The 107,895-nt window shown below is 33.9% G+C and overlaps 4 protein-coding genes across 4 annotated transcripts; 2 read left to right on the forward strand and 2 right to left on the reverse strand.

Moving 5' to 3' along the window:
• The first annotated feature begins 11,172 nt into the window (after positions 1 to 11,172).
• LOC123659253 (clavesin-1-like) lies at positions 11,173 to 19,006 on the forward strand. The gene is made up of 6 exons (XM_045594502.1): positions 11,173 to 11,176; positions 14,156 to 14,309; positions 14,512 to 14,662; positions 16,234 to 16,375; positions 17,213 to 17,406; positions 18,702 to 19,006. The coding sequence occupies exons 1-6, from the start codon at positions 11,173 to 11,175 to the stop codon at positions 18,996 to 18,998; spliced, it is 942 nt and encodes a 313-aa protein (XP_045450458.1). The 3' UTR covers positions 18,999 to 19,006.
• A 2,271-nt stretch (positions 19,007 to 21,277) lies between these two features.
• LOC123659254 (neuroendocrine convertase 1-like) lies at positions 21,278 to 57,807 on the reverse strand. Its single transcript, XM_045594503.1, has 17 exons — positions 57,798 to 57,807; positions 56,772 to 56,816; positions 55,431 to 55,597; positions 33,997 to 34,098; positions 33,397 to 33,591; positions 33,120 to 33,266; positions 28,517 to 28,618; positions 28,247 to 28,364; positions 26,141 to 26,259; positions 25,972 to 26,051; positions 25,470 to 25,602; positions 25,232 to 25,332; positions 24,988 to 25,080; positions 24,760 to 24,882; positions 23,536 to 23,696; positions 22,956 to 23,089; positions 21,278 to 22,003 (listed from the first exon to the last, which is right to left on the reverse strand). The coding sequence occupies exons 1-17, from the start codon at positions 57,805 to 57,807 to the stop codon at positions 21,683 to 21,685; spliced, it is 2,151 nt and encodes a 716-aa protein (XP_045450459.1). The 3' UTR covers positions 21,278 to 21,682.
• A 3,151-nt stretch (positions 57,808 to 60,958) lies between these two features.
• LOC123658833 (collagen and calcium-binding EGF domain-containing protein 1-like) lies at positions 60,959 to 70,173 on the forward strand. Its single transcript, XM_045594131.1, has 9 exons — positions 60,959 to 61,106; positions 64,233 to 64,361; positions 66,006 to 66,154; positions 67,140 to 67,285; positions 67,845 to 68,001; positions 68,262 to 68,359; positions 68,858 to 69,027; positions 69,430 to 69,575; positions 69,972 to 70,173. Exons 1-9 carry the CDS (start codon positions 60,976 to 60,978, stop codon positions 70,157 to 70,159), a joined length of 1,314 nt encoding a protein of 437 aa, XP_045450087.1. The 5' UTR covers positions 60,959 to 60,975; the 3' UTR covers positions 70,160 to 70,173.
• A 593-nt stretch (positions 70,174 to 70,766) lies between these two features.
• LOC123658835 (coatomer subunit epsilon) lies at positions 70,767 to 76,018 on the reverse strand. Its single transcript, XM_045594132.1, has 7 exons — positions 75,900 to 76,018; positions 75,539 to 75,730; positions 74,696 to 74,787; positions 74,364 to 74,529; positions 73,172 to 73,283; positions 71,768 to 71,883; positions 70,767 to 70,978 (listed from the first exon to the last, which is right to left on the reverse strand). The coding sequence occupies exons 1-7, from the start codon at positions 75,999 to 76,001 to the stop codon at positions 70,850 to 70,852; spliced, it is 909 nt and encodes a 302-aa protein (XP_045450088.1). The 5' UTR covers positions 76,002 to 76,018; the 3' UTR covers positions 70,767 to 70,849.
• Positions 76,019 to 107,895: the final 31,877 nt, after the last annotated feature.

Below are 107,895 nucleotides of genomic sequence, written 5' to 3' on the forward strand. Positions count from 1 at the left end.
ATCGCTATTCAACTCGCTACAGTTGTGTAAGAGCTCGCCCGGATACTTATCTGCAGTATAATAGCTATACATTATATTAATTTATTGTTTATAAAATCGGTCTTATCAATTATTATGTAAGGACTCTAAGGCCTTTTTTAATGTTTGCTGATTTTTGTTTTATATAAGTAGGTCGGTAAATAAGCATACGACTCGTCTGATGGTAAGATCCTGGGGGGATTGGGAATTGGGTCGGCAACGCGCTTGCGATGCTTCTGGTGTTGCAGGCGTCTATAAGCTACGGTAATCGCTTACCATCAGGTGAGCCATACGCTTGTTTGCCGACCTAGTGACATAAAAAAAAAGCTATTACCATAGCGTATAGTCATCAATAGAAGCATAGCAAGCGCGTTCCCGATTCTACTCCCAATTCCCCTCAGGAGTCACCTTACTCACCACATGAACACATTATAGCTTTAAAGCAGTATCATTTAGCTGTGATCTTCTGTAAGCTCGAGGCAGTTCCCCTATCGGGCTGCTGCAGATGTTGAACAGATTAATTCCTGCTGTGCTCTACCTCAGGTAAAATAATCAAACTTATAAAAATATCTAACAGATAAAAGTTTGTGACATGTTTTTCACTAAACTATCCTAAATCTACACGATAAGTTTAAGAGAAGATAGATATTGGCAATCTATGAGTTATTGGGTTATTGTTGGCGTTGCGTTTCCTATCCAAACCCTCCCCAAGAACTCGGCTACCTTACTCACCACAGCAACACAATACTAATTCAAAACAATATTATATGGCTGTGATTTTTTGTAAGATTGAGGTACTTACCTAGTAGAACTGCTCCTGATTTTAAGCAGAATACTTCCTGCTATGCACTACTTCAATATAAACTTGGGCAAGATAAACTTTACAAGCACCGACAAAACGGGTCAGCCTTTATGTTGCTTGGGCCATGTCTCGTTGGTTACAGTTACAATATACAATTCAATAATTTCTAAATTCCTGAATTCGATTAAATAATTTTCAGACTTATAAAACTAAGTAACCTTAAGACGAAAGCAATATATTATTCGAAATTGCCAATTCAAACAAAAGCCGTGTGTCATCCTGATCGTAAATAAAATTGACGCTACCAGACAATTGAGAAGTTTTGTTTTTGTGTGTTTATTGTGAATCTTAAGTCATTTAATTATAATTAATTTAATAAAGTTATAAGTCAGCCTGGTTAAGTATCTTAATAGCTGTGTCCACACCCTTTTCAAAAGTAACAAAACTGAATTATACAATAAAATGAGTGTGCTAGACCACACGATTAAAGTAAGTTACGAAAAATAAGTCTCTCTCGTAAAAAGTTATGCGGTATAATATAACGTAGGTCGACGAAAAAATAGTCAAGTAAAAACGCATTATTAGATATATCTCCAAAAGTTGTTGTTAGATCTCAAATAAATTTAAGTGGGAACAAATGACACACACTACCTTTCGATTTAAAAAAATTCAGTCGAATTGAGAACCTCCACTTTTTTTGGAAGTCGGTTAAAAAGTGAAGGTTGAGTTTTTTGTAATGAATAAACTCAAAAATTACTGAACCGATTCTAAAATTTCTTTCTGTCGAATACACCCTTATCACTAAGTAACATTGGCTTTTTAATAGGAGATAGTAGAATTGTCACCATTAAAATAAATGGTGGTAAGCAGTGGTGCTGTATGTTTAACCTGTATTGCTATATGTGCGTCTTTCTTTCTTTTTTAAACCTTACTGGTGCTTAAATACAGCTTATAAATATTTAAATTTATATAAGATTATATTGCTTGGTTCAGCCTGTAATATTCCCCATGTAGGAGAAGGATCAGAGCTTAATCCACTACGCTGCTCCAATGCGGGTTGGCGGATATGTTCTCTACTATGAGTAACGATCGCTATCAGGTGTAAATGATAACAACCGGGACCGACGGATTAACGTGCTCTCCGAGGCACGGTGGGGAGACTCACAAGGACTGCAACACCCAGACCACGGCAAACACCTGTATGGCCAATACAAATGTTTGTCATGTGTGGGGATCGAACCTGCAACCGCCAGCGCAATAGGTACAATCCATGGCTGTAACCGTTGCGCCAACGCGGCGTCAAGATTATCATTACAGCCTATACAGTCCACTGCTGGACATAGGCCTCCACAAGTTTACGCCAAAAATAACGTGAACTCATGTGTTTGGCCCATAGTCACCACGCTGGGCAGGCGGGTTGGTGACCGCACTACTGGCTTTGTCGCACCGAAGACGCTGCTGCCCGTCTTCGGCCTGTGTATTTCAAAGCCAGCAGTTGGATGGTTATCCCGCCATCGGTCGGCTTCTTAAGTTCCAAGGTGGTTGTGGAACCTTGTTATCCCTTAGTCGCCTCTTACGACACCCACGGGAAGAGAGGGGGTGGCTAAATTATTTAGTGCCGTAGCCACACAGCACTTCAGTCAAGATTATATTTAGTACTAATTATTAATCATGAGGGAAAACGTGTTATCTACAAATTAATCGGTGTCAATACACGGTAAAGAGCCGATCATTAAACCCATGAGTTTTTGCTTTTAGGCGCAAGTTCATGGAACAAAAACCCGTTTTACCGATCATACAGTGTATGCGTGAGGTTCACGGATAAATTTACATTACAATAGATGTTTGTTTAATTTGCATATGTATATTACATTTTTAAAGATCAGTTGAGGTAGTAACCCCAAAAAAATCGTAAAGAAAAAAAAGGTGAACTTGAAAACAAGGGATGTCGTTATAGTATTATATAGATTCAAAAATTTCTGGGTAGGAATTCAAAGGACTTTCTTACAAGGGAAAAGTAGAAAAAAAATTTGAATGTACGAATGTTCTGGATTATAATGCTTCTAGAACTGAAGACTGTGCTGTGTGGGCTACGGCACCAAAGAATTTAGCCACCCCCTCTCTTCCCGTGGATGTCGTAAGAGGCGACTAAGGGATTCCAAGGTTTCACTACCACCTTGGAACTTAAGAAGCCGACCGATGGCGGGATAACCATCTAACCGCTGGCTTAGAAACACACAGGCCGAAGACGGGCAGCAGCATCTTCGGTGCGACAAAGCCAGCCCTGCGGTCACCAACCCGCCTGCCCAGCGTGGTGACTATGGGCAACACACATGAGTTCATGCATTTTTGGCGCGAACTTGTGGAGGCCTATGTCCAGCAGTGGACTGCAATAGGTTGGAATGATGAGAACTGAAGAAGGATTAAACTAATTGTGTTTACTAGTAGACATATTTTCAAGGGATGTGCTGCATCCTTACATTTTAAATAAAGTCAGAACCTTTGTAATCTAATATAAGAGAAATTTCTTTAAAATGGATCTATCTGGATTTATCTTTAGTCCTTTAGTTGGAAAACAGGTCTTTATTCAGCAGTTTGAAAATTGAAATCAATAGACTTCAACAGTACAGTAAAATTATACTATCGCTGAACTATTTTTTCCTTCTAAAAGAATAGTATATAACTCAATATTACAAAAATCCGTTTATCGGGGATAGTGCATAATCCAATTGATATAAAAAAGAAGTATTAGTAATAAAGAAATACTATAAACGTAAGTCAACATAAAGTCGTATAAATGTATCTAAATGAAAAGATTGGACAATTCTCTGTCGATTCCTACTCTATGACAGTCGTACGCTCTCGGCTATTTTACTCATTCAATGTAAACGCTTATCGACCGCTTGCATGACAACCCGCGTGCGAGGCTTAAACGAGTGTTTACTCGACGACGCAATATCAAAATAAAAACTTTGAACATTTACTTCTAAATATAGCCTCCAACGATTTGTGTTATTTATTGAATGTGAAATTATATAAATACAATTAAAAATAATAATAATAATAAGCAGTGCTTTGTGTTTATGGAAACAGAAAAAGAAAAATGTGAGAAACGCATAGTTAGTCCTTTTGTGCTGTGCCCTTATCATAATGACTCAAGACTCGTCAGGACTGGCCAAGAAGAATTTTATACGTTAAATAAAAATAACTTTGCTCGGCTAAAAATAAAAAGTTTACGTTTTCATAACAAATAAATTCATAACGAATTTCCATAAAAACTCCATAGTGAAGTAACCCTAGTAAGTGGAACAGATGAATAATGAAAATAAAACTTTGTTAAATTTAATAGCTTAAGTTTTCGATTGATATTTTAATTTACAGGTGTCACTTTAATTTTGCAGTATTATTTCAAATTATTTAAAGCAGCTTTACGTACTATGAAGTATCTATACTGATAAATAATTGTACGTGTATATATCATTTTACAAAGTTGGAGTGAAACATAGGTGAGTGAACTATCCATCATTAGTCATATTCTGTTAAAATAAATAATTTTACGAATATATTTTTGTGAAGATAATTTTTCACGATGATCATCATATCTATACAAAAAATAAATATGAATTGCCGAAATTTATGTAAGCGCATATCTTCCACTTCACCAAATAGAATAATTATTTTTGTCTGCTATTGGTAGCATCAGATTTATATAAAAAAATGTTTAAAAAAAATCTATATATTCACAAAAAATATGGAGGTACGAACATCGCCAAGCTGGGTTAATTAGTTGGCTAGTTTGGCGCCGAAAATTACTTAGGTATACTTTCATTAGTTAAGATCTTAGTTATTAAGGTTAAATAAAAAAAAAATGTTTATTATTTTTTGCTTTACAGTTTTTTCAGCGGTTTAATTTTTTTATTTTATAATTTTATATGTATAGCTATAATCTATTTACTTATTACTCTATGTTAATTTTTTATTACTTATACAATATTTATACATATTATACACATTGACTAGCCCGTTGGCGCAATTTGCAGTTACTCTGCTTTCTGCTCCGCGAGTTGTGGGTTCAATTCCCACCGCGAGTCTTGGTGTAATATATATACTTATTTATATATGTATTATTTATATGTAAGTTTATCGAGAAAAAAAATAATTATACCATTATCATGAAACTGTCTGGGTAGATTGGCAAAGGTCTATTACTTATTATTTAGTATGAATGACTCAGTACTGTACATGTGCAATATTATTTATGCGTTATAGCCTAAAATTGCATATTTTTGTAGATTGAAATTCGTTATAGCTTGAATGTGCAGTCATTGTGGGTCCCCCCCACCGTGCCTAGGAAAGCACGTTAAGCCCAGTCGGTCCCGGTTTGTATCGTGTACACTTGACAGCGATCGTTACTCATAGTAGGGAGTATATCCGCCAACCCGCATTGGAACAGCATGGTGGATTAAGCTCTGATCCTTCTCTTACATGGTGAAAGAGGCCTATGCCCAGCTGTGGGATATTACAGGCTGAAGTGTATCATAAGCGTATAGCTTGACAATTACGAAAATACTACAGCTAATACAATAAAGTTGAACTGACTAAACAGATAAGAACGTTTCTAACTAATTAATCCTAAATTGGATATTGTATGTTATAGAAGACAATATCATTTTAATGACAAGACTAGGTTACATTATACCATACACACATTCATGTAAGTTTTAATTAATTTATAATTGGTATTCACGTGTATATTAAAATTCCACTAAGAATTTTGGAATTGTCTCAACATAAATTTAACGTTTTTATTCAAAAGAGATAAATAGATATATAATCGGTGCAGGATTATATAGTTGATAAAGATGTGTGGACTTGGTGACGCTGTATCTCATACAAGATATGACTAATTTTGTACTAAAACACAGTTTATAAATTATTTTCAAAAGAGTAACTGCGGAATTTCTTTCCGATTCTTCTCTGCAGAATCTACATTCCGAATCGGTGGTAGCTTTACTTTTACAAAAATAATAAATACCTTAAGATTTTAATGTAAAATGACGATTTTAAAGTTCTCTTGGGGCCATTTTGATTTAGGTTTCAATAATATCTATATTTTTTACGAAACATCTCATACATATGTTTGCAATTACATTATTATTATTTATACTACCTAAATGAAAAACTATTACTGAGTTTTAATAGCAGTACATTAAAACTATGTACTTTATCAAAGCTTAGACATAAAAAATTTGAAAAAATCTCCAGAGTGTTCACGATAGGCTTACAACGACTAATCTTAAAAACTATATTATATTCTTATTTTGACGAGTGTGTTAACATTTAAAATAGTATAATGTAACTAACACTGTGAAAACGCACGCAGAATTATTATTGTCAGTAAAATAAAAAACAGCTAAATGTAATTTAGTTTCATACGGCAGCAATCTATACTATTGTAAGTTTAATGGGTCACGTTTTTATGTGTAAGAACGATTTTATATTTCTTGTCACAACAGCTGCAGATTACAGCACAGTCGATAATAATTTCAATGCTTTACCAGTTACGCTTCAAAAGACACATTGCGTTCCATGGTACAGAACGTAAAATTTACTAAAATACCTCACGAAGCTGCGACAATTATACAATAATTAAGATTATCGTTACTGCTCAAAGTGTATTGACCAACAAGTTGCATTTATTTCCAGAATAGACCGTCTAAAGTGAAAGATTACTTTCACTTTGGACCATAGCATATTTTACTTTGGAGTCAAAAAATAGTACCGTTTCATTACTCCACTTTCGTTGCACGATTTGATTACATTTGTAGATGATGTATTTACATCTTACTATCTTATTGTAATTATAATAAATTGTCTTTATAACATACTAGCTGCTATTGGTGTCATATTAAAATATAATTTAGATCATAACGACGAGTAACAAGTACATAAATAAGTCTGTTTTCAAACTTAATATTGTTTAGCTAAATCAAATGTAGAAAGGATTTGTTCTTTTACTTGCATTCTCTCGCAACGTGTAAGCACGAAGGAAGTTGTCGCTACTTTATGAACGGAAGTAACTTCCACTGACTTGATATTTGCCCGCGGCAACACATGTGTGCTCCAAATTTGAGACCAGAGTGCCTAGTGCGAGTTTTATTCACAGAAACGTGAGAGAAACACGTTTATACGTGAAGATTATTATGCATTCTGCCGCCCAGACAATAAAGAATAGTATACGATACAATCGATACAGAGTCATCTAGCGGCAAACGCGAGAACTAGGTTGAAATGCCGAATTTCTCATACAAAATGAAGTTAAAATTTACGCCCGTTATTGCGAGACGGATTAAACAAAACTCGCACTAGGCACTCATATCGTGATAATAATTTTTCTTAAAGGTAACCTGATTGATATAATGGATAAAAATTCCCTTTTTCGAAAAAACTATGAAATTTTTGATAAAGTCTTAAGAATTTTATATTATATAGCTATCACAGCAATATTAAATGATAAAAATACTATTTCGACACACCTACAACAAAAATTTATAAAGAAACTAAAATCATGAACCTATGACAACTTTATATATATAATTCCTGTAATTTATTTTTTATTGTATTTATTTATTAAACTTTATTGCACACACAAAAAATAAGATACATTTTAGAACGATTAGATACAAAAACAAATAATGTATGCAAAGTCGGCTTTATCGCTTATAGCGATCTCTTCCAGGCAACCTTTAATAAAAGTAGTATACATAATATGAAAAAAAAGTCGGTAATAGTGCGCAATCAACAACGCAAGTTTATTACACATTATGTACCTAATCAATTTATAATACTAAACATAGTTATATGTATAATACAATATTCATACATTTAAACGGTATATACCTACATCAACATATACATACATATGTAAATACATACAAAATATATTTATAATAGAAAAAAAAATATTAATAACATAATTAAAAATAAAATTAATAAAAATCAATTATAATTATTTAATAAAAAAATATCAGTAAATCTATACATTCAAATTTGTCCTTTAGAAAACGTATCAGGAAGCGTAGCAATCGTCGACCCAGCTTATTAATTCTGCCTAAGACTAGGACGAAATTTGCCAAAAGGGATATCACATTCGAAGGAGCACAATTTTATAAAAAATTACCATGTCTAATAAAAGATGTAAGCTCAATTATAACGAATTTAAATATCGGCTTTCGCAATATATTCTCAATAACACTTTATCGTTAGAAGAAACCATTCAAAATATTCGTTAACTGAGCACTAGGGTTTATAAGACGACGATATGTATGTTTTAATTTTATAATTATTTAATACATTTTAATATGAATGTTATAAATGATAAAGATTATCTTATATTTAACAGATAAATTACATTAAACTAAAAAAAAACCTTAAGTATATATATATCTACATAATATAATATATATATATAACTAAAAATATATTATTAAAAGGAGTCCCTTTAGGCAAGGTTCCGAAGATACTGGCAGCGTTCCCCCTTTGAATAGCTAGACTAATTCTAATTTTCACTTTTATTGTAGTGTGTTGTTCTCATGTAAGTGACGTTGCCTTTTTGAGAATAAAGTTCTTTAACCTTATCTTATATTAGTAATATAGGTATTCATTATGAATTTGTAAGTTTCAGCCACTAAATTTTGAGATATCCTAATCCATGGAATGTCGTTGACAGTTATAAAACGCAACCCTACTTCACGCCACATGTTAGGAAAAATCATTTTGATTCCACATTTTCACTTTAAAAAATAAAGGTTAACACTCACTGATACAAACAGTTCGTAAATTATTTAATCCTAATGGTGATATCACACTTAGCATAAAACAACATCATCATTACAGCCTATACAGTCCACAGCTGGACATAGGCCTCCACAAGTTTACGCCAAAAATAACGTGAACTCATGTGTTTTGCCCATAGTCACAACGCTGGGCAGGCGGGTTGGTGACCGCAGGGCTGGCTTTGTCGCACTGCAGACGCTGCTGCCTGTCTTCGGCCTGTGTATTTCAAAGCCAGCAGTTGGATGGTTATCCCGCCACCGGTCGGCTTTTTAAGTTCCAAGGTGGTAGCGGAACTGTGTTATCCCTTAGTCCCTAGTTAGTGGCTATATTCTTTAGTACCGTAGCCACACAGTACATAAAACAACTTAATAAATATTATTAAGTCTATTAAGTTATACTGTGTTATGTTAATATTGTTAGTGTCGACCACATTGTGAGTAGTTCTTATAAAATCTAAATCATAATTACGTCTTACACACGCAGAGCCTGTTTCACCAGTTGTAAATAGCGCTATTTGAAGGATGATATTCAATAGATAAAAGTCTTTGACGTAGGTATTATTCTTTTTAACCGACTTCCAAAAAACGAGGACGTTCTCGACTGTATTTTTTTTTTGTATGTTACATCAGAACTTTTGACCGGGTGGACCGATTTCGACAATTTTTTTTTAATCGAAAGGTGGTATATGCCAATTGGTCCTATTTAAATTTATTTGAGATCTAACAACTACTTTTCGAGTTATATTTAATAATGAGTTTTTACTTGACGCTTTTTTCGTCGACCTACGTTGTATTTATACCACATAACTTTTTACTGGATGCACCGATTTTGATAATTCTTTTTTCGTTGAAAAGTAGATATCCCTATATATAGTTTATATAGTTTGGTACCATGATAAGGAAACCAGGATCTGATGATGGGATCCCAGAGAAATCGAGGGAAACTCTCGAAAATACGCAATAACTTTTTACTGGGTGTACCGATTTTGATAATTTTTAATTTTATCGTAAGCGGATGTTTAACATGTGGTCACATTCAAATTTTATCGAGATCTGATAACTACGTTTTGAGTAATCTTTGATAACGCGTAGTTACTTGACTAATTTTTCGTCGATCTCTACCTTGTATTACTCGTCGATGTAATTGAAGTCGGTTTTTTTTTCGTTTGCGAGCAAACACAATTATTCACCATCGAATTCCACTGTATTTATGAAATATTTCTATTCACAAATGTGAATAAAAAAGTTGTAGTAGGTATATTCATTGAAAAGAAACAGGTCCTAAAGGCAAAGGCTGTACCTCCTGCTGTTAAAGTCTATTTGTAACATTTGCAGGATAAACTATCCACAACTGGTGAAACAGGCCCTCAATCTGTTACATACTCGCACACACATTACCACAAGCGCATTTTTGACTTATCTTAGAGAACCTCATATCTTAATCATTACACATTACCCTAGGTTACCTTGCAAAAAATAATATCGAAGTACAAATGAATAAAGAATCATTTAGAATTCTCAACTAGGTCAAGATCGCTCACAAGGTTTGTATCTAAATCAATGAATATAAACATGTTTTGTTTCTTTAAAGGCACCAATAGTAAGCTTCCGCGAATATGATCTGCATTGCTAAGAGTATACATCAAATTATTAGTTATTTAAAATTTGAAATGGGTATAGTAACAATGTTTTATCGCACTTTATTGTTCATCTTCAAAAGAGAAATTGACATGAGACATTGACATGATTTAGTTGGTACATCTCAAAAGAGTTAGGCAGCGTTTTTGACAACTGACCTATCATTATATTTTGATAGTGCAAATTCGAAATTACGCGTTATTCAATTATTTTGAACATACAATCCATGTAATAAAAATATATAGTAAAATTGATAATCTATAATATAAAAATGAGTCGCTGAATGTGTTGCTAAGCGCAAAACTCGAGAACGGTTGGACCGATTTCGCTAATTCTTTTTTTAAAATATTCCTTGAAGTACGAGGATGGTTCTTACGGAGAGAAAAATTCTAAAAAAAAATTAATAAAATTAAAGAATCGACTGTTAGGCGATACGAAGTTCGCCGGGTCAGCTAGTATCAAATATAAAACGAAGTAAAAAGTTTCATAAAATAAACTTTTATCATCTCAACAAAAATATTATTGTTATAAAGATTTTCGAATTTCAATGGATCTATCAACATAGCAAATGGACAATATCATAAGTTTTATGCATAAATGGATTAAATGATATGTACGATTTTATTTTTGTGTTACCCACAATTAGGAATTCTAAACATTTTTGAATATCATATCAAAAATTGACCGCTCCAGCGGGATTCGAACCCGCGTCTCCGACTAACCGTGTCGGGGTCACGGTCACGGTCACACGGTCAGTCGGAGACGCGGGTTCGAATCCCGCTGGAGCGGTCAATTTTTGATAAAAATGTTTGGATTAAATGATATAAATTTTAACAATACTAATTAGTTATTTTATGCTGAGATTTAAACGATGACAATATGGGTAAAAATATTTTCTCGTATAAAATAATAAGCAAATAATATCTCACATTCAACCTAAAAACAAGTTATCGTCGAAACCTAAACACCTAGTCCCCATATTGATTAAAAAAGGTTATGATTTTTTTCGCTAGTATTAGGTGCACTACGAAATTTTCATCAAAATTAGTTCTGCTTTTTAGGATCTGTTCAGACATAATAATTACATTGTACAAAAGAATCAGTAAAGTAAACAAATAAAAAACGAATGAATTATATAAAATTTTTTATTAAAAAATTTCTAATATATTTATGTTGCGTCAATCTGTAAATACTAGGCAATCAGAAGCTATGAGCAAGTATATGACATACATAGGTTTAAATAGTCGTCGTAGTAATGAGTATTTAATGGCTTTGCGTAACGTCAGAAGGAAATGATAGTAATGACTTCCATTTCATGGTGTGTAGTGTTGCATTGCAAAAGCTTACAATTAGGCCTATTCTAATTTAACCCGACTTCGGAAAAAATATTACATATTATCATACTGTATGTTTTTTTTTCGTAAGCAATATTTAAATCGTTTAATTAATGTATATTAAATAATTTTGAAAATCTATGAATGGGTCATGTCATGTTTCCCTGGTAACATAAATAAGTCAATTTGTAAATTTATCATCCTTACTATTTTAAAAATATCCGTTTGTTGTTTATTCGTTGCTTGTCAATCTTTTTATATATAAAAATGAATCGTAAAATGTGTTTGTAAGCGTATAACTAAACAACGCCTGAACCAATTTTACCAATTCTTTTTTTAAATGTTCGTTGAAGTCCAAGGATTGTTTTTACGGCGAGAAAAATTCGAATAATTTCCGTGAAAACCCTAAAAACAGACCTTTTCTTTTTCCCATACAAACGTTTTCTAAATGTAGAGTCAGTTTGAACTTTATTGCTATTCTTTTTTTTTTTATACATAGATAGGCTGGCGTTTGACCGCTATTTCACCTGATGATAAGTGAAAATGCGGTCTAAGATGGAGCACGCTTACCTAGAAGTAACCTATTCACTCGCGACTTAAAGATCCCCAGGTCATAGCTTTCAGGAAACACAGACGCTGGTAGAGAGTTCCATTCTTTGGCCGTACCGTATTCAATAAAGTACATGTTAAATAATATATTAGGGCGCATTTTATGTAAATTATTAATGATTAAATTAATCTTATTCTTAGACCGCATTTTAATTTAATTTACATACAGTAAAAATTATATTAACTAGCTATTTCACATTACCTATTATATTGTTGCGGGGGCGTTAATAATGGAAAATTCCCGTTTTTAAACCATCGACTGGTACGAATCTCCTAGCCCATTACGGGGGTGAGCGTTAACAATGAAAATTTTAAATGTATGTCACTCCGAAACTACTGAACCAATTTTTATCAATTTTTTAAGCATCTGTAATTTGGTCCAACTTGGGAGATAGGGTAGTTTTTATCTCAATTGGACCCGATAGGTGGCGCTACTGTTGGTATGTAACTCCGAAATTACTGAACAAATTTTATCAAATTTGTACACATCTATAATTTTGTCCAACTTGGGAGATAGGGTAGTTTTTATCTCAATCGGACCTGGTAGGTGGCGCTGCTATCAGTATGTAACTCCGAAAATACTGAACCAATTTTTATTAAATTTTGTAAGCATCTGTAATTTTATCTGGCTTGGAAGATATGGTAGTTTTTATCTCAATTGGACCCGGTAGGTGGCGCTGCTATCAGTATGTAACTCCGAAAATACTGAATCAATTTTTATCAAATTTTGTAAGCATCTGTAATTTTATCTGACTTGGAAGATATGGTAGTTTTTATCTCAATTGGACCCGGTAGGTGGCGCTGCTATCGCTATGTAAGCTATCAAATTTGGTAGCTGTTTTCCGGGCAGGACAACGTCTGCTGGGTCCGCTAGTCTAATAATATAAGTATATTTTGAAAATATTACTCATGAGCTATATTATATCGTAACAAACAGCTGAACTGAATAATAATTACGTGTATACATAAATAACTATAAATGATATAATGATTAACGATTTTATCAAGAAAGTACGTTAAGGGTCACTTTCTATGGTGACTTTTTCGCTCATGGTAACATTACAAACTTTCACCCTGAATTGCGTGTGTTTAATTTACAACATCCCATTACAAGGTCCAGTACTTTATGCAAGTATTTGAGTAATTTAGCTTGTTTTAAAAAGTTGCTGTTAAGTATAAAAGGTGAAAAGTAATTTTGTTTTTCTGTCAAATGCTCTATAACAAATCGTGCGGCCACTTAATAATAGGAGTAGACATAATTACAAAATTAGCGTGAACATAAAAATATATAAAACTTGTTAAAAATATACAGAACACTAAGCGTATACAACAATCACTAAAATTGATAAAATCATCTGCGAAAAATATAACACTTAAAAACACTTTTTTATTTAATTGTTATTTTTATTTCTGAGATTAACTTCAACGTGTTTCTAATTTATAATTACTTTGTCCTAATAAAGACCTAATTTCCCAAGTGTATTCGTCGCTTGCAAACAATAACTAAAACTAAATGTTGACATGCGAGAAAGCACGAAAAGGTACACTTAACTATGAAAATTTCGGAACTCGTTTATTTTCCTACCATTAGTAGAAATTGTAAGTAAAAGTTAAAATTCGTGTTCTGTTATATTTATGTTAGCTTATTTTTTTGTTGAAATAAAATACAGTTATTTGCAACGACAAATATGTTCTACCTGACACTACAAAAGTAAAATGAACTAAAGTTAATTGAGTAGCCATTAGTTTTATTTAAAACTTGGGAATATTCGTGATTTTATCATAATCTCTGTGAAACAATAATTAAAATATGAGTAACAATTTTAATTTAAATTCATATCATAAACATAGCATACATCTAAACGCTGACTACGTGTTAAAAAGAATATATTTTAATTACAGATTATTTTTTTTTTCAGATTTCAACATGCCCTTTATAGATATAGCATTTCAAGCCGAAATAAGCAGATTTGAAGATCCGGATTTTGAAGAATGTGCCCTCCGTAACTGTAATGAGGATCCGAAGACCAGGCAAATAGTTATAGAGGAGTTAAGAAACTTGATATTCCGTATGTGAGAGCGAGATATATATAACATTTTCTTTCTACTTAGCGTTAGAAATATTATTTTGTTTTTTTATATTCTAATCTTGGGATTAACAATACTCTGAGTAAAAGAATACTTGTATGTACTAGGATGTCATAAGTGTTTAGTAGAACTACATTTCTGACTCCGAAGTTTTATTATTCTATTATATTTTTTTACAATTTTTTTTAAACATTCGTTTCATATTTATTTGTAGGTACTTCTCAAGGTCCTTGTATGTTACAGAGAGAGGAGAATGCAATCCACGCCGGACTGATGATGCATATCTCCTTCGGTTCCTGAGATGTCGAAGATTTATTCCGGCTCTTGCTCATAAATTGGTAATCTTTTATTTTTTTATTTTATACGACATCCATATATCCATATTTTTTACTACACGATAAGTAATCACCAACATATCATTACTAAAACCTCCAAAACACGCTGCATCTTATTGTATAAGGATTATTCCGATCGGTTCAGCAGTTTTCGCAGTATAACCGTACAAAAAAACCGGCTCTCCATTCCACATATAGGTTTTCATCAATAAAAAATAGCGAAAACTAATTTGTTTGCTAGTGGCGCTGTAATCGGATTTTAGGATTCTTTTCGAGAAATACAACATTATATTTTTTTTTTTTTTTTTTTTAAATAAGTTGGTAAACAATTGAGTTCTTTATTTCGAGGATGGGTGACATGAGACATAGTAATAAGTGAGTAAGATGAATACGCTCCGGCCAGTAATAGAAATAGTCTTGATAATTGTATAAAAAATCGATGATAATAGACAAATTAAATATGTAAGTTGTAGCCCCAGTGGAGACTTGAAATGGAGCGCTGCATGGGTGCAGGGGGGCAGAACTTGCGATTTGATACAATTGTTCAATCCCCTACAACTAGGTATTACAAAACTAAAATTATTATAATTTAGACTGTGAAAAGTTTGTTTGTTAGTTTAAACACTTCAATCTCGGGAACTATAGGTTTAAATTGAAAAATTTTGTAAACGCACAGCGGGACACAGTAAAATATAAAATTCATCACACTAAACTTTTAAACTAGTATTACTGAATAAACGCCTCTTACCTTGACAAGCCAACACGCCTCTCGAATGAAGGGATCTCGAATGTGCCAATTATTATAATGGTAATGTTTCCACTACTCAACACTCGACGAAATATGAAAATTGCTATTCAGCACTCATATCGCAAAAACTACTGACATAATTGAGGTACATTTCGAAACCTCATCTAAAATATTTCAATTGTGTGTAAATACAATAACTAAAAAAACAAAGCAATAATTGTTTTTGTAAATTGTATTGTCAGTTGTATCTATGATTTAAAATTAGAAGTTTTAGTGGTTATTAAACAATATTATGAACTCGCTTTAGCCTGTAATATCCCACTACTGGGTATAGGCCTCTTTCGCCATGTAGGGGAAGGATCAGAGCTTAATCCACCACGCTCCTCCAATGTGGGTTGGCGGATATATTCCCTACTATGAGTAACGATCGCTATCAGGCGTAGATGCTAACAACCGGGACCGACGGCTTAACGTGCTCTCCGAGGCACGGTGGGGAGACCCACAAGAAGGTATATTGAACTATTCAAATATTATAAAGCTGTTTATTTAAACACTCTAATCTCTGGAAGTATTGGTTCGGATCGAAAATTATTTTCGTGTTGGATAACCCATTTACCAAGGTAGGCTATAGGCTATTTTTCCCTCAAATTAACGCGAGCGAAATCGCAAAACCACTTCGTCTACTTCTAAGGTATAACTACTATATATATAATAACTAATGTAACTTAATGTAACATAATTTATAATATAAAAACGAATTATCCATCTATTTTTTGCGGGACCTCCATAAATAATTACTATACTTATGAGAACCAATTGCTTCCAGATGGTACGATATGAAGACTTCCGCCGTAAGAACATACACCTATACCACTGCAACCCGTTCGGTCTCCATCGAGTAAAGGACGTGTATGGAGGCACGTTTCCCGACAGTCCAGTGAATGGCAGAATCACGCTCATGAGATTTGGTAAGCGATCGAACAATTGATGCCTCTTTCTCCATGTGTGTTTGGTTAACTGTTGATCAATTCTGCTGCTCATTTTAATATGTAGTTACAACGAATAAAATATTTTTACTACTTAGATAATGTGCTCTGTTACCCTTCGTGCAAGAATATAAACATTGGATAGATCATCACATAGTCTACAAGCCAACAAGCGCAAAAAAAACTTTCAAACATCAGATTTATATTATAACTCTCCAACAGTAAACTTCTCGGTAGAAGAATGATTTAGCACTTCTGAGATTGTATCTACTGTCGCTTCGAGTTTCTTAGTGTAATGAGTTATTCATAATATAATAGCTATTTCTAAAAAGCAATATTTCATGAAACTTATAAAAGATTATATTTGATATTAATCTCAATAATAACTAAAAGCAATAAGGATAACAAAAGCAATCGCATTAAAGTTTCCTGAGTTAACAATACTTTCTAGATTAGCATTGTTCTTATGACCAAGTAAGTGGAAAATAACTTCGAGGTCAATTAAAACATGAACTACCTAATTTTTTTTTCGCTTTAACTTTTCTATCGCTTAACAAGTTTGGTGTGAATGATAATACTTCATAAGTTGTTTTATCGTATACTTATGACTTTTTTTTGTTCATATATTGAGGTCCATACAATATCGCGTTATGATTATCTTTTTGAGAATGGATGAATTAATTGTTTTTTTTTTTTTATCGATCTCTATATGATGAAATTTGCCGCATAGATAACAAAAGTTTATCTCGAAATCCCAATATAAGAACTTGAGTACGAGTATATGGACGCAACTAGTAATTTTATAATTCAACATTACAGGTCTATGGGACATAGAAAAAGTACCAATAGAAGATGTAGTGCGCTGCGCTCTCGTAATGGACGAAGTGGCGGCGCTGCAACCAAAATTACAAATTCTAGGTGTCACCATTATAGTTGACTTGGAAGGCCTCAGTATCCGTCATGTGAAAAATCTGACGCCTACAATCGCGAACCAGATCGTCAGCCTTATGGGAGTGAGTATTGTTTATATAATTGTGTTTGCAGGCAAACGAAGAAAAACCGACTTCAATTATATCTACAAGTAATATAACGTTGGTTGACGAAAAAATAGTCAAGTAAATACGCATTATCAAAGATTACTCCAAAAGTTGTAATCAGATTTCGATGAAATTTAAATGTGACCACATGATACACATCGGCTTTCGATTAAATAAAAAATCAGTAAAATCGGAGAGTTTCGATTTCTCTGGGATTCCATCATCAGATCCTAGTTTTCTTATCATGGTGTCAAACTAGGGATATCTTCTTTCCAACACATAAAGAATTATCAAAATCGATTCATAAACGGCGGAGTTATCCCCGAACATAAATTAAAATATATATATATATATATATATATATATATATATATATATATATATATTGAAATTGAAATTGAGTTGAGTTTGAAATGATTTTGCCTGTTAACAAAAATTGTTTTACTATAATAACACTCAGATACGAGTAAAAAGATTCAAAGGCCAGATTCTTTTTTTATTTCGCAATCCATAATTTACGATAAAACAAAAATTATTCCACGCTACAAAAAGAGCCTTGATCTAGAAATCGGTTTCTCGCAAACTTTATTAACTTTATTTTCGTTACATATTTTAATATTTATAAACAAAACAATAAATGTCTACCGTTAGATGATAGCAACTGCTGAATAGATTTGAACTCGGTTTTTTAATTTAGTTATTAAGTTACTTAGCCCCCAACTTAAAGCGTTATTGCTTCTTTATTAAATGAAAGTATAGAAGTTTTAAAAAACATCGATTTTTATAAGGGAAGTCGCAGGAACCAGCTAGCGTGTTAGGTTAATTTTTAATTTCTAGCGATTACTATGGTTTAAGTAAAGCAGCTAATATGAGAAAATGTAAGTGAAGTGATTGTCGTCACCTGTGTTAGGTATCTAAGTTAGCTTAGAACACTATAGAAAGTACCACCCGACTGTTCGTAAAATATTAGACACACCAAAGTCAATTATAGTATCGATATAAGCCTAAGTTACTCCTTATTACATCAACTATCTGCCAGTGAAAGTCCTGTCAAAATCGCTCCAGCCATTTTAGAGATTAGCTCGAACAAAAAGACAGACACAGAGACAAAAATTGTAAAAAATATTATTTTGGTATATGTGCCGTGTATATATCCATATTCATTTAGTAAAATGCTGTTATTTTAATATTACAAATAGACACTCCAATATTATTTATTTTTATAGATAAGAATACGTATTCCATTCATTAAAATTAATAATAATTTTCAGGTTTCATTTCCAATCCCGATTCACGGAATCCACATCATCAGGTACAACTGGTTCTTGAATACCTTCTTTTACATATTCAAGCAGTTCATACCAACAGCAGCGTGGGAGCGTCTTCACTTCCACGGCTACGATATGTCCTCACTTCACAAGCACATCGATCCCGAGTACCTCCCCCCCGAATATGGAGGAAGATGTAGACACGTTGTTTCATTCGAGGAATGGGTCACAAAAGTTGACAAATACAAGGACGACTTTATGGTACAAGAATTTAGAGCGTTAGGATTTACTGTCAAATAAAAATCATTGATATTTTCGTTACATTGAGATTTACCGTTTGTATGTAACAAAAATTTTTTATTTTTTTTTTTTAATTTAAATTTTAACATCCATAGGCTCTTGAGTGCCCATGCCTTTTTTTATTTAAATTTTAATTTTCAAGCGTTGAGGCGTATTAAAAAAAATATATTATTGCAATATATAGGGTGTTATAAGATTCGCAGTAATCTGTCCAGTTTTCTTGAAACTGTTTTTTTTTTTTATTCAGAACAGGTAGACATTGAATTGTTTTACTTAATATTTATTAACTATCACTATAAAAAATAGCAAAACAAGAAATTGTGGGAGAAGTCCACATAAACCCCTACTTCAACGGGTAAAAATTAAGACTCATTAAATTTTCATTAATTTCATAGAAAAGATGTCTGTAACTTTTTGTTGGATCACTTTATTTTTCTATCTAGAGACAGCATGGCTCATTGTTCCGAATAATTGATTGGTAAAGTACAATTAGCAATAGAAAGTAGTTTTATTTATAATCTAGTTGTATTCGTCATCAGTGATAAAACCACTAATGTATTCAGTGTACGTAGTTATTATAATTTAAACAAATTCATGCGAAGTCGGACAAAACTTTTTATTGAGAATTTTTCTGACTTTTATTGTATTTTCAATACAACTTTGAACAACGTATAATTAGCAGCATGGCCTAAAGTGAAATTAGAAACTTTTTGTGCATTCAAGATTTCGAAAGTATAATTGTATCGCCCTTTACTTTCAATGTGGTAAACCTGTTTTTGTATTACATACTAGATTAGTCATAGAACTTTAAGTTTTTATATTATCAGCCACGGAAGGAACCGCGAACATGCCACGTAGAGTTTATATGTGTTATGTTATAGCTTAAATTCGACTTGTTTTAATGTGTAATATATATATTATCTGCTTTAAGGATACTGTATGTGCCTTATATACCTATAGGATCGATGGATTCATGTTTTTACTTTTTTACGAAAAACGTACCTAAATAATTGGTTTTCCATTTTATATTATGTTTGAAAATAGTTGTCATAAAAATATGTTACCTACTAATTAGTTTTCTGTTAACTATATTTTTCTTAATATGATGAGTTCATACATTAAATGGTTACTAAAGTAAATGTTTTATATTTTGTTTTTAACAAAATCCAATAATTTCTTCTTCCCACAATTTTAGTGTTTAACCTTATTTAGAAAGGACTAAAACCTCTTTTAAAGAGATTACACCTAGTTGATAGCTGAAAAAGACATGTTTTTGGCAATGAAGGCATTTTTTTGTCGGAAAATGATTGCTGGTAGTGAACCGTTTTTTTTTTTTCTTATTAAAGTAATGTGTAATGTGACAAATATAAAGTGTTTGTAATGTGGACTACTTTAGACATTTTTTAAATATTTTTCTAAAAAGCTTGCGGTGATGACTCTAGATTCTATACCAGGCATCTAAAATAAAAATAAACAAACTTAATAAATTACTTTATTGTATCATTATTTAATCATTGATCGAAGGTTTTCATAAAAAATAGTTTTGAAAAAAATGGTCGGTGATCAAACGTAAAAGTCTGAATTTTAGTAAAAAAATCACTACATTTTCCTTAAGTACGAATCGAAAAAATAAATCCTTTGATGATAAAGGACTGCTTTCTAATATAAACAATACGCATACGCTTCAGCCTGTAATATTCCACTACTGAGCATAGGCCTCTTACCCCGTGTAGGAGAAGGATCAGAGCTTAATCCACCACGCTGCTCCACTGCGGGTTTACGGATATATTCCCTACTATGAGTAACGGTCGCTATCAGATGTATATGACAGTATAATTATAATAATATGTATACAAATTTTCAAAAAATCTATTCATCAGTTTTTGAGATATCGTGGTCACCGGTTTTGAAAACACATTTAAAGTTTGACGTTGAACGTACAAGAACAAAATGTAATTTCTACATACAAAGTAATTTATCAATGCTCATATACAACAACCCTGCAATCGAATTGTCCTCTAAAATACATATTATTCTTATTCTGGTGTTGCAACGTCTATAGACTACGGTAATCGTTTACCATCAGGTGAGCCGCACGCTTGTTTACCGATCTAGTTGTATAACAAAATAATCGATTTATTTTACGAAGAATATAATCGATTATTTTATTGATCGATTTTTTTCCGAAAAGTCACGTCACTAATACATACGCTGCTATTGCATTTTTCCCTTAATTTATGGGGCTTCATATATTAACTCTGTATAATAAACCATAAAACTTGCTGTAAATAGATTTATTTGCTTTTACATACACATATTACTACGTACATTTAAGAAGAAATGAAACAAAACTAATTACCGTAAAGACACCATGTTTGACATGATGTGCTCTTTTATAACTTATACATCGTAAAAGACTAGATTTTGATGATAAATATTAATAATAAATTAACAGAACCAATGCAAATGATATGTGAATACTTGTTTAGTCATACAAAAAAAACTTAGATACCCCATAAATGAGAAATAATTTCACAATATAAATAAATATATAAAAATATTATGTAATAAATTAAGTATAAAGTATATAAAATAAAATACAAACTAAGTCAACAGACCTTTATAGGAGGTTAACTTACTAACCTTTAAGCCGGATGATAATTAAACTTGTAAATAAATTATTTTTAGACGTCAAGAACAGGTTGGTAAGCGTTTTTGCTGTGATGATTTCTCAATAGTTCCTTTTCTATTTCGTCAAACGTGATCGTATCAATATCGTTCAATAAGAGAACCTCTTCCGTACTATGCTGCTCTGGTATAAGCGGCTCAACATAGTCATAGTATGGCTCGCCTCTATCATGGTAATCGACAAATTCTGGCTGGCGTTCGTTATTATAGTTATCGTTATACTTCCTTGGACCATTTTTCATGTGCGCTGGCATTTCTGATGTACCATGGATTATCAGACTGATCGGTCCAATTTCACCGGTATTTGCTTCATTGGTCTAGAAATAATAATAATAAATTGGACACTGTAGTTTCATCCTCTTCTCATCATCATCATATCATATAACATTCACATACAGTCCTCTGTATAGGTGGTAACAGACGACTGTTACATCAATTTTTCTTTTGCTAAACATACATAGAAATAATATATATATATATATAAAAATATATAAACACAAATATTACACCCAAACTCAGGTGGAAATCGAACCCGCAGCCCGAGGAGCAAAATGTAGGGCCATGTCGCTCATATCCGTCCAATCGTGACCGATATAATAATTAATTGTTTTATATTTTATAGTCCACCTAATAATACGAAGGTAACAAATAAAAAAGTGACTGATTATATAAATGCGCGTTTGACATCAGTTACCTATAATTAGGTAATTTTATCAAAATGAAAAAAAAATCGGATTTTACCGCAGTTTATTAAGTTTTTTAGATGCCCGACGTTTCGGATACTTTACAGCAACCATGGTCACGGGAGGACTCTCAACTCTTGTAATACGCAGAAATGAGAGTGGCACTCTCAGTGTCACTACTCAGCAACTTTTCACACGATATAACATCCCATATTTTATCATACCATCCGCCTTATACCGTTACCCAAAAACAATTTTGTGATAACCCTTTTGTCGTGACAGAAGTAGAAAGGTTGTCCTTTAGCATACCAAAGGTAATACAATCAACGAAAGGAATACCATATCAACGGACCACTTACTATTGCAACTTTTATAAAAACTGTAATACTACTAGTGCGCAGCTTCAATTAATATAGGAAGAAAACAAACTCCTATCGTATCGCAGTATTTGCTAATTACTCTTGCTATCCTAAAATATTATATAAATAAAGAAAACTCGTTTGCACTCTTTAAGGTTGACTCTATCTCATAAACAATGCAATAAGAAATATTCTACAAAAAAAGATGCTTTGGCACAGTAACATACCTTATCCTGTATTATGACTTTCCATCTGCCAGTTGCTGCCTCTCCCCATGTTGCTACGGAAATTAAGGGCCAATTAATGAATCCAGCATTCGAGTTGTCTCTTGGGCGGGAACTAAGAACTTGAACCTCTGTACCTTGAATGAAAAAAATGTTAATGCGATTAAAATATTCGTTTAAAAATATTGCAACTTTGTAAGTAATATAAAAATGTCCATTTTTGCTATATAATGTTTCTACGATACTAAAAATAAATATTTCATATTTATTATACTAAAAATAAATATTAACATTTAAAAAAAACAGGGTAGGCTAGCTAGCCTAGCTTCATTTGACATTTGTTAGTCGATGAACACGCCACGCCACCGTCACGTTCTGTCGAATTACTAGGAATCCATAAATGATTTAGAGATTGAGAATAAGTAAAAATGTATTTTCATTTTCATTTTTTTAATATTCATTGAGTTAATAACATATATAGCAAAACAACGTTTGCGGGGTTAGCTAGAATTATAAAAAAATAAGAGGACATCAAATATAAACCAAACTTTTATATAGTACTTTAGTTATTTATGTATATTACCTTGAGGTGATATAAGATAAATTTCCAATGCACCACGTCGAGTGTATTGTATATTTACGATGAGTTCTACATGTTCTATATAGTTGACAAGACAACCTGTGACGTCAATTTCTATAATATTATCTAATCGATATGATACCGTATATTTTTTGTTATTTGACCTGTAAATGTTTTAAAATATAAAAATCGCAAGCTAAAAAAAAATATCAGAGACTTCTATAAAAAACGAATGTGCTTTTTTAGACCAATATGACTGAAGTAAAACTTTCTATCTCCACTATTTAGTTCTTAAGTTGTCAATTGTAAATATGTATAATCTCCACTGATCTTTACAACTTATGTCTTAATTTCCATTCTGCTCGCCCAATCACACTTTACATAACGATCTCATCACGCATTAACTAGCTACTCCTCACCAAACAAAGCGTGCGAACGATGTTTTTTACTTAAAAAAATAAGTCAAGAAAGAACAATATTTTTTTCCCTCAATCGACAACCAAAACGTTTCTTTAACCAAGAAAACATAGCCAAAACAGTAAATCTAAACTTGCATCTCTTTTCCACTAATACCATATTGTATAAGGCCTTCCTCTTGTCGAGTTTTTGCTTACTGTGGCCAGTAAAACTGACGAAGAAGCGGGTCGTTCGTTTTATGACAAACGTTATTTACACAAACCAAAATGAAAACAACTGTCACTTTTTAACCTATTCTATGATATGGTAGACCATTTTAAATTGGTTTTCGTTATTTCGCGATCGACATTGCGAAATGCGAATTCCGTCAGCCGAAACTTAACGAATCTTTTACTAGGATCACATAAATGATAAGATGGTGTTTGTTAAAGTTTATATTAAAATTTAGTAAGTAGGTAACCCGAGTAGTGTTACTTCTACAGTCCATTGTCCCAGAGTTTTATACTAAATTACTTTTCGGAAAGAAGACAACTTTTTGTTATAATGCACCAAACTATTATTTGTTAAATTTAAAATACACAGGCACAAATAGCAGATACTGAAATGATTGTAAAAAAAAGTACTAAATTACAACTGATGATTAATTCATTACATAATTATACATTGAGTACCTACTGTTTTCTTTTTAAAAGTACACTTTTACACGAGACAATTGATTGCTCGACAGTTCAGCGATTTTTTTACGGTCTGATAACCTTCTTTTAAATTGTTTTAGTTAGATGTTTTAGAAAGATAGAAGAAGATACTTACGAAGAAGCGTCAACTCGGCAAATGCATTTATCAGGAACTGTTGTCCAATTTAGTGCAGCACTAACTATAGCTCCCGCATTTAAAAGTCCGAATCCAAAACGGACATCAAACCATAAACCAACACTGTAATCGACCAAAAAGCAGTAAAAAAAGTAATAAGCATATTGTCACAAATATTTTAAAAACAAATATAATGATTCATGATTTATTTATTTATTTATTTTTTACCTATTAATTTGCCAACCGGGGTTTTCGGAAAGTGGAGCGTATTCGGAAGTCCATACAATCAGATGTTGTACATCTCGCCAAGTCAAATTTGGGCTGTAATGAAAAGCTTGATTGATTAAGAGACGCTAAGTTGAAAAAGCTTATTTTGCCCAAGATATTGCGACAAACAGACCGTACAAATGAGAATAACAGGAATGCATAAATGATGAGGAATCATCACATCGCATACCACGTAAGTACTTACTTTGCATGTAGTGCCAGTGCGATAATACCGGCGGCCAATGGGGCTGCAGCTGACGTACCCGTGTGTGCAAGAGTACACGAATCTTTGGTATCAGTAGTGGCCTGGAGCAAAAATATATAGTCGTCTCATTTTAACGTTCGGTAATTTATCTGCATGACAAAGACAGGTGTACAATTTGTCAAATGGAATTTATTGCTATTATCAAACATCACCCATTGCCTCACATCGTATTACTTACTATTTTCTGATCTTTATAAGCACCAGAAGAGTATGCAGTGGCTAGGGTAGACGAACAAATTTCGCCATACCAAGGAAACAGGCCTTGCTGAGATGCACTACCAATTGATATCGTATATATACTCGATGAATAACTTGAAAGAATAAATTAACATATTAGTACATAGCGTTTAATATGAATTGCACAATTTAACAAGAGCATTCAAAAATCTTTAGAGAACTTACTATGAACTAAAGGGTTACTTTTACATAGTTACTTTATTGGAGTTATGATAATTATACGTTAGATCATAATATAATAGTTATAAGTACAGACGAGTGAATTATTACGGAATTATGACGGATAATTTATTTTAGTAGTATGATAAGTTAAAGACTTCTTTTTATTTTATTTTTAAAAGTATGTGTTAAATTTGTATTTATAATAAAATTAAAATAGTAGAACTACAAATAAATACGCTTCGTATCATTTCAATTTATTTGAAGCTTTCAATTTAACTTACCCATCGCAATTGCAGTTGTCGTTATGGCCACCGCCGTTACCGTTAGCCCATACAAAAATACTTCCTTTACCTCCTCGACCCTGGGACAATGAAAACATGTAAAAAATTTGCAGTTTTAAAATAGATATTACTTATTTTTATGAACTTTTAGCAAGCTAGTTTTGTTTACTTTTTCAATGCCACGTTTTAATGCCTCAATAGCAAGCCGTCCAGGGCCTTCCACAGTTTTCCCATCGTCACTTGGTCCCCAGGAAGCACTGTAAATGTCAACCTTATCCCAGGCGTACCCTATATTAGAAACAATAACGGCATTTAGTAACTGTAATAAATATGTTTTATAAAAATTATAACCAAATTATATTATTTTTTTAAAGCCAAAGTTAAACTTTTCTGTTTTATCAAAGAAGATATTATGCTATTTGCTAACGTATCTTCTTTGGCTCTGATTTCCTAGTAAAAGCTGACAAAAAGTAACTCTAAAGTCGTCAAACTTGTCGGTTTACTTGTTTTTTTTTTTTTTTTTTGTTTGATTTCTTTATCGTGAATAACGGAATCAATTACTTTTGTTGCCTTTAATATAATTAATATTTTTTTAGGAATGTTGTATTCCTAAAAAAAAATTAAAAAAGTAGTACGAGTATGATTCAAAATAATCAATTCCGGGCAACTTATTTAAATTAATTTTAATTTAAGCTTATTTAAACTGATTGTTTCATTTCTTATATATTTATTTTATAGGTAATTAGAAAATATCACAACTTTATATCTAAAAACATTTTCAAAATAAATTAAAATCTGATTAAGCTTCCACAATTCGATAAAAACTGGATGAAAATAGTTAAAATTTAAATATGAATTCGATCAAAAAGCTAATGAAAAATAATTATTTAAATACCGAATTATTTAAATATTTCAATGTTTTATTTAAAATTAAAACGAAAGAAAATAATCGATTTTATCTTACATCCCAATTAAAATAATAAAATTCCTAATGAAAATGCTGTTTGCTTTCAATAAAAGTGGTTTTGATGTTACGTCACATTTCATTCGTGCTACTAGGAGTACATAACTGTTAAGAACGTTCGTTTATAGTCATGTGTATAGTAGCGGCAATCGTCAAAAATGGTGGAGACCGCATATATAGAACAAAATAAAATGGACTTGTATCATTATTTCAAACCAACGAACAAACGGTCTGGCGATCTAAAACTAATTTCTTTATGTTTTTTTTTTAACACTATATTCCTTGTTTTGTGTATTTTTATTTTATTTTGAGTCTTGCGAAATTTTATTACGATACATTTTCTAAATTATGGATTACCTCACAAAATTTAAGTTCGACAGGTTCGCCAACAAAGTAAACTAAGCCTTTCATGTTTCGCCGTATTCTTGCTTTTTGTTTGTTCTTTATTTAAAAACAAAAAGATAATCGACTGTGCATATAAACTAAGTAGTGCAAGCGATGACAAAAAACAGCCGGTCAACCGTTTGCCATCCCATTCTAAGGCATCCACAATAGCACAAAATTATACAAAAATATTCGTTTTCCCTAGCTAAAACTAGCCATTTTGACTAAAACTTTCTTTGTCTTCAATAGGTACTTTTACATAATTTCATCATCATTATCATCATTTCAACCTATTGCAGTCCACTGCTGGACATAGGCCTCCACAAATTCGCGTCAAAAATGGCGTGAACTCATGTGTGTTGCCCATAGTCACCACGCTGGGCAGGCGGGTTGGTGACAGCAGGGCTGGCTTTGTCGCACCTAAGACGCTGCTGCCCGTCGTCTGCCTGTGTATTTCAAAGCCAGCAGTTAGATGGTTATGCCGCCATCGGTCCGGCTTTATAAGTTCCAAGGTGGTAGTAGAACTCTCGCCCCTTACGACACCCACGGGAAGAGAGGGGGTGGTTATATTCTTTATTGCCGTAGCCACACAGCTTACACAATTTAGTAATTTTTAATCATCGTCACATATATTATCGTATGCTTTGGAAATTTTAAGTATATTTGCTGCAAAATTAGACTTTCAAAATTATTCCAGTTAACTGATTTAACCAATATAATGTAATTTAATTAATCCAATTTAATTTAGAATAGTTAAAAATAAGATATAAAAGTTATATTGCCAAATACATTTTAAATGATTTTTAAAGTTTAAAAAATTAAAGCATTTATTGAGACTGACCGGGTAACCTTCCCAGATATGACATTTTGAGCTCAACATGGCGATCAAATCTACCAGGAACGCATACATTTGAAAGAGTTTCTCACCGATTGCTTCACCTTCAATACGATCTGTTATTCGTCCATCGAGCATCCGGACTCCGCCTACTTTTGCTCCCCACGCTACGCCCACGCCACACTTCTTATTGTTAGCAGTCATTACTATCTTTGGAATAAATTTTAAATTAATATTTATACATTACATGCATATTATTGATACAATTTATTGTTCATATTTACATAATTTTTAGGAATAAAAATGATGTAAAACTTACTAATTACTAAGAATTAAATGAGACATTTAAAATTTCAATTTACCTCTCCAGCACACCTGGTGCCATGTGAGTTGCTGTTTTTAGCATCATACCTTGGAAAAGGATCGGGATCTCCATCATTAGTGTCCCAACTTATGTCGGGATCCTAGAAATTTAAAAGTAAATTTACTATTCTCTGTCTAGTTCCAATGTTTTTGCATAGATGGCGTTGGGGCGCGACAAGTAGTTTCATAAAGCGACGCGTCAATGCGTCCAATCCGTTGTATCGGCCGCGAAGTTACCAGGGCATTAGACTTTCTACAGAGATGACTGTACTGATATCGTAAGTTTGCATAGAACTGAGGAGTAAGTAAAAAAATATTTATTGTTCAGTTCAAATCAGCTTATTTGACATGAAAAAAAGGAAAACACATTATTAGGAAAAACTGTATTAAAATATTCATAGGTATGCTTCTGCTAAATCTCTAAAACGGTACCTTTTTTCTTATAAATGAAACTTTCAAATTTTGTTTTGGTTAGGATTAGAGAGGAGCAAATCTGAAAATCCTTGTAAACAAGAAGTGTGTGTGTTGTTGTTACTTTGGATGTGTAAATTGTGTTACTTTGCTCACGGATAAACTTATTACAGGGCACTAGGATGACATAAACAGAAAAAGTTCTCCGATGTTAGAATCGTTAGAAGTGAGGAGAAAAATATATTATTATCTATAATTTTATTATAAACTAGCTGACCCGGCGAATTTCGTATCGCCTAACACAAACTTTATCGTATGGTATTAAAGTTTAAATTGACTTTTAAGTATTATCACAAATCTTTTGTATGGGAGTATAGAAAAGTGTTGTTTTTAGACTTTTTTCAGGAAATTTTAAATTTTTTTTTTAGAATTTTTTTCTCCGTAAGAACCATCCTCGTACTTCAAGGAATATTTTAAAAAAAGAATTAGCGAAATCGGTCCAACCGTTCTCGAGTTTTGCGCTTAGCAACACATTCAGCGACTCATTTTTATATTATAGATTTGTACCCCGTTTTGCGAAATTGCGCGGACGAAGAAGTATGAAATTTTGTGTTATAGTTTATATAGAGAAGGACTGCAGAATGCTAATATTTTTTTTATAATTATGCATAAAAATATATTAAATCAATAAAAATAAAAAATACCGACACTTCCATGTATTTGACCCACACACGCATATAACTCTTTTGTTGATAGTCTGTAGTCAAATTGAACATTCTTAAAAAAGGTTCTTTATTTTCATAATTTTTTGGTTTTCTTTATTTAAAATTTTTAATTATGGTCGAATTTCGACCTCTGGGTGACCCCTAGTTTAATATAAATAATTAAATAGTGTTCCATTTTTAAGCGACAAACCGTACTAATTGAAGTTAGGTTACATTAAGAGCCATTTCACATTTTACGCTCTGCAAGTTTAGGTAAATTTGGTCGCATCGCGCGAGTCGTACGAGCCGCGCGATCTTTGTGCTAGTATAATACGTATAGTGTGACAACCAAAAGACCATCGTGATAACTATAGTATAAAATGTTTTTTACATAATTAATTTGTTAAAAATTTCAAGTATGTTATATAACAACAGTCAATAAATTTAAAATAAAATTAAAAAAATCAATTTTATGAAACAATTTTTTTAAATTGATTTAGTTTTTTTTAGTTTACGAATGAATCTAATATTTACGATATGAATAAAAAAGCATTTAATGACATCGACACCGACAAACATATTAATTAACAAATAACAAGACAAACAGATTGAAATGCCTATTTGTATTGATAGTGTGAGAAAAGAAAATTAAATTATACATTTGTTTACAGAAATTATCATTATATTATTTTACAGTCATTTTCGTAATATGTTTATTTTATTTATATTTTATTATGAAAGTATCAAATGCGTTTTATCCGCTATAACAACAGGCACTTGGCGCGTGTGAGCGAAAGAGACGGTTGCGCAGAATTTGGCGTGGACCTTACCTCTAAGAGCGCTAGCGCTCGACTGATTTACCGGGCTTGATGCGTGGCAATATATACTATCTTTTTATTATTTAATATAAAATGTATTAAAAATAATTACATCTTTTAATTATTTTTTTTTTTTGTATTCCTTAATAATGTAAGTTTACTTTGATGAAGATAGTTCGTTAAAATTTCTTAGTTTTCTAAGAGAAATATCGCTTTTAAAATTGTACTTATTTGGAAAATATTCATAACTTTAAATTTTTTTTATCGTTTAATAGAGATACAAATGGAATAAAAATCTATGATAGTGGACAACAAAATTATATTCCACATATTATGATATTTTTTTAAAATGGTTTCAACGTAGAGGTTAATGAAAAGTAGGACTTCAAAGTATACATTGCGACCGTTTACCCAGGGAGGAGGCTGATGAAAAGGTTAATAATTTTATACACATAATATAAATCAAAATTCTGATCTGACTATGGACTACAACAAAGGTTGCTCTATTATATTTCAAGAATATAAATTACATTATTGCATCCAACACTGAGATTAACGACGTCAAAATATTACAATTTCGCGGATTGTTACCGATTTTTGTGAAATGGCTCTTAAGTACATATAAATAAAATTTTGAGAGAATATAGTGCCACAAAATAAAGCTAACCTGACTTTGAAATAATTGTGTTTGCAGACAAACGAAAAAAAAAACCGACTTCAATTACATCGACGAGTAATACAACGTAGATCGACGAAAAAATAGTCAAGTAACTGCGCGTTATGAAAGATTACTCAAAAAGTAGTTATCAGATCTCGATAAAATTTATATGTGACCACATGACAAATATCAGCTTTCGATTAAATTAAAAATTATTAAAATCAGTATACCCAGTAAAAAGTTATTGCGGATTTTCAAGAGTTTCCCTCGATTTCTCTGGGATCCCATCATCAGATCCTGGTTTCCTTATCATGGTACTAAACTTGGGATATCTCCTTTCCAACAAAAAAAGAATTATCAAAATCGGTACATCCAGTAGAAAGTTTTGCGGTATAATACAACGTAGGTCGACGAAAAAAGCGTCAAGTAAAAACGCATTATTAGATATAGCTCGAAAAGTAGTTGTTAGATCTCAAATAAATTTAAATGGGACCAATTGGCACACACCACCTTTCGATTAAAAGAAAATTTGTCGAAATCGCTCCACCCAGTCAAAAGTTTTGATGTAACAGAAAAAAAAAAAAATACAGTCGAATTGAGAACCTCCTCCTTTTTTGGAAGTCGGTTAAAAAAGGAATGGAATTTTAATGTAGAAGTGTCAGTTAACGAATTATAAAACCATAGATTTTTTTTTATTTAACTAGGTCGGCAAACAAACCGATGGACCCGAAACCGATCGTAGCTTATAGACGCCTGCAATACCAGAAGCATCACAAGCGCATTGCCGACCCTATTCCCCCCAGGACCATTGGTCACCTTACTCGCCAAAAGGAACATATAACTGCTTGAAAGCAGCATCAATGTTTCATTTTTACAAGCTTTTGGGGCCTGTTTCACCAGTTATGGATAAAGTTTATCATATAAATAAGTTACGTATAGACTTTAACAAAAGGAGGTAGGATTGGCGATTAAGTCCTGTTTCTCCTAAATTAATAAGCTACATATTTAAGATTAATATTTGAAAATGTACAATCTCATAGTTGAATTCAATGGTAACAAATAAAAACTTTCATCTGTTAGATGCTGTCTATCTACAGCCGGTGTGAAACAGGTCCGCCCTCAGTAATCAATTAACGGTTTGTATGTATACGTTCACTGTATACACTAATACTATTTTTTTATATATATATTTTATCCATCAGAAAATAAAAAAGGTCTTGGGGTCTGGGATCTAAAACCGTTCGTTTTACCACAGGATTTTGCCTCTACAACTGTTCATAAACATGTCAAAACTTGAAATTAAAAGCTGGTTGATGTGCGTAAACAGGAGTCATCATCATCATCACCATCATCATTTCAGCCTAATAGAGTCCACTGCTGGACATAAATCTCCACAAGTTGGCGCCAAAATTGGCGTGAACCATGTGTTTTGCCAATAGTCACCACGCTGGGCAGGCGAGTTCGTGACCTTAGGTGTAACTTCAATTTATACAAGTTAAAACGTTGACGCAGCATACTGAAAAGAATAATAATTATATCAACGATTAATCTCTACAGCTTTTGCATGCTTCAGCCTGTAATATCCCACTACTGGGCATAGGCTTCTTTCCCATGTAGGAGAAGGATCAGAGCTTAATCCACCACGCTGCTCCAATGCGGATTGGCGTATATATTTCCTACTATGAGTAACGATCGTTATCAGGTGTACATGATAACAACCGGGACAGACTACTACAGCTTTTACTTATCCTTAAATATAAGTTAAAGAATTATAGTTATCGCCGTATATGATACAAACAGGTAGATACTGATTATATTACATATACCTTAAAAATATATATAAATTAAAAAAGGATTTATTTTTTATAGTAGTGCATAACTAGAAATTGTGAAAAAGAAAAAGAAAACAAAACAATAGAAGAGAGATAGATAAACTATTATAATAAAAAAATATTTAACTATTTTTTTTTTGTTTTCTTTGTTTTAAATACTAGGTTACCATGAGACTTACGTAGTTGTCGCGTAAATCAGTGTGATTGTGTTCAACTCCATCATCGAGGATAGACACACGTACACCTTGTCCGTTATATCCCAATTTGTAAACAGGTAACACGTTGAGATCCAATCGAGGAAGACTTAAATCAGTTCGAGTGTCTTGCTATGTTTGAAACAAAAAACAAAGTTTATTTAAGTTTCTTTTTCACTTTTTCGCTCTTTACCACTACTGCTTTAGCCATTAGAGATAATTATTAGCAAAAAGACTTTTTGTAGTTATTATAAGTTCATACCAAATACCATTCGTAGCCCCACAATTCGTCATTAAAAAGACGATTGATCCTACGAAGATCTCGGCTACTTTCGTCGTGTTCTGAATACCTGGTACCTTCATCTATTCTTTTTACCCGACGTAACTCCTCGTCTGGTTCGGGTAGCGGATAACGTTTAACACGACTTTTAATAAAAAGCTGCTCAGCCCATCGAATCTGTACCACAATGTCGAATAATAATTAAAATTATAAAAATTAATGTTTAAAAAATTCTTATTTTTGATTTTTTTTTTTGAAACTAAGTATTAAAAAGTTAAAAATGCAATAATATTATTATTATTTATGCACGAAAGACTGCTAGACTAGGTTAGCTAAGACTAACATTTAGGTATTTATTACTTTATAACAAATAAAATTTTAAACATGTATTTTACTTTTCTGAGAGAAACAAACAAGTTCCTACAATGACTTTTAGTAACAACTAAAAAACTAACCACGACGGGTCAACGACATCAATAATGTTTTTTCCCTATCCATGTAGGCCAGGTCACACAACACCACATGTATTGCAGCTAAAATCTACTAGGGTGATATAAGAGCTTAAAAGACTAGTTGGCTCACCCTATTGTCCTTGTGTAGTGAGGATATGTTTTTGCCTGGAGTACGACGCTGTATAGTTCGCTCGTATGGGCGAAAGATATACAGATTCGAAAAGTCTAACACCTGAAAGAAATGTATTTTATGAAAACGATTTCGCTTACAGTTTATCAAAAGAGGTCCGTAGATCTGAGAGAAAGAACATATGTATGAAATTTAAAAAAAGAACATTGTCATTCATGCGCGTTTCACTACAAAAACGCTGCACGCCGTAAAACTGTTTCAGAATTTTTTATAGAGGATCATATTATGGGTGTACCTAAAGTCTTGTATGTGACTGTTGATAATTAACACCTGTGAGATACTATTATCATCATATATACCCACATTCGTGTTTTAATACCCCTTATTATACAACAGTTCCAAAAATAGCTAAGTATTACCGAAGAATTCTAGCTAATCTGTGACATTTATTACTTTTATTTAAATTGCTTGTATGGTTTGGTTTGTAAGGGTAAATCACCTTATACGAAAGGGTAAGGCGTCATCGCCAAAATATTCTCCAATATATTACTAAGTCCCTAGTATTTAACACAGAAAACAATGGTATGAAGGCGGTGCCTTTGTGGACAAAATGACAGTTTCATAAACTTTGCGTATGCAGGATAAGCGACTTTTAATTGATAAAATCTGTTAATAATTTAAATGTAAATTGAATTTCAAACCAAGTAAATAAATTGAAAGAATTTTTTTGTTTCGTAAAAAAAGAATAGAAAAAAAAGAAATCAAAATGACCATGGAGTTAAAAAACACTTGTATTATTTATGTATTAAAAGTTGTAATGATAAGTTCTGAATAAGTTTATTTGTATGACGTGATTATAATATTATGGCTTCTCTACCTGTCACTCAATTGATTATGTCATTTATGTCAAACGCCACATGCAAATGGATGTCGTCATATGATGTCTCCGACACACGTTTGTACTAGGACCGCATAAAGAGTCAGCATATCAACATGTCAATATATGGAGCGTTGTGTCCAACACATGTGTTACAAAGAGATCGTATACGACACGAAAATTCGGTCTAGGCAGCATCGAAATTACATAATTTAAGAAAATGAAGTTACATAATATTCATGCATTTTTGACCTCATTTGCTTTTTAAAGATTTCCCAATAATTATTTTTCAAAATATACTTTCATAATTTATTGATATTTCAGAGTCGACGCGGTTCTCGTCAAGTTTTTTTATTTTTATTTTATAATTTACATTGACACTAACTCTATAATTTGGGTTGACCATATCAAGGTTTCAAAATATCTGTCTATCTATATATTAAGGCGTGAAGCAAAAACTTTGTACCCCTTTTTACGAAAATTACGCGGACCGAGGAGTATGAAATTTCGCACACTTATAGTTTATATAGAGAAGGATATATAAGAGAGTGCGAATGCCCATTTTTTTTTTTTCAAATAACACCTAAAAATACATTGATACAATAAAAAAAAATACACACACTACCATGTTCTTAACACATGCGCATATATACTCTTTTGTTTATTATTATAGAAGAATATATTATATATATACAATGTTCAAACTTATAATTTAAATTAATTATGGTTGAATGTCGACCACTAGGCGACCAGTAGTCTAATTAATTATAAAAGACCTATGTCAAAACTTGTTCGTTTTTTCTAAGAAGGAACTTACGTTAAATGTGTGCTGTCAACTGAGTAGCCCACCCCAGGTGTGTTCGTTGAGTGTGTCACGTCCATGGATGCATGTGAGTTTCTATAGTCACGTATGTACTAGGATAACAGAACGATGCAAAAGGTACAACGCACATATGCTACACGCACACTCACGCAACACTATGGGGTTGATGGGCGGGAAGTTCGCAGAGGTAGATAGAGCAGCTGTATCGGGGGTAAGGGCAAAACTTTTCTAATGTACACGTGTTTAGTATTACTGTACAGCTAGTTTGAATAAACCCATTATTAAAATATTAGTAATTATAAGTACCTATATTTTTTTAAACTTTCCAATAAATTAAGTAATGTTTTATTTTACGATCAATATTGTTTTAATTATAGCTTGTTAAAATGTTACTAACAAAATTATCATCGAAATGAAGTGAAATGATATTCCCATATATATGTATAAATACAGGAAACGAAAACTTAAAAAAAAAGGAAAAAATATTAAATAGACTCCTGTAGTTCGATTTTCCCATCCCAAACCTATAAGGGAAAATAAACGGCTGACATTTAAGCAAGTCTTCTTCGGTGAAACAAAGCCAGCCCTGCGGTCACTAACCCGCCTGCCCAACGTGGTGACTATGGGGAAAGCACATGAGTTCAGGCCATTTTTGGCGTGAACTTGTGGAGGCCTATATCCAATAGTGGACTGCGAAAGGCTGATGTGATGTGAAGTGAAGTGTGATTTAAGCAAGTAGCTCCTTAGAGCTTAGGGCCTGTTATTCTGTACCTATCTGGGGTCCGGAAACATACACTACATAAATACACATGGCCATGCCATGCCCGACTAGGAAAAAGGTTAGGCTCAACCAGATCATGTATCTGGACCGGATCAAAATGCCAGATCCGGCAAGCTCTATCAGGACCAGGTCTGGTCCAGACAAGGATAGCCTGATGTAAAATATGATCAAGTATGTTAAAGCATACTGGATCAGGACCCGGTCCGGTCCAGATCAGGATAGCCTGATGTAAAATATAATCAAGTATAGTAAGGCACACTGGATCAGGACCCGGTCCGGTCCAGATCAGGGTAGCCTGAAAGAAATTACGCAAACTAAGCCTGAATCGCGCTATTAATGTTTTTAAGCGCACTTAGTACATATACAGTTATCAGGACAATCTAGCAGGGAGTCCAGTTCAACACAGTGGAGCAGTCGTAAGTAATAGGAAATAGTTAATTAGTAGTTAATTATTAGAAGTTAATGCCAGACCTTCCACCAAATTTGAAGTTATAAAAAAGCCTCGAAAAAAAAACTCAATCTTCTGGATTATAGGTGTAAAAAACGAGTTGGCTTTAGACCACACAACTGAAGTAAAACTTCTTTAGCAATAAGCCCGCACAATAGGCCTGCACTGTGTCTTAGATATACGAAACGTAACTGGTAAGAGAGAACGAAATTGTGTTCTCACACCTCTATCTCTTGTTCCGCTCGCCTCTCCCGATCACACTTTCCGAAACGCTGTCGTCACGCATTCACAAGCTTATATCGCAAAGGCTGATATTTCAAATCCATCTATGAAGCATCGAGCAAAAATTAGACGATTAACCTATAGATTAAGAATAGACAAATTTATAATTAATACGAGGTTATGAGGAAACGCAGCAGGAAATATCTTGCTCAAAATCTGGAGCAGCCCAACAGGAGAGGTATCAAAAACCTCACAAAAATTGCAACAAAATAATATTGCTCTAAACTTGTAGGATTTCTATGTTAAACGTGGTAACTAGAAATCTGGGGCGCGCTGTGTTGAACGCGATAGTAAAGTAGGCAACGTGTGATGAAAAAAATTGTGATTATCCAGGTGTAACCATAGCCCGACTAGAAAAAAGGTCAGGCTCAACCAGATCATGTATCTGGACCGGATCAGGATACAATAAGGCATGCCGGATCCGGCAAGCTTTATTAGGACTAGGTCTGGTCCAGACAAGGATAGCCTGATGTAAAATATTATCAAGTATGGTAAGGCATACTGGATCAGGACCCGGTCCGGTCCAGATCAGGATAGCCTGATGTAAAATATAATCAAGCATGGTAAGGCTTACTGGATCAGGACCCGGTCCGGTCCAGATCAGGATAGCCTGATGTAAAATATAATCAAGTATGGTAAGGCATACTGGATCAGGACCCGGTCCGGTCCAGATCAGGATAGCCTGAAAGAAATTACGCGAACTGAGCCTGAATCGCGCTATTAATGTTTTTAAGCGCACTTAGTATATATCAGGACAGTCTAGCAGGGAGTCCGTTTCTACACAGTGGAGCAGTCGTAAGTAATAGGAAATAGTTAACTAGTAGTTAATTATTAGAAGTTAATAAATAAAATTTAATTAATAATAATTAATTAATAACATACAAATAAATGAAAATAATTAATACTTAAGAACATAAATAAATAGTACATTGGAAAAAATAAATGGAAATAAATATCATAATAATTATGTTAAGTAACATTTCTAATATCAATTCCCTTTTTTTGTCAAACAATTTTTTCAATAATTTACATTCGTGTTTTTTAAAAGGACCGGACCGATCTAGACCCGATCAGGAAATCTCATCTCATCCTGATCAGGTCCAGACCAATCATCTGCGTTACATGCCTTATCTAGTCCTGATCAGGCATGCCTGGTCCGGTCCTTCTAAGGAAGACGAAAAAATTTCTACTCGGGAGACTACGATAACCGTCAACCATAAGGCAGACCACTTTCTGCAGCCCTTGTGTTATAAAAACCTATTCTCACTATCTTTCTATTTTTACATATTATGCACATCTGCACACATGCATACTATTAACAGTTAATATCTTTATCTGTTAGTAGTTAATTTTTTTTGGAGTGAAAACACATTTTGGCGCACCGCACATACAAGTTAAAGTAAGTTAGGCTGTACCATCACGCTCTGAGGTGAAAGGCTCGATCGGGTGAACTCGGGACCGCCGAGTGTACCCGAGCGAGAGAGATACCGACAGCTGCTCTTCGCTGCTGAACGGTGAAAGACTTGATCGGATGAGCTCGGGACCGCCGAGTGTACCCCGAGCGAGAGAGATACCGACAGCTGCTCTTCGCTGCTGAACGGTGAAAGGCTCGATCGGATAAACTTGGGACTTATTGCGTTATTGCTTGATTGTGATTTCTAATGAAGTTTTCACTTCTGCCGTACGGTCTTTTACCGGTTCTTCTATCATTTCTTTACACGTGTATCACCATAATATGTCTTCATAAGAAATGGTCTTTTTAAAAAATAATGTGATAAGTAATTATAAAATGTTTATTTACTAGAATAATCTATTATTTAATTTAAAATTTCAGCTTCAAGCCACTTTGTTTACTAATTCTTGTAAGCAAGATAACAAACTAAAAAATGTTCTCGTTTAGTCTTTAATAGTTATTGTAAAGATTTCTTAAAACAATATTTTCTGTGAATACCTTTAATCTTGTAATAAAGACGAAGAAAAAAAATTGAATTGTAAATTTTTCGAAGTCATACTTAAAAAGCAATACATTTTTTTTAATGTTTGTGGAGCGGGGTTATACGTGATTTATAACAAAAAAAATCATTGCTCTAGTGTTTTTAAAGCATAAAAAAAATCAATATAAAAAAATGACTCAGACAGTTTTTACCTTTGTATTTTTTAATTACTTATATCTTATATATTGATGGTAATTTGTATCATCACTTCAGCCCATCGCAGTCCACTGTTGGACATAGGCCTTCACAAGCTCGCGCTAAAAATAGTGTGAACTCATGTGCGTTGCCTATAGTCACCACGCTGGGCTGGTGGGTTGGTAACCGCAGGGCTGGTTTTGTCGCACCTAAGACGCTGCTGCCCGTATTTGGCCTGTGTAATTCAAAGCCATTAGTGGGATGGCTATCCCGCCATCGATCGGCTATTTAAGTTCCAAGGTGGTAGTGGAACTGTGTTATTAATTAGTTGCCTCTTACGATATCCACAGGAAGCAGGGGAGTGGCTATACCTATTCTTTACTACCGTAACCACACAGCTTAATTTGTATCAGAATAACTGTATTCATTATTCTATTTTCATTCATGTACAAACGAATACGTTAATGTAGGATGACCTCAATATTTAGAATAAATTAACGACCCTGCAACTAAAGAACAAAACAAAAAACAAAGACATACGGCAACTCTTGTACATTCCAATTTTTTTATTTAGTTTTAAAAAATAATAATAATAGCAGTTATAGAGACTGCCGATAAAAGTGAAAACTTAAAACTTATTGAATATTAAAATTTAAAATTTCATAATGTTTGAATTAAAATTATAAACATCAATCTATAATATACTGCTAAAGCATGTCAGTGACGCGAACCCATAATATTTTCCCCCACTAAAAAGTGCCCAACGCGACTAAAGAAGTTTTCACTTCAAAAAAGTAAATGAAAGAAACAAAGACCCCCCCAAATTTCGTAACAGTCTTGAAAACGATTTACGAAATACTTTATCGGCAGTTATGATAGCCTATTACAAAGTGAAATTTTTCTTGAATCTACGTAAAACGTTGGATCCATTTCTGTTCACCTAGTGAATTGAAAAATGTTTTTTCAGTATAAACAAAGAGAGAGACATTATTCGTATATTCAATGTTCTTGAAATAATAACAGAAATATTTGAATTAGTATTTAAAAGTTTTAACTTTGGTCAAAATTTATGGATAGTTTTTTATTTTATAACAAATATTAATCAATTAAAACTAATAAAACTTTTCTTTGTTTGTTTTTCTTAGGTTTATATTTTTTAACCGTAATTGGTAGACAATTGATGTTTTTACAGAACTATTCCGAATGCTATAACGATTATAACTTGATGTTGATTATTCGTATAAGTGTATATAGTAACTAATGTCTGTTTATTCAAATATCATAAAAAGTTAAAAAAAACGATTGTGATAGAATTACCTTTGTAATGAAACAAAAAGGCGTTTTACTTGATGTTAAATTAAAAACTTTAGTAATCTGAGTAAACACTAAGCTCATATTAGTCTTCGTATGTCATACGACTAAATAATAATTGTTACGGGAAAAAAAATGTTCTGATGAGCTCTTAGTATAAGCATTTTTTGTGAACAACTCAAACCCAAACAAAACGGGAACATTTACGAAAACATAAACATTACGAACCCCTCCCTTTCATAAATAACTCTATTTCACTGTAAAGCTGAAAACAATATCTTACACGATTATGCCAGCCTAGTACAAGCGTCGCTTAATCTACGGTTAGCGCCGCCTGAAATTCAGCTTCGTGAAAATGGAGTTTCTCTAGTTACGTCACGCTAAGCGCTTCACGCGATGCGACGATAAGTAGCTGCCATCTAGTTTGCAGCGCATTAAAACTAGGACTGCGTTCGTTCTGTATTCGTTTAAATACTCTTTTTTTCACGTAAGATTTCGTGTATAATAGAAAACTAATAACTTTTATTATAATAAACACGAACGCACGGCAGAATATTTTTTATTTATTTACACCTATTGTAAGTAATTTATTTTCGTACATTGTTTTATTATACAAATTTTAATAAAAGAACTTAAACAATCATCTTTTTTAGACTTGACATTTTATCTCTTAGCAGTGTTGGTTTTCTACATTGAACCCTGTGACGCAAATGTAATTAAGCGTTAAGAGCTATGTTTTCTAAGACAGCAACGTGGGCGGATACGTCCACATGGATACATGTCTCTTTTAAGACTTTTAAAGGTTTTTATTGTGACTTTTTTGTAAAAGAATTTAAATTGAAAACGATTATTTTAATTTTTTTGTATGCACTTGTTAGTAAAAAGACCATTTTACTGAAATTGCTGAAAGCTACCTGTAAAAATAATTATTATCTGGGGGCACGATAGTGCCCCCGCCAAGACGAAACAAAAAAAAAAAAAAAAAAAAAAAACGAAAAGCACTACCTATCTTTTCTCGAAGTGCTTCGTCGTTTTTTTGAACCCTCATAACTTGGGTTTGGATTATACTAGATAAACAAAATTCTGGGGATATGATGTCAATAGTGAACTTATTAAACATATAAAGTTTCAATTGCATAGCTCTTATACTTTAGATTTTATTGATATCTAAAAAACCCCGATTTCGTCACTCACTGATGATCATCAAAATTCATAGAGTACTTCCTGAAGTTCCAGAAAGCTGAAACTTGGTATGTAAGCTAGTATTAGTACACAAACAACAAAAAAATTCTAAAACTTGGAACTTTTACCCCCCAACCCCTTAAACTAGGAGATGGAAGTTTGTATGAGACTTCCGCAAATTTTGATGCTAGAGGTCTGAAAATTGATATAGGGACTCCTTGTTATTAATAATAATAATAAAATACATAAAAAAATAAAAATCGGTTATTAGTTTATGTCGAAAATTTACATTTTGTAATTTTGGTATTTAAGTTTTGGCGGAAATCACCGTTTGCATATCAGTTCAACATAAAATCAAAAACAGCGTGCTTAAACCGAATATGGTGAAGATTGGATGATATTTATGGTATAAAATGTGTCGGAGGTAAAATGCAACTATAATATTGTCATAAGCAACTTACAAAAAGAAGTGAAATCCCACCAAAAACATTTTCATGTAAAATGTTGCCAAGACGAGATCATATGGCTCGCACTGTCAAAAAGTTATCAGATCTCTTGTAGAGCCAAGCTTCTAACTCTACACGCCCTAACTCTACAAGCCCTAACTTCACAAACTCTACACCTTAGTCAAAATATGTGGCTTGGCCGTTTCGTTACTACCGGCTGCCGATGTTGTAGATGACGACTTTCCTGTCTCATTTATATAAATATATTTTCTCTTTTTATTTTTATTTGTATTATATGTATATCAATTATTCTTCTTCTTTTTATTTTTTCTTTAATAGAACTATTGTATGACAGAAAAGTAAAAAACAGTGAAAAAATTTTTCACCTTACACCCACGTGACGGTAGCGAAACGGCCAAGCCACATATTTTGACTAAGGTGTAGAGTTTGTGAAGTTAGGGCTTGTAGAGTTAGGGCGTGTAGAGTTAGAAGCTTGGCTCTACAAGAGATCTGATAACTTTTTGACAGTGCGAGCCATATGATCTCGTCTTGGCAACATTTTACATGAAAATGTTTTTGGTGGGATATACTTTTCTTTATTTATTCGAATCTTGAAATGTTACAAAATATTTAAAATAACTCTACTCAAATCATGAAATCCTGGTATAATGATAGCAGATAAAAAAATCATTCGGAGCCATAGATCAAGTAAAAAGAATAGATAACGCACTTAGAACAAAAAAGTGAAGCCACTTTTTTAAATATGTGTGAGTGAGTGAAGTGTTGACACTTTTTAAAAAAAGTCCCTGAAAATTTTATTAAATGGGATTAAACACAATTAATTTAATATAGGTAAAATGGGTATGCGAAAATAAAAATCTGTTTATAGTTTTAAATATATTTACTCCTTTTTCGCTTCAAATTGTTAAATAAATCTATTGCAGCCATGTTTTTATTTAATGAATTATATAAATCTGTGTCAATGAAAATTGCGTTTTTAAGTAATTGATGATTCCTCTGAAGGGCAAGTTCCTGTTTTAAGGACGTCTAACTCTTTGCTGTAATGATTTAATTTTTTTTTACATTTTTTTTAAATAAAGTTCCTTCTTTTTTAACTTTTCTCTTAGTTTATGTTTTCTTAGGTGTATCAAAGATTGAATCTTGGTTAACGACTAATTTAAGACTCATCCGGTAGGTCCTAGAACAAAAAATTCAACATTAAAATTCCTAGTAGTAAGTAGTAGTATATACGTGATGGTACTCTGCGAAGTCCACGTTTTGTACCGTACATGTCAGGTTTATCAAAATGGTTTGAACAAACCACATTAGATGAGGATGGCTGTCGTTGTAGTTCATTTCAGCTCAGTCGCACAGCAGCTACCTATTCTATCTATCTCCTATTAAAATATTCGTTGGAAACCTAAAATCATGATATTTAGTAGTAAAATATGAGTAGTTAATTCACAAATTTAAACAGGCACAAACGAGTTAAAAATTCATATTGACTTCAATTTAGGTAAAACATAAAATCACACGATAAAAAAAAAAACACAATAATGATGTCCACTTTCTACTTAATTATTTTTCTATGATTGCCTACAATTTACTTACCCGCATTTTGGGCTAATGGAAATAAGAATTACTGGTAACACTCCCTTGGTACGTCATTTCGGCGCATAGAAATTATAAGTTCCGAATAACCTCAATATTATTTTGGAATAACAAAAAATATAAAGTTTTGTAAGTACTTACGTGTGAAACGATATTTCTTCAGACTTTTTATTCACTTTGATATTGTTTTTGCACCATTTAATTACATAAGAACGGCATTTTGAAGGCAAAGTTACTGTACGAGGCCCCGTGAGATACTAACGAAAATGAGCGTAGTTTGATGCATATGTGTGCGTGAGCGCGTGTGTTTACTTGAAGGAGCCGAGTTTTGTGGCTTCACTAACAACAAAGGCCGCGCATTATCTACTTTTTTTTACTTCATCTATGTTCGGAGCATGTGGTTTGTGGTTAGTCACCCTCCCTCGCACATCCCCCTTGGAGTGGCTTAGGGCAACAACACGGATTGACGCTTTATGCAGATTATTTTGTTTAAGCAATTTATTTTTACTATTTGAAAAATTATGAAGAATTATTATAATAAGTGCATTTTTAATGCCTCTTACTTTTCAATTTACCTTAGACAATCAATTAATTGAAATATACATTGAATGAATTACTCAACCTTAATAGCAAATGCAAAAAAAAAAATAATACATAATATATAACTGGCAATCAGTCTAAGAATCAATGGAAAGAAATACCACATACAACACAAAAAAAATCTGCCAATTGGGACTAAATCAATTCATAAACAAAATGAGAATATAGGAGTGAACTTGGCCTGTTGAACCTAAAGTAACATCCCAGATGTATTATCGCCGGTAGGGACGTGGCCGTGTATAGTTCGCGTCATGTAAAAAGAACGCTGAAAGAAACTGGAGGGGGTGCGTTTGCGCATGGGTATACTCGCGCACAAGTACTACTGTTTTATTTTTTAATTAGGCTTTCACTCGCGGCTTCGTATAATGGTTATTGGTAGGTACATTAAAAAATACTAGAAATACCAGTGCGAATTATTCGGACTAAATAAGTATAATAATTATCACTTTACAAAATCACAAATTTTTTTTTTAAACAAAAGCAATAACAAATTTTTTTAGTTATTGAAATGTCGTATTCAAAAATAATAATTATCTGTACTCTCGATATTCGTATCTTAATAGTTTTTATGTGTTTAAAATGATAAATTGATAATTGTTTTTTAGTGAAATAAATAGTAAATGGAGAATTTTGTAATTTAAAACTTTTGTGCGCGATAATAATTTGAGTCGACGTCGAACTGTCAACCGCTGTCAACCAATAGCACACCGGCAAGCATGCGACAAGTGATAAACACTCCCGTCCCCCTACCCCGTACCACCAAATAGACCGATAAATCGCTTCTGCGCAGCTTCAAGGCCAGCGTTCTTTTTACATGACGCGAACTATAAGTAGCGTTCTCCTACAGGCCCGTGACCAAAATAATACTCTATTAAATCAACGTTAAATACACTGGACCGTTAAGAACAAGGGTCGGTTAGAAAATCTTCAATATATTGTTTTCTAATGTTTACGCGAGTTTTACTCATTTAATAAAACACTTTTTTTCGGATTTTATCGCGGTTTATTGTTAACTTTTGATTCCCGACGTTTCGGATACTTTACAGCAACCATGGTCACGGGAGGAATCTTCAATATCTTGAAAAGTAACAGCCCTAGCTTTATTAAATAAAGCCAAATTAAAGAATATTTAATTCCACATAAAATACTCTATAAAACGTTATTATTTATTTTTGATAATTGTATAAAAAAAACTGAAACTGTAAAACAATGGTCTTTTTTTAATTTAGTACCAAAAAATTCAAAACAATTGTTTCGCGAATTCGCGAAAAAAAAAGTTATAAATATGGTGTGTCCTGGTCCTTATAAATTTTATAATTCTGAAGTCATCGTGTCGTTAAGTCCTGAAGAATGTACCACCTGACAATGCTTTTTTTAAATATCTTTATTTAGGGAGCTATATACATACTTTTAACTGAGGTAGGGCACAGCAGGAATTTCCTGCTCAAAATATGGAGCAGCCCGACTGGGGTAGTAAGTACCTCGACCTTACAGAAGATCACAGCAAAATAATACTGTTTTCAAGCAGTATTGTGTTCCTGTTGGTGAGTAAGGTGACCAAGTAAGTCCTGGGGGGATTGGGGATAGGGTCGGCAACGCGCTTGCGATGCTTCTGGTGTTGCAGGCGTCTATAAGCTACGGTAATCGCTTACCATCAGGTGAGCCGTACGCTTGTTTGCCGACCTAGTGACATAAAAAAAAAAATACACATGACAGTCCCTGACAATGCTTCAAGCAAGCAAGATGGGCACAGTCAGTGAAGTACAGCGAGGACTGTTTGTGTGAATCTTTCTAACGTTCAGCGAATACTCCAGCGTTTCCATGAAACTGGGTCTAATCTGGAAAGACTAGGAACAGGTTGAATAAGGTGCATGACGGCGCGGGAGAGTCGCTATATGGTGTCAATAATTTTATAAATTGCTTTCTTGCGGCTGTTGAAGTAAAGAATCGTCATTTACAAGTTAGAGGAAACAATCTGAATTTGAATATAATGAGGTGGTACCAGGCTGAAGCAAATTTAAAGCTATTAAGACTTGCAAATGGGCCAAAACTAGAAAGACCTAACCTCGCCACACTGAAACTAAAAGTCAAGTTATGGTGGAGAACACGAGAATTGGACTTAGAATGACTGGTCAAGGGCTAAGTTTTCAGACAAGTCTAGATTTATACAAGCGCGACGGGAGGAAAAGAGTGTACAGAAGACTGGGAGAGCGCTGTAGCATGTATAGAGGAAAAATTACAGTTAAAACGGCACATCTGTCAATGCAATCTGCAATCTACATTTATGAAAATACTGAAAAAATTATACATATTTATTTATTTTACATTCATTAAAAATAAATAGCTTGATTCAATTATTTTTTTCATTTAAACATATTAAAATATTGTTTAATTTAGTCTTTATTTCATAAAGTTAGGTTCGGTACTTTTGAAGATATTGAAGATTTGTTAACCGACCCGTTTTCTTTGCGGTCCGGTTTAGTTATTATTTAATATATTCTATTATTTGCTTAACAACGCCAACATTACCCATTGTTAAAATAATAAATTATACTTTGTAATCTCTTTAAAACATTTGCATATAAATAAGGTCATTCGTAATTGGCAGGTCGAATTGAGACAAATCGTGTAGCTGACACAAGAGTATTTGTCTCAATTATGTTTGTCAACGCCTAGCAACTTAGCAAGGAGCATTTATACAACATTAAATAGAAGTAATGAGAGTTTATTTATGAATTCAGCGACAAGTGCTCTATTCTAGTTCGTTTCATTACAATGATTTTGCTAGTTTTAAACGTTTTTTATTAGCGTTCTTTATTATATTTTAATAAAAAATATATTAGTTAGATATTTTAAATAGTAAACTCGTGTAGACATTACTAATTTGATTGTTATTAGAATTTAATGCAGATTTCCGTCTGCAGTACAATCAAGGGTACTCTTATAGTGAATTTATAACTGATAGAACAACGTTGCATTTTATAGCACCAATATACATCAGATTAGAATAAATTAATTTATGACGAAATCCAGCCTATATTTATTTAGATAATGTCGATAAGGGAGCCAATATCGGACACTCAACGTCCACTTGAAACATATCCGGCGTCATCACTTTGATTTATCTCAGCATATTTTCGAGCCCTGCGTAGTTTATCATGTGTGGCGGATAATGTTATATAGTCACTTTTTTATTTTTGATAAACATTTATTTGTATAAGCATTCATAACACTTCAATGTACACTAAAAGTGCTACTTTTGTGATTTAGTGTCATATTGTTTGTAATGAAATTGGCTGATTTTATTTCGTTTACCTATAAGTATAAGCATTACTTGTAATAATTAAATATCAGATGTCTGTTTTCAAACATTAGCCTAATTTTTATTTAACTCGACTATTTTTTTCATTTTTTAGTTTGTCGACGTGTAGTTTGTCTGATGAGTACTTTAGAGCTATGCAATTTGACTCTGTAGCTCCAAAATTTTGGGAATATTTTATTGTCTATCATAATTATGAAAGATCATATTTAAAATAAATATATGTTCCTTAGTAAAAAATATATAATTATTAATGTAATATCCCATTGTTGGACATAGGCCTCTTTCCCCATGTAGGAGAAGGATCAGAGATTAATCCACCACGCTGCTCCAATGCGGGTTGGCGGATATATTCCCTACTATGAGTAACGATCGCTATCAGGTGTACATGATAACGACCGGGACCGACGGCTTAACGTGCTCTCCGAGGCACGGTGAGGAGACCCACAAGGACTGCACAAATACCCAGACCATGGCAAACACCAGTATGGCCAATACAAATGTATGTCATGTGCGGGGATCGAACCCGCAACCGCCAATTATTAATATCGATCCAGCCTGTAACTTCCGACTGCTGTACATAGGCCTTTTTCTTCATACAGAAGAAGGATCAGAGCTTAATACACCATGTTGCTCCACTGCGGGTTGACCGGTAATTATTAATATCTTATGGACAAAGCTGTGTGGCTACGGTAATAAAGAATATAGCCATTGCAGTCGGAGATCCTCGCCAAAATTTACTACTTCGTGGCGGCGAGGAGATCCCGGGAGAAGCCCCCGACGTTGGAGGAGGTCGCACGTATGCGAAGGCAGGCGCAGAAAACCCTGTTGCGGCGGTGGACGGATGACCTGGCCCCGCCGGTCCCCGGACAGTGGAAGGAGGACGCGGTCAGGCCGGTCCTTCGGAAGTGGGTGAGTCAGCGGTTCGGGCCGCTGACCTTCCTTGGTGCAGGTATTTTCCGGACACGGGTGCTTCGGTAAGTACCTGCACCAAATCACGAAACGGGAGGCGACTCCAGCCTGCCACGAGTGTGGGGCGCCAGAGGATACGGCACTCCACACGCTGGAGGTGTGCGCCGCGTGGGACTCTCAGCGTGCCTGTCCAGCGTGGTGACTATGGGCAAAACACATAGGTTCACGCCATTTTGGCGCGAACTTGTGGAGGCCTATGTCCAGCAGTGGACTGTGATAAGCTGAAATGATGATGATGAATGATGATTATGTACAAAGTACCAAACCCTAATGAACGCACTAACATGTGGTTCAGGGACCCTAGTGATATTATATTAATACTAGCTGCGCCCGCGACTTCTTCCGCGTGGAATTAAAAAAAATAATTTTTGTTCAGTTCGCAGTCATAAAAAAAAAACTAAAATAAAAGTAGCCTAATGTACTTCCTATTACATCAGCTAACTGCCAGTAAAAGTTCCGTTTCAGAGATTAGCTGGAACAAACAGACAGACAGACAAAAATTATAAAAAATGTTATTTTGGTATATGTACCGTGTATACATATGAATTTAGTTAAAAGCGGGTATTTTAATATTACAAACAGGCACGCCAATTTTATTTATTTGTATAGATTACCATGTAAAGTTTCTTAATTAACTTCGAGACTGGAATGGCAGTCGTCTATACATATATACTAGGTTATTAAATAGACAAAACAATTTTAATGTAATATTTATCCATTATTCTAATTAAATTATATTACGCACGACGTAAGAATGAATAATTTGTCCAGACTTATACAAGTTAATGCTTTTAAGTTTGCGGTTTATTTAAAATAACTCTTTATTTATACGAAGAATAAATTTGAATAAATTAAAATTCAGTGTCTGACAAGAAATTCTGAACTAAAGTATTAATTTTGTATTTATACTTCCAGTTGAAAAATTAATGAAATTTTTTTTTTTGGATAATTTTTTCTACATGCTTTAAATTTAAAAAAAATTACACATTTAAAATACACATACTCAAATCGAACTTAATGTAATTATGTAGTTCTCGTAATAATCATAATTATAAATACAATATGAATAAAAATAACCACTCTATCTTGCGGTTTCAAGAGTTTACTTCCGTATTAATATTGCGTGTCCAATTAACTCATCTTTTCTTTTTCTTTTTTTTTATATCACTAGGTCAGCAAACAAGCGTACGGCTCACCTGATGGTAAGACATTACCGTAGCTTATAGACGCCTACAATACCACAAGCATCGAAAGCGCGTTGCCGACCCAATCCCCAATCCCCCCAGGAGCTCTGGTCACCTTACTCACCAACAGGAACACAATTTCTATACATATGTTTTATTTTTTGTACAATTAGGTCGACAAACAAGCGTACGGCCACATGATTATATTGTAGCTTATGGACGCTTTCAACACCAAAAGCATCGCAAGCGCCTCCTCCGCCTGGCCCTCCCCAAAAGATCTGGCAACCTTAATCATCACCTGAACTAAATATTACTTGAGAGTATTATTTAGTTGTGATCTGCTGTAAGTTTGAGGTATTTCGCTAGACAGGTTGTTCCAGATTTTGGACAAGAATATTCGGCTGTGCTTTATCTTAATAAAAGTCTCTTTATAAATTAATACTGAAGGCTTTACAAGATTTACACTTTTTATCTATAAGGCGAGCAGACAAATAGAAGGTTAGACGAAAAGATAAAAACTGCAAAAATTAACTACACTAACACGCGATTTTACTTGTATTGACGTTAACGATTACTATGACCCTTACATAAGTCATTATGACATTTTTATTTATTTTTGTACCTCCATTCTAAATTTAAATGTACACCATGATAATATATAAATATTACATTAAATCAAGGGATGGAATAGACCCTACACCCCTGTAGCTTAAAGTAATATTACTGCTTACTGCACCAATAAAGCGTATTGTGGTGATACAAATAACATCGTACTTTCTGACATTTAATAATTATTTAAAATTCGATTCCAGTACAAATGATCCAATAATACCATTAATATGCTTTGAAACACGTTCTGTCGAGAAACTGGCACTGAATAAACAGTGTTTAATTATTTTGCATTAAGTTTCTTACTTGGTACATAAAGGACCTTTTAGGTGACCAAATTTATTACAAAATTTGATAGGTTCTAGAAAATCTCGTAGACTTAGATCATAAATATGCAATGTTAAAAGTAATAATAATGACTTGCTTTGGGGCCCAACATAAAAAGGCATATCAGAAAAATTTTGCCAACAAATAAAAGTTTTTATTTTTTTTTATGTTTGAACTACACTTTATTAGTAAAAAAACTTCTATTAACAGTTTAGATTTATAGGCGTTGCTCTGATAGCCTATGATCAATTTATGTGCGAGATAAACTTCATAAGGATGCGCTGAAATAGACCTTAAGGTTCTTTTGTTGAACTATTGAGAGAATTTAAGTCTATGACAGGCGTCATTTTTGAATGCTTACGAGCTACCTATACCATTTTGTTTATCAACGCTAGTTCCCAACAGCTTCCAGTTTTTAAATATTAACACTCGAAATCTTAATTATTTCAATATTTACGTAATCAATTTAATTTAAATAACATTTTTATTTAAGTAGTACTTTTTGTAGTAGTTTCTTTTTTATTAATGATTTTATTTTGTGATTTGTAAATTTTGGAAATTGTGTTGCGCCACCTACTTGGTCCATTTGAGATAAAAAAATACCGTATATCCCAAGTTGGACCCAATTACAGATGCTTTCAAAATTTACACATAAGTTCACGCCATTTTGGCGCGAACTGGTGGAGGCCTATGTCCAGCAGTGGACTGTGATAAGCTGAAATGATGATGATGAATGATGATTATGTACAAAGTACCAAACCCTAATGAACGCACTAACATATGGTTCAGGGACCCTAGTGATATTATTAATACTAGCTGCGCCCGCGACTTCTTCCGCGTGGAATTAAAAAAAAATTGTTGTTTAGTTCGCAGTTATAAAAAAAAAAACTAAAATAAAAGTAGCTTAAGGTACTCCTTATTACATCAGCTATCTGCCAGTAAAAGTTCCGTTTCAGAGATTAGCTGGAACAAACAGACAGACAGACAAAAATTATAAAAAATGTTATTTTGGTATATGTACCGTGTATACATATGAATTTAGTTAAAAGCGGGTATTTTAATATTACAAACAAGCACGCCAATTTTATTTATTTGTATAGATTACCATGTAAAGTTTCTTAATTAACTTCGAGACTGGAATGGCAGTCGTCTATACATATATACTAGATTATTAAATAGACAAAACAATTTTAATGTAATGTTTATCCATTATTCTAATTAAAGTATATTACGTACGACGTAAGAATGAATAATTTGTCCAGACTTATACAAGTTAATGCTTTTAAGTTTGCGGTTTATTTAAAATTTGAATAAATTAAAATTCAGTGTCTGACAAGAAATTCTGAACTAAAGTATTAATTTTGTATTTATACTTCCAGTTGAAATATTAATGACATTTTTTCAATGGAAACTTTTTTCTACATGCTTTAAATTAAAAAAAAATTACACATTTAAAATACACACACATAAAGGCTCAAATTGAACTTAATGTATTATATTAATGTAGTACTCGTAATAATGATAATTATAAATACAATATGAATAAAAATAAGCACTCTATCTTGCGGTTTCAAGAGTTTACTTCCGTATTAATATTGCGTGTCCAATTAACTCATCTTTTCTTTTTCTTTTTTTTTATATCACTAGGTCAGCAAACCAGCGTACGGCTCACCTGATGCTAAGAGATTAGCATAGCTTATAGACGCCTACAATACCACAAGCATCGAAAGCGCGTTGCCGACCCAACCCCCAATCCCCCCAGGAGCTCAAGTCACCTTACTCACCAACAGGAACACAATTTCTATACATATGTTTTATTTTTTCTACAATTAGGTTGACAAACAAGCGTACGGGCCACATGATTATATTGTAGCTTATGGACGCTTTTAACACCAAAAGCATCGCAAGCTCCTCCTCCGCCTGGCCCTCCCCAAAAGATCTGGCAACCTTAATCATCACCTGAACTAAATATTACTTGAGGGTATTATTTAGTTGTGATCTGCTGTAAGTTTGAGGTATTTCGCTAGACAGGTTGTTCCAAATTTTGGACAAGAATATTCGGCTGTGCTTTATCTTAATAAAAGTCTCTATATAAATTAATACTGAAGGCTTTACAAGATTTACGCTTTTTATCTATAAGGCGAGCAGACAAATAGAAGGTTAGACGAAAAGATAAAAACTGCAAAAATTAACTACACTAACACGCGATTTTACTTGTATTGACGTTAACGATTACTATGACCCTTACATAAGTCATTATGACATTTTTATTTATTTTTGTACCTCCATTCTAAATTTAAATGTACACCATGATAATATATATTACATTAAAACAAGGGATGGAATTGACCTTACCACCCCTGTAGCTTAAAGTAATATTACTGCTTACTGCACCAATAAAGCGTATTGTGGTGATACAAATAACATCGTACTTTCTGACATTTAATAATTATTTAAAATTCGATTCCAGTACAAATGATCCAATAATACCATTAATATGCTTTGAAACACGTTCTGTCGAGAAACTGGCACTGAATAAACAGTGTTTAATTATTTTGCATTAAGTTTCTTTCTGGTACGTAGAGGACCTTTTAGGTTACCAAATTTATTATCACTTACAACATTTGATAGGTTCTAGAAAATCTCGTAGACTTAGATCATACCAAAGAGAACCATTGTTTTAAATATGCAATGTTAAAAGAAAAAATAATTACTCGCTATGGGCCTGAACATAAAAAGCATATCAGAAAAATTTATCCAACAAATAAAAGTTTCTACATGTTTTAACTACACTTTATTAGTAAAAAAATTCTATTAACAATTTCGATAAATAAAAATTTGTAGACGTTGCTCTGATAGCCTATGATCAATTTATGTGCGAGATATACTTCATATGGATGCACTGAAATAGACCTTAAGGTTTCATTTGTTGAACTATTGAGAGAATTTAAGGCTATGAAAGGCGTCATTTTTGAATGTTTACGAGCTACCATACCATTTTGTTTATCAACGCTAGGTCCCAACAGCTTGCAATTTTTAAGTATTAACACTCGAAATCTTACTTAATTATTTTAATATATACGTAATCAATTTAATTTAAATAACATTTTTATTTAAGTAGTATTTTTGTAGTGGTTTCTTTTTTTATTAATGATTTTATTTTGTACTTTGTAAATTTTGGAAATTGTGTTGCGCCACCTACTTGGTCCATTTGAGATAAAAAATACCGTATCTCCCAAGTTGGACCAAATTACAGATGCAAAATTTGATAAAAATTGGTTTAGTAGTTTCGGAGTTTATCTGGAACATACATCATGACACGAAATTGATACATATATCTACAAATTTTGTTTCTTCTTGCTTTCTGCTTGCTTTGCTGGCTATTGATATGTGTATTAAGGACTGTACAATATTATGTATTTTGTAACAATATAACTTTATATACATTGTTAGTATGCTTAGATAAATAAATATATTTAGAGCTCTACGATTACAGTATATGTTAAACATTCTTAATATATAGTAACAAAAGATAAAAGTCTGCTTTCTAATTTTATAGTTGTATTCCTAATTACTTAATTATTTCATCATTACAGCCTATACATTCCACTGCTGGACATAGGCCTCCACAAGTTTACGCCTAAAATAACGTGAACTCATGTGTTTTGCCCATAGTCACCACGCTGGGCAGGTGGGTTGGTGACCGCAGTACTGGCTTTGTTGCACCGAAGACGCTGCTGCCCGTCTTCGACCTGTGTATTTCAAAGCCAGCAGTTGGATGGTTATCCCGCCACCAGTCGGCTTTTTAAGTTCCAAGGTGGTTAAAAAAACAAGTGATTAATTGCAGGTCAAAATTGAGACAAGTAGCATTAATGAAGTTAATTTTCTACTATATTTATTTTATTGTATCTATGCTAAATATCCTTTAAATAAATTTAATTCCAAATATAATTAACATACACAGATATTTGTAATTATTTTATTTAATTCGAATTCGCTAAAATATTATAATATATACTCTATTTTTATTATTTTACAGATCTTATTGTGTTAGGTTTAAGCAAATCAATATTATATTTATGATTATTATATAATATATTCACAACAGCGGACATATGTAACAATGCACGTGGAGTTTCTACACGCACCCCATCAGGATTTACTATTTTAAAATTCGAAAATAAACAAACTATAAAACAGAATTATTTTAAAAAAATAGATCCGCGATAATTCCGCTCTACCTCTAGAAGTGTCGGCTCTACATTTTTAAGAAATTTACAACTATTTATTACTATTAAATACTTCGATTTAATTTTAAAAAAAAATCTAAATTTTTTAAAGTATAATACAAAGCGGTAACAATACGTGAGTATTGTTACCACTTCGAACTCTATATATATATATATATATATAATTACAAACTCAATATTTTAAATGATATCTGTTTTATACACTCTAAATAACAGAAACACATAATATGTAGACACTGCTCGAAATATTTCTATGTCGAGGAGGAGAGAGGATGTGACTTACCGGTCCGCCAAATTCGTATCCTAATTCTAACGCCACCAGCTGAGCGACTTCTTCGCCACCTTCCATTTCCACCAGCCACTCATTGACAAAACTCTTCGAAGTCTCTTTACCATTATGTAAGTTATGATATCCTGGTAACCAATTAGATTCCCAAGAGTACAAACAAACTGTTAAGGGAAATAAATAAAAAATATAAAAGATATGTAAACGACATAAATTTGTCATTGATTTATATTATAATGAATAAGTGAAAAAAATATTTTATAGTTTTTTTTTTAGATCCTTTTATCCCGAGCACGTATTTTAACAATGGACGCGATGCGACTCAGTCAAGTGAAGCGTACGAATGGACGTTGTCGTTAACAATAAATACTAGAAAGCTTTATTATCAATTCATCAATCCTATGTAATGTAGCTTATATTTACGTGATCTGTAACAAAAACAAACTTGGTTGAAATAACCTTTTTATTGAAATTTATTGAATAAAATAAGATTCAAAATATAATTATATTATCTTTAATGAAAAAAATAAATAAAAACGAAGTAGGTACTTTAAATAAACAGTAGACACTATTAAATGGTATGATTCTCTAATTTAGTTTAGCTTTGTTAAAAAAGGATTGATTATTTTTAAATATACCTATTTCACGGATTGAAAATTAACAACGATTTTTCCGTGTAAAAAAACACCTGACAGTTTTTCTGAATTTTCTTTTATCGTTCACTACACATACTAAGGACCTGTTTTACCGTTTGCTGTTAAAGGTTGTCTCAAACATAAGTTATTGCTAGGCTATGGAGGCTGTTGTGAGGCTACGGCAATAAAAAATATAGCCACCCCATCTCTTCACGTGGGTGTCATAAGAGGCGACTAAAGAATAGAACAGTTCCACTACCACCTTGGAACTTAAAAAGTCAACCGATGACGGGATATACATTCAACTGCTGGTTTTGAAATACACAGGCCGAAGACGGGCAGCAGCGGTCTTCGGTGCGACAAAGCCATCCTTGCGGTCACCAACCGGCCTGCCCAACGTGGTGACTGTGGGAAAAACATATGAGTTTAAGCCATTATTGGCGTGTAAAATCACGTGTTTTTGTTGAATGTGTTTTTTAAAATTATAATTAATATGAACATAAAATTAATCTTACGATAAAAATTAAATGCGCAAACTTACACTAACGATAAACGCTTTACAAATGTCCAATGCTTCTTATTCAAATTATATAGTTCCCTTTTTGAGTTTTCAGGTATTATATACACACATACATTCCTATAGACGTTTGGGTAATACTATGTATAATTTTTACTATAACGAATTCAATAAATTTTAAATTACCTCTATTAGATAAAATTTCTAGTAATACTGTTGCAATACCACCCTCTGTTGACAACAAGATGAACTATTTACATATTTGCAAACATGTAGTACAGGAACAAAGAACTAGGTGGCAGTAGTATTTTATAATAAAGTGGCAGTTGGTATAAATTAATATAGGGTTTAGTTTTTATTTATTTTACATACACAATATATATTCACTCTGTATTTATAGTTAGTAATAAAAAAAATATTCTCTAGTAAATATAGAACAACCAGTTTCGACCGCTAAGCGATAATTTACTATGGGAACTCTACCCAAGAGAGTCGATTTTGTAACCTTTATTATTATTCTTGTACATTCTTTGATTTACTAACGACATTCCGTAAATACAATTCCCCGTGAAATACTTGATGGTTGATGTTAACAGTGGAATTGTTTATTAACAATAAAAGTACTCTACTCTTCATCCTATCGCAGTCCACTGCTGGACATAGGCCTCCCCAAGTTCGCACCAAACATACTGGTTTTCCACAATCCTCATCCAGCTTGCAACGGCACTCTTACGTAAATCGTCGATCTAACGGATAAATCTAATATTACATATACAGCGGTGCATGATGGATACCTCAGTTAGTACAGTAAAAAATACACGATTAGAGCTGAAGGTACCTACCTACTAATAATTAGTCGGACTCCCGGTTTTATCCACGTTAGTTCGCATAGACATTTCAGCAATATCTAACGTGTTGTAGATCAATATACATTACAAAATTCCATAACAAACGATTCAGATCAGTTTAAGCAAAAAAAAAATACATAAAAACAACCGCCCGCCTACACTCATAACATTAATTTTAACGTGATATATTTGTACGAATACTTACGGTTAACATCAAAATAATGAAAACACTAATTTCATGGCTACGAAACATACATATTACAATTGCGGAAGAAAAAACTTGTTTATATAGTGTTCACTGCAGCCAGTATGTCAGTAGAGCGTAGAGCGGCCGTGAGCGCGCTTCGATCAAAAGTAAACAAACCATCTCGCATGCTCTTGTAACCAAAAAGTTTTTGATGTATGGACTTTTTTATATTTTAAACAAACGCCTATAACTATTGAACTCCTAAAGGATCTTTCTATCGCTAATGCTTTATTTTTTTTGCTAGAAATTGTTGTCCAAATTAGAGTATCGCTTCAGCCTGTAATATCCCACTGCTGAGCATAGGCCTCTTTCCCCATGTAGGAGAAGGATCAGAGATTAATCCACAGCGCTGCTCCAGTGCGGGTTAGTGGATATATTCCGTACTATGAGTAACGATCGCTGTCAGGTGTACATGACAACAATCGAGACCGACAGCTAGACGTGCTCTTCGAGGCACGGTGGGGAAACCCACAAAGACAGATACCCAGAACGTGAATAAAAATGTACACAAACACAAATATCCTTCCCTATAATAAATTATGCTAAATTATTACTTGGGCTTAAAATGAAATGTTAATTTTGCGTAGTCTAAGACTTGAATTAACAGTTTTATCATTCCTCCTTCATTCTTTTTGTATTCTAAGTATGTAAATATAAATTACGTACATCAGGTCCAGTACAAAGATTAATTATCAGGACAAACATTGCTCTGAATAACATCAAAAAATAAGCAATTTTATGTCAGATGTTATTAGCATAAAACCAAAATTATCTGATTGAAAAAGTAACAAATATGCAATAAAAAATTATTACTATTATTATTTCAATACTATTTCCTGATTACAATAAAAGGAATAATATATGATAATTTAGATAATATTAATCAATAACTAAAGAAAAATAATAAATCTATGTCCGAATAGATTACGCGCTGTGGTATAAGTACAAAACACATACAGAATCGTCCCTGGCCAGCAGCGCCACCGCACGCAATGGCGGTTATTTTGGGACTATGCTAGGCCAGCACAGTTCTACTCAAACTTTATTCTAGTTCACTGTTGGTTTTTCAAATAAAAAAATAATAATTTTAACTTACTTCATTTTTAATTTAATAAACTATTTGTTTAAAATTTGCAGCCTGTCTGTGGAAGTATGAAAAACATCACAGACATTTTTATGTATAAGATTATAGACAAATACTGCCTACTTTCTCAAGTAGTGTTGTTTTCCAAATGTAAGCAGCCAGAGCTCTTGAAGAGGTCGAGGTAGGGTTGGCAACGAGCAGTGGCGTAGTGAGGGGGAGGGGCAAGGGGCATCATGCTCCGGCCGCTACTCGCAAAGCCAGCAAAGCAAAAAATTGCTGGATATATTATATGGTTTACGAATGGAGGGACGCTAAAAAGGTATTTTTGCCCCGGGCGCGGGTTAAGCTCGCTACGCCACTGGCAACGAACTACCTAACTAAACCGCTTCATCTTTGTCATCATTCAGACAATACCACTGCCACCTTTGTGGTATAAAATTCTAAATATTCGGTTTAGTATTAAAACTTAAGTATAATATTAAATTTAGCTGTGTTGATAATTTTTATTCAAATATTTGCTGATAATCCATTCACCCTGATAACGTTTGACTCGCCCCGATTTTAGTCATTTTTAACATCACCTACTTAAGTTGGTCACTTGGATTAATATTTAAAACACTTCTAGTCAATAAAAATATGCTATGAATGTATATATGCATGGTATTCATTATTTTGTTATACATGTATATATATATATATTGCATGTATTTATTTCTTGTTTATTTAGCGCTTGCCATACCATACGAGACTATAAGGTACCTTATATTACGTTGCAAATGAGCGCTCATAAATTTAGTTTTATCTTTGTAGTGTTCATATTATAAATTTTAGTAGCATTTTTTAATAGACGTACCAACATTGTACTATAAAAATACAAGCTATTATTAGATTCATTTACGATGGTACCGTATCTTGTAAGCAGCCTTATAAACAGCTCTAAATAGTTGCTTTCGGTGGCCCGCGCTCACCTAGACACGCAGGCCGTCCGTAGCCCGACTTAGCGCTCCGCAAAACGCTCTCGCCCTTCCGAGTTTGTCCTAAGCCGAGCTGGGATCTTACTAGGAGACACCCTTAGAACGAACAGCCTTTCCGATCCGATCCCACTAGTAGGGTTCCCTTTTTCTTTCACGACTGGGTCTCAGTACTCGGCTACCCCATTAGATGACGCTGTAAAGGCCACTATGGCTAACAGATTAATCAAAAACTTGTTATCAGATCTCGATGAAATTTAAATGTGACCACATGATAAACATCAACTTTCGATTAAATTATATATCATCAATCAGTGCACCCAGTAAAAAGTTATGCGGTATAATACAACGTAGATTGACAAAAATAGTAGTCAAGTAAAAACGCATTATTAGATATAACTCGAAAAATAGTTGTTAGATCTCAAATAAATTAAAATTTCGATCCTTTTCGATTACAAAAAAAATTGTCGAAATCGGTCCACCCAGTCAAAACTTCTGAAGTAACATACATAAAAAAATCCAATCGAATTAAGAACCTCTCCTTTTTTGGAATTCGGTTAAAAACACAGTTACTTAGCTGATTAGTATTGCTTCGACGTCGATTATATCTTTTAATGAAGCATTTAGATGTATTAATAGTTTGTTATTCAATTAGTCACGACATAAACACAATGACGCCGTTCTTTAATCTGCAAGTTAAATATAGGCTTAATAGACCGTTTATTGTAATGGATCGTGCTGTGTTTGAGTAGTGTTATGACTTGGATCAACTATAAAAGATCTCAATAGCTTATTTTGGTATAAGGAAAATTTGTAACAGAAGCGATATTATTTTATTCGTGATTTATGAGATAACAAACCGTTAAACATGTTTTGTTACGTATATTTTATAGAAATCTAACCTAAAATATGATGTAAATATGAATTACATATAAGTCCGGAAAATAAAAAACACAGGAGAATCAAATATATTAATTCGCTTTCACTGCTTTATATATTAAAATTTTAAACTATCTGACACGAAATTATCGCAAAGGAAATATAACAGAGTTTCGTTACAACACAGCTGCAGTTTTGCAAAGAATGGCAATCGCAATTGTTATCGAAAAAGGGACGATGTCGTTTCGTGATAAACCCACTCGCATTCTGCTTTTGCCTGCAATATATTTTAATGTATAAATAAAATATATAATTAGTTTGAGCATCTGTGCTTAAACGCATATCCGCGGGTACCGCAGTCATGATGCGCGCGTCGCTCGGTCGCGCGGCCTGTGCTTTACTCTTCCTCTCTCCTGTCACCCTAGTACTCTGTCGTCAAGACAATACAGGGTATTTTGCTGAAGATGGTTACCGTGACGACGCCATAGATGTGTAAGAGTTTTTGTGAAGTTTTTGTGATGATCCTTTGTGAAGTTGTTTCTTTACGAATTTTTGTGGTGAATAATTAGTTGTGGTAGTGATAAACATTTATTTATTTTAATTAAAAAATATATACTTAAATGACATTATATTAACACATCTAACCGCATTTTTGCAAAACTTTATAAAAAAATTTGGCAAGAAACTCATTCTCTAGTTCCATATGACATACTTGTATAATTTCCAAGAAAAATTGAAATGACAATTTCAAAAAAAAAAAACACCAATTTTTAGTACTCGAAATCTCTATATTGAACAGTCGTTATACATCTCAAACGTTATTTGGATGTCGTGTTTAATATTTTATATTACAATTTGATTAACTTGGACAGGACTACATTGCACCGCACTTGCCACTAAACAAGAAAATTTAATAACAGTAAAAAGTCAATTAAACCCACTTCATCTTTCTAGACATTCCATTCCTGATATATCACACAACATCATTAACTTCTATTAACACAAATACACACACACTTTTAAATTACATTACATTTATGAATATTATAAGATATACACTTATCGCTGGAACGCGTACTAGCGTCTTATATAATAATATAATAAAAATCAATATCTTTTTAATTTATAATGACCTCTATTTCTTTCGGTGTATGTATCAAAATCACATTCCGTTGACATATATCTCTCTCTTAAGAGCACTCCAGCTCCCATGTTTTCCAAGAAACACACTACGGGTACAGTTGCCGCCACTATTAATAACTTAGGAACAAGGGCCCACATAGTAATTTAGTCGTAATTCAATTGCACCGGACTCTTCATCTGAAGTGCATTGAACCCTTGCATTTATTTTTATTTGTTATAAAACTTTTAATAATAAATACGGATATAGACCAACTAATTTACGAAATATTCAAAAAAGAAAATTACTATTTTAAACTTTGTTTTCAGAGTGAACCAAATAAAAAAAAATTAAAATAATGAAAAAGTAATCTGTAGCCAGTCGCACATTCGTTACGTTAACATTACTGTCCTAAGCAAACTGTTATCCTGGTATCTAAATTTAATTCATGACATCATACTGTATTCCTAGTATTTATTTAAATAATAAGTATTGTTTTTTATTTATTTATTTATAAACTCAACCTCTTTTGTCTAATTGTACTCGGGCTAGTGTCAGAATTTTGTTGAAATACATATCAGGCCCGCATCCTATATTAAAAAAACAATTTCAAGCATTCAGACAATCAATATAATATCAATTTAGTTGTAAATATGTATAATGTTTAATAAACTATTGTTATAAAAAAAAATGTGATGTCATGGGACACCAGGTAGGAACGAAGTTCTTTCGGATAGTATAAAAGCAACACAATTTGAAAAAAAAATGTTGAATTTTATATATATTTCCTAAAAGTATTTAGGAAATTTAGTATTTTAGAAAATAACAAATACCGTAAAATAAAATAAATCAAACAAAATAATAATCATAATAATAATAATTCAAACTATTAAGTGAAATAAAAAACATGTCTTTATTTATTTTTGTCGACAGTATAAATTACATAAATAATTTTTAAAAAAAGTTTACTAGTAATATTTTAGTTTTACAAACGTCATATTATACAGTCGTGTGGCTGATATTACGTCACTTCCGTTATATATTTTTCTTACGGTTTTAGTATCACATATTTTTTTTTCAATTCGGTCGCCCAGCCAAGTGTCAAGCCTGCCGTAAGGAACTTCGTTCCAAAAATATAATATCATCAATCATTATAAGCTGTGTATATCAATAATAAGCTGTGTGGCTACGGTGGTAAAGAATATAGCCACCCCCTTTCTTCCCGTGGCTGTCGTAAGATGCAACTAAGGGATAACACAGTTCCACTACCACCTTAGAACTTAAAAAGCCGACCGATGGCGGGATAACCATCCAACTGCTGGATTTGAAATACACAGGCCAAATACGGGCAGCAGCGTCTTAGGTGCGACAAAACCAGCCCTGCGGTCACCAACCCGCCTGCCCAGCGTGACGACTATGGGCAACACAGATGAGTTCACGCCATTCTTGGCGCGAGCTTGTGGAGTCCTATGTCCAGCAGTGGACTGCGATAGGCTGAAGTGATGGTGATGATATGTGAGACAATCAATACTAACTAGCTCTGCAATGGATAATATTTCTTAAAATTATCTACTATTTACTTTTAAAAAACAAATACAGAAGTAGAACTTTAGAAAAACTGAATCCTAATTATTGTGATTCTCTTATGGCGCCTAAAATGAAACTTTAACTAATCGCTTAAAACAATTTTTTTAAAAATTCATATAAGCGATATTATTATTTGTTTACGGTAACACAGTTGTTAAACTGAAATTAAGACAAATTAATGTAACTTATGACTTAAAGACATTGTAAAGTTTATTATTAATAGTAAGCATTTAACAGAAAAGTCTCAAACATGAGAGACATTACTTGCTAATACATTTTCAACTTACGAAATTAGGAACCTACTTAACCGAAGACTGTGCACACTGTCTAAATAATAATAAATTATTTATTACGCTAGATTTTGCCTGAATTCTCGTTTAATTTGGATTAAGATTTAAGTATTATATATATATCTAAGTATTACTTTTTGTAAAAATTACAAAAATAAACGAAAATACTTATAACTACAATACAATTAATTAAAAAAAAGTCACAAGTAACAGCAATAATACTTATTACTAAAATGATATGTACTAAGAAACCATAATATGGGTCAATGCCATGGATTGTACCTGTTGCGCTGGCGGTTGCGGGTTCGATCCCCGCACATGACAAACATTTGTATTGGTCATACAGGTGTTTACCGTAGTCTGGGTGTTTATACAGTCCTTGTGGGTCTCTCCACCGTGCCTCGGAGAGCACGTTAAGCCGTCGGTCCCGGTTGTTATCATGTACACCTGATAGCGATCGTTACTCATAGTAGGGAATATATCCGCCAACCTGCATTGGAGTAGCGTGGTGGATTAAGCTCTAATTCTTCTCCTACATGAAGAAAGAGGCCTATGCACAGTAGTGGGATATTACAGGCTGAAGCGTTTAAGAAACCATAATATTATAAGTTAAAATTCCAGGGTAGACACCGACACAGTATGCCCTACGGACAAGCTGCTGCGCACGCGTGAAACTTGCAAAGTGGACGGGGTCGACGTGCAATGCATACGGTTGCACTGCTGTGAAGACTACAACTATATTGCTGGACGGTTTGTTGTGTTGTCATTCATATCTAACTGATCGAACAAACGTTGTGAAATTTTAATAATCATAATATGTTCTCTGAAATTTTTAAAATTTTCATTCCATAAATGTCTTCTACAAAGCAATTATGAAATAAAAAGTCGATTAACACAATGCAAATAAAATTATACACTTCTAAATAAAATACATATATTAGTTTTAATTTAACAAAAGTTTATTTTTATCGAATTTCTAAACGCCTAAGGAAATAGGACTTGTGCCCGGCAGTGGGATATTACCGGCTGAATGGGATACTTATGTGAAGTCCTAATGGCCTATTCTACCCCCCGCTGTTAAAGTTTAATCGTAACTTATTTGCAGGATAACCATTATCCACAACTAGTAAAACAGGCCTTTAGAGTGTCTATGTTTGTAATTTAAAATTCACTATAACAAGTTATAAATATAAAATTTGAACTAGATTATTTTATTAAACTAATTATTACTTGCACGAAAGGGTGACTAAAATTTACCTCATAGATTAAAAGTATTAAATAAAGTTATCAAACTCGATGGCTGATAACTTTTCAATATCAGTAGAATAATGAATATATTTTCGTAAAGGACTGATAAAAATAGGTAGAGGGTCACGTATTATAGTTTTCATAACCATCTTGTCATCTAAAGTCTCGTCTACTTCACGACTTTATTATATTTGAATTGAAAATAAATTTATGGCATCTGTCTGAGCTTCCGTAATCTCGAGATAAGGTGTCCCTTCTTGCTACAAATATTGACTGCAATAGACCTTTGATAAAAAAATCTCTTGGGCACGTATCTTCAATGGTATAAAGTAGATTTTGACTAGCCCGTTGGCGCAGTATGTAGTGACCCTGCTTTCTGTTCCGCGGATTGCAGGTTCGATTCCCGACTTAGTCTGGGTGTAATATTTGTATTTATGTATCTAATTATGTATTATATCTATGTATATTTGTCAAAATAATAATTTAGCTACAACAGTCGGCTGTTATCTATAAAACAAGCATTAAGTTACTTACCATAGGAACAGACGACCATGTGTGAATGTTATAAGATATATTATATTATTATTTTATATATTATTATTTTATATATTACTAGCTGTGCCCGCGACTTAGCCCGCGTGGAATTTAACAAAAAAGTTATTGTTAAGTTCGCAGAGTTACAAAATGAATAAATTTCTAAAATAAAAGTAGCCTAAGTTACTCCTTATTACATCAGCTATCTGCCAGTGAAAGTATCGTAGAAATCAGTCCAGCCGCTTCAGAGATTAGCCGGAACAAACAGACAGACAGACAGACAAAAATTGTAAAAAACGTTATTTTGGTACATGTACCGTATATACATCCATATGCATTTAGTAAAAGCGTTTATTTTAATATTACAAACAGACACTCCAATTTTATTTACTTGTATCGATAGACTGTACAAAACACCTCTTTACAACATCAAATCTAAAGTTAGATTTTTTTTAAATAAGAGTTCTAGAAAAACCTATTTCTACTTATCCTTCGAAAAATCTTTTACTTTGATATTTTAATACAAAGTTGGAGTAGTGTAAACCGTCTTAATCAAAGATAAAACTATTTGAAGTACTAATATTGACTCTGTTATTTTCTATGTATTTCCAGCTGTATACCAAAGTCAGTGGAACCGTGCAGTTTACACTTATGTGAGCAAGCTTGCGAGGTCCGCGAACAGCGGATGTGGTGTTTCTGCTATCCAGGGTTCAGGTTTGACGCAGACAGCTACAGGAGGAAGACACAGCCATATTGTATAGGTTACTAAACAATCCTATAATAGTGTGTCCTAATATTTAACCAACCACCTTTTATATGCTGCTTGATAGACATTAGGTACTTTATTTATTTATTTATTTTATTATTTATCATATATATTTATCACCGAATTATCTTATGAAATGGAAGTTTTAGTAAGATATAGGTATTTCTTCAGCTCTAAGACGGGAATGAATAAGATAAATTGACTTCACAGCCGAAAAATAGTAATGATTCGCGTGTTCTATTCACTCTTGCAAGGTTTTAAAGTGGAATAGTTATATGTAAACTTGTCATTATTTAAGTAATACTTATTAGAGATTAATTGAGAGTAATCCATATGTACATACACACATGCTATAAAATATTTATTTTATTATTTGCGTTTTCCCTTTACCTTTCTCATAACTACATGTAGCATGGCAAAGAAACAACTTGTAATCGTATGTCCATAGTTAAAACTTAAATTATATTTTTATTATATTTTTTAAAGCTTCGTAATCTTCCATGCGAGCCAGTTATATTACGTAATGATATTTTGAAACAAACTGGTACTAATCAATGTTTTACAACTGTTGCATTTGATTTTTTAACACTTCCTCTATAAACTATAAATTTAATTACTCGTGCTGACGAGATCTTAAAATTAGATCGTCGATATTAAGAATAACTGAACCGAACTTTTTATGTTATATCGCTGTGATACGCCAGAGAAGCTCTGCTTTGTTACGAAAAGTTCTTTAAAATTTTAGTATTGACGCTCATTTTGACAATCATCTCAGTAAGATTTACGCCAACTTTATAATTTCTATATCATCACATAATATATACAAGTGGTATTGACGCTGTAGTCCCAACTCGACTATCGACCGTTTTTATAAACTAGCTTTCTGAGATTTTGCTTACTCTATACATATTGTAATAAACCATCATCGCTATAAAATAACACGGACAGTAATAATTACCATCTGTTTCATGAACTTTTAGACGTCGATGAATGTACCGCCAACAACGGGGGTTGCGAACAGCGTTGCGTCAACGATCCGGGCGGGTACCACTGTGAATGTAAACCACCATACACCGTTGGAAGTGACGGTAGAACATGCACGCGCGCGGTGGCTATCCCTATTAAGGTACTTAAAGTAATGTATGTATGTTTTATACAGTATTGAAGTAAAACTTCTTTAGGCACGCTTGACTTGGATAGTAAGCTAGTGAATGCATGACGAGAGCTTTACGAAAAGCGTGAGAGGGCGAGGCGTACGGAAGTTGAGAGGAAGATATAAGTTAGTGATGATAGAAAGAGACAGAGTTTCGTTTCGTAAGTACTACTAGTTTACTTCAGTCGTGTATTCTAAGCACACTCGTTTTTTTTCTTAATTTATTTCTGTTTTTTCTTTGCAAAATTAGCAGGGAATTACAGAGTTCGTTTGTAGTAAAATTTTCTTCGATCAGATATGAACCAACGATTTAAGTTATTAATTTATTAGTGAATATGTGGACATATGAATTAATAAATTAAAGGTAATATAATTGAAAAATAGAATTTTGTAAACGTAATTGTTAAATTTCGTTGCGATTCTTCTCAGCAGAATCTACATTTCAAATTTGTGGTTGGTGTTTATTACGTATTAAGCGTATTTTCTCTTTTAATTGACGAATAAAAAGCTTACTGAAAATTTTCACTTTCAGGAGCCCTTGCCACTAGTACGCGCGTCGTCCCGATGTTACGCACCTTGCGACACTGTGTCGTGGCTTTCAAGGAAAGTAAAGCACCTGAACGATCAATTGCATACAACACAAGCAGCATTAAAAAAGTTACTCGAGAACCCTGTTTTAAAAGGAGAAGGTACGATATTCAAGACTTTCTTTTCGTGATATAAGAATCAATAAATATCTTATCTAAAACAAACAATTACATCAAAGCTCCAGATTTTTTCAAAGTGTTTAATTGGCATTGAGTCCCACCATATTTCGCTGAAGAACATGCCATATAAGACTCAACGAAGATGCTATCCAGTATCCAGTTTAATTTTTTTTTCTTTTATATTCATTATGCTGCATGTACCTATTTATTATTTCACACTTTTTAAAATTAATGTTTTGCAGATACGGATCGTTTTTCGGATGGTACTTACACCCATAGGGTACTGGATGCTACGGCGCCGTTAGAGGGCGGCTACTGCAGATGTGAAAGAGGCCCGAGAGTGAGTACTCGTTATAATACAAATCTATTAAGAATGTCCTTTAACAAGAGTATGTAATTTGTTTTTTTTATAATCTGAGAATATCTTTGTCAAAGTCTTTTTTGCAATAACTGTCCACAGTTATATTTCATTATGGTATGTGTATCATTCGAAAACCTTTTAAACTAATAAATTTTGGAACTCCTTATTAATTGTGAGACTTAATTCACTTTAATGACCAGTTAACTATGACCCTGATTTCTGCAGCAGGATTATGGGTTCGACTTTAGCTCTGTACCAAATCTGGATGTAATATGCTTCCGGTATGCATATGGTATCACATCCATTTATGTACTACAAATAGAAACTTACTTAGGAACAGAAGACCAGGAGTGTGTTCGTAGAGAAGGATTAGTAATGTTAGTTTTTATTTAGTAAAGTGTTGCAAGTTTGTCTTGCCTAGTCAACACTGGTCAAAACCTAAAGTCACATGGACATTACATGGTCCTTCCATTCCAGGGTCCTCCCGGTCCGCCTGGCATGGAAGGGCCGAAAGGTGATGTCGGTCCACGTGGGCCGCGCGGTGCTCGCGGTCCAAAGGGTTCACTCGATCTCATGCTGTTACTGTTAGCAGACATAAGGCACGATATACATAACCTAGAGGAGAGAGTATATAAAGATGGCGAAAGGTATCAGACTTATTATATTATTGTCAAATAAAATACCAACAAAACATGACATAACAAGATATAACTAGGTTTTAAATGTTTTGATAGCGACATTCGGTTCCAAATTGCATGAACTATAGTTACTGCTTAATCAAATTTAAATCAACCCGTGGTGGAAATATTTGTTTGAAAAAAATCTTCATAACATATAGAATAATAATTATAGTCTTCATCACATATTTCGGACTCCGAAATTAAGTCCTCACTTTCAAAGAATTTTCTACTTTTTCAGAGTTTAACAGCGTTATAAAGATTTTTCTAAAAGACAAATTATTTGTCTAGCATAAGGTGCCACCATCCACAAATTGTACTAATAAAAAGATTGATTGATGATTTTCATATTGAGCATTTGGTAATTTTAAGGCCAGAACGCTTCAACCTGCAGAAAGCGTGGCGGCGACAGCGTAAGCAGGAGCAATTGGAAAAAGAGAGTAAAATCGAACAAGAACTAGAAGCGTTCACCGCGCCTGCCATGGTCGGCGCCGGGCCCGTGGAGATATCTCCTCGTGGTACGTTATTTCAATATTCATAACGAGAGAGTGACTGTAGCTTTAGCTGCATATGACTACAGCTCAAATTCGGCAGAATGAGAGAGCTAGAACAATCCCTGTACTGGTGCCGTTATTTAAAAACATATTTTATCCCTTTCTTACTGTCAACTCTCTCTTTCTATCTTTCCTTTTCTTTCTTTTAATCAGCCACAAATTAGTAGTTCTGATTTCTGTGCTATAAGCGCGTATTACATATTGGTGATCGTTTAACATCAGCTAGAGAGAAGATAATACTTATTTTCTTAATTAAAAAAAAAATGAACATTTCTTATAAATATGTACATACAATATTGCATACGTCATTGTGCTAACCAATAGTTTAAAAAAAATACAATTCGCTCCTTATCTCCGTAGGTTTAAACGGTGAACTAATTCGCGAGTCGGAAACAACGACTGATTGGACTCTAGTCAAAGGTACAGACCCTGAAGACCTCACTGACATGGATGAGAAGCTGCGTCAGTTACGTCTGCTGGCGAACGCGACGAGCTCTGGAGACGATGAGGAAGATGTTGACACTGACTATGATTATAGCTTCTACTAGGATCATATAACTTATGAGTTGTTTTTTTGTCCCTTTTTGTCCTTTTGGCCACCCTGTGTCTTTAAACACGTCTTGGTTTTTGTGAAACATATGAGGAGCGTAGAAGTCATATTTAGCACAAAAAAAAAATGATCTAATGTACCAAAATGTGATTTTAGACTTGAATGACATTCTTTTGTCGCTAATTTTTTAAAGTAATTGTGATTTTAATTGTAAATAAAAACCGTTCAATAAAAAGAAATGACGAGAAACTTGGTAGGTTTATGGATTAGCCACTTACTTCGCTGAGGTTCTTAAACTTCGTTTTAATATAACGACGCTTTGGCGCAGCGCTTATAGCACTAGTGTTGCGCTGATGATCGTGTGTTCGAACCTCGCTAACTATACTGAGAGACAAAGTAAAATGCCCTTTTATACTTAAAAAAGCACGTACAACATGAGTATTAAATGTTTACATTACAACAAAATACATATTTATTAGTTTTGTGTACAAAAAAAAACACGAAAACGTAACTTCAAGGTAAGCTAAGCGATGTCGTAACGACTAAGAATATTCCAGTAGTTAACAGCATTACACAGAAATATTTAAAAATAAAACACGCACAAATAATATAGAATACGTTTATTTATTAACATACGAATACATTACACACCAATATCATCTCTACGTAATATTTAATAAGGAATGGTTTAGCTTGCGACTGAAGGCTGGTACTGAGCGGCTAGACGCTTGAACTCGTTAGTTTTCGCGTTGTAGTCCTTCGTAAACGGATGTTCTGGGTTCGAGTCCAGCAGTTGAGCGAGGTAACGGGATGAGACCTAGATAGATATTGTAAAATATTATATTAATTAAATTAGTAATTTTATTCATATTAATATTAAAAAAAAACTACTTTTATTAATACTTTGTACGAGGTTCGAGGATTTCGACAATTTCAGTAAAGCACAACTTTCAATAAAAACACAACGACAAAGAAAAAGTTTTTGCGTTTTTTTTTTTTAATAATTATGGGTTTTTAAATGGTCACGATAAACCACTATAAAATACTCAAAATGAGCAATTTTATTTGATACCCATATTGCAGTGTCGTTGTTTTTTTTTTACTTTTAACCATGGCGTCAAACAGACGTTGAGTTGATTTTTTTAACATCACTTATCTCAGAAAACGGGCTATCAAGACGAATCAAACGATATTTTACTTATATGAATCCGATCAGCGGTTTGGAAGGTATGAGGAAATAAAGAATATTACAGGCATAAATATTCTTTGCCAGAGTAGTTCGTCTATTTAAACAATGTCAAATTTTAAAAATGGACACGGAATTTTTTTACACGCAGAATCAATAATTAATACAAATAAATATACAGCTACATAATCCACAACTGAATGCAATTAGGAGTCGAAAAATCTGTATCGGTGGGAACTGGATGAGGGTTGCGAAAAAACCGGGATGTTTGCCGCGAACTCGAGGAGGATGATGTCCTGCAGTGGACTGCAATAGGCTGGAGAGGGGGAGGGGATAGAAGGAGAGAGGGAGACGGAGAGAAAGAGAGAGGGAGACGGAGAGAAAGAGAGAGAGATGTACGAGTACGTATGTATAAAATACCTCGGGCGGTTTCCCGCTGTGAGCGGCAGTGACAGCGAGTCCCAGAAGCAATTCAGGTTGTTGCGGAGCGCGCGCCTGCGCCTCCGTCAACATCTGCTCGGCTTCCTCCCACATACCTGCAAAAAAGGTCCATATTAATTCAATAAAAACTCAAGAAAAAAATCACCTTTTACGTTGTAAAAAACTTTATGTTGATTAAAAACATAAGAACGTAGCGGTCACAGCACTAGTCGTTGCGCTGACGGTCGCGGGTTCGATCCTCGCTCACAAAAGACATTTCTATTGGGCATAAAGATGTCTGTCGTGGTATGCGCGTTTGTGATTATGTATTGTGTGTTTTCGGAGAGATGTAGTGAAAGATTGACTGACATGACTGGTGTTGATAACAAATCAGTTGTACTGATAAAAAAAATTGTTAAAATATACATCGTACGAGAGAATGAACAAATGCTTGGAGGTGTTAAATTTAATTTTACTAAAACGTCTTCTCAAAACATCGAATGGTAAATACTAATGTCGCTGTAGCAGAATAATTAGAGATATCGACCTATAAAGCCTTTGAGAGAAAAACAGTCACTGCCTCAAGCACCAACAGACCATTATTCTTTGGTATAGTATAGTTCTTGGTTGGTTTGTCAAACAAAACTATAGAAACTAAGCTTTACTTAATTTTTTATCAATTAAATATCCAGAGTATGAATTGAAGAATATCATTTAACTTTATGTATTTGTTATAATTATGTCGTACATCAAAAAAGTTTAGCTTTAAAGTTTTTAAATGTTGTAGATATTTTATAACATTATTTGCTTTTTTTAGCTTCAGCCTGTAATATCCCACTTCTGGGCATAGGCCTCTTTCCCCATGTAGGAGAAGGATCAGAGCTTAATCCACCACGCTGCTCCAATGGGGGTTGGCGGATATATTCCCTACTATGAGTAACGATCGCTATCAGGTGTTTTTTTTTTTATATGTCACTAGGTCGGCAAACAAGCGTACGGCTCACCTGATGGTAAGCGATTACCGTAGCTTATAGACGCCTGCAAAACCAGAAGCATCGCAAGCGCGTTGCCGACCCAGTCCCCAGTCCCCCCAGGAGTTCTGGTCACCTTACTCACCAACAGGAACACAATACTGCTTGAAAACAGTATTATTTTGCTGTGATCTTCTGTAAGGTCGAGGTACTACTACCCCAGTCGGGCTGCTCCATATTTTGAGCAGGAAATTCCTGCTGTGCCCTACCTCAGTTGTAGTAGGTGGTAGTTGTAGGTGTACACGATAACAACCGGGACTGACGGCTTAACATGCTCTCCAAGGCACAGTGGGGAGACCCACTAGGACTTTTATAACATACATATAGATAATTAAAATCATCATTAAAGATAAATATAAAAATAGATAGATACCTCTAGAGGCAGCGGCGGCCGCTCCTACAGCAGCGGGCCCCGCACCCAACGCTCCCAAACGTTCGGCAAGCTCCATGATACTGTAGTGGGCGTCCTGTACTCCCGGACCACCCTAGACGAAAATATTCTTTTATCTATGACTAGCTGTGTCCCGCAGTTTCACCAGACTTAATTCGAGTAAAAAGAACTACTAAAATATCATATAGCTTACAGTCTTTCTCGGTAAATGGACTGCAACACAAAAATAATTTTTCAACTCGAACCAGTAGTTCCTAAAATAAGCTTGTTTAAACAAACAAACAATCTTTTCAGCTTTATAATATCATTATAAATATAGATATTATCATCATCATCATCATCATCATCACAGCTGCCTTTCGCAGTCCACTACTGGACATAGGCCTCCACAAGTTAACGCCAAAAATGGCGTGAACTCATGTGTTTTGCCCATAGTCACCACTGGCTTGGCTGGCTTTGTCGCACCGAAGACGCTGCTGCCTGTCTTCGGCCTGTGTATTTCAAAGCCAGCAGTTGGATAGTTATCCAGCCATAGGTCAGCTTAATAAGTTCCATATAGATAATATATAGACAGTTAAATTAACTATTTAACATAATCCACATAGTTGTCGGTTAACTAAGCAACTTAATACTAGTCTCAAAGGTAAACTTGTAGTCTGTAAGGCGAACTTGTGGAGGACTATGTCCAGCAGTGGACTGCGATAGGCTGAAGTGATGATGAAGTGATGAGACTGAATACACTTCATTTTTTAAATAACCAAGAGTAAATATGTAGATTTTAAAGTTTTGATACAAAAGAATTTGTATAATTATTTTCACAGGGACTACTACTGATGATACATATATATATATATATATATACTAGCTACTATGATATATATATATATATATATATATATATATATATATATACTAGCTGACTCCGCAAAGTTGTTTTGCCATATATTTTATTAACCCCCTCAATCCTCTCCCCGATATACACACAAAATTTCATAAAAATCAGTCAAGCTGTTTCGGAGAAGTATTTTAACTAACATTGTGACACGAGAATTTTATATATAAGAATATTTTGTGTCATGATGTTTGTCCGGGCTAAACTACTGGCCCAATTTTAATGACATTTTGCACAGATATGTTACTTTGTCCAACTTAGAATATAGGCTATATTTTATACCTGCGCTAGATTCAGCCAAGCTTGAGCTAACTGTGTCAGAGTGCCATCATCTTCGATGTCTTGTAAGGCTTTCAGTTGTTTCCGAGCGAGGTCCGGGCGATTCATAGCCAAGAGGCACTGCAGTGTAAATGCTCGTAGCTCCAGTGATTCTGCTCCATGTAGGATTCTAAAACATGAATATTTATATATATTAGTTGTTTAATATATACAATATTTACATTTCTAAAATTTTAAGCTTTTTTTTAACAATTTCAAAAAAAGGATAAGGTTCTCAGTTTGACTGTATTTTTATGTATGTTATGTTGAAGTAGTAAAAAAGCTTTTAAACTTACTTCAAGGCAGCTTCATAGTTTTCTTCATTGTAGTAGATGGTAGCGGCAACAGTTACAAATATCTCATTTGTTAGTTCTGTTCCTTTTGCAACCTGTAATTGTAAAAAAGAAAAAATAATTCATTACATACTTCCAAATTGCCCGACAAATAGACTTACATATCGACGGTGATATACGCAATACCGCCTAACTAACACTTGCTAATATTGCATAACTACAAAAACATTAAAAGTGAGATTTCGTGCATAGAGATTCTTTATAACAGTTGCCATCGTCATGAGTTTGGCTGAATGCTTCATCTAATAAAAATACTTCAAACGAGAAATGTCAAAACTGCAGAAGCAACGGTCAAACAAAAGTATTTCCAAAACTGTGTATCAACATGTCATTTCATAGAACGGTAGCCGTTTTTTTATAATATATATTTAAGAAAAGGTTACATACTATACATCATAAGGTTATCTATGACAGCAATAGAAGGAAAACAATTAGTTTCGAAATGTTTAAGTTATTGTGGCAACATGTAAAAACTGCTGCATAAAACTAAATGTAGTTTATATGTTGTAATCATTAATGACTAACTTAAAAATTGAAGTGGGATTTATCTTGATACAACATCTAGTTACTTCAAGTTATTGCTCTTCAAGCAAATGTAGTAAAATTGTAATAAAGCAATTTTGTACACATAACTATAAAATCCTAATTATTTTGTATTATTTATATATTTACATACTACGAATCGAATATAAGACATTAGTAAAGACTATTGACATCAACACTGGACTTGCGCTGGTTGGCTAGAAAAACATTAGGTTATAATAACAAATAGTATTGTAGTCTTACCCTAGCATCAATATCTGCTACAATAGCCGGTTTGTTGGCACCAGGTGACATATAGTCTACCAAACTTTTGAGCGGCTGCAGCATAGGATCGGCATTTCGAAGTTCTTGCAAGACAATCCTGAAATTACCTTGGGCTATGTACGATCTATAGAGGAACGAGTCCCTCTGTAGGGCTATCATGGGAGACGAAGGCTGAAAATAAATAAAGCCTTTATAATATGAAATTCACATTTCACAATAAATAATGAGATTTTGAAGCATCAAAACAAATGTCAACACGTCATCTTTCACACAAGTGAATAATTTTCTGCCGATAGTAAAACGAAGTTTGTCGTTTTTATTTATAAATGAATTTACTTACGTTCACATTCTGCGCCTCATTGATGGCTTGTTGGTAATTTCCAACATAAAAGGCATTTTTAACATCGAAAAGTTCATCAACATCCTGCTGCTGACGTGCCATCTTGACAACAATTGTCAAATATTAAGTTTTGACTTTGACGTCTTGTCAATACGTTTAAAAATTACAGTAAAGATTTAATAATCTCCACTCTACGTGACATTGGCGGAATCAACCGTGCTTCTCTGGCACAACTGAAAGCCATTAAACCAATCAATCAATCAAGATTTAATAATATAGTCCATTATTTGAAAATAAGTCGAAATTACCTATATACTGACAACAAAAGTTGAACTGATTTTCCACCATAATATTTATAGACAAAATAAAATTAATTTCTCCATACTCAAAAAGTTGTCTTTTCTCAAAAACTAAATTGTTAAAGGTAGTTCAACTCAAAATAATCAATCTCGTGTAGTGGTCCGTGTGTAGTGTCCTTAAACATCGCGGTTTGCGAGTTCGATTCTCGCTCGGGATGGATGTTTCATCATTACAGCCTATACAGTCCACTGCTGGGCATAGGCCTCCACAAGTTGACGCCAAAAATAACGTGAACTCATGTGTTTTGCCCATAGTCACCACGCTGGGCAGGCGGGTTGGTGACCGCAGTACTGGCTTTGTCGCACCGAAGACGCTGCTGCCCGTTTTCGGCCTGTGTATTTCAAAGCCAGCAGTTGGATGGTTATGCCGCCACCGGTCGGCTTTTTAAGTTCCAAGGTGGTAGTGAAACTGTGATATCCCTTAGTCGCCTCTTACGACACCCACGGGAAGAGAGGGGGTGGCTAAATTCTTTAGTACCGTAGCCACACAGTACATTAACATTTTTTTTTTTGATGAATTTTCTGCACTATGACAATCTGTTCGAAAACAATAAGCCACTTGTTTGGCCGGAACTACCTGATACTCTTATTGTTATCATCGAGAGCCAATCAATCGCTGAACTTTCCAGCAAATCCTCTTCTTGGCTCAGTCTACAAATCTTCGGGCGAGGCTGCGAACGCCTTGTCTTTTCAGTCGATAGTAGCAGTACGACTCTGCAGTCCACCCTCTCCACTTAAAGCCTGTGCGAGTTCGTTTGCATGAGTTGCTAATTTATCCTGGTGTTTCAGGCTTGCCTGGACTATTTCCTCACGAACAGTGTTTATACCTAGGTCAAGATACATGTATTTGTTGCTAATACATTGCGGTATACCGAACATGGTTCTTAGTGCTTTACTTTGGAATCTTTCCAGTATGTCGATGTTACTCCTGCTAGCAATTCCCCACCATTATATCCCATAAGTCCATATAGGCTTCAAGGTTGCTTTATATACCAACATTTTTCTGGTGTTATTTAGTTGCGAACTTCGTCCGATTAACCAGTGAAGACCACGAAGTTTCCCATCCAATTGTTTTCTTTTAGCCCAGATGTGCTTCTGCCATATGAGCCTTCTATCTAAGTGCATTCCCAGGTACTTTCTATTATCTGTTTGAGGTATTTCTTTGTTGTTGAGCTTAACCGGGGGGCAAGTATCTCTCCTAAGAGTGAAGGTCACATGGGCAGATTTGGTTTCGTTTGCTTTGATTCTCCATTGTTTAAGCCATGTTTCTATTTTATTTAGATGACTTTGCAGAGTGTGTGATGCAGTTACTGGGTCGCTATGAGAGGACAGCAGGGCGGTGTCATCAGCGTATGTCGTTGTAATAGTTTGATCATCTGTTGGAATATCTGCAGTGAAGACGAGGTACAGGATATGTCGGACGGGACGCCCGAGTTGATTTTATAGAGCTCAGAGCTGTCATTATTGCATTTTACCTGGAAGCTTCTCCTGTCGAGGTATGATTTTAATATCAGAAGAAAACAGTGTGGTAGTGACTTTTTGATTTTGAAAATAAGGCCCTCATGCCATACCTTGTCGAACGCTTGGCCAATATCTAAGAACACTGCAGAACAGTATAATTTATTTTCTAAACATCTACTAATAATGTCAACAATACGGTGAACTTGTTCGATTGTGCCATGACTCACGGAATCCGAATTGGTGCTGTGGTAGTACGGTACTTAAGTGTACTTTTATTCTGTTAAGAAGTATCCGTTCAAATAGTTTTCCAATGACTGGCAGCAGGCTGGTCGGTCTGTATGAGTTTGTTTGTTCTAGAGGTTTAACAGGTTTAGGAATCATAATTACTTGGGCTATCTTCCACTTATATCGATTATATTACAACAGTTATATGGATCGACACGGACTCTCTATATTATTATAACAGTTATCTGCTATAACTTTATATGTATTATGTATTAGGTTCCTATGTTCCCTAGCTGGGGCAGAGGGCGTCCACAGTCCATTTCCATCACGAGCGGACCGGAGCGTTTCGCTTGATCCCACTCCAGATTTTCCGATGGCCTTTGCTCCGTCAATAATAATTTCTTTTGGCAACATTAAAATGAAGCTATCTTGGGCCTTAATGCTTGAACTAATCGACAAAAATGACGCTAGTGTAGAAAGATAAAAACAATAAAAAAAGTAAAATTATGCGGATTTGGCCACCCCCTCTCTTCCTGTGGGTGTCGTAAGAGGCGATTAAGGGATAACTCAGTTCCACTACCACCTTGGAAGTTAAAAAGCCGACCGACGATGGTGGGATAACAATCTACCTGAGTTTGAAATACATAGGCCGAAGACGGGCAGCAGCGTCTTCGATGCGACAAAGCCAGCCCTGCGGTCATCAACCCGCCTGCCCAGCGTTGTGACTATGGACAACACAAATGAGTTCACGCCATTTTTGGCGCGAACTTGTGGACGCCTATGTCCAGCAGTGGACTGCGATTGGCTGAAGTGATGATAATGATGATTAAAATTAAAATTTTGAATTCTGTCGCTGTATTTCTGTATATATTTTAAAGTAGTGAATATTAAAAAAAAACTCATCTATTTTGGTGTATGAAATATACACCAAAATAGATGTGAGAGAGATTAAAATATTTGTAAAATAATTAGTTTTACTAGTAATATCACATTTATTTTTAAAAACTCGTCTTTAAAGTTAATTTTTATTTAGTTGCCTAATCGTATTGATGACGAAATTTTTTTTTCTTGTGATAGTAGCATTACTAATTTTTTTCTTTATGGATAGACTTGTGATAAACTAGATTCACTTATCTAACATTACAATATTAGTTTAATATAATTTTACGATTTCATAAAAAGTAAACACTGAGACTGTAAAAATAAGTTTCATAATAAAGTTCGAAACTTTACAAACAAAAATTAAATATGTATCGACTTTTGATATCGCTTCAGCCTGTAATATCCCACTACTGGGCATAGCCCTCTTTCCCCATGTTGGAAAAGGATCAGAGCTTAATCCACCACGCTGCTCCAATGCGGGTTGGCGGATATATTCCCTACTACGAGTAATGATCGCTATCAGGCGTAGATGATAACAACCTGGACCGACGGCACGTGCTCTCCGAGGCACGGTGGGGAGACCCACAATGACTGCACAAACACCCAGACTACGGCAAACACCTGTATGGCCATACAAATGTTTATCATGTGCGGGGATCGATCCCGCAACCGCCAGCGCAACACGCACAATCCATGACTGTAACCGTTGTGCCAACGCGGCGTCAACTTTTGATATAAGTAAATAATATTCTCAACTTAAAATAATTTTGTACGCAAAATAAATCAACCTTATAAAGAGAATATAGTGCGTGTTATATACATATGTTAGCTTTTTTATACTTAACTAATTATATTTTAATGCTTTTTAATTCGTTGTACATGTAACATTGTAATGGACGATCGAATATTTGTGAAAATAAGAGGAAAATAATTGTGTTTGCAGGCAAATATAATTATTTTCCTCTTATTTTCACAAGACCAGGGTGACCAAGTACGACACCGGGGATATATCATTTTCAACAAAAAAAAGAATTATCAAAATCGGTATTAATCGATCGAATTATCATAAACGACGAAGTTATCTCCGAACATACATTATATACAGGGTGAGTCTGCATAAAGTGCACATATCAAAATCAGGGGAATTTGGAGGATCAAAGAAAGAGTTTTGCGTGTTGCAAACAAAATCAGAAATGATCCCGAAACGATTCATAGGGCAACGCAGCAAATTGTGCTTTGCGCTACAATGTGTTTGCAACAACGGGGTGGTCATTTTGGACAATTGATGCATTAGGTCAAAATGATAAGCTTAATGGCAAGGCTTTTTGATTTTAATTTCCTAAGAATAATAAATGATTTATGTAGATACATACTTTTGTTTTATTCCTACTTCGGTGTTTAACTGTGTTAATTACTTTTTTTAAACCCTGATTTAAAATATTGTATCTTAGTAATGAGTGTGCAATTTTTACTTTTAGAAAGCTAATACCATGTAGAATAACTTAAAATTTTAAAAAAAGTAGGGTTATCGGGACGATGTTTTAAGAAAGTTTAACATTATTGTAAAAATGATGAAAAAAAAAACAGAATTTCATGAAATTCTTTTTTATTCTAAATTACAGCATTAATTTTCTAAGATATTTTTACTTTATGAGCATAGCCTATTATTAGCAAGCATTATAAAATTTACTCTATCGTGACAGGACATTTAGTTTAAAAGTTATACCGATTTATTTAAATAGCGTTAGCAGCGGCAATTAAATTTTTTAAAATGTTCATAAAAAATCAAATATAATTTTTTTATTTTTTTTGATAATTTTTTCATCGATGAAATAGAGTGTAGTTTCCCTGATTTGATATGTGCACTTTATGCAGACTCACCTGTCTATGTTTTTGAAGTCGGTTAAAAAGACAACTATTTTATTATAGAAATTCACGTCAAAATCTGTTAATACTTTACTGTACAAAAAATAAGATGTTACTGTAAAATTACATTCGCTAAACATAATCTTATATATAAAATTCTCGTGTTACAATGTTAGTTTCCACACTCCACCGAAACGGCTGGACCGATTTTTATAAAATTTTGTGTGCATATGTAGGTCATGTGTAGGTCTGAGAATCGGCCAACATCTATTTTTCATACCACTAAGTTATGGGGGGGGGGGGCTAATAATATATATGGCAAAACAACGTTTGCGGGGTCAGCTAGTATTTGTATAAATACAAATATTCACCCAGAGTGGGAATCGAACCCGCGAATCACCGGTGTTTAGGCGCCCACATGTCACATGTACTATTTATTACACGAGAGCGGTTGTTACAAATTTAGTATATATCATAAAAGTATTCACTAACTATTTATGAGAGGCATGTAGTAAAAATGAATTATATCAATCAATTGTCTGTATGAGAACAATAGAACCCAAAACAATTATTTTTAGTTTTCGTATGTTTATTTGTCTGTGTGTTGTTGTGAAGTATAGCAATCTGCCTGAATAGAGGTTTTGTACCATGTCGTATGAATCAGCATGCGTTCTCAGAGGCTTACTTACATAAAAAATATAGAAGTTGAAATATGACTACAGTGGTACAATAAGGTAATAGCCACAGGATTTAATCGACATGCGTGGTAACAACAGGGGACGGTCACTTCGCCATTTCGGATGAATAAGAGTGGGAAGTAGAAGCTAGAGCAATTCTGTTTGGCAAACAGCAAGAACATCTGGCCCAAACACCTTTTACGGGACTCTTTAAAGATACAATACCGTTAACCTTACAATTTGTACTTGTTTAGGAATGTCTTGGGACGAACTCCGGTAAATATTGATTACTGTTCGCTTAGTTAAATCTGTTGACAAATTCGAAATATCCTGGCAAAGTATGCTTTCCTTTTTCGAAATTGTTATGGAACCTTAGAAGGAGACAAGAACGTTCAGAGAATCCGATGCTTAGGCAGTCCGCCACAAAAGAGTAGGATCCGCACGGCATGCCAACACCAACTTCTTGTCCCCATCCCGAAGACGCACTAAGCCTCGTAACGACGATGACGAGCTAAAGTTGACACGTCTGTCTGTATTTAGAAAGAATATGATGTTCAACTTCAAACAGTAGCATGTGGGACAATGACCCTGATAGCGCTGTGATGGTGTGACGTGTGGTTGTAGACACTATGGTTCACATAGCACTTCCTCGTTCCAAGGCTAGGGAATATAAATGGAAATAGGTATTATCTAAATCCAATAAATCAGCGATAGCTGTCCCAAAAATGGGGAATTTGTAACGAGGTGCATCACTTTTGTACCTTAAAATCATATTATTTTACTGGTAACTTACAACTGCTTCTTAAAATGTAATGTTTTATCGAATCGAAATTAAATATTTAAAAAGTGTGACTCATGTATTTTTTATCTAAAAACAATAATTGACGTTAGAACTGTTCTTCATTCAACTTAATACAATGTTTCTTAAGTAAACAACACAAAATCACACCTTTTTCTCTACAGCAATAAATGCTTTGTACATTTTAAAAATCAAATTAGTCTCGGATAGTTTCGAGTAATGATAACAAAAGAAACAAGCAAAAACAACCGATGCTTATATTATACTGCAGTATTCTTTAGAATTTTCTAACCTTTGTAATATTCCCCCATTTCAATGATTTTGTTTCTAAAGGAATGTGAGCCCACACTTTCCAGGTATAAAGACCTTCAGGTAAAAAGTTACTGAAGTACCGACGCATTTGTAAACTCAAGTTACACGGATTTTATACAAAATTATTTATAAGTAATACAAAGAAGAACAAAAATTATATTTTGACTTTTCAGGACACGTTGCAACTAGATCTAGGTATATGCAAATATAATACATATGTAATAATATATAGATACTAGCTTACCCCACAAACGTTGTTTTGCCATATATAATATTAACCCCCTTAATCCCCCCCTCCCCCTATAACTTAGTGGTATTAAAAATAAATGTTGGCCGATTCTCAGACCTACCCGATATGCACACAAAATTTCATAAAAATCGGTCCAAGCCGTTTCATTGGAGTGGTCTAACTAGCATTGTATTACGAGAATTTAATATATACTAGCGACCCGCCCCGGCTTCGCACGGGTGCAATGCTGATACTAAATATACTACAGAATCTCTTTATTTGTAGTGTGAAGCTAGCTTATGACATGATTATTAACATAATAACAACAGCATTCAAATATGCGTCGTTAGATTACACGTTGTTACAGAATACGTTGAAGAAATAAAGGTTCACTGCTCGTTCCCCGTAGGTGATAGCGTGATAATATGTAGCCTATATGTTGACCCGACTTCTTAATAATATTCGTGGCAAATTTGAAGTAAATCCATGCAGTACTTTTTGAGTTTATCCCGGACATACATACAGACAAACAGACAAACAGACAAAAATTCTAAAAACAATATTTTTGGCTTCGGTATCGATTGTAAATCACACCCCAAGTATTCTTTTTAAAAAGCATTCAATTTACAGTTTTGACTTTCCTACCGTTTTATTATATGTATAGATTACAAACAGACACTAATTTTATTTATTTGTATAGATTCGGTACGACGAATGTAATTTTCAATAATACGCATGTATTATTAATAACTTATTACTATTAACAATAACTTTTTTGTTCATTCCACGCGGATGAAGTCGCGGGCACAGCTAGTTATTAATATTTTTATTTTGTTTCAATATCAAACTCTATTCGAACGTCTAAATATTTTGGAGCACGTTACTTAGTGTATATTTAGGTGTTTTTCTGTAATATAAAATAACCAAATAACGTATTATAGTTAATTAATATTTATCACATTACAACAGTAAAAAACTAAAATTTCTATTAAATAGTCACCCTAACCTTATTTTTCGAGGGTCGTTAAGAATAATTTCGACACAAGACTAGACGAATTCCAACCACCGGAGCAGGCTAGGTCTCGAAGTAGCTACAGCACCAGAGACCCTATTTTATACTGTTGTTCGGACAGCTCATACAAAAGGTTGAATTATTGTTGATAATCAGCTGCAGTGTATGGGATTTGTGGACTATGAGAAAGCCTTCAACTCTGTCGAGATCTGGGCTGTCCTGGATCTTATGCAGAGATGTCATATCGACTATTATATTATCGACGATATTTCGAGGTACTGAGGTGATATGATATTCAGGTATTGTATTTAAATAAACCAACTAAAAAACTAGTTACAGTGTTTCAATCGATTGAAATAGAATAATATATTTTCTAATATTGTAACATCTACTCAAATAAATGTATCTGACGGATATTACTTTAATTCAGCACGTTTCTGTGAATCGACATTCAATTTACTTTTAATCCCCACAATGCATCCAGACGTTTATGAAAACGTCACAACGATACACAACCGTCGAAAAACTAACCGCCACATGCAGGCCCGGTGCAGCGACAGATGTTCGAGTCCTGTGAAAGGTCTCACAAGGTACCTTTGTACCTTGGGGTCATTGGCATGAATGAATTTTTGCAGCGCGAAATCTTATCGGAACTCACCCAATAATGGGGTTAAGATTTATGCGGTGGGAAAGAAATTTGATTTAATTTTATTTTAGTAGCCTAACGAGGTTAATTTACTGGGTTGATTTTAATCTGAACGACGTTTTAACATACTATTAAATTATTTTAATTTATTTACTATTAATGTCGACAAATCATTTTCTTTTGATAATTTATTTAATTGATAGCGTATTGGTGGAGTGGTAAATAGAACTGGTTGTTGCGTAAACTGACGCGGTTTCGATCTCGTCCCAACACCTAAGTCGTGAGATGTGTGTTTTTTTTTGTACAGGGTTTTTGCGGACTCAGAAAAGTATAATTTTAGGTGCTGTGAATTTGTGATGTTTATTTGGAGCTAGTTTTTCAATACAAATCATATCGTAAATGAAATTACTATAGGTTATTTTCGTTCACACTTAATAATTGTTTATAGTCATTTATGTGAGTTTATGCTATTTTCTAATTTATTCTCCAAATACATTAAATAAAATCAAAATAAGAGTATAACGTTAACCCAAATCACCCTTCAATGCGATTTAATTCGATCTGGCCATTTTTAGCATCTCGAATTTACTTCAACTTAAACTAAAACATAAAGCACTAATTTTTCATTAAATGTTTTGACGAATAATAATTATGTAACACAATAAAATTTTAGTACTCTTAAACGATTGTTCGATGTAGTACAAAGTTCAACGAACCCTTCAAGTGCTGACCCTTTTCCATCACAACCCTTGTGACGGTCTCTACTCTCGCTGAGACATCGAGGAACTTTCACAGCGATGATTTTCCGTCCTACTTTAACTCAGCGTTTATATTCATGTTTCCATCCCTGTTTATCTTTGGGAAATCTTTACCGATAGCCTCAAATGAGCCTACAGCTATTAAGGTATGATACCTTTGTATTTTTCCAAACTAAAAATACTTTGAACTTGTCATAAACTCCAGCATCACTTATCTCCGGAGCTATTAAATTATTATGTTACAGTTGTTTGGACCAAAGTTGAAGCAAATGAATGACTGGAATTTGATTTGTTGCAGAAAACTTTAACTCATAATAATAGGGCCAAGATACGACAGCGAATTACTGAATGTATTAAAAGTATATTATTTATGGAACTTCCTAAAAAGTTTATTGTTATGTATTTCAGATATAACAAGTTCTAACGAGTTGATACTATATTTGTGTAATGTACCATTTTATAACTTAAAGTATTATAATGTAATAAAATTGTTTACAAGTTCCGCTTCGCTTGCCATTCCTTCAGTGTTATGCGGATCGAAACGTAATATTATTAAGGTAACATTATAAAAAATATTACGAGAACTATTTACTTCAACTACACTACTCCTCACTTTCATTAAATATTTTACCTTTAAATTTTAAAATTATGTGGTGTCATGGGACACCATGTAGGAATGAAGTTCCTTCGGATAGTATAGAAGCAATACAATTTGAAAAAAAAAAATGTTGAATTTTATATATATTTTCTAGTTCTTGTTTTTTTTTTTTTTAATTTTGTTGATTGGTTTTTAATTAAGTACATAAAAGTATTTAGGAAATTCAGTATTTTAGATAATAACAAATACCTTAAAATATAATAAATCAAACAAAATAATAATAATAATAATAATTCGGATAGATAATAATAATAATATAATAATAGATATAATAACAATAGATCGGAAGACACTCCCGAACCTTTTCACTACCGGGATCACTCATTTAGCTCCTAAGTCCACCAACACCGCAGATCCCACCAACTACCGCCCCATAACGTGTCTGACCTCCATCTACAAGACACTGACGTCCGTTCTAAGCTGTAAGATCTCACGACATATTGGTGAGTTTAATATCTTGTCTGCAGCTCAGAACGGATGTCGTGGAGGCGGTCGCGGTACAAAGGAGCTCCTTCTCATCGACTCTGTGGCGGGCCAGCTTGTCAGACGCAACCGTCGGAACTTTTCGGCCGCCTGGATCGACTACAAAAAGGCTTTCGACTCGGTACCTCATTCATGGCTCCTGAGGGTCCTCGAGCTGTACAAGGTTGACCAGGCAGTTCGAGACTTCCTCGGAGTATGTATGGGGCAATGGAGCACGATCCTATGTCTCCAGGGCGAGCGACTGACGGGTGCGGATGACCCAATCAGGATACGGAGGGGTATTTTCCAGGGTGATTGCCTGAGTCCACTATGGTTCTGCTTGTCCTTGAACCCTCTAAGCACCCTGCTGGAGCGTTCGGGGACAGGCTTTCAGTTTCGGAGAGGAGGTACTAAAGTCTCTCACCTTCTCTACATGGACGACCTCAAATTGCTGGCACCTAACGCTGCACGCCTGCAGGAACTGCTGAAAATCACTACGGAGTTCAGCAGTTCCATCAGGATGCAGCTTGGAGTGGATAAGTGTGCGGTCGTGCATGTGGACAGGGGTCAGGTGACTCAATCGTCGCAGCTTAGTCTCGAATTAACATCATTCAAGACCCTTTCCGAAGCTGAATCTTACCGATATCTGGGTATGTCACAATGCATAGGGGTGAAGGAAGTGGACATGAAACAGGCAGTTTATGAAATCTTTTTTGGACGGCTGACAAAAGTTCTTCGGAGCTACTTGTCTGGAGCCAACAAGGTCCGAGCCTATAACGCTTGGGTCATGCCCACTCTCTTGTACACCTTTGGCATACTCAGATGGACTCAGACCGAACTTGACGCCCTGGACAGAAGAGTCCGCACAACTATGACGCACCATCGCATGCACCACCCTAAGTCGTCGGTCATGAGACTGTACATCCCGCGGAAGTGTGGTGGTCGAGGCATGTTAAGCGCTAAGACTATGCATAACCGCGAGGTGTGCAGCCTCAGGGCCTACTTTGAAACGAGACGGGACAGCGCTTTGCATGGTGACGTTTCAATGTGTGACAAAGGACTAACCCCCCTAGCCTTGGCCAAAGAGAACTGGCAGAAACCGGTCGTACTGAGCACCTCTGACCGGGAGACCGTATGGATGGAGAAGGAACTGCATGGACGGTTCTACAAGGCGCTTCACGCACCACACGTGGACAGTAAGGCCTCCGTGCAGTGGCTGCGATTCAGCGACCTCTTTGGGGAAACCGAAGGTTTTGTCTGTGCAATACAAGATCAGGTGGTCAAGACGAACAACTACCGAAAGCACGTCCTGAAGGATGGCACTCCCGACTTCTGTCGAGCCTGTCGTCATCCCTGTGAGTCACTCAGGCATGTGCTTTCGGGTTGTTCCGTGCTTGCTAATACTGAGTACTTGCACAGACACAACCAAGTGGCCAAGATTCTCCACCAAGAGCTTGCTCTTATGTACGGTCTCCTGGAACAGAGGATGCCGTATTACCAATACTCACCGGTGCCAGTACTCGAACGCGACGGAGTCCGGCTCTACTGGGACCTGCCTATCGCCACAGACAGGACGATACTGGCGAACAAGCCTGATATCGTGGTGATGGACAGGGCACGGTCGAGGGTATTTTTAGTGGACATCACCGTCCCGCATGACGAGAACCTCGTGAAAGCCGAGACTAAGAAAAAACGTAAATATCTGGATCTGGCGCACGAGATTGTCGACATGTGGGGTGTGGGGTCTGCTGAAATAATCCCTATCGTAATATCTGCCAACGGTTTGATCCCGGTTAGCCTCGCTCACCATCTGAGGCAACTGGGGATCCGGGACGGTTCGCTCGCAGCCAGGATGCAGAAGGCGGTGTTACTTGACTCGGCTAGGATTGTCCGCCGGTTTCTCAGCCTACAGCCCTAACCCCCGGCCGTTTGATCTCCCTGCCGGGGCGTATTCCTCCACCCGCTTATATTTATATATGTAAGTATAAGTAAATTTACTATATTATTTATATAAGTAGTTATTATAATATATGTATCTATTATGTATTGGGCGGGCGGAGTGACATTCAGTATAATAATTCAAACTATTGAGTGAAATAAAAAAACATGTCTTTATTTATTTTTGTCGACAGTATAAAATTACATAAATAATTTTAAAAAAGTTTACTAGTAATATTTTACTTTTACAAACGTCATATTATACAGTCGTGTGGCTGATATTACGTCACTTCCGTTATATATTTTTCTTACGGTTTTAGTATCACATTTTTTTTCAGCTCGGTCGCCCAGCGAAATATCAAGCCTGCCTAAGGAACTTCGTTCCAATAATTTAAAAAAAATGTGAGCTGTCAGCGACGGCTAGCAGATGTGAAACATCGAAATTATTTTGTACAAATAATAGGCCTAAAAGTACAGATTATGACAGAAACTAAATATGGCATAATAAAAAAATACAATATAATGAATTTTCTCCAGAAAATGATAGTGTGAAACATCGAAGTTATTTTGTACAAGTAATAGGCATAAAAGTACAGATTATGACAGAAACTAAATATGGCATAATAAAAAAATACAATATTACGAATTTTCTCCAGAAAATGATAGTTTATTTAATAATTTATTTTCTTTATATACAAAAAAAAATTATTCAAAAAGTTCTTTCGCGACAACTTAATTATTATATTATATTATTTATTATCTATTTAAATATTTCTTTATTGTACAATAAATACACTAATACAAGTATGTACAAATGGGGGCTTAACGCTAATGCATTTTCTACCAGCCAACCTTATTATGTGCAAGAAAGTATAGTGTGTAGTTGTACAACAAAACCAACAAAAAAAAACAAATAATATAATATAACATTACATATCATAACATAATACTTATAATATAATATAATAATATAAGATAATACAATAATATATAATAAATAATAATAAAATATATACACAATATGATACTTACAGCAAAATATAACAAAATATAATATAATCAAATATAAAAAGTGATAAAATAATATGACGTTACTCCAGCTCAGTCATTGTGGCCAATATTCTCCTATGTATTTCATCATATAGCGTGGCGATGCGTCGCCACTCCCTGTATCGCCACGCCAACATTCAGGTTTACCCTCGCCTGTAGATATTTCACATTAAAAATAGAATGAGAGATGGCATCGGTTTCAAACTTATAAAACATAATATATTTTAGTCTGTCAAAATGCAACATATAATTTACGCTTTGAAAGTATAATACAATATCCCCAGCGCAGAGGCGTCACCTTTAGATACAAGACTATATATATATAGTCAATATCTATTCATATTCTCTACCGGAACCGTGCTTCCGATAAACATTTCTTAAATAAAAAGTAAAGAAACTACGGAAACTTTTCGATGCTCCAAAATTGATTCTCCATACAGAGGTTGTCTGCTCGCACATCCGCCCCGCTTAGCGCTCACAGTGCGCCGCAAAAAAAACGCTCACCGGCACAATAGTCCGTCTCACATCTGCTATCCGGCGTTTTATAAGCAGATGTTCTTAAAAGACCCAAGAAAAAAAATCAGTACCTGCGTACTTTTGTATTACGTATTGTTGTCCCGTCGTGTACTTATTCGTGATTTTGAGTTGTGTGGAGGGTGACAAAGTCATCGAGCGGGATATTCTCACGCGTCCCATTACCCACCGTACGATTTGTTTTGTACTGTTTACGGAAATGATACTGTCATTACTTATTATAATTTACTTTAGGGTTAATATATACATTAACATACGTTCGCATGTATTTTCATGCCTTATTTTCTCTTGCAAATCAATTAAACAAGTATTTGTACGTATTTTTATTATTATTTAAGCGTTTCGCAAGTTTTACCCCGCATATATTCGATCGACATATATTCGAAGCATAAACACAATAATTATGTTTTGGAATGACACTATCATTATCTATATATTATATTATATACTAGCTGTACGCGCGACTTCGTCCGCGTGGAATTTAACAAAATAATTATTGTTCTGATTGTTGTTAAGTCTAAGTTACTCCTTATTAAATCAGCTATCTGCTAGTGAAAGTCCCGTCATAATCAGTCCAGCCGCTTCAGAGATTAGCCGGAACAAACAAACAGACATTCATACAGACAGACAAAAATTATAAAAAATGAATATGAATTTAGTTAAAAGTGGTTATTTTAATATTACAAAACGACACTCCAATTTTATTTATTTGAATAGATTAGGTTTCTTTATAAGTAAGTAGTCCCTGTGATAATAATTATATCCTTATAAATCCTTTTGTATCAAAACTTTAAAATCTACATATTTACTCTTGGTTATTTAAAAAATGAAGTGTATTCAGTCTCATCACTTCATCATTACTTCAGCCTATCGCAGTCCACTGCTGGACATAGGCCTCCACAAGTTCGCGCACAAAATGGCGTGAACTCATTTGCGTTGCCCATAGTCACCACGCTGGCCAGGCTGGTGGCCAGGCAGGTTGGTGACCGCAGGGCTGGCTTTGTCGCACCGAAGACACTGCTGTCCGTCTTCGGCCTGTGTATTTCAAAGCCAGTAGTTGGATGGTTATCCCGCCATCGGTCAGCTTTTTAAGTTCCAAGGTGGTAGTGGAACTGTGTTATCCCTTAGTCGCCTCTTACGACACCCACAGGAAAAGAGGGGGTGGCTATATTCCTTACTGCCGTAACCACACAGCAATATTCTGTATGTATTCAGACTACAGTATAGATATTATGATTTGAGTTAATAAGTGTTTCATATTCTAACGGTCACTTGTTAATGTGATGCAACTACGTTTTACTTGATTACATATTTTAGAACCTATACTAGCTTCAGAAAAATTATATATCATTTATTTATTGTATTAAAGACGAGGTAATATTTCTAATACTTGTCATCTGTTGCGAAGTGTGGACATCCCACAGCATCGACTTTGAAATTTAAAAAAATCTATAGATTCTCTTCATCTGTTGTTCATCTGTACAATAAGATGTAATTGTGTTGCTGGTCCGTACATCTCGTCTACCTCGGGGCCACAGTCCTGTTATAACGCGGTCTTTGTGACAAGAGCGTCAGCTTGCCTACGAAAGATTTGTGTTCTTCACGACATTATTGCGTGACACAACTGTCGTAAAGAGAAACGTATGTCCTTGAAATGTTTATAAAATTTCAGCGATGTCTAGTCTAGCGCTATAAAACCTTATCGTAACCTGTGTAAACAAGGGTAAGTAGAATGTATCAGACAATCGGATAACCTGAATCGTGGCAGAAGATTAATCAAGGACGCGACGGGTCAAGGGCTTGTGAAATTTCCAAAACAGGTTTATTTAGCGCATTGTCGTAAGATAAGATGACCTACGACAACTTATAAGATTAAATAAACTGTGATCATCGTGGAAATATGTTAAAGATGAGACTGTTTATTGATAGAACTCAAATTATTTTGTCTAAGTTTTCAATGTTAGTTGATTGCACTCAGTCACGAGTTCGTTTTGTCAGATCCATAGATCATACTTGATCTATGGTCAGATCAAACACTTCATTGAAACTTCTCGTCTTGAGTAGTAAGTAGTAACTACAATAAATAATAATAATAATAATAATTTTAACGTTTTTCTAAAGCGTGTATAATGTTACAGTTTTTATTATTTCAATTATTCATTAAATCACAAGTACGTGCCTACTCATTTATTTATTAACACTTTATTGTCCAATACATTAAAGAATTATACAAAAGGCGGGTTTAATGCTAAAAGCATTCTCTACCAGCCAACCTTAGGACGTACAAGAGCAGACGTTTGTAGATTTGCAAAATTGATTAGTAAAATTCACAAAAAGGGAGGAAATATAAGGTAACGTTAGTGGCAATTGTTACATTATATACACGAGCAAATTAATTATTCATATATATACCATACAAATATATACATACATAAACAGATACAAACTTGAATACATACATACACATATACACTCATTGTCAAATAATAATAATTTGCGATAATAAGATTTTGATCATGTTTTATTTTTCATACTTAGTTATTTTTTAAATCAACGGTTCTGATATTAGTTTGCATTTCCTAGTATAAATGCTAAACTTGGAGATATAGAATACCTAGATGTAAATTCAAAGCCATCGAAACCACCGGAGACCACCACTGTGATTTTACACTACAAATGAAATAGAAGTAGTAGCAATGATGTAGTAGAGAAAGTCATCAGGAAAAACTCATTTAATTTAATAATTAATTAATAATAAATTAACATTAAAAGTAATTTAATAATGTAATAATTATATTTTTTTAAATCCGTCCCTAGGTAGACGTTTCATGTACTACTCAAGTATTTAAAAATCGACAAATAAAAAGTCTGTTACGTAATTCGCTCTCGTTTGACAAAGTACCCAGCTTTGAACGGGGACTAAGTGTAATATGTTTTAAATAACCCTTTTATTCGTGTGAACTGTTAATAAATCTGTATGAGGTAAACGGATTTTTATGCCATGTTTTGTAACGGGATACACTTTTACATAAAATAAAATAAAAATATCTCCAGTAGTTATGAAGATAAAGGAATATTTGGTAGGTATTTAATTCATTTTTCCCCTTTTTTGAATTATAAAGGTAAGTAAGGGAAAGAATTCGAAGAAATCCTGCCCGAAAGCAGATTCTATCTCGGGAGATGAAGATAGCACCTAGAACCATGTCACGTATTATAAACGATGACTTAGGACTTGCAGCCTTTAAGAGACGCACTGGTAATTTCTTAACGGATAATTTACAAAAGAATAGGGAAATAAAATCAAAATAACTACTTATGTGGTACGCAAGGGAAGGTCACTGAAAAAAAGGATATCAAAACATGGGTACTAATGTATCAAGATACCATTCCTGATAAGCTAGTTAATCCCCTTAACAACACCATGTCCAATAACTAAAACAGGTCCTTTCAGTGAGACTCGGCGCCGGGTCATAAAGCTCGATCCACCCATTCTTGGTTAGAAACCAACGTTCCCGACTTCACCAGAGCTAAACACTGGCCATCATCTAGTCCCGATCTTAATCCGCTGGATTATGATTCAGGTCAGTTTTAGAGAGTATTGCTTGCTTTAAATGCCGAGATAATTTGTTTTTTGAGTCCCTAAAAATTCATACGATTGGCACTGAAGAATTATCCCATGGAAAGAGTGCGTACTTCTATTGATAACTGGCCTCAACCCTTATTTTAAATTTAACGTTTGTATTTAACTAACACACTGTAATAGTAATAAATGTTACGTGCTATAGAAAAAAATATTTTTTTCCTTGTAACAATATTTAGTGCAATACATCGACTACACTAAAACATAATGTACTTTTAAGATATTTTTTTAAATAAAAAAAAATCTAAGCAACAAAGTTCAAATGACATTTGACATATAAATAAATTAATGCGAAGATACATACGGAAGAAAGTAGAACGTCTTTTCTTTAAAGTCGGCTAAAAATGAATAATAATAATTGGAACGCCCCTGGCCTATATACTCGAATGAACGTAGGTACAATTAACATATGGTTTTATCTCGTTGGTTCAGCTACGTTTTTGCTTACACGGCGAACAACGAAAAGCTACTAGCAATAAGTTAGAAAAATTTCAACATTAACATATTATATGAATTATTATGAACTTTGAACTCTTAGTTACTGATATCCCATATCTAATGGTTATGGATATATAATGGTTTGTTAAGCTGTAAAGCTTTTTATTTGTGTTAAAAGCTAAAAAATTGATTAAAATATACATTTATGAGTTTTACTGACTTCTCTCTCCTCATAACATTTATTGTATTTAAGACTTGAAGTCAAAGACACTGAAACTTTTTAGCTAAAGTAACAATGGACAGACGACATAGCGACAGTACGCAGGGAATTTGATGAACTGATTTTCGTTGGGGTCCCACCGTGCTGGCATAGCGATCAGTACCGGAAAGTGCAGTAGTTGTAGACCCCATTAAGCGAACAAATAACATTAAACAAGTCGGGGAAGTCGCTGGCACTGGCGAGTAGGTTAGCAGCGTGAGAGTTGGAAATTCATGAATGAAGTCATGGCCAAAAGTAATTGATGACCATTGACTAATGACGACTGTATTTACTATAATATAGATTTTAAAACGAATAAAAATCCTATATATATCCTATAATATATGTATTATATTTTTATCACAATTTGTCATAAGTAGGTACTAACATGGCAGAATGATTATAGTAATAGATATACATATATAGAGAATATGTTGTAACAAATTGATCACAAGTACATAATTTTTTTACATTTTTCTTAATATAAAATATTAATTTTCATTTTTTTGTTATCATACAAAAATACTTACCATTAAAGGTATCTTAATATGATTGGCCAGCTCTGCAGTCAATCAAGTTAGAATACGGTCGCTTGGCTCGCTTCCATTTCACAGAACAATACGTTTTTGAACCATGAGTGATATCATGGACACAAACTAGTCTCGCGTGTCGCAAACATTTGAGTGTCAAGTTCTGAGCTCGTATACGACTCAGTGGTCTTTTCAATACTCAATACACTTTACATAACGACAGAAGTGCAACATAGGTACGTACCTACATGCAATAAAAATTTAATCAGTCAATGTAGGTACATGAGAAATATATCACTCAATCAATCACTTCATCCTTTCGCAGTACACTACTGGACATAGGCCTCCACAAGTTCGCGCCAAAAATGGCGTGAACTCATGTGTATTGCCCATAGTCACCACGCTGGACAGAGGGGCTAGTTACCGCAGGGCTGGCTTTGTCCCGTTTTCGGCCTGTGTATTTCAAAGCTAGCAGTTGGATGGTTATCCCATCCAAAGTAGGTAGGTAGGTAGTGGAACTGTGTTATCCCGTAGTCGCCTCTTATAACACCCACGGGAAGAGAGGGATGGCTATATTCCTGACTGCCGTAACCACACAGCACTAATCTATATAATCTATGTAAATAAAAATGAATGTTGCTAAGCGCATAACTCGAGAATGGCTCGACCAATTCGGCTAATTTATTTTTATGTATATTCCTTAAGGCCAACGGAAGGTTTTAATACTAAAAAAATTAAAAAAATTAAAAATATATATATTTTTACTATTAATTTTTGACAGAACGAATTCTGTCAAGGCATAGTATATAGGCTAGTATATAATAAAGCTGAATGATAGAAGTGTGTATGCAAGCAAAAGATGCCTATCACAATAGCTTTTAGAATTTTTGTCTGTCTGTATGTTTGTTTCCGAATCTGGCAAACATCTTATTTAGAATATCTATCAAGTGTTTTATTCACGTAAAACTATATATCTACTGCTTTGATATGAACGATTTTTTTGCATAAAGCTTAACAGTTATATGAAGTATAATATATGTAGTTTCATTTAATGCCTCTGGCTTGTATCCAACCAACCATACGCAGAGCAGTAACAAGATAGTTAATAAAGTAAAACCATTTTTATTTACTTAGATTACATTAATGAAAAAAAAAAAAAAACATTTCATAAACAAACTTTTCTTAAAAAGTGAAACTTATTAAAGTTTCAGCAGATAACATTATAACTGATCTCGTATTATACTCTTCATTAATCACACATCGTCGATATTACTATTTTTAGCTTACAAACTTTTCTTCAATATACTAGGTATAGTAAGTTTAGGTATAGTAATTCCATTTACGTTTCAGTGATGTTTGTTTGTTAAGGATTCCGGTGATGTTTCAGTTACAGCGTATAAGACCAATAAAAAGGTAAGTACATTGCCTTGACCTCGACTTCAGCCGAGTTACAAATGAATACGTAATACCGCTCCGGATCGCGCTCAGCCAATGCTTCAATGGCCTGAAACTTACAACTGCAAACTTTTTTACAAGCGAATCAGATCTTTTAAAAATTGTTTGCTACAAAATTGGTCTCGGTTTCACTGAACGTTTTTATCAATGTCATGCGATTTCCCTGTTTGTGTTGAGTGTAATTTTTTGTGATTCAACAAATGGACATCAACTTTTTAGTAAAAATCAGCAACTCTTGTTAGGTCAAATCTCTCGTTTTGTTCAGGGTCTGTAAACGATTTTATGTTTGCTGTATTATATCAGTCTAAGACTTAGGTTTAAGTCAGTTTTATCTTTGCATTAAAAATATTTAACATCCACTATTAAACGTTTATGTTGTATTAACCACTATTAAATAAAAATTCAAAGTCGGTCTTCGTAGCATCTCTAATAACGTTTTTTATAAAATCACATCTTTGTCAAAGGCGTAGATAAAAGGAAGTGTCAGTAATGATGATGCGCCCGGGTGCTCGTAGTCTACTAATGAGCCTGGTGGAGCAGCTCCTGGCGACAATATACACCATACAATTGTAATCATAAGGTCTGTATTTGAACGGAATTGCGGGTACGTCTCGAGGTAAGGGGTGCACAAACTAACGTTACGCCCAAAATTTTATTTATATGCTACAATTTGTTGGGTTTCGCGGTTTTCCTTGCAATTCCTTATGCTACACCATTTTCAGAAAAAAAAATAGCGCATGCTGTTTATCAAGTTTCATCAGAATCTATTCAATAGTATTAAGAATGAAAGAGTAAGAAGTATCTATATATTCAGTCACAAATATTCATAGCTAAAAGGCTAAAACATTAAAAGATTTTCGTTTATACACACGTATACAAAAAATTATAATGATTCATTCATTCCTTAATATCAGTTGCCAATAATTAACCATTTATTCTACCTTCAAAACAGAAGTAACCAGCCTTCGAACTTAAAATGGAAAATATGTGAATATCTCTATAGATTAATTGATGATAAAGTTTACATATCATTTAAATATATCAATAGTTTTGATACGCAAAAAATAAGGAATCAAGTATTGTAACGAAACAATTATATATCTTGACATAAAATTATGGATACTTGTACAAATATTTCTTTTCGGTTTCGATGTCTGTCTTTGTCGGTTCTCCCCACTGTGCCTCGGAGAGCACGTTAGGCTGCCTGTGCCAGTTATTATCCTAAATACCTGATAGCGATCGTTACTCACAGTAAGGAACATATCCGCCAACCCGCAGTCGAGCAGCGAGGGGATTAAGCTCCAATCCTTCTCCTACATTGACAAAGAGGCCTATACCCAGTGGGATGTTACAGGCTTAATGCGATGTGCTTCAAAAAATTATCACGTAATCCTTTTATTTTTTTTCTTATTAATAAAGTCAACTTAAACTTTAACTGAGGTAGGGCACAGCAGGAATTTCCTGCTCAAAATATGGAGCAGCCCGACTGGGGTAGTACCTCGACCTTACAGAAGATCACAGCAAAATAATACTGTTTTCAAGCAGTATTGTGTTTCTGTTGGTGAGTAAGGTGACCAGAGCTCCTGGGGGATTGGGGATTGGGTCGGCAACGCACTTGCGATGCTTCTGGTGTTGCAGGTATTTATAAGCTACTGTATTCGCTTAACATCAGGTGAGCCGTACGCTTGTTTGCCGACCTAGTGACATAAAAAAAAAACTTTCACTAGTGTCTGATAAATTTCAAGTAGCATTATTTAACATTTTAGGTGTCCGGTCAACAGATAAAAATTACAAATATGATTTTTTTGTTTCATCTCTTCATAAACTTTTAACTTTCTATTTGCTACTAAGTTTCATCATTACAGCCTATACAGTCCACTGCTGGACGTAGGCCTCCACAAATTTACGCCAAAAATAACGTGAACTCATGTGTTGGTGACCGCAGTACTGGCTTTATCGCACCGAAGATGCTGCTGCCCGTCTTCGGCCTGCTACTAAGTTTGCGAGACAAAAATTTATAGTTTTACCATTTCTTGTTAAAGTCTCTGATAACCTGACTTTGCATACGAATTAGATAACTTAAATATACTAGCAACCAATGTGACTTGCCCTAAAAAAGTGAAAATTTAAAATTTATAAACATATTTTAGTCAAAGTTAAAAAATATAGTAATTTTTATTCGATGACCCAACCCTACTTGAAGGTCGACGCGCCAGAACTACATAGGATTTAATAGCCTCTGTAAATGGTTTGCCTTTTGTTTAGTAATTTTTAAACTACTTATAATAATGAAGTTACAAATGTAAGCTAAATATGTGCTAACACTTATCAATGTTCTGGACATAAATTCATTTAATAAATTTGTACAAACATAAGTTAAAAGAGATGTTTTTTGAGAACTTTACAAGTTTAGGTTTCCGTTATATTTTACAAAAAAGGATGATTTTTCCATTTAGTGGTTCTTCCTTTTGTCACTTAATTAACCTGATAACTATCGATATAGATAAATAACTCAATCGATACGATACTGATTTATTGGTAAGCCGACTTAAAAGTTGCACCTTTCTTTGTTTTTTACCTGACTTCTGAATAGGAGTAATTTTTTTCGAGCTTATGTATGGATAATATATATTCGTAAATATAATTTACTTAGTATTAAGTTATAGTAACATTAATATTAAGTAAATTAGAGATCGTCTAGTAGGCTAAATAAATTAGGTTTGGACTAATTATAATAGAGCAAGGTATACAGATATTTTAAACATAAATGTATGTATTATTTATTTTTGTGTTTACCTACATATTAAGGAACTCTAAACATTTAATATCATATCAAAATATTAAAAAATGTTTATAAATTAATGTGTATATTATATGGGTTTACAAATCATCGATTTTATCTACAATTTCTTATAACATTTTAACTTGTTGATTTTTTTAGTATCAGATCCAAAACCTTGATGTTATTTTGCTATTAACTTGAGCTTATAGCGTAAAAAAACGTATTTCGCTTGATATTAAATGCCAGATTTGTATAAAAACCTGCAGAAATCTATCACTCCATCATTAGCTACGGCGATGGTGTTGAACGTGGCTGCTTTTTCTACTCTTTAGCGTTATTGTAAGAAATCCATTATTATAATTAATTATTGCATCGCACCGCGAGAAGATATCGGTTAGAGTAATATTTTCGCTTTACAAAAGAGAAGTATTTTAATTTATTAAGTGCTGGCTTTTTTTTATTATTAGATAAATATTTTATAATATTTACCTAAGAAATACATAGAAATACACAATAGGCTGCATTATTTTCTGTATATGCACATCGATTACTTAATAATATTAAAATAACGTGTCAGTGTTTATGATCGTAGTCCCCCGAAAGATCCTCGAAGTCACTCGATCGATTTTTGTGAAGGTTTTTGTGTATAATTATAGTAGGATAATGTACAATATATTTTATACTGCTAGGTGATTACGACATCTCTTTGCAGAATTTTCTTTTCTATTAAAATTTCTCGCGTTTCACATTTCACAAGACAGGACTGTCAGTCGGGTTGGCTAGGGAAAGAAAAATATTCAACTCACACTATTATATACATACAGGGCGTTCGTCTCTTAACTACATTCCTTCAAATGGGCGGTTCTGTAGGTGCTATAAATCACGATCTACGTGAAAAAAAACTCTCAACGTACTTCTGCATAGCCATCCAATACTATTTATCTTTTACTTGAAACGTGATCTATTACATCTACAGAACCCCCCATTTCAAGAAATGCAGTTAAGAGTCGAACATTCTGTTACCTAGCCATAAATAATGCATATCAACCTTTGGTAAGAGACAATCGGCTAGTTTCGACTTCGTAGCGCGCTATAGTCAAAGATCCCCAGATCCCAGACCTCTCTTATTTTCTGATTGATTAAATCTATACAATATAAATTTGCTACAATATTTTGTACGTATTATAAAATATAATCTTATTACTGAATTACTAGTTTTACTGAGGTAAGGCACAGCAGAGAATATAATGTTCAAAATCTGGAGCAGTACGACTGAGAAGTACTTCGACGTTACAGAAGATCACAGCTAAATAATACTGCTTTCAAGCAGTATTGTGTTCCTTTTGTGATTAAGGTGACCAGAGCTCCTGAAGGATGGGGGGTAGAGTTGGCAACACACTTACGATGCTTCTGGTGTTGCAGGTGTCTATAGGCTACACAGTAATCACTTACCGTCAGGTTAACCGTACACCCCTTTCGATCTTTATTATATATATATATATATAAAGTGTCTGGCAATAAATACTGTCGACAGAAGGTGTCACTTAAACGTACATACAGCAGGTAATATAATACTTTTATTATATACACTAATATTACTTTATTGTATATATTTTGTCATTCAAAAAATATGGTACGATCTGGTCTGGGATCTTACAGTATTAGATTTGTCACAGGTATTGTGCGTCAGAGACAACGCTCTACGTAGTAGAAGTTAGCCGATTGTCTCGTTCCAAATGTTGATGTGCATTATTTATTGCCGTATACTGTACATTGTGACATTTTTATACAAAGCCGAAATTAATGATAAATGAAAAAATATACAGTCTTGCCCTAAATATTGTTACAAAGAAAAAAAACATTGTTTGTATTGCACGTAACATTTATTACTATTATTTTGTGTTAGTTTAATAAATTAATATAAAACAATTAAAAATATATAAAGCTTATTTGAAGTGGTCTCTACTGGCTACGACATAGTCCTATAAATGTTGAGGCCAGTTATCAATAGAAGCACGCAATCTTTACATGGGATAATTCTTCAGTGCCAATCGTATGGATTGTTTTGGGGACCCAACAAACAAATTAGCACGGCATTTAAAGCAAGCGATACTCTCTAAAACTGACCATGAATCATAATCCAGCGGATTAAGATCGGGACTAGATGAGGGCCTGTCTTCAGTTCTGATGAAGTCCACACACACACATACACACAAACGCGCGCGCGTGCGCGCGCACGCACACACTTCAGCCTATCGCTGTCCACTGCTGGACATAGGCCTCCACAAATTCGCGCCAAAAATGGTGTGAACTCTTGTGTGTTGCTCATAGTCACCACGCTGGGCAGGCGGGTTGGTGACCGCAGGGCTGGCTTCGTCGCACCGAAGACACTGGCTGCCCGTTTTCTGTCTATGTATTTCAAAGCCAGCAGCTGGATGGCTATCCCGCCATCGGTCGGCTTTTTAAGTTTCAAGGTGGTATTGGAACTGTGTTATCCCATAGTCGCCTTTTACGACATCTACGGGAAGAGTGGAATTAGCTATATTCTTTACTGCCGTAACCACACAGCAGATGCTGAAGCTGACGAAGCAGCTGATGAAGTAGCTGAGTAACACTCTAATTGAGGTTGGTGGCGTTGTTAAGGGGCTTAACTGTATCTTGATACACTTGGGCCGATGATTTGATACGTTTTTCACAAAAATATAGCTCAGACACTCCTTCATAGTAAACACCCTTCCAAACCATTGTTGAAGTCGAATAATACCACGTCGTTCACGTTCTGTTGAGTACGACGTGGGCATTATTCGACTTCAACATTTCGCCTTTTTCGTTCGGACACTACACGGACGGCCAGATCTTTTTTTGTCACAATCAGAGGAGGTTTCATTGTGCCTATCATTAGCCCGGTACACAAACATTTGACTATAGTCGTCACAAAATAAGAGGCCATTTGGACATTTGACAAATAAACATTTTTGAATATCATATCAAAAATTGTCTCCGACTGACCGTGGTGGCGCTCTAGCCAATAAAGCTATGGAACGATGTACCCGCTAGATCGAAATCTTTTGATATGACGATTTTATTTTCGGTTTAAGCGAACCGTGGCGCCGTCTATAGTGAGTTCTTTACAGAAACCCGTAACTATTCAAAGTTTCATATTACAATTAAAATCTTTGACAATTTTTGATATGATATTCAAAAATGTTTAGAATTCCTAATGTGTGGGTAACACAAAAATAAAAATCGTACATATTTAATAAATACCCTAAAACGTAACTTAGTACGAAACTGTAAGAAACAATAAAATAACATAAAGTGTTTTTAGAACATACGTAAGTTTTTTTGGGGCGTTAAATAATATGATAGAACATATTGGGAGTATTCTTTTCGCGCTTACTTTATAGTAACATGCAATTTCTGATTATTACGAAACGTCTAAAAAACAGTTACGTTCTCTTTTTTTTTTAAACACTAGTGCTGTAGCGAATTAATTACTGAATTCCACCAGCTTCGCTAGATTTTAATCGTAATTAAATATTGTGTCGTGATCTTTACTGAAAAATGAGCTTGGCGCTCAAAGTCGTCAATAAGGTTTTGATTTTGCTAATAAACCGCAACAAAATCCGAAAAAATTGTTTCGTTATAATGATTAAAATTCGTGTAAACAATAGAAAACAATATAAAATAAAGACAAATTGTCCTTTTCTACCATTGTATTATTTTAAATTACCTACAATATGAAAGTTTAAGTTAAATTTCTGATCAAAATTTTAATCAAATGCAGTTTACGTTACATATTTAAATCGATCAAATACTACGAGTAATACAAACTTGAATCGATTTATCGTGAGAATCGAATACCGATTTGTATGGTTACTTCGCTATTTACGTCCCGATGACATAAAATGTCCAAACGGGCCTATTATTTTGTCACAACTATAATAGGTATCAAGTGTATGGAGTTTTAAAAATTGTTTTTGATTCCAAACCTACTTTTTGTAATGAAATCACAGCGTTTCGGTTCTCTTTATCACCCCACTCCATTTTAATATCACAATTTATTTATAATGTATTAGCGTACAAATGAGAAAAAACAATGAACAATCATATAAAATGACAGATTCCAAATTCAAATATAATATTTTGTTTATTTTTATTTGTAACAGTATTTATAGACAGAATATGTTTAACTATAGGTTTATGGTATTGGTGCTATGTACAACCTTGAATATCCTTACCTGGAGGTAGTGGCGATTTTATTTATTTATTTCCTACAAAAATCGACAGCCACTAAGTTTTTGAATTGATACAAATTAACGAAACAGATCCAATTTTGGATGTTACATTTAAATCAGACTATTTAGGTAAAGTAAAAATTAATATAGAATCAACAAAGCAAAAATTAAAAAGTGTGTGTGTGTGTGTGTGTGTGTGTGTGTGTGTGTGTGTGTGTGTGTGTGTGTGTGTGTGTGTGTGTGTGTGTGTGTGTGTGTACTTATGTACGCACGTAAGAAGTTACACTAAATTGGCTAGCTAACTTCACTTTGCTAACTTCTTCGTTGACTAGATAACTTCAGGGTATCGGTTTTTTTCGTGACGGTATGCGCGCGCACCATAAAAATTTACTGTCATAATTTTTCCCTAACGCGCCAAAAAAAAGTTAAGCGGTAAAATACACTTAAAATAACGACTTTTATGAAGTTCAATTCACGTCACAAAAGAATGCAAGCGATGACGAATCTGTATACCGAATGTTTCATATGTAGGTACTTAGGTTATATAGCTAATCGAGGGTATTAACTAGGGTGTGTCTATTCACTGTCCTAAATGAAATATATCATATTTCACTTTAATTTATTACTTTTGTGCATAGTGAAAAATGAACCGAGAGAAGTATTGGTTAGAGCATGTGAATTTTAAACAAAGAGTTTCGGATTCAAATTCGGGCTATGATTGTATATTTCGCTAAATCTTTTGCGAGACTTGTGAGAAATGTCTGGTGGATTTACGAGTATATTAGGAAGAAAATTTTAAAATTGATTACGATGCAGTGCGTTTTAAGATTGAAATTTTCAAAGAACAAAACAAGTAAAGTTACTTCTATGAAATATACATGTTCGTATCTATACATATAAATAAAATTGGAGTGTCTGTTTGTAATACTAAAATAACTACATGTACATATATCAAAATAACATTTTTTACAATTTTTCTCTGTTTGTCTGTCTGTTTGTTCCGGCTCATCTCTGAAAAGTCTGGACCGATTTTGACTGGACTTTCACTGGCAGGTAGCTGATGTAATAAGAACTGAACAATAACTTTTTGCTAAATTCCACGCGGACGAAGTCGCGCGCACAGCTAGTATCAACTAAAATTCATTAAATTCACTTTTGACAAAGCATAGGTATGTACTTTATTCCGAATACAGCAGACGAGTCTAGCGCGAGACACTAGAAAGTTTAGGTTATTTTACAGTCCTTAACAAAGGGACACGCGAATATTCTAGCAAGCTTTATAACTTTTGCAATATAAGAAGAAGTACAATATTTGTACGTGAAGAACAGACGTAACATGTCTATACATAATTACAGCCGTTATGCTTTAATAGCTAGTGTGTCACTTTTGTAATAGTATATTAAAAGTATCGGAATCTCAAAATAAATACCCATTTTAAATATAAATCATAGTGCTGTAAACTTATTTATCTTTTAAATATTTATGATACATCCGTTTAAATATCTGGTGATAATGCAAACTTCAAAAACTACAAATAAACACTATGTACCTAATAAAATATTAATAATTGTGTTTGCAGGCAAACGAAGAATAACCGACTTAAGTTATATCGACAAATAATACAACGTAGGTAGACGAAAAAATAGTCAAGTAAATACGCATTATCAAAGATTACTCCAAAAGTTGTAATCAGATCTCGATAAAATTTAAATGTTACCACATGATAAACATCAGCTTTCGATTAAATTAAAAATCATCAAAATCGATACACCCAGTAAAAAGTTATGCTGATTTTTGAGAGTTTCCTTCAATTTCTCTGTGATTCCATCATTAGATCCTGGTTTCCTTATCATGGTAATAAACTAGTGATATCACCTTTCCAACAAAAAAAGAATTATCAAAATCGGTTCATAAACGACGGAGTTATCCCCGAACATACATAAAAGAAAACAAAAAAATATATACGGTCGAATTGAGTAACCTCCTCCTTTTTTGAAGTTGGTTAAAAAAATTACCACGTGTTTTCGTAGTGCTCACGGGGTCTGATTGTATAGCTAATAGACGTGGCGTCGATTCCCGCTTACGATAAATCGTTATTTTAACCACACAGATTTAAATCTAGAGCAAATCTAAGAAGGTTGAAATAAAACCCAGTTGCCTTACTTTCGAATTGATGGATAATTATTCTAGACAAAATAAACATGATGTAACCTCTTACATGTTTTCAATATTTTCGACTTCATTAAAAAAAAATAAACATTCAGGTCACGTTTTTCATGTTATTATTAATTATATATGTAGTTTTGATATAACTCACAGTAGTCGTCGAAGCGACGTGGGTGGTAACTTGGTAACCCAGAAAATTATCTATATTAAATTTCGCTTATAAAATCTTGTTGACAGGAACTAAGAAACTGTTGACTATTAACTGTTTTTACGTGGGTATGTTGTTTGCTTGAAAACATTCACATCAACGTGATGAAGATTTTTGAAGAATGTTCGTGAAGGTTAATTTGATAGAAAATTTAATTTTTGCTCTCAATTGAAGATTATTATTGTAAGTAAACTCTAAAATTATAACTATAAAAACCCATCCACAGTTACGTATAATATAATTTGTAACTCTAAAATTATAACTATAAAAACCCAATCCACAGTTACGTATAATATAATTTGTAAGGTATTATAAGACTCATTATAATTTAAAGAAAACGGAATTTAACACTTTAGACCAAATAATTGTGTTTGCAGGCAAACGAAGAAAAACCGACTTCAATTATATCGACAAATAATACAACGTAGGTAGACAAAAAAAATGTCAATACGCATTATCAAAGATTACTCCAAAAGTTGTAATCAGATCTCGATGAAATTTAAATATGACCACATGATAAACATCGTCTTTCGATTAAATTAAAAATCATCAAAATCGGTACACCCAGTAAAAAGTTATGCGGATTTTCGAGAGTTTCCCTCGATTTCTCTAGGATCCCATCATCAGATCCTGGTTTCCTTATCATGGTGCCAAACTAGGGATATCTCTTTTCCAACAAAAAAAGAATTATCGAAATCGGTCCATAAACGACGGAGTTATCCCCGAACATACATAAAAAAAACATATATGCGGTCGAATTGAGTAACCTCCTCCTTTTTTTTAAGTCGGTTAAAAATTACTTCATCACGATTTCAATTTTATTAAGGTTTATAATTATAATTCTTAGATTTTTACATCTTCTAGTTTACTTACATCTTCTTAGATTTTCTTACAGAAAGCCGAAAGATACATATAGACAAAAATTCTAAGAATAATACCTTTTCGCTTTTATTGTTCCCAATATGATCCCTACCATTGTCTATTTTTTCTAAATACTTGTCAGGTACATCGGCCGTTTACAATTATTGTGTTAGGTGCATAGACAATACTTTACTTAGAAGTTTACTTTTATTATTATTCTCAAATACTTTATACCTGACTGCCAATAGAAATACAGTTATGCTTAACGAACATTTATATTTCGATGTGACATCCATAAAGTAGGAAATAAGTTTTTTAATAAAAAAATTGTGACGTTACAACCATATTAAACCATAATAAATATTCTACAATTTAAAATATACATGTTGATTATTAATACTAAGTTGATATTTTTGCGTTAACTTCAGCCTATCGCAGTCCAATGCTAGATATAGGACTCCACAAGTTCGCGCCAAAAACGGCGTGAACTCGTGTGCGTTATCCATAGTCCCCACGCTGGGTAGGCTGGTTGGTGACCGCAGCGCTTTGTCGCATCGAAGACGCTGCTGTTTTTGCGTACAAGGCATCATTTGTAAAGGAATGTATGAAAGTAATAATTAATCTCAACATTATATAATTGTAAACATACACATGCTAAACACACGCTGTCTCTGTGCCCAACAAGGTAGACAACTTAATGCCCTAGCTAACAGTACATTAGATATATTTATTACTTTTTTTTTATAAGTATGTGTACACAGTGTATAAATATTTTAATACACCGAGACTCAGGGCAGGAATCGATACGACAACCCTAGAATAGAACGCTGTTGCCCGTCTTCGGTCTGTGTATTTCAAAGTCAGCAGTTTGATGGTTATCCCGCCATCGGTAGGTTTATGTTCCAAGGTGGTAAGTGAAACTGTGATATCACTTAGTCGTCTCTTACGACACATCTTTTTATAAGTATTTAAATATGTCAATATACAAGGCCTACATATATCTTATTGAAGTTACTATTGTTTTTTATATGTAAGTATATCTCAGCGTCTTCGGTAAGACCAAGCTAGCCATGCGATCACCAACCCGCCTGCCCAGCGTGGTGACTTTGAGCAACACACATGAGTTCACGCCATTTTTGGCGCGAACTTTGAAGGCCTATGTCCAGCAGTGGACTGCAATAGGTTGAAGTGAAGATACTTATATCTCAAGTTTTTCGAATAAATGTAATAAAGTCTATTTAACACTTAAGCTGGCAAAAAATTTAAACTTGTTCACATTTTAATTATTTCAGTGCATATTATTGATGAATGTAACTATTTTAGAAAGTATGTAAAAAAACAATAAACCTTACATACAGTTATATACTAATTGAACATCTCAGTGTAAATAAATGTAAAATTTAACTAGTAATTATTTACTCGTATTTTAATCAGAAGGTGCACGAGTAATTATACTAATTATTGCCGTTATATTCTTTAGTCACTTAATGACAGTTGGAAGTTAACATATATATTAATCTAATTGTCTGATAATCACTTAACCAGTATTG

Source organism: Melitaea cinxia, chromosome 13, assembly GCF_905220565.1.
Source record: "Melitaea cinxia chromosome 13, ilMelCinx1.1, whole genome shotgun sequence".
NCBI classification, from domain to species: Eukaryota; Metazoa; Arthropoda; class Insecta; order Lepidoptera; family Nymphalidae; genus Melitaea; species Melitaea cinxia.

Coding starts and splice junctions, on each gene's coding strand:
- LOC123659253 (XM_045594502.1), top strand. Junction 14,663..16,233: donor CGGCTCTTGCTCATAAATTG/GTAATCTTTTAT, acceptor AATTGCTTCCAG/ATGGTACGATATGAAGACTT. Junction 16,376..17,212: donor AATCACGCTCATGAGATTTG/GTAAGCGATCGA, acceptor TCAACATTACAG/GTCTATGGGACATAGAAAAA.
- LOC123659254 (XM_045594503.1), bottom strand. Junction 34,099..55,430: donor GATACGAATTTGGCGGACCG/GTAAGTCACATC, acceptor CATTTCTTTCAG/GTGTTAGACTTTTCGAATCT. Junction 25,333..25,469: donor CTTATAAAGATCAGAAAATA/GTAAGTAATACG, acceptor TTTTTGCTCCAG/GCCACTACTGATACCAAAGA.
- LOC123658833 (XM_045594131.1), top strand. CDS start 60,976: ATGATGCGCGCGTCGCTCGGTCGCGCGGCCTGTGCTTTACTCTTCCTC. Junction 66,155..67,139: donor GACACAGCCATATTGTATAG/GTTACTAAACAA, acceptor ATGAACTTTTAG/ACGTCGATGAATGTACCGCC. Junction 67,286..67,844: donor CGGTGGCTATCCCTATTAAG/GTACTTAAAGTA, acceptor TTTCACTTTCAG/GAGCCCTTGCCACTAGTACG.
- LOC123658835 (XM_045594132.1), bottom strand. CDS start 76,001: ATGGCACGTCAGCAGCAGGATGTTGATGAACTTTTCGATGTTAAAAAT. Junction 75,731..75,899: donor ATGAGGCGCAGAATGTGAAC/GTAAGTAAATTC, acceptor ATTTATTTTCAG/CCTTCGTCTCCCATGATAGC. Junction 70,979..71,767: donor ACAGCGGGAAACCGCCCGAG/GTATTTTATACA, acceptor ATATCTATCTAG/GTCTCATCCCGTTACCTCGC.